We start from the raw sequence: 144,179 nt of genomic DNA on the forward strand, positions 1-144,179 counted from the left end.
AGAAAGGCATATAAGGCATGAGGAAGCAGGAACTCACTCTCCTTAGGCCGAGGATTTTGTAGAGGTAAGAACTAGTGACTGGCTGCTCTGCTTCTCTTATCTTTCAGCTTTCACCCTGATATCTGGCTCTGGGTTTTTTATTAAAAGACCATGTAAGATTCGAACAAAAGATGTGTGTTAGTCTATTTTTGCAGCTGAATCAAAATTCTTGAGGCTGAGTATTGTTAATCTCACCAAGCAAGAATAAGACCACTACCACAATTTTGAGCCAAATTTAAAGCAAGCTTTATTAAATACTGGCCAGGATGATGGACACTAGCCAGGTCTATACCCAGGATTCCCAAAGAATGGCACTGAATTAGGTTAGTCAGGTGCTTATAAAGGCAAAACCACCAAGGCTATGTACTTCCTGCCTTTGTCTAAAGAGGGTAAGCATACATTGACATACTTTCTGCCTACTTACCTCCTGCCTAGGTGTGATCAAGCACATCCTATGTAGTTGGGGCAACCAGCCTTGTTTATAGAAGTGAAAGCATGGGTTTGTTTTCTTCTATGAACAGTCCCCAGCATTCCCGGAAGTTATTTGTCCTTGGGCAACTGGGGCTTAAAGGTTAGAGATGTTTTTGTTTTGTAGATCTCTTAAACACTGTAATCAAAACATAACTTTAGCCCTCACAGTACTTTATAAAGAAAAGAGGGTCATTGTTAGTGGACAGTTCTGGATGCTGAAAGTCTAAGATTGGGTAGCCTGAGAGATTTGGGTGCTAGGCCTTCTCTCTCTCTCTCTCTCTCTCTCTCTCTCTCTCTCTCTCTCTCTCTCTCTCTCTCTCTCTCTCAGCATGACAAAAAATAATGCCCTCTCAAGAATCAAATGATAACTACATGAATCTGATTATCTTCTAGTGGGCTGTACCTGTTAGTGATTCTGCCACTTAAACACTGTCCCACTGGACGCCACGCTTTCAGCACTTTAGGTGACACTAAAACAACATTCAAACCATAGCTTGAAACAATAAAGTTGATATAAAGGATTTACTAATAAACTTGCTTAGGATATACTAAGTTACACATGGTAGAATCTAGCTGAAGGAGCATGGCCTCCAATATGCCTGGAAGATAAGTAGTGGACTAACCTCCCTTGTCAGAAACTGCGGGAAAGAAAAGTTTGCAGCAAATTGAAGTTTAGGCTGCTGAGAAAGTTTCTGCTAATGTTCACTCACCAAGACTGACCTCCAGTTAGACTCCATTCTCATAACAAAAGGAGACAACCCTGACTCAAGTGCCATTTGGTCATCTCCATATCAAAGAACAGGTCTCTAAAGAGCATCTCAAGGGGTTCAACTCTGAGATACCATCTTACATCTGTCAGAATGGCTAAGATTAAAAACATTGATGATAGCTGATGTTGGAGAGGATGTGGTGTAAGGGGAGAATTCTCCCACTGCTGGTGGGAGTGCAAACTCGTACAGCTACTTTGGAAATCAGTATGGTGACTTCTCAGAAAATTGGGAATCAATCTACCTCAAGACCCAACTATACCACTCCTGGGCATATACCCAAAGGATGCTTAATCATACCGCAAAGATGCTTGCTCAACTATGTTCATAGCAGCATTATTTATAATAGCCAGAACCTTCAAACAACCTAGATGTTCCTCAACTGAAGACTGGATAAAGAAAATGTGGTACATATATACAATGGTGTACTGCTCAGCAGTAAAAAACAATGACATCATTAAATTTTCAGGCAAATGGACGGAACTAGAAAAAAATCATCCTGAGTGAGGTAACCCAGACTCAGAAAGACAAATATGGTATGTACTCACTCATAAGTGGATAGTAGATGTAAAGCAAAGAATAACCAGGCTATAATCCGCAACCCCAGAGAAACTAGGTAACAAGGAGGACCCTAAGAGGGACATGCATGAAACATCCTGGGAGGGGGGAAATAGATGAGATCCCCTAGGTAAATTGGGAGGGGGCAGGGGAGAGGGGAGGAGATGGGGGGTGAGAACATGAGAGAATGGGATGGTTGAGTGGGGAGAGGGATGGAGAATGAGAGCAATGAAAGAGATCTCCTGATAGAAAGAGCCCTTATGCAGTTAGGGAGAAACCAGTGCTAGGGAAATTCCCAGGGATCTACAAGGATGACCCCAGCTAAGACTCCTAGGCATAGCGGAGAGGGTGCCTGAATGGGCCTTCCCCTGTATTCAGATTGGTGACTCCCCCAATTGTCATCATAGAGCCTCCATCCAGTGACTGGTGGAAGCAGAGGCAGAGATCCACACGGGGCCGAGCACCTGGAGTCCAGAGAGAGGGAGGGGAGTCAAGATAATGATGGGGAAATGCACAACAGACAGCTGACCTCATCTAGTGGGAGCTCATGGACCCTGGGTGGTCAGCTGGGGAGCCTGCAGGGGACCGAATGAAGCCCTCTGAATGTGGGTGACAGTGGCGTGGCTTGGTCTGCTTGTGGGGCTCCTGGCAGTGGGGCTTGGATTTATCCCTGGTGCATAAACTGGCTTTTTGGAGCCCACTGCCTATGGTGGGATACCCTGCTCAGCCTTGATGCAGCCGGTAAGGGACTTGGGCCTGCCTTGACTTGATGTACCAGACCTTATTGACTCCCCTTGGGAGACCTTGCCCTCTCTGAGGAGTGGATGTAGGGTAGAGGGTAGGTGGGAGGAGAGCGGGAGGAGGGGAGAGAAGGAGAACTGTGTTTGGTATGTAAAAATGAAAAAAATTAAAATAAAATTATATATATAAATATACTAACAATCCCTAGTGAGTACTGGCCTGCCATTAACTGTCAGGAAAAGCATACTTCTGTCGGGTAGGGAAAATGGACAACCGGGTAACTGCTAGTGGAAAAGAACAACACTGATGTATGTAAGGAATAGTTCTGGCAATGTCTCCACTGTGTAAATCTCCCATCTGCCCAAGTGGTTGGACTTGAAGGAGATTTAAGGATGGCAGTGTATATGATGTTGTGAGATATTTGTACACTGCGTGAAGATGTGTCATTGTGATTGGTTTAATAAAAAGCTGAATGGCCAATAGCTAGGTGGGAGAGGTTAGGCGGGACTTCCCAGCAGAAAAAGGAACTCAGCAGGATGAATCTAGCTAGGCACAGGGGAAATGTCAGTGAGACACGGAGGAAGTCAGACATACAGAATGGAGGATAGGTAACAAGACATGTGGCAGAACAGAGATTAATACAAACAGGTTAATTTAAGTTATGAGGGCTAGTGGGACAAGCCTAAGCTAAAGGCCAAGCTTTCACAATTAATAATAAGTCTCTATGTCATTCTTTAGGGGCTGGTGGTCCCAAAAGGAAGTCAGACAAGAAAGTCTGATTACAATGTGAAATGCCTGAGGTGTGTCTAAGTTAATAAATCCTTCTATTTGTGACTGGCTTTTCTTTGGGCATTAGCCAGAGATGGACATGTGCTACATTAAAGGGATATTTACTTTATTAATCTCTAAGTGTGTGGAATGATTTCTTACTGAGAAGGCATATTACTTCCAGAAAAACTGTTTAATTTTGATGAGGTTCTGTTTATCTGCTGTCTGTCTTCTGTTGCTTGTGTTTTGGACATTGTATCTTAGAAATCATTTCTTAATCATAGTCACAAATGTCTATGTCTATATTTTCTTTCCAGAGTTTTATAACTTCAGTTTCTAGGTTCTGGACAATGAACTCCTTTGAGTTAATTTTGAGTACTGAGTGAGGTAACGAGCCACACTCATTCTTCTGCACAGGGGTGTCGGAGTTTGAACACTGCTGGAAAGGTGTATCATCACTGAATCATCTTTGCAATTATCTTGTGGAAGATCAACGGACCACAAAAAGTATGGATTTATTTTTAGGCTTTCCATCATTTCACATTACTCTGTATACCTATCCTTGAGCACAGCTTTTATAGAGTGATTCACCGAGGCTCTAATTTGTGTTTTCCTGGTGAGTAATGGCTTATTTAGAAGCTTTCTTCCTGCTATTCCAGCCGCCCCTCACCCCACCCCCAGGCATATTTTGATGAATTTTCCCTGTAGGTTAGCCTTAATTCTTCTAGAACTCTATGTAAAAGCAATGACACAGCATTCATTCACTTGGTCTTTCATGCAACATATTTTGACAACCATCCATGCGTTTTGCATACTATTTCTTCAGAATTATTATTACCAAAAAACTATTCTTACATTTCAATTTCCGTTTTCATGTGGAAAATTCTAACCTGTTGTTTATGTTTCTTATCTAGTTGATTAACCGTGTGGTTTTGGGTATCAGATTTTTTTTTCTGTCTACTTCTGGTTTTTGTCATTTCTATATAATTATCTTTTTATTATTCCTTGATGGCTATACCAGAGTCAAGGGTCATTTTCTTCTGTCTTTCTTTACTTAAAAAAATAACTTTATTTTAAAGAACTTAAAATAAAAAAACCATGCAGCTGGATTAAGGTGACCATTCACACACTTGTCCTGTCCCAAACATTTCCATCTTCCTTTTTCTAAAATATTTTAATCCCTATTTTGTGTGTATGGGTGTTTTGTCTGCACGTATGTAAGTGTACCCCGAGGTCAGAAGAGGGTGTCAGATCCTCTAGAACTGGAAGTACAGACAGTTGTAAGCCACCATGGAGGTGCTGGGAATCGAACCTGGATCCTCTGCAAGATCAGCAGATGCTCCTTAGCCACAGAGCCATCTCTCTAACTTCTTTTTTCTCCTTTCTATGCTCATAAACACTATAGTCATTTTACATCTGAATGGTGTATATTCATGCAAAATAAGTCCTACTTATTCCATCTCTAAATTTTATTTTTGCTTTGAGTAATTAAAATATATAGAATACTTGTGAGTTTCTGGAAAACTTGCCAAAATTATTCATATTAGGGAAACATTCCTGACAGAAAAGGAAGTTTGTTCCTTTTCTGCACTGCTATTTATTTGTTGTGTTTGACTTTGCAGATGAATCTGGAAACACTGGTTGTGAAGACACACATTTACTTCTCTGGTTATACGAAAGAACAGAAATACAGAAAGAAACCAAAATACAATTGGGCTTTCTGAAGAATAACTTCCTTTGATGCACTCTGCAGATGCTGAAGTCGGCTGCCTCTTCCTTATCCCACCCCACCCCACCCCTGCCAATACCTGCAGTTGTCAAAAGAAGGACAGAAGGACAGTTGAGTTTGTGGTACAACCAGTTTCCCCACCTTTACACTGAACTCTCTTTGTCTTTCCCCCCTCCAGATAATGCTTGCCATGGGCAACTGTCGAATTAACCAGAAGTTCTAGACTCCCTTTGTGGCCCCAGGCTCTTCACGGCTCTGTGCAGACCTCACAAAGCCCAATCTCAATCCTGCTAGAGTTCAGTCAGGGAATCAGAAACAAAAGCAAGAGTCTGCTGGGAGACACACTGCATGGAAATGGCTCTTTTGCTAGAATTCCTCCGCAGAGGGAGAAGCATGTCTGCTCCCTCTTCCCATGGTGGGAAACCAATGAGTTTGCTAGGCTGAGGGAGCATTGGGAGCCTTAGAGCATCCACTCTGGAAGGTCTGTTCTCAACATGGGTGATGATACCCCATGACTGTGGGTTGTGGAGCTCCACCGGGGTCCCCCCTTGAGACTTCCCACCTGTATACTCGACCCCAACCCCACAGAATCATGTGTGTGAACACAAGTTTGAACCCCGGCTGTTGGCATTGTGTTGGGAAGTTATGTAACTGGTGGGGAAGTGAGGCGTGGCTGGGAGGGATGGATTTTTAGGGGTGAGTCTTTGAGGAGTAGGATCTGGCTCTACTTCCCGTTCTGTTTTCTGCTTCCTTCTACTTCAGCACACACTTCCAATGCTTCAGAGCCGTTCTACCTTGTCTGCCCCACAGCGATGGACTAACATTTCTGAAACCATGAGCCAAACAAGCCTGTTGACTCTGCTGTTGGGCATTTTGTTACAGCGATGAGAAAAGCTGACTGATATGATGAAAAAATTAAGACTGAAACAATAACAAACTGAGAACATGTAAAGGATGTGAGAGCTGGGGGAGGGGAGGGTAGAACTGAAACTTACCACTATTCAAAAGTTCAAGACTGTGTGGTCATACCTGTCAGTGTCTCCTTAGTCTCCTGGGATATCAACCATTCTTATTCTTTTATCTCTACAATCTAGAACTAACGTGTGTTCTACTGGCGCCTCCCAGTTTCTCTTCACGGACATACCTGGGCAGCTGCACCTAACAAGCCTTCTTTGGTCTTTCTCCACCCCCTACAGCCCTGTGCACAGACTCACTGAAGGGATAAACTTTTCTCCAAGGTTTATTCTGTCTTCTACAAAGGTTCTTCTGAAGATCAAGTTATTCCTCCATCAAATGTTTATGTAGAGGATTGGCAGGTAGTGCTTGCAGATAAACAGATTAAATTCTTTATCTGAAGACTTTGACTTCTAGATCAGGGGACAGAATGTAACAAGGGGGGTGGAACAAAATACAGACATGAACGGTGTGTACAGATTGGCAGAGTTGAGAAAGCTGTCCTGAGCTCTTCTGCTGGAAGCTGAAGGTTCAGAAGAATCCTAGTGGATGGAAGAACGTTTCAGGTTAAATCAACTAGGTAAAAAAATGCAAGCATTCTTGAAGACGGGGAAATAATTCAGAGATGGCATGTAGCTAGAGTTTTCCTGCCTTGCCCACAGTCAGGACAAATCTTTGTCACCCGCCAGTTCCACAGCTGCTCAGACCCAACCAAGTAAACACAGAGACTTATATTGCTTATAAACTGTATGGCTGTGACAGGCTTCTTGCTAACTGTTCTTATAGCTTAAATTAATCCATTTCCATAAATCTATACCTTGCCACGTGGCTGGTGGCTTACCGGCATCTTCTCATGCTGCTGGTCATGGCTGCGGCTGGCAGTGTCTCTCCGCCTCAGCCTTCTGCTTCCCAGAATTCTCCTCTCTCCTTGTCCCACCTACTTCCTGCCTGGCCACTGGCCAATCAGTGTTTTATTTATTGACCAATCAGAGCAATTTGACATATAGACCATCCCACAGCACTTCCCTTTTTCTTTTTTTTAAAAAGGAAGGTTTTAACTTTTACACATCTCCAAAGCCAGCTTGGTATATTTGGGAATTGGGCGTAGCTTCTCTTACTACTTCCTGCTGGAGGGGGGCGCTGTATCTTATGGGGACACAAAGAAAATTTTAGGATCATGGAGTAGTCCATGAGGCTGTATCGTCTGAGCCAGTTGCCTTGAAACAATTCTGGATGTTGGATCATCTGGGCCATGGTGTCATCAGTAGACCTTTCAGGTGGTCTTGGCTGGTTAAACCTGATGTATCTTAATCTGGAACAAATCCATAGCCTCTGGCTTTCTGTAGAAACAAAAACAGAGCCTCCTTTCCAAAGCAACATATCCTTACATCCAAATTTTGAAGTCAAGGTACCTTTAAAATATACATTTTTGCATAACTCAACAGTTTTTGCAATCAAATGTTTTTCTTCAGTTACAAATATCAAAGAGAACATAATCCAGATTCTCTGTGTGGTAGCCATCTTTATGTGGCTTATTACCTTTACTGTTTTTTTAAACACTTTATTTTTAGATACTATTGTTTATATAACGGTATATTTTTTTTTCTTTTAAGCCTACGTACATTTTTACATGCATTATAAACTATTTCATCTGAATCAGTCTTATTGCGAACTTATTGCTTTAAACTGTAGCCTTCTAAGCCTGAAACAGCTCTGTGGCTGCTGGCTCCGCCCCCTTCAGCTTCCCAACATGGCGGTGGTACGTTTTCCGCCAGCTCTGGAAGCCATCGTGGGTTTATGCTTTTATCCAAGCAGCGTGTAGCCCAGAAACCTCTTTTTTGTTTTGTGCTAGCAAAGGCTAAATCCACCACGCAGCTTAATGTGCCACTTGCAGAGGCCTCATTCCTGCCATACTGCAGACCGAGCTCGCATGCTAGGAACCCGCCAGTAGCTCAAACCGGCAGGCTGCCGCTCATTTGAGAGAGACAATTAGGAAGCTGTTTTAGCTCCATTTTAGAATCTTTTCTCAGGTTTTAGGTAGAAACTCTTGCCAACATGTTGGGCGCCATGAGAAAAAGGGGAAATGTGGTGGTATTCTAATTGTACTGAAATGTGATTTTGATTGTATGTTAATACATAAAGTTGCCTGGGGGTCAGAGCTATTAGAGCCATAGACAGAGTGTGGCGGTGGTGGCACACGCCTTTAATCCCATAGATCTCTGTGTGTTCAGGGATACAGCCAGCATTGGAGACATATGCCTTTAAGACCTAGGGGGCTGTACATTCAGACAGTGACGAGGCAGTCACGTGTTTGGATTTACAACCAATGAGAAGGCAGAATGACTAGAAAAAAAATGACTTACACACAGGAAATAGCTCCTTTCGAGAAGCTGGGACACAGCAGGAGGAAGGGTGAGATTTTAGCTCTGAGCTCTGACCTCTTGGCTTTCTCTTTTACATTGTTTCTGTGTTTCTTATTTAATAAGACAGTTGGTTACATCTACAATAGCGTGTGGAATGGATGTAGGATATAAATGGTAAAAGATTAGATAGATAAAAAGCAGGTCAGTGCCTTGCCTGGACCAAATGGTTACACTTAAAAATGGCTAACATGGTAAATTTTATGTGTATTTCAGCACAATAAAAACATATAACTAAAATGTTTCCATGTGCCTTGGATAGGTCAGTCTACTTCCTCTCTAGCCCAGGCAAGAACTGACCTACTTTCTATTGCTATAGATGGGTCTTGCCAGGTCCAGACCACCTTGTAAATGGAGGCATAACAAAACAAACAATCATGAATTTGAAAATGGTCCGTGTTCTGTGTGTCAGCAATTGACCCTCTCAATACTGTAGTCCATTGCACGGTGTGAACAGACTCCGTTTGTCTTTTTGTTGTCTTCTCGGTCACTAATTCAGTTGTTTTGAAGTGTGTCTGTTTATGAAATATATTTAACTTTTATAACAGTTAAGCTGCCAACTTATTTACCCCAAAGCTGAAGTGAAGAGAGAGATACACAGGGAATAAATCGTGGGAAGTGATATCCCCTAGTCCCACGAAAGAAGTCTAACCTCAAAATTTAGTCAGTGCCAAAAATACAGTCTGAGCAGGGAAGACTACTGACTTTCCTAAGTTCTTCCTTTTCTCCCCCCTCCCAGACTGCTAACTGCTTCCCCCTTCCCAGTGCTTGGCCTGTGCACATGGCCATCTTTGAAAGGCTGCATTTCCTGGCTTCTCCTGCAGTCGTGGGCGACATGGGACTAAGTTCTGGGAAGTAGGATTTGAGTCGTGGTGCTTATGCACCCCCAGGCCACCGCATGGACGGTTGTCCCCTCCTCCATCCCTTCTCTTCTATCATGGTGGGTATATGGACACGCTGGGTCCCTCTCAGATCCAAACACCCAAGTCCAACACCCGAGGGATGACGGAGGTACAAGTCACCAGGAGCCCATGTCTCTGTGTAGAGGCCAAGATTTCTAGTTTGTTTGAGCTGCTATTAACTTGGTCTTTGCTCAGATCACCACCACCACCACCACCACCATCACCAATATCATAATAATAACAAATATGGTGATGGTGGTAGTGGTGATAGGTGAAACAGCTTAGTTAAAGTCTTGAGGGAGTTCACAATGTACTAGGAGAGACTGATACACACTCAGTAATTACGGTTCAGAGTGGATCTGGGTAGTGGTTTTATTTCAGATAAAACAAAGCCTGGAGAAAGAGATTTGAGGAGGAAGCAATTCATTTTGATTGAATTAGAAAGAATGTCTTAATAAGGTGGTAAGGGATTCAGACAATGAGTTGATTCTGATAATCAGAAGAGAATAAATAAATGCATTCCAGACAGAACAGACTATGTGAAGACACAAAGCCATAGAAGGACATGGTACAGCCAGAGAACAACCAGTACAAAGGGCAGAATGTAAGTGAATGCAGAGAAAGACAAGTCATGTCAAGTCGGGGTAAGAGTCTGACGGCCCTTCAATCTGGCCCAAGGAACCTGGCTTTGGGTAAGTTGAATTTGGGGTGTTTATGGGAGAGATTGTCAGGAGATGGCAGGAAGTGATTCTGAGTCGGGAAGGAGGTGAGAGCTGAAGATGTAGGTCTGTGCATCATGCAGATCCAAAGTGCAGTAAGTAAGGGAGGACGTGCAGCACGAACAGAGGGCCAAGGAGGAGATGTTGCTGACCTCTTCAGGGGTGTGAGGAGGTGGCACCCACAGGAAAGGGGTTGACGGATCCCTGGACTTGGTGACACAGGTGGGGAGACCAAGGGGAGCCAGGGAGGTCATCAATGACCTCAGCTTACTTCCAGCCAACGCCAAGAGTATTCTTTCAGGCCCCGCTGGCCCTTTTCCTAGGGTTTGTTTTAGAAGCAAATCCTCCAAGCATCTATGATCTTTGGCACTTTTTGGATAGTTTCCGTGTGTTTTCCTCTCTCTTTCAGCTTGAGACTCCATTTACTGATGGAGCTAGAATCTCAGGGTGAGTGGCAACCATCCACAGTGTGATGAGGTGTGCCGCTAGGAGCTATCCATTGGCACAGAGGTACTAGCTTCTGTAGCTGCCCCACCTGGCTGCTGCTGACTCAAATTCTAAGATCCTTTCTGGATGGGTGCAGGCGTACACAGGCTGGATACTTGCATTTATTTGAGACCATGTGAAGAGTATTTATAGCTCTAGAACTTTCCTCCAGACCAGCCAATGTCTCTTACACAACTCCTAACCAACTCAACTCTATGACCAAGCCCTACTCCTTCACTTCCTTACAGGTATTTTCCTGAAAACATGTCAATAAACTGCTTGAAATCCTGGCCTCAGAATCTCTTTCCAAGGGAATTCTATCTAGGACAGTTGGTCTTACTTACGCTATATTAGCAGCTCTTGGGCAAACTAGCAATAAGGATCTCATTGGTAGCAGGCAGCCTTCTACCAGTGCAATTGTTTAAAATATCTGCATGCTAAACCTTGTCAGCAGAGGGCGCTGGAGAAACACTGCAGGAGGAAGAGTTTTAGTTTTTTTTTTTTTTTTTTTCCTGTTTTTTGTTATTGTTGTTTGTTTTTGTTTTTCTCCTCTGGCTCCCCGATTTGCTTGGGAAGATCTGTGATGCTTGACTCCGTCACTCGCCAGGCTTCTGCAGCATTCAGCTCCTGAATGCACACAGCAATATTCCCTAGGCTGTAGGACATGCTACCGCCTCGCGGGCAGTTTCTCAATGCCTTCCTTAGCGAAGCTTTTCAATGAGTCACTACGAGGTGTGGCACTTCCTTGTAGGTGACTTTCCTCGGGATCCTAGAAGCTCTTCTGTCATAGCACCTCAGAAAACTTTTGTTCAGCGAGCCATTGTTATTTAATTTCCAACAAGACCTCCTTCTTAGCTTTGGTGGGGTGGCGCAGGATCTTGTTGGAGGTCGCATCTCAGCCAGTGGTCTTGAGGCCGTTTCTTATATCCGCAGTACTTGTAGTGAGAGGTCTCTTTACTCCTAACTGGATAATCCTGTGTTACCTCCTTGTCTGGTATAGTAAATAATTCTTCATATTATACTTTCCACTTTCAAATAACTGTAGGTGTTTTCTCTCCTGACTGAGACCTGGCTGATGCACTTGTAGCCGGAATCATGATTGGACTCTCCATGGGGGCCTGAGGCAGGATGCAAATCTACTCACTACTCTAGCTACCTCATGAGGCAAACGGAAGAGATGTCCTGGTTTCTCATTTATGCCTTCATTCCAATCTCCCATCCTTCTGTCTCCACCAGTCCTTCCCTTGACGAAATCCCTCTGGAAATCAGTTAACACTGGGAATGTAGAACATTCTTGCTCCCAGAGATAGCAGGTCCCCTGTTCTCAGGGATAGCAGCAGGTCCTCTGCTCTTGGAGATAGCAGATCCTCTGCTCTCAGAGATAGCAGGTCCCCTGTTCTCAGGGATAGCAGAGCAGGGGGAGGTGAAGACGACACAGAGGGCAGCCAGGACTGACAGTACCCTTCAGTAGTTGTTGATTCTACCAAGTTCCTCACGAGATAGGACAGACTGTGCTCAGCACTGTAGTGAATCAATACAGCTCACCCCCCCCCCCCCATCCCTGGCACATGTAAGCGACTTTTCTGAAACCTTACAAGGAAATATGACATTCCGAGATCTTTAGCTGTCAATGAAGCTAATGCCTGTGACCATGCCCTTTCATTCAGTAAATTTAATAAGTGGTCTAGAAAAAGCACTCTAAGATGAAGGGAAGTGGATAGCTCATTTTAAAGACAGCACTTTCATAAAATAGAGGGAGAGATGCTGACAAGAAACTCAGAGGAAGGCCGAGGACTAGGGCAACGATTTCGAAGTTATTTGATCCACTGACATTCTTTTAAACAAAAAAGGAACTGGAGACCCTGGACTCTCAGGATTGCTGATCTCATCATGTTAGAAAGAACTCGAGGGGCTGGAGAGGTGGCTCAGTGGTTATGAGCACTGGCTGCTCTTACAGCCACGTAAGGTGGCTCGTCACCACCTGTAACTCTAGTTCCAGTGGATCTGATGTGTTCTCTGGCCTCTGTGGGCATCTGCACATATGTGGTGGACACACACAGGTACACACACTTACATGTAAAATAAAATGTAGATAAATTTCTAAAAAAGACATTGAGTTTTTTAAGACCGTGAATAAGTTCATCTTGTTCCCAGCACTAGCAAGTTTGAGTTTCCTTTTGTTTTGCCTCATTCTCTAAATAATTAACCAATACAGTCAGTCTTTCCCCGAAAGGGAGTATGAGAAAACACCAAAGAACAAATCTCAGAATGCCACCCACGGGGCCTCCCAATCAGTGTTCTTTCTTTTAGATCAGAAAGGTCTGGAACTTAGTGACCTGAAGATACTGAAACACGGCAAGAGAATTATTACTAGACTTAATGACCTTTGCCACACCCACGTGGCTATTGCTACAATTAGACTCCCCTGGGTACCAGGCTTTTGCCCCATAGATCACTGGCAAGATGGGGTTGGGGTGCAGATCTTTTTTTTTCTCCTTCTTTCTTTCTTTTATTTTATTTTACAATACAATTCAGTTCTACATATCAGCCACGGAATCCCTTGTTCTCCCCCCTCCCGCCCCCTCCCCTTCCCCCAGCCTATCCCCCATTCCCACCTCCTCCAGGGCAAAGCCTCCCCCGAGGACTGTGATCAACCTGGTAGACTCAGTCCAGGCAGGTCCAGTCCCCTCCTCCCAGGCCGAGCCAAGCGACCCTGCATAAGCCCCAGGTTTCAAACAGCCAACTCATGCAATGAGCACAGGACCCGGTCCCACTGCCTGGATGCCTCCCAAACAGATCAAGCCAATCAACTGTCTCACCCATTCAGAGGGCCTGATCCAGTTGGGGGCCCCTCAGCCATTGGTTCATAGTACATGTGTTTCCATTCATTTGGCTATTTGTCCCTGTGCTTTATCCAACCTTGGTCTCAACAATTCTCGCTCACTGGACTCCCTCCTCTTTCTCAATAATTGGACTCCCAGAGCTCCACCCGGGGCCTAGGGGTGCAGATCTTCTACTTGGTACCTACTTGCTTGTTGCCAACAAAACTGGTTCTTCTCCAGTCACCTTGTCTCTTGAGTTGTCACTGGTTGGCAAAAGAGTGGACTTCTCATGATTACAAATTTGTCTGGCCAGCCTTAGACTGGGGAATATGTCCATTAGTTCCCGCGGCTGTTGGGTTTCCTTAGTCTTACCCTCCATTCCTTGAAGTTGGATGCCTTTCACACTGCGATGGAGTGAAGCAATGGCCCAGGAAAACCAACTGGTTGTCTCTGGAGTTGGGTTAGTCACCTGGATGTGCCTACTCAAAGACTCCCTTCACCTCCTTCTGGGCTCTCCTTCTCTATTCCTCATGGGAAAGGAACAAGAGCGAGGGCTTGGCCTGTTCCAGTTTCTGTTTGTTGCTGGTCTCTGCTCTGTCATTGTTTCTGTTGTTGCATGATGGGAAACATGTCCTCAGGTTCCAGCAAGAGCCCTCCGGTATAATTTTGAACAAGTGGGCTGAAAATAGCTACAGTTCTGTGACGAAAATGGTGTTTTTAAGTGGCAACACTGTCTCAGCATAAGGTTGAAGAGGAATGGTCAGTAAAGGCCTCCAATCACTGCAGCATTTTTCACTTAGACTTATTCTGCCAAAAGAAGAGGAGGAGGAGGAGGAGGAGGAGGAGGAGGAGGAGAAGAAGAAGAAGAAAAGAGTTCTCTCATGTGAAAGGGTTGATGCTACTCTACATAGTGTATTTGCTCTGCCCATGACCTTGGGCTATATGGCCTGAAGTAGATGCTGTTGTACATGACCTCTTAAAAGGAAAGGGAGAAGGGTCATAAGCCCCTTCTCCCTGCTGCCTAGTTCCTGGTGTGATCAAATTGCCAGGTTAGATTGGCTCCTGGTCAGATCAGAGGACAACTTCAGCTGTCTACTCCGTTCTGTATTCACGAGTGTATTTCCTCAATTCACCCTAATAAATTCTCTAATACTCCTCAAGCAGACTCTCATGAATGTATCACTTTAGATGGTGCCCAACCACGCGGATCTGAGCCCCACAAGCCCCTACTGGGGCTGCTCATGTGACCAAACCCTAACGCCCGTGGGTGGCTGCTGGTGAATTTCTCTGCTCTGTGGAGCCCATGCGCAGCCCAAACCCCCAAGGACCTGCCCGACCCCTGCTCAAGTGATGCCTGCATACAGTGGCTGTGTGTGGAGCCTGTAGGCCAGGTGGCTCACACAGTATCGGTTCGTGTAACCACTGCCAGAAGCCGGCACATTCTGTGAGAGAAAGGTGCCAGGCTGAATCAGGTCACAGCGGCCCCCCCCCCCCCCCCGCCGGGTGGTTAGAGACTCCAGCAGACTTTAAAAACTGTTACTTTTAAAACTGTTCGGTGTAGCTGCTGCCAATTCCCGGACACCCCGGGCTGCCGACCTGGAGAGCATGCCCGCCCAGCAGCCCGGCTCCCTGCCGCCACCACCGCTGCTGCCATCACCATTCCATGCACAGCCACCATCATTGCTCGGTGTGTGTATTCCATCATTTGTTGTGATCCGGGCGGCTCTGCCCAGGGCTCACCGGTAGGAGTTGCCTGGGTTAGTGTTTGATTTACAGAGCTCATTCAGGGAGCTGAGTCCGCTCACACCAGACCTGACTTGTACGCTACACCTGCGACACCTGCTGGTCAAACATCGCTACTACACGCCCCCAGCCCATCGGGAGACCTGGAACATCTGGAAAACCGAGGACTGTTAGGGCCAGCTCCCAAGGATTTCTTCTGAGGTAAAATTACTCAATCATTTTACACCCTAAACTGATTAATAAATAAACAAATGAATAAAAGTTTTCTTTACAAATTTTGAATATTTCTCAAGATGGCAGACAATATCACCACTCAGGAATTTAAAAACTTTTGTTTGTACTATGAATGAAATTTTACAGGACATAGACAACCTTCCCGGGACGTATACAATGTTTGTCGTAATAGCAATTAGCATAGTGATTCATCTCATATCATTGAAAAATAGGCTTAATAATAACAGCAAAAATGAGACATTAATGGGACGGATACGGGCTTTACAAAGTGGTAATGAGGACTTAAATGGAAGGATTCTTTCTATGGAATCTGCTAATTTACCTCAAGAACTTCAGGCTTTGAAGATGGCAATGAGGACTTAAAAAGATGGATGCTTTCTTTGGAATATGTTAATTTACCACAAGAACTTCAGTCTGCTAATAATAACTGGACAACCAAATTTAATTCTATGAAAACAAATATGAATACTTAATAGACAAAACAATAAATCTTCAGAGCAATCTTAATGCTATTCAGATAATTTCTAAGGAGGAATGATCATTGTTAATTGATAGAATAAAATCTTTGGAATCATCTGTTTCTAATGAAGATAAAAATTGTCTGATTCCATGAAATCTCTAGAATCCTTTACAACAGAGGAGGTTCAAACCCTGCAGCAGGTGGTAGTTAATTGATTTCAAGCTCTGGAGGATTCCCTCAGAATGGACAATAAAGAAAATAATAAGCAGAGGGGAAAATTCATACAAGTCATAACATCGCCGGGTGGCTGTAGATGTAATCAACCGTCGTATTAAATAAGAAACACAGAACCAATGTAAAAGAGAAAGCCGAGAGGTCAGAGCTCAGAGCTAAAATCTCACTCTTCCTCCTGCGGTGCTTAGCTTTCCGAAAGAGAGCTATTTCCTGTGTGTAAGTCGTTTCATAGTCATTCTGCCTTCTCATTGGTTGTAAACCCAAACATGTGACTGCCTCGTCGCTGTCTGTATGTACAGCCCCCCAGGTCTTAAAGGCATATGTCTCCAATGCTGGCTGTATCCCTGAACACACAGAGATCTATGGGATTAAAGGCGTGCACCACCACCGCTACACTCTGTCTATGGCTCTAATAGCTCTGACCCCAGGGCAACTTTATTTATTAACATACAATCAAAATCACATTTCAGTACAATTAGAATACCACCACAGGTGGCTCTTATAAAATGGCTGATCCTGTCTCCATCTGTGAGAAGCCAACAGATGATATACAACCCAAAGAATATGTAGAATATATCTGGCAACCTATTCATATGAAAGATTTAAAAAAGGAAGTGGCAGTCACCTATGGAATATATTCAACATATGTAAAACAGATGTTAAATACATGGTCTTCTAGAAATAGAATTATACCAGGTGACTGGAATCAGTTAATCTCAGCTGTATTAGGATACAGCCAGCAGTTACAATGGAAAATCTGATTGAGAGAAGAGGTTAAAGTCCTTGAACAGCGAAGTAGAATCAGAAGTTTTGAGATCTCCCAAGATCAAATTCTTAGTGAGGGACATTTTGCTGATATAAATGTACACACTACCTTCCATGAGCATACATTATCCCTATGCTGTACAGCAGTTTTAAATGCTTGGGGAAAAATTCCAGAACCAGGGAAACCAACTGAGCTATATAAGAAGGTTTTTCAAGGGTCAAAAAAACTGTTTACTGTTTTTTTTTGTTAACAAAGACTGACTAAGGCTATAAACAAGACAATGTCAGACCAAGAATTAAGACAAGTATTAACTCAATCTTTGGCTATTAATAATGCTAATACAGAATGCAAAATAATACTTATACCTTTAAAAGTCAAGTCAGCCCCTTTGGAGGAATGGGTTCAATATATAAATGGTGTTGAGTCTCCTAGCCATGGTAATGGGGCTTGGATAGGAGAGGCGACCTCCAAAGGTAGAAGGAGGCATCAAGGTAACAACAAATGTTTTAACTGTGGTAAGCAGGTCACATAAGAAGAAACTGTACACAGGTGCTCCTAGAAGCAATTCTTCTTCTAGAAATAACCCAAACAGGAGACCCCAACCTTCTGGATTATGCAGAATATGTAACAAAGGTCAACATTGGACCAATGAATGTAGATCAACAATAGATATACAAAGCAACCCTTCACTGGTGGGAAACACCTCAGGGGCCTTTTGTAGGCCCCCAAATTGAACATGGTCCAAATGTTTCCAGTCACTGTAGAGGAAATTTCTCCCCAGCACAATTAAATAACCCAGTGCCTAATGTAAAGAATGATACTGTCCTGGATGACAGAACAACTTTGATAGATGGATCAAAAATTCCAAAAAACATAAAATGAATATTTTGGCAGACTTCCATAAATGAACAAAAATCAAAGCTTAGAGTGTGAATTAACAATATTATCCTGGACTGGTGGACACAGGTGTGGATGTTACTATAATTACACCAAAACCATGGCATCCAAATTGGCCTCTTCAAGAGGTAAATGTCCGATTTCTAGGGATTGGAATCCCATCTCAGGTAAAACAAAGTTTGAGATGAGTTGAATGCATGGGGCCAGAAGGACAAAGAGGAAGGCTGAAGCCATATGTGGCAATTGTAGCAGTAAATCTTTGGGGCTGAGATCTGTTAGAGCAATGGAATACCCAGATTAACACTCCAATCTCAAAAGTAGAATATAGACCAATTTATGTTTCTGGGAATAATATTATAAGATACTATAAAAAACAGCCACCTACTGTGGATATCACTCTGTATAAATAAAATGCTGATTGGCCAGTGGCCAGGCAGGAAGTATAGGTGGGACAAGCAGAGAAGAGAATTCTGGGAAGTGGAAGGCTGAGGCAGAGAGACTGAAAAATGTAAGGTACCAGTAAGCCATGAGCCATGTGGCAAAGTATAGATTAATAGAAATGGGCTAAATATAAGAGTAAGAGCTAGACAATGATAGGCCTGAGCTAATGGCCAAGCAGTTTAAATAATATAAGAGTCTGTGTGTTTACTTTGTAAGTGGGCTCCGGGACTGACGTGACTTGGAAGGAGCTGGAGAGAAATTCTCCAGCTACAGCCACCAACCATTCAGGCTATACATAAACAGAGCACAACTGCTGTTGAACTCTCAGAAGTACCAATGGCCCTACCTTTAAAATGGCTAACTGATAAACCTGTCTGGGTTGGACAATGGTCTATGACACAAGAGAAACTACAAGCTTTTGAACAGCCGGTTCAGGAGCAGTTAAATGCTCAACACATTGAAGAATCTACCAGCTCTTGGAATTCTCCTGTATTTGTTATTAAAAAGAAATCTGGTAAATGGAGAATGCTGACAGATATGAGAGCCATAAATAAAGTAATTCAGCCTATGGGCTCCCTACAGAATGGGATGCTCTTGCCCTCTTTGTTACCTAAAGAATGATCTATTATAGTTATTGACTTAAAAGACTGTTTCTTTACTATACCTTTACAGGAAAAGGATAGAGAAAAATTTGCCTTCACAGTACCTAATTATAATAATTCCCAGCTAGTCAAAGAGATATCAATGAAAGGTCCGACCATAGGGAATATTAAATAGCCCTACCCTGTGCCAATATTTTGTGCAAAAACCATTGGAAATAATTCATGCAAAATTTCCACAATCTGTAATCTACCATTATATGGACGATATCTTATTAGTTCATCCAAAGTTAGGTACCTTAGAAAACTTGTTTGAAGAAGTAAAGAAAGTTTTGCCTCATTGGGGATTACAAATTGCTTGTGAAAAATACAAAGAGGAAATTCTATTAATTACTTAGTATATAAGACCTACAAAAAATTAGACGCCAAAAGATACAACTTGGGAGAGATCAATTGCAGACTCTCAATGATTTTTAAAAATGGTTAGGAAGCATTTCCAACTTACAGACTATCATTGGAATACCTAAAGATGGACTAGTAAATTTGGCCAATACTCTAAAAGGGGAAAAAGACTTACACAGTACAAGAGAATTATCAGCTGAAGCTGAGAAGGAATTGACTCTAGTAGAAAAGAAAATACAAGAGGCACACGTGGATCATGTGAATCTAGAACTTAACTGCATTCTGATCATACTCCCCTCCAGACACCCCCCCACAGGGATTTTGATGCATAAGAAAAATATTATATTGGAATGGATATTTCTACCATGTAAACCAAGTAAGAAGCTAAAGACTTATGTAGAAAAGATCCCTGATTTGATTCTAAAAGGAAATTTAAGTCTTTGTCAGTTGACAGGAATGGACCCAGCAGAAATTATAGTACCTTTAACTAATTAGGAAATCTCCTCTTTATGGAAAGACAATGAATACTGGTGAAGAGCCGGCAGTAACTTTTTGGGAGAGATTAACAATTGTTATCCCAAAAGCAAGAGAATAGAATTCATAAAAACAATTGAATGGATCCCTCCTCACATTGTATGGCAAAAAACAATCTCTGGAGTCCCCATATTCTATACTCATGCAAATAAATCATGAAAGGCAGGATATAAATCAGAAGACTTGTAAAGTGGTTCAAAGCCCCTACAGTTCTGTACAAAAGGCAGAACTGCATTCCATTTTTATGATACTAATGGACTTCACAGAAACTCTCAATATAGTCACTGACTCTCAATATGCAGAGAGAGAGAGAGTTGTTTTACATATTGAAACTGCTGAATTTACTCCTGATAACACAGAATTAACTTCACTATTTATACAATTACAGGAAATCATCAGAAATAGGGAACATCCTATATAACACATATCAGATCCCATATAGGTCTGCCAGGTCCTCTAGCACAAGGTAATGATGAGACTGGTCAGTTATTGATAGGTAATGTGCTAGAAGCCTCAGAATTTCATAAGAAACTTCATGTAAACAGCAAAGGTTTGAAAAAGGACTTTTCCATCACTTGGCAACAAACCAAGGAAACTGTAATAAAAATATCCTACTTGTGTCTTCTATAACCAAACTCCATTACCTGCAGTCCAAAAGGTATATAAAGGAATTTGGCAGATGGATGTGTTTCATTTCACAGAATTTGGAAGAATAAAATATGTGCACCATACCATTGACACCTATTCAGGATTTCAATGGGCAACTTCTATGAGTTCTGAAAAGTTTAATTCTGCAATTACACACCTATTAGAAGTTATGGCCATCATGGAAATACCTGTACAAATTAAGACTGACAATGCTCCAGCATATGTCTCAAATAAAATGAGACAGTTTTTTTGCTTATTACAATATAAAGCATGTTACAAGTATACCACAAAATCCCACAGGCCAAGCAACCATAGAATGATCCAATTGATCTTTAAAGGATATGCTAAATAAGCAGAAAGAGGTAACAATGACCCCTAGCAATAGATTACATAGTGCTTTATTAATCTTGAATTTTCCCAATGCTGATGAGAAAGGGACAACAGACTCAGAGAGACATTGGACAACAGGAAAAACTCCTGAGCTAAACCAGCCAGTTTACTTCAAAGATGTGTTGACCTCAGAATGGAAACCAGGATACATCCTACTTTGGGGAAAGGGTTATGCTTTTGTTTCTGCAGGAGAAGAAATGCTATGGATACCAACAAAATTAATAAAAATTTGCTGCAAACAGGAGAAACTCCTTGATGAGGAGAAGTTATAGCTCATCCACCAATGTGACAACTCTACAAGTTGTAAGAAAAACTCAACAAACAAGGGTCGGGGAAAGGTTCTCTTTTTTGTCTTTATAGGATAATAGAAATATCCATCTTTAAGAAATCATAAGTCCTTGGTCCTCTAGATGTCTACTGCATAAAGGAAGGACACATTGGTACCAATATACTTTACAGGGTAATATCTCACTACCTAACATCAATATCTCTTTAACTCTAGAATAGTTGTGTTCCTGATTCAATTATAAATCAAGCTAGCTTTGGAGTTGGAATGTGGCTCTCTCCCTCTCTAAACCCAGGCATATTGATAAAAGAAAGATTAAGAGATTCTGTCTCATGTTCAAAGAGCTGACTGGTTTGAGACAGAAGAAAACCAATAATCTAGGAACCATTGTTGTCAAGATTCTATTTCTTTCCATGCTTATCCTTGATTTCTGGAAATATTTCCTTAAATCATCCTAAATCCAAACTTTCCATTTTGATATTAATAATGTTCAATTTTTCCACAGTGAAAAACAAGTCTTTCCAACAGTTTATATATTTTCTTGAATACTTGAGGCAGGACCAAGACCCTCTCCCCTGTGTCAAGTCTGAGCAAGGTATCCCACCCTAGGGAATATGTTCCAAAAAGCCTTTTAATGTACCTGGGATAAGTCCTGGTCCCACTGCCAGGGCCTCCCCAAACAGATCTAGCCACATAGCTGTCACCCATATTCAGAGGGTCTTGTTCAATCCCATGTAAGTTCCCCAGCTGACAGGCCAGAGTCCATGAGCTCCAACCAGCTTGGGTCAGCTGTCTCTGTGGTTTTCTCCATCATGATCTTGACCTCACTTGCTCTCATGATCCCTCCTCCCTCTCTTCAACTGAAGTCTAGGAGTTCAGCCAAGTGCTTGGTTGTGGATCACTGCATCTGCTTTCATCACTTACTGGATGTAGGTTCTATGATGACAATTAAGGTAGTTACTAATATGATTATAAGGGGAGATAAGTTCAGGCATCCTCTTCATTATTGCTAGGAGTATTCCTGGAGATTTCCCTAGTACCAGGTTTCCCTAGCACCATGGTTCCCTCTACCAAGATAACTCTTTCATTGCTTTCCCTCTCTGTCCCTCTCTCCACTCAGCAATCTCAGTTCCTCCTGCTCCCATCCTCCATCCCTTCCCTTCTACCTGCCCTCTGTCTTTCTGATTTTAATTCTGTCATGGATTTTTTTATTTTGATGGTAGATGACTGCATAAAATACATCCAATGCTGAAAATGTAAAATTCAGTTTTTATAAGTTTGGTTAAGAGTATCAGTATCCAAGGGATTTTTAACTATTTTCCCTTTCTGGGACCCTCCATGTATGTTCCTCTTAGGGTCCTCCTTTTTACCTAGCTTCTCTGGGGTTGTGGATTGTAGCCTGGTTATCTTTTGCTTTGTGTCTAATATCCATTTAAGAGTGAGTACATACCATGTTTGTCTTTCTGGGTCTGGGTTACCTCACTCAGGATGATTCTTTCTAGTTCCATTCATTTTCCTAAAAATTTCATGACGTCATTTTTTTTTTTTTTTACCACTGAGTAATACTCCATTGTGTAAATAAATGTACCACATTTTCCTTATCCATTCTTCGGTTGAGCAGCAGCTAGTTTGTTTCCAGGTTCTAGCTATTATGAGTAATAATGCTATGAACATAGTTGAGCAAATGACCTTTTGGTATAATTAAGCATCTTTTGGGTATATGTCCAGTAGTGATATTGCTGGGTCTTGAGGTAGGTTTATTACCAATTTTCTGATAAATCACCATGCTGATTTCCAAAGTTTGTGCTCACACCAGCAGTGGAGGAGTGTTCTCCTTACTCCATATCCTCTTCAACATAAGCTGTCATCAGTGTTTTTGATCTTAGTCATTCTGACAGGTATAAGATAATATCTCAGAGTCATTTTGATTTGCATTTCCCCGATGGCTAAGGATGTGGAACAATTCCTTAAATGTCTTTTGGCCATCTGAGATTCTTCTGTTTATCTCTGTACCCCATTTTTAATTGGATTATTTGAGTTTCTTGAGTTCTTTATATATTTTGGAGATCAGCCCTCTTTCAGATGTGGGGTTAGTTAATTTGGATAGAGGTTTGTCTGTTTTGTTGATTTTCTCAAAGAACTAACTCTGTTTCATTGATTCTTTGTATTGTTCTCTGTATCTATTTTTTTTTATTTCAGCCCTCAGTTTGATTATTTCCTGCCTTCTACTCCTCTTGGGTACGTTTGCTTCTTTTTGTTGTAGGGCTTTCAGGTGTGCTGTTAAGTTGCTAGTATGAGATCTCTCTAATTTCTTTACAAAGGCACCTAGTGCTATGAACTTTCCTTTTAGCATCACTTTCACTGTGTCCTATAAGTTTAGATATGCTGTGCATTCATTTTCATTGAATCCTAGGAAGTCTTTAATTTCTTTATTTCTTCTTTGACCCAGTGGCAATTCAGTAGAGAGTTGTTCAATTTTCATTAGTTTGTAGGCTTTGTGTTGTTTCCATTGTTGAAGTCTAACTTTAATCCATGATGGTCTGATAAGGTACAGGGGGTTATTTCAGTTTTCTTGTACCTATTGAGACTTGCTTTGGAACAGAGTATATGGTCAATTTTGGAGGATGTTCTGCGAGGTACTGAGAACTAGGTATATTCTTTTGTATTTGGGTGAAACGTTCCGTAGATAACTGTTAGGTCCATTTGAGTCATACTGTCTGTTAGCTCCATTATTTCTCTGTTTAGTTTTTGTCTGGAGGACTGTCCATTGGTGAGAGTTGGGTATTGAACATATCTAAAGTCTTCCACAACTAATGTGTGAAGTTTGATGTCTGATTTAAATTTTAGTAAGGTTTATTTTACAAATATGGGTCCCCTTGCATTTGGAGCATAGATGTTAAGAATTTCAGTGTCCTTTTGGTGGATTTTTCCTTTGATGAGTATGAAATTTCCTTCTCCATCTTTTTTGATTAATCTTGGTTGGATGTCTATTTTGTTTGATATCAGAATAGCTACATGAGCTTGTTTCTTAGGTCCATTTGCTTGGAAAATCTTTTTCCAACCTTTTACTCTGAGTTAATGTCTATCCTGGCATTGAGGTGTATTTCCTGTATGTAGCAAAAGGATGGATCCTGTTTTCATATCCATTTTTTAGCCTGTGTTTTTTATTGCGGAATTGGGTCTATTGATATTGAGAGATATTAATAACTGATGATTATTAATTCCTGTTATTTTGTTGTTGTTCTGTGAAATGTTTGGTTCTGGGGGAGCATTTTGGGGTCAGATAGAAACCTGGTGCAAGGGAAATTCCCAGAAATCTCCAAGAATGACCCCAGGTAAGACTCCTAGCAACAGTGGATACATAGCCTGAACTGGCCATGTACTGCAACCAGGCAAGACTTCCAATATAGAGGTTGGGACCTCAACCAGTCACATGACTTTGACCTACAGCCTGTCCTGTCTATGGGAGGTGCTGGGGTAAGGGTAGCACAGAGATTGTGGGAGTGGCCAACCAATGACTAGTCCAGCCTGAGACCCATGCCAGGAGAGTGAGCCCACTCCTGATACTGGAGTGCTTAGGACCAAGAGGCTGCATGGCCCAGAGACCTAAGATATTCCCATTATTCTTAGGTTTGTTCTTTTCATAGTGTTCCAGATTTTCTGGATGTTTTGTGTTAGGAATTTTTTAGATTTAACATTTTCTTTGACCAATGAATCTATTTCTCTGTTGTATATTCAATGCCTAAGATTCTCTCTTTCATCTTTTGTATTCTGTTGATGATGCTTACATCTGTAATTCTTGTTTTCTTACCCAGATTTTTCACTTCCAGAATTCCCTTCATTTGTGTTTTTTTTATTGCTTTTCTATTTTCTAGTCTTGAATAGTTTCCTTCACTTGTTTGTTTTTTTCTTGGATTTCTTAGCTTTCTTTAAGTATTTATCTATTTTCTCTAATATTTTGTTTGTCTTTCCCTCAATTTCTTTAAGGGATTTTTCATTGCCTTTTTAAGAACCTTTATCGCCGGGCGTTGGTGGCGCACGCCTTTAATCCCAGCACTCGGGAGGCAGAGGCAGGCGGATCTCTGTGAGTTCGAGGCCAGCCTGGGCTACCAAGTGAGCTCCAGGAAAGGCACAAAGCTACACAGAGAAACCCTGTCTCGAAAAACCAAAAAAAAAAAAAAAAAAAAAAAAAAAAAAGAACCTTTATCATCTTCAAAAATTGGTTTTAAGGTTGTTTTCTTGTGCTTCAGCTGCATTGGAATATTCAGATCTCGCTGTCATAGGAGAGCTGGACACTAGTGGTGCCGTATTGCCCTGTCTATTATTGATTGTGTTCTTACATCAAGGTTTAGGCATCTGAATTTGGGATGATTGTAGGTCTAGGTGTTGATTCCTGTGTTTGTCTTTGTTAGATTGGTGTTTTATTCCTTAGTTTCCGTTTCCTCTCTGGTCTTCTGGCCTAAGGGGTCTTCAGGTTCTGCAAGATGTTTCTACTGGGATTTTTGTGGCCTGCAAGACCTCTGGAGTTTTGGATGCCAACTTTGTCTCTGCAGTTCCAAGTACCTGTATGGCCTCTGGGGTTCTGAGTACCTGCTTTGTCTCTAAGATTTCCAGAATGGGGTGGTTTCCAGTAAAGCAGAAGTTTTCTGCCATAGTTGTGGGCTGGGATATGGGGCTCGGGATCGAATGCAGTTGGGGGCTGTTGGGCCAGCTTTAGGGAGTGTTAGCTGGCAGTGTCCGTAGGGCCAGCCTGACCTCTGGTAAAGCAGCCAGGGTTTTGGGCCAGAATATGAAGCCCAGGAGAGGGGGTTATTTACTGATCATTAAAATGGTGCTGGGGCTTGGAGATTTTGAATTTGGCTCTGTGTTTAAGAGTGCTTCTTTCCAGAGGATTTGATTTCAGTTCCCAGCATTCACATCCAGGCTCACAACTGCCTGGAACTCCAGCTCCAGGGGAGTTTAACACCTTGGCCTCCTGAGTGCCAGTACTCATGTACACATGCTCCCTTATAATTAAACATTAAATAAAATCTTTAAAAATGGGGGAGGAGCCCAGAGAGAATAAGTGACCCGATTAAGATCTCACAACTGATAAAATGGAAACCTATTGTTTTGTTTAAAGCAATTCCTCCCTTTGATATTAGGATTCTGACATTCCTCTAAGGAACAAATAACAATGAAACCCCTCCACAGTGCAGCTTCTTTCATAAACTCCTGGAAGAAATGTCAATGAAAGATTTCAACCTTTCCCTGTTACATGGCTCCACATTGGCCTCTTAGGGTCTTGTATATATATAATCTTCCTTGTTGGTATAGAGATAAGCATCAGATTGGTATAGGGATAAGTATTGGATCTAATCTGAGTAACATTTTAAATGTAGTTGGCCATTAAGAATGAGTTGGTTTTTCTTGGAAGCTGCAAGGGCATGAAAATGTGGGGAAATGCTGTGGGATGGTCTGTATGTCAAATCTGTTGCTCTGATTGGTCAGTAAATAAAACACTGATTGGCCAGTGGCTAGGCAGGGGGAAGTATAGGCAGGACAAGGAAGAAAAGAATTCTGGGAATTGGAAGGCTGAGTGAGAGAAACTGCCAGCCGTCACCATGACAAGCCACATGTGAAGACACTGGTAAGCCACAAGCCACGTGGCAAGGTATAGATTTATGGAAATGGATTAATTTAAGCTATAAGAACAGTTAACAAGAAGCCTGCCACAGCCATACAGTTTGTAAGCAATATAAGTCTCTGTGTTTACTTAGTTGGGTTTGAGCGGCTGTGGGACTGGCGGTTGACAAAGATTTGTCCTGACTGTGGGCAAGGCAGGAAAACTCTAGCTACAGGGAAAATTTTCTTTTTTACTGTGAGAGCCGCTTCAGTGAAGCCCGCAGAATGGAGGGCAGACTAGAGAACTGCAAAGACAGATGGGAAGGGATTCTTGATTTTATGTAAGAGAAGGCATAGACTCGAATCCTTGAAGCCACATCAAGTACAGTGTATCAACAAATTCCTAGTTTTGTGCAGGTGAGTTTGGACTGCTCTGTTTTCAACCCCTGCTCCAATTTTGATGTAACCAAGATTATTTAAACCAGGCTTGAAGTAGGTCTTTGACATTAAGTCCCTTGTTGTTTCTACTGCTGCATACTTCAAAATATTTCCCCTAAATATGATGCCCAAACTTTTGTGGCAGTTTTGAGAATCTTCCCTGTTTTCAGGAAGGTATAATCATAGGCTCCCTTGAAACCTTCCCTTAAAGATTACATAAATGGGATGGGAAGGGGATCAGTGAAAAGTGTTTGAAGACACATTTCAGATAAAGGACTATTGTGAAAAATATAGAAAACACTTTAAAAACCATCAAAACAAGAACACAACCTGGACAGACAGTGTTGGAGCACGCCTTTAATCCCAGTACTTAGAAGGTGGGCACAGGTGGATCTCTAAGTTTGAGGCCAGCATGGTTTACAGAATGATTCCTAGGACAGGCTACACAGAGAAACCCCTTTTCAACAAATAAACAAACAAACAAACAAAATACAACAACAACAACAAAAAAGGACACAACCTGATTAAAAATGGGAAAACTTTCTAAACTGACAGGTTGGTAGTAAATGATGCCCATGAAGATGTTCTGATTGGAGGGCTGCAAATTAAAACAATGCACCATACTTGCACATCCATTGCAATGGACACAGTTCAGGGATCTTGGGGCTGGAGAGATAGCTCAGTGGTTACCAGCACTGGCTGTTCTTCCAGAGGACCCAGGTTTGATTCTCAGTACCTGTGTGGCAGCTCACAACTGTCTGTAACTCCAGTTCTAGGGGATCTGATGCCCTCTTCTTGCCTCTGTGGCCACTGCATGCGCATGGTGCTCAGGCACAAATGCAAGCAGAATACCCATATACATACAAAAAAAATCTTAAAAAACAACAATGAGATCCGTATTCACTGCTGCTTTGGATGCAAAATGCAGCATCATTTTAGAAGAGAGTTTGTCATTTTTTATGAAATTGTACATATTATTTTAAGATCCAGAAATCCCACTCCTTTATATTTATGCACTGGATTTGAAAATATATCCACACAAAAACCTGTACATGGACATTAATAGCATATTCTTTCATCATTGCAGAACTTGAAAGCAACAAAATCTTTGCTCTTCAGTGGACATATATATATATATATATATATATATATAATGTATGTATTTATATATGCACATTCATTAGTTAAATTATTATTAATTAAATCAGCACTAAAATGTGAGTTACCAAGTTGTAAAAAAAAGACTTGACGGAAACCTAAATACATATGCTATGTGGAACCAGACTAATGAGTCTGAAAAGACTATATACTATATCATTCCAACTATATGGCATTCTGAAAAGGCAAGACTATGGAGACTAAATAAAGAGACCAGTGGTTGCCAGATGTGTTCATTAGCTCTTTATTGCTGTGGCAAAATAACTGAGAAAAGCCATGTAAAGAAAGTAGGAAGGGTTTACTTTGGCTCACGTTTTCAGAGGCTTTGGTCTACCATGGTCAATCATGGGTTCAGGAGTTTCAGTCCACCACAGCAGGGAGTGTGTGGTGAGCAGAGCAGCTCACACTGAGAGGGCCAGGCAAATATCATGACAGCCTGCCCTAATAACTCAGTTAAGAACTAGACCTTGGTCCCTGCTTTTTTGAACTGAGCAAGCAGTTTCTGAGGAAGAGCCATGAAGAAAGGAGAAGCAATCTCCAACACCCCATAACAGTAAGGACAAGAAGGCCTGTTGACCTGTTGTATGATGTTTTGTTTGTGTTCTGGCAAAAGAAGCTTGCCTAGAGATCAGAGGGCAGAGCTAGCTACTAGTTAACCATAGAGGCTAGGCAGTGGTGTCACACACCTTTAATCCTAGCACTTGAGAGGACCATGCCTTTGATCCCAGCACATAGGAGGCTCATGCCTTTAATCCCAGCACTAGGGAGGTGAAGATAGGAATGTAAGGCAAGTGGAGACAGGATCTTGGCACTTCATTCAGTCAGAGGATTCGTAGAGGTTAAGTAGTCTTTCTAGTGGCTGCTACTCTGCTTCTCTGATCTTCCAGCTTTCACCCTCAATATCTGACTCTTGGTTTTGTTAAGACTAATTAAATCTGAGTTTCATTGGCATAAGCCATAAAGAGCTCAAGATGATAACTAAATAGGGACAAAACCTGGGATTTGTCTAGGCCTGCCCCAAAATGGAAAACTGTAGCCCTGACCAACCCCTGACTAGCCCTGGCTAATTAGAACACACTAGTATGATTGACACTTGCTTGAGCCAATCATATCTAAAGTGACCTAACTATTCTAGTACCTCCCCTTGATTGTGCTCACGACTTTCTTGGGGTCTTCACCATCTCGCCTTTATGTGGGATGGCAGGCCCTTGCATGCTAGAATAAAAATGCTCTTGCTGATCGCATACATGGGTGATGGTCTTTTGTGGAAACTTTCCAGGACCCTAGCAACATCTTGCAGTGATAGCCAGAAAACAGACACAGAAAACCTTGCTGCCAGGCCTTTTCCTGTGCTCCTAGTAGTCAATCTTGGCTCGTGGCTGTAGCTGGAAGTTTTCCTGTGTTCTACCCAGTCTGCAGCCGCTCAGACCCAAGTAAACACACACAGGCTTATATTAATTATATAATTAATTACTGACTAGCTCTTATACTTAAACTAACTACTGACTAGCTCTTACACTTAAACTCAGCCCATTTCTGTTAACTTATATGTCACCATGTGTTCCGTGGCTTTACCTGTGTGCCATTACATGCTGCTCCCTGGACAGTGTCTTGGCATCTCCTGACTCAGCCTTCCTCTTCCCAGAATTCTCCTTGTCTGCTTATCCCACCTATAATTCCTGCCTGGCTACTGGCCAATCAGTGTTTTATTAAACCAGTGTACAAAAGCATTATCCCAAAGCACCTGGTCCATGTGGGGATACTGCCTGCATTGAGAGAAGGTCTACTCTCACTCTTTTAGTGAAGATGGTCTGGAAACATTCTCAAAGGCACACCCAGAGGTGCATTTGAGTAACCTAGGTGCTTCTGAATCTGACCAGATTGACATCTCAAATTCATTCTTGATGAGCATCAGGTACATGGGGCAGGTGTGTGTGTGTGTGTGTGTGTGTGTGTGTGTGTGTGTGTGTGTGTGTGTGTGTAGTCCTGAGACTATCCAAGGCAGGGGAATTATTATGATAATATGATGGTGCCATGCGCATTATATTGATAAACTTCCATGTGCTCACTGAGAAACTGTCTCTAGAAGTGAAGATTATGTTTGTATGACCTTCCCCTCATTTCAGAACCAAGCACATATTTTCCAAGGCCCCTTGTCTGGATTTAGGCTGGCCTGCCTAACTCTGTGACAAGGATGTCAACACAGAGTAAAAACACCATGTCCTTGAGAACAGCAGGAAGGTAAGCCATTTCTAACAGAGGTTACCATTGTATATCCCATGATATAAAAGTGCCTGCAGTGGGAAAGAGAAGTCAGAAACTCAGCCATGGGAAGCTCATCAGTAGAGAAAAAGTGCATCAGTATCCTCAGCTGACTACCTCAACTTCTCCAGCTGGTTTCTGATGGTTGTTGTGAGCTCCCAATTTGATGATGTTACTCCTATCTGTGGCTATTTATTCCTTCACTTGGAGGTTTTACTTAAGGGGACACTCTGCCTCGCCTGAAATCAATGGGGAACTTTAGCTGGCTGCCCTAATGGGGCTTCCACAGTGAATTTCTGCTGGATATTTTGAGCTACTGATTTGATTATGTTTTGCTATTTATCCATCCATCATTCTATCTGTCCACCCATCCACTTGCTATTTATTCTTTTACTTTGGCTTCATATATAATTAATAAACATTCTCTCAAAACCCAAAGTTTGGTTATTGTAGATCATTGTCTGGACAAATACAGAACACTGTTACACATTTTCAAAACACAGAATATGTAACATCAAGACAAACTCTAATGTAACCTATGGAATATGGTACATAACAATGTTTCTGGTGGACAGAATCTATTTTTGGTTTACCCTCTAAGGCACCTAGTTTAATTCTAAGAAATATTACATTAAGGTATTTGGAGTGTATACCTTTGGTCTGTAAAAGGAGATGAGAAAACTAAAGACACTTCAAAAGACATAATGCAACTCAATAAACTGTGTTGTGTTCTTTGCAATCAAATTCCAGCATTTTGCTTTTGAGCTCTGTGTCACACGTAGAGGGTCCTTAACAAAGAAGTGGCACATTGAACTGCCATCTGTAAGAAAAAAAAGAAGGAAAAGTTTAGCACAAGAGCAAGATGAGTCAGTACAAATTCCTTGTTTATTTAGTTGATTTTTGTTACAATGTTAAAATGTTGAAAAATAGTATTAAAATTTTTTTAACAAGAATTCTCCTTAGAGCAAAACAAATCATAAAGACAGGCAGGATGTAATAATGGTTTATTTCACCCATTAAATTTAAATGACCAATATTTAAAAATTCATGAAATATACCCAATACTACACCAAGAGATGAAGCAGCTAATGACAACTCACAGGATATGGCTCTGTCCTAAGGGTCCCACCACACTGTTGGTACATAAAACTCACAACCAAGGATGCCAGGTATTTTATCAGGGGCAATGCCACATGATTCGGATCTTAGAATTAGGGGCTAGGGCATCAGTAGTTCACTAATTAGCCAATTTACTTAGGGTTATTTTGGTTCTCTGTGAATAAGGGCTTTTATTTGGCATTCATGAAATGGCTAATGCAAGGAGGAGCCAAGTGCTATATAGCAGGAGGATGCTTGTAGTTGTGAAATGTTATTACTGTAACTTCTGAATCAAAGGGGGAAGTGAGATCATGAATAGCTTCCAAAGTAAAAGCATGCCTGAGTGTGGCGGCTCAAGTTAGTAATCAGAACATTTTCCTGGAGGTCAGAGGCAGAGGATCAGGAGTTCAAGGCCAGCTTTAATTACATAGTGAGTCTGAGGCCAGCCCAGGCTGCATGACACATTACCTTACAAAACAAAACAATAAAAAAATAAAGCTATTATTCCAGAACACCTTGAAAGATGAATAGGCTTTTGAAAACAATATTCTAGTTTGGAGCAGGAGCAAGCACACTGCACAGATGAAGGACTGTTTTAGAATACCCAGAGTGCATAAGCTGTTTGAAGGGTGGCACATTGCTTTCCTATTGGTATAACAACACTAATCATCACTGTGTTACAGCTCTGAGGGGACATGTTTCCCCAATGGGAATGTTATAGCTCTAAGAGGAAACACATCCTGGCAGTTGGGAGCCTGGGAATACCACAGAGTCACACTGCACAACAAACCTCACACGGAGATTTATTGAGAGACACAAGAGGGTGGCTGCCTTTGCTCGAGTGAGAAGCAGCAAAAACAGGAGGCGAGGTTCATATAGGATTTCTTGGGGCTTGTGGTGGAGGTTTCCAGGAACTGGCTTAGGAATGGAGGAATTTTGTGGCCTGATCTTGGGCTTTTTTTTTTTTTTTCTTTCTAAAGGGTAGGCCCTGAAAGGGCTAGAAACAGACAAGTCTTGGGGGCTTACAATTACTTTATAAATTCTCTAGTTCAGCAACCTCACGGGGAATAAAAATCCAGGTAGTTCACATGGCTGAGTTTCATTGCTTTAGGGAGGAATCGATTTACCTCTTTCAAGAGGTCACCCACCATTCAGACTGAAGACTCCCTTTCTCTGTCTTCAAACTCACCAGTGTTACATCTGTTTACTCATCCTTTATAGTCAAATCCCTTTTTTGATGCCCTCCCTTTCGGTTTTAAAGACTGTTACCTTGGGCTCATGGAGTAATCTTCCTATTTTTTTTGAAAAATTATTTATTTTCATTTTATGTGCCTAAGTGTTTTGCCTGCATGTGTATCTGAGTGAAGGCGTATCCAAGTAAAGGTGTCAGAACTCTGGAGCTTGAGTTACAATTATGAGCGGCCATGTAGGCGCTAGGAATTGTACCCAGGTCCTCTAGGAAGAGCGGCCAGTGCTCTTAACCGCGGAGCCATCTTTCTAGCCCCATAGCCTTCCTATTTTACGGTGGAGTTAACTAGTAATCTTTATTCGTTGCCATGCACCCCAATGTGTTTAGAGGTCTGTGGGATTAGGTTGTGGACATCCTACCTTAGAGGGTAAAGAGGTGCTACTCTTGAATTGAAAAGTGGCTAAAAAGAAACAGTGTGAACATACTGATGAGGGCAATCGGGAGTCAGTGCATTCCTGAGGCGTGACACAATAAATTATTGTTGTTTTTAAAGATGGCTTTGGTTACAGCATGGAAAATTGAGCAGGTAAATTGCGGAGCAACATTAGAGGCCACTAGAGGTGGGAGCCTACAAAACGGCGGAGGATCGTTGCATTTGCTGTGGGGCTGAGTCAGCCGGCATCTGCGTGCGCTCGGTCAGAACTCACGATGCCATCCCACAGGATCTCAGCCGGGGCTTTTGGTAGTTTGGCTGAATTTGTTCAAATGCTGCTCCAACAAAGACAACGTCAGCTGAGAGCAACTGGAAGAGATTCTAAGCAACGCTCGAGCTCACAGGACCGAATAATTTTGTGGTTCACGTTCTTCAGCGTAAACCGAACACCACACTGGAAAGGCTCACCGGGTTACGGCTACGTCTGGTCCTGGGACCGTTCTTCCGGTTCCCACCGCCCACCCTCCGCGAATCTCAACCCGCATGCGCACGTCCGTGTCCGCGGCGCTGACGCGGGGGCGGGCTTTCCTGACTGGCTGGGTAACGAGCGACGCCTTCCGCTTTCGTCACTTCCGTGTGCGCCCGCAGCTTTTGGCCGGCTGGGCGCTGGAACCGGTTAGGTTCCTACCTCTGGCACCTGACTTCTTAACCCACGCTCAACTCGCCTTACGCGGCGCTCAGAGCGGGGACATGAGTGTACCTGTGCCACCGCCTCCGGACGGGGTCCTGAGCGGGACCTCCGACAGCATGGAGGCCGGAGAGCCCACGCTGGGTACGGCTGTTTTGGGGGGCGACTGCCCACCTGGGCCGGGACCGAGTGGGTGGGACTCCAGCACAGGCTGCCCTCTTGCTTTGGGCCCCCACGCTCGGCAACCTTGGTCGCGCGGGAAAACGCACGGTTGGGTGCGGTCGGTATTGAGAATTTGAGTTTGTGTTGTATTTTGACTATGTGTCATAGGGTCAGTGGTTGGGGATGAGTTTGTCTGAAAGACGGTCGATTTTCAGAGAACTGTCCAGTCCTAGCTGCTCATGAAATAGTCAGACTTACTCGGTGGCATTACTTCACCCGTTCCCCGTCCCCATAGTTCCAGGAGAGATTTAAGCATTAATGCTCGAAGACATTCACTGAACGAAAGGGTTGATTTGCTATACAGCCGGATGGACACTGTTCATGTACACCATCGTCTTTGTGAGATTGAGAACATCACCACTCAAAGCATTTTCTGTTGCAGAAATAGGAAACTGCAAATCACTCTCAGCATTTCCAGGCCATGCTTTTCTTTAATAACGTGCCCTCTTCATGGCTTGTTCAGTTGTGTCTTGGGCCACTCTTAGGTTTTTTTGCACAGAACTCCAAAGAGTAGCATGCATATGAATAAAAGCAGATGTCAGAGAGCGGGTGAGAGATGGAGATAGGTGCTGCAGATTGATCTCGGGGCTTCGTGCTAAGCAAGTACTCTGCTGCAGAGCTAGATCTCTGGCCTCAGATGTCTGATCTTCTGTCAGTGGTGTGAGGTTACTCTCCCACGAAACTTTGAAATTGTGTTCAACTCATCTATTGACTCTCCTTTGTTTACTGCAGAGGATTCTACAGTACTACTCTGTCTTTTTTGTGTTTGCGCCTTAGAGTCAACAGTTCTAAAGCTAGTCCACCTCTAGTCTCTTATTCTTCCAACGTTGTCTGTTCTGTTGTTACAGTGCTGCTACACAAAAGCTCCAGCCATGTCATTCGCTTGCTTAGAATCCTTAAATGGCTTCTTACCACTTACTAAGTTTAGACCCATAAAATTGGCACTCAGGGGTCCTTACAGGCTGACTGCATGGTATATATTAATAGTTTACCGTTGCACTTCTGTGTATGCCCATGTTCCAGACACATTTTATTCCCACCGTTCCTCCTTTTGTTTCCCTAACAATGTTACATCCTTTACACTCATATCATAGATTTGTATCCACTTGGAAGTGTGGTAACAGTGCAAGTTGGTGCCATCTTTTAGGAGGGTTTTCTCAATGTCAAAGATTGCACAGATGTTTGGCCCCCAACTGTTTTCTAAGAATTTATTTCATAGAAATGTGCATAGATTAGCTAGGAATATCACTGCAGCTTCCTAGCAGCTAGAAGATCACAAGCATTTTCACTGTTTGAAATAGCAAGAGGTGAAAATAATGTAATTTATCCACAGGGGACTGGGTCAGTTACTACAGAATTTTGTTCTGCTGAGAAGAACTGAGTAGATCCAGTACATTGCTGTAGAAATATCTCTTAAGAGGTATTTAGGAAGCTGGGTAGAGGTGGTACACACCTTTAATCCCAGTACTCGGGAGGCAAAGGCAGGAGTTCGAGGCCAGCCTGGGCTACAGAGTGAGTTCCAGGAAAGGTACAAAGCTATACAGAGAAACCCTGTCTCGAAAAACAAAAACAAAAACAAAACAAAACAACAACAACAACAACAAAGAGGTATTTAAGAGAAAAGTTACCATATGTGGTGGCACATGCCAACACTTGGGAAGCTGAAGCAGGAGGATCAAGGCCAGCCTGGGCTGTGTGGCAAGACGTTGTCTTAAAACAAAGCAAACAAGTAGACCTTGAGCACAGTATGTTTTGTTTATGATAATCACACTGTGTGCATGGCTGGCTCAAGACAGTTTTTGGATGTCTCTTTGAGAAAACTGCAGAGTGACTTCGTTGGAGTTATGCCACAAGAAGGACTGTTTTCACTTTTGAAGTTGTGCCCTTCCCTGAAAGTTTTCACAATGATTAACACAGAGAACAAATGGAACAGTAAAGAAATGAAGGCATTCAATGTCCTCAACACCAGACTTCTTTAGAATCATCTCAGATTCCTTAACAGCTTTGGTAATGGCTTTGCATACTCCCCTGTATTGAGCACTACCAGGGAGGAGGATTTACCTATTTATTGTTATGACTAAAATTAATACTCCTCACTATTTCATTTTTGTTTTGGAGTATTTCAGTTTCCACTTAGCTCTTTCCCATTTGAATTCTGCCTTGCAACTTGAAGAATTCCAGTTGTTTGTGTTTTCAGGGTTAAAGTTAAAACTGTACAATTTTATCTTGATTTTCTTAAAGATTGAGCATGACAGCTTGTTTTCATCAGCCTTTTCTAAATTTAAATCTGTGGTAAAAAGCATGCTGAGAACTGTGCAATAAATGTGTTGTAAAACATACTCTAGAAAGTGATCTAATTTGATTTTTAAAAGAGATTTATTTTCATTTTATGTATGTGTTTTGCCTACATGTGTGTATATGCACTGTGAGCTAGCCTGGTGACCTTGGAAGCCAGAAGAGGACATTAGATCCTTTGAAACTGGAATTGATAGCTGGTTGTGACCTGCCATGTGGTTGTTGGGAACAAAATCTGGATTCTTTTAAGAGTATCCAGTGCTCCTAACCACTGAGCCATCTCTCCAATCCCATCTTAATTTGATGTTATTGGTTATTACTAGACTGTAGGTGATGACAGATATTTTGGCGCTTAATGCTAATTATGGAATGCTTTTGGGATACAATTTTAGTGAAGTGAACATTTTACCTTTTTCTCATTCAAAATCAGTGATTGTAAAAACCTTATAAACATTCATTGACCCCACTTTGAAACATTTCTGTACTTTATTCCTGGGAATAGTAATTGATTATCTTAGACATTTGAATGCCTAGAAAAGGATGAGACATCATTCCTGTGTCTAGATTAGCCCATGACACAATTAGAATACACTATTTCCTGTAGCAAATTAAGGCACTGAATTTTTTTTTTCCTCCTTGAATTGAGTGATGACACATCACTGAACTTGTGTCAATAGGCCCAGGTCCTGGGTCCCCATTTCCCAGCTGACTTTCCTACCTTTGGCCCCAGTTCAAAGAAAGTGCTGAGTCTTAATTAATAAATGACAAAACAACCCCTTTTACATGTAAATATATTATGCAAAAAATGGCCTGCATTTTTTCTTTTGTGTTCAAAACTGATTTTTGGATATAGCATTTTTGTTTATATAATATAGTTGGAAATTTCTCCAGTCCTGCCTGGGCCCTGCGGTCAGGACGAATCTCTCCCGCCCGGCCCTGCAGCCGCTCACACTGAGCATTGATGCATTGAAACTGAAGTCCTCCTTCCAAATTGGCAGGTTTCAAAATCTCTGTAAGAACCAGTCTCTCCAATTTCACATTCATGACTTATTATCTTAAAAGGTTTCCCAGTTCATCCATGGGTAGTGTGCCATACAGGCATGGTAGATCCTGTGGTTGAGGAAGGTGCCCTCAAGTTTTCCTGATCTTTATTTTCCAATCGGTGAGATTTTTCCACACAAAAGCACTTAGAAACCAGTCTTATATTTAGTGTTTTTGATGCAGAAATGTTTTGCTCAATTTTCATGTGAAGTTCTGTATGAGACTCTTCTTGACTGTCATTAGTCCTGTTTAGCTCATATAATAGGAAGTTTTTATTTCTTACTCCGTCCAGATAGTATCGCTTGTACTTTTCCAGTTCTCTCTTGCTTGACTCGTTGGACATTTTAACACTGGAGACTTCTGACCACAGCCTCTTAATTGTGTTTTCCATCTCAGTTATTACTGCAGTGTGCTTCTTACAGAGGTTCTTATTTCCCTGAACAGCTGTCTGGGCCAAGCTGGAAGTCTGGGCCAGGTCTCTGTGTGTCCTGCAGATGTTCTATTTCCTCCTTCTGTTTGTTCACTGTAGCTAGTAAAGAGGTATTTTCTAGTTCTAACATTTGTAGGTGATCTTCCATCTTCTGTGCATGTTCTTTTTCTTTATGTAACTGCTTCAACTCGACATCTCTTGTTTTCAGACATATTTTAAGTTCCTGTGTCTCTGTAACTTGTCTGATGTATTGTTCCTCTCATCTCTTTTTTTACTCTCAGTTCCTCCACAATAAATAAAATGCTGATTGGCCAGTACCCAGGCAAGAAGTATAGGTGGCATAAACAGACAAGGAGAACTCTGGGAAGAGGCAGGCTGAGTCAGGAGTCACTGGCCAGACACAGAGAAGGCAAGATGACAAGGCAGAACTGAGAAAAGGTATCAAGCCACGTGGCTAAACATAAATAAGAATTATGGGTTAATTTAAGTGTAAGAAGTAGTCAGTAATAAGCCTGATCTAATGGCCATACAGTTCATAATAATATAAACCACTGAGTTTATTGGGGTCTGAGTAGCTGCTGACTGGGTGGGACACAGAAAAACTTCCAGCTACAATATAATTTCTTTAATTATTTTTATTCTGTTTGATTGTGAGCCTAGCCTTTAATGGCTGAGCCATCTTTCCAGTCCTCCCTGTAAATTTTGATTTTCTTCATTATTATTTCTCTCTCTCTCTCTCTCTCTCTCTCTCTCTCTCTCTCTCTCTTTCTCTCTGTGTGTGTGTGTGTGTGTGAGAGAGAGAGGGAGAGGGAGAGAGTCCATTGTGTCCCTGTGAAAGTCGGAGAACAGTTGTCAGGAGGCTTCTCTCCTGCTGTGGGATTCAGGGATGGACGTCAGGTGGTTGGACTTGCGTAGCATGCACTTTGACCCACTGAGCTGCCTCGCCAATGTCTGTTTAGTTAATTTCTGCATGCTTTTCAAAGCGTTGATCTATTCAAGAATTCATTAATTTAGTAATTGTTAATTCATCCTTCAGTTTGAATCCTTGGGAAACATAACATAAATTTTACATAAACCTGTAAAATTTGAAATTTAAGTATGCTAATGTCTGTTTACTCTAGACTTTGTTCTATACTTAAATCTGAAAATTATTTTTTTTTCCAGTTTTGGTGATACACCGCTTAGGAGAAAGTTCTAGGCCAGCATGGACTACACAGGGAAATCTTGTTTCAAAATAAGAAAAACTCAAAACAACACAAAAACCTTTTTTGCCATGTTTTTAGTGAAAGCTCAGAAGGGTACACATTTAGAAGAAACGACTGCCGTAGTTAGGAGAGGGTGTGCTTAGAGTGCAAACTCTCTCTCTTCGTTCCTTGTGGGCTCTTTCCCTCCTCCTTGGCTGTGCTCCCCCAGCCTCCTTACAGCGCAGAGCATCAGAGCTTCCTAAATTTGGTTTTCTCTTGAGCACAGGTTTAAGTGACGCTTCTCCAGATGAGGGACTGATAGAGGACTTCGCTGTAGAGGACAAGGCTGTGGAGCAGCTGGTGGGAGGCCTGCTGTCCCACTACTTACCAGATCTGCAGAGGTCGAAGCAAGCCCTCCAGGAACTCACGTAAGCCGATAGGAAGCCAGCTGTGCCTGGGTGCCCTCTGTGCAGTCAGAGGTCACTTGGTAGTAGCATATAGTATGACAGTGTTGTCTTTTAACATTGAATCGTTGAGCATTTCTGTGTTTTGTAAATGGGACCCATGGAGTAACTCATAATCTAAATGTCAAAAGTGAAATGAATACTCCTAGAGAGTCTAGTTTCTTTATAGGAAAATTTGAGAATGAATGGTCCTTGTGTGAGTTTGAATAATTTGTGTCTTTGAATGAATTGATCTGCTCCATCTAAAGTGATCTGATGTGTGTTCAGACTTGTTGGAGTTTATTGTCCTTTTAATGCCATAACAGCAGCGATGATCATCTCTGTCATGAATGATATTTGTAATTTACGTCCTTTTTGTCTTCTTTGATCTGGCCGATGGCTTTTGTTGATGCTGAAACTTTGGTTTTCATTGCTTATTCCGCCTCACTCCGTGGTTTTCCAGTGGTGACCTCCTGCCTTTTGCTGTCCTGTATTTGGCAAGTTGTTGGGTATTTTGTTCTCCACTCTGTATTTCCTCTGCTGTGATCCCAAGTCTGACATGAAAGGACAGATTAGTGACCTATTGGGACCCAGACCCAGGCCTGATGGTGAACGTATGATTGCCTTTCAGTCTCATTGCTGATTCACCTTCACTGCTCTTCATTTTGCAACAGATTACATTATATTTTCGTTTAAAATGTTCATTTAGGTGGCCCTTCTCTGGCACTGAAACCTGTGATCATATTTGGTCAGGAGAGGAGTAGGAAGGAGGTTAGCTTCCCTCCCTATAGGATTGGAATCCAAATGTTAACGAACCCTTAAGGTTGTCTGGTCCGACCTTCTCCTTGTGTAGTGAGAGTTAGGGCAAGAGCAGTAACAGGACCTTCCAAGGCCACACAGCTGTGAGGGGAAGGCCACGGATGCTTCCTAGTCCCGTGCTGACTCCAACGAGCTGATCATTTACCCCTGAGGAAGTTCTATCCTTTAGCCCTGCATCTTTGCCAAATCAAGAAACTCTTCGTTTCTAATTTACTTTTTGAGAATGCTCCAATTTTTAGGATGCAGAGAGAATTGAGTTTCATGAGTAAAATGCTATAAAAGAGAACTTTTGTGGGGAGAATGCAGAATGTTGTTAAAACAGTAAAATACTTTTCAATAACCCGGTTATTTTTGTTATTAAAGTCTGAAATTGTGGCAAAAGTAAAGCATACACTTAGTTGTCAGAATATGCCTTTGCAATATGATATTGGGAAAGACTATTCTAAGGCAAGAATGTCTTAGAGAGGCTCTGTATTGCTAGCTGGGTTTCCAGCTTTGCTTATTAGCTAGAATGAATGTGATTCCTTGTAATGAACCAATACTTAGAAAATGTAAAGTTTGCTTTGGCCGTGTGCTTTTGTTTCAGACAGAACCAAGTTGTGTTACTAGATACACTGGAACAAGAGATTTCAAAATTCAAAGAATGCCACTCCATGTTGGACATCAATGCTTTGGTAAGTACAGTTTTGCTTATGCAACTTAACAAGATCTTATTTTAGAAAAGCTTTGTACCTCTGCATTTTGACAATCTTATCCTCTAACTTTTATGTGTAGAACTTGTCATTTTTCACAGAGACTCTTGGTTGCTTTATTAGAATTCCCATGTTTGCTGTCTTTCACATGCTGAACATGTGTTAGGAAATTCAGCTTACTTGTATTGTGGAGAAGAGTTCATGAAATGATGACATAAAAGGAAAACAGAAAGTAAGGGACATTTGAGGCACTGTGTTTACCATTAAGGAAAGGGTAGTTCTTTTTGAAGGGTCAGTTATATGGTTTCTTAATTAATATTTAATTGTTAGTATTTCTAATGCCATGGCAAGATGGACACATTGAAGATGAGTAGTTGGATAGTTGAATTTCACAAGAAGCTCTTAGGGGAACATACCCTCGTTAAGAAAAGAGACTTAAGCCAGGCGGTGGTGGCGCACGCCTTTAATCCCAGCACTCGGGAGGCAGAGGCAGGCGGATCTTTGTGAGTTCGAGGCCAGCCTAGTCTAAAGAGCAAGATCCAGGAAAGGCGCAAAGCTACACAGAGAAACCCTGTCTCAAAAAAACCAAAAAAAAAAAAAAAAAGAAAGAAAAAAAGAAAAGAGACTTAGCATAGGCAAGGTTCTGTTGCTTAGCATAGGCAAGGTCCTGTTGCTTAGCATAGGCAAGGTTGTGTTGCTCCTTTTCCTTCCTGGACATTAGGAACCGCTTGCTGGCATGACTTTGCAAGGGGTCCTACACACTCAGAAGTGGATTTTATATGACAAATGTGGGTCAGACTATTTCCCTTACATAGCAACCAGTGTTCTCCAGCATTGGTTGACAGGCTTGGTGCAGAGGGTGCAGTCTTCTCAGAAGCTGACTGACTGCTTCTGGAGGAAGTGAGCATGGCCACACTCACTCATTTTTTTTTTCCTAGGCATTGATGTTTCGATTGGATGGGTATTTTTTGAATGAGTGAAAGTTGAATAAATGAACAAAATTCTGATTCTGTTGCATCAACCTGGAAGGACAGAACTGAGGTTTTTGTTTTTTTTTTTTTTTTTTTTACTTATTTCTTCCCTTTGCCCAAGAGTGGTTTTAATTCTCATGTAGGAATTGGAAACAGGAATGCCTTAAAAGCTCACAGACATAAACGGTCTCTGGGCTGACTTTACCAGCGGCTGTGTGAGAGGTAGCTCCTTCCTCCCTCTCTACAGGCCTGTTTCTCATTCCTCTCTCTGTTTCTGAGAATAAGGTTCCCTTTCCATTCTTTCCCACCTGTCTGGGCCTCCATCACCTTCAGCTCCTCCCAACAGGACCGTTTTGACGGCAGGCTGTGGTGCAGAGTCTGCACTTTAACGCTGGGAGAGCAGTGGTGTCCGTTAGTGGCTGTGTGGTCATTCTGACTTCAAAAACCCAAGAAACAGGACTGTGTTTGTTGCCCACGCTTTCAGAATCTGTGCCCTGGCTGATATTTTCCTGACAGGAAGACACATCACTAACTGCCTGTGTGCTGGCTTGTGGCATTTTCCTGACAGGAAGACACATCACTAACTGTCTTGTGTTCTGCCTTGTTCTCTCAAAAAGGCAGTAGTGACTGTCTTAATTTTTTGGGTTATGTGGGTTGTTTTTGAAGGAAAATGTTGTTTATACTCTACTTAATGTCAGTGTCTGTTTTATGTTTAGCAACCTTTGTGAGAGAGAGAGAGAATGTGTGTGTGTGTGAGTGTGTGTGTGTGTGTGTGTGTGTGTGTGTGTGTGTGTGTGTGTCACTCTGGCTGTGTGTGTGTGTGTGTGTGTCACCCTGGCTGGCCTGAAACTTACTATACAGACCAATGTGGCTTCAGAATAAAGTGTTTTCAAAATCCTGCTAATGGTCAAATGAAATCTGCATCATAGAACTTAAAACCTGGACAAGACTGAGATTCTAAAATTGACTAGTTCAGGAAGGATGAACTATAGTTTAGGTGTTGACGTTCTATTTTGTCTGACTGTTGAGTTCACGGAAGCGAAGCACTATCACGCCAAGCTGGTGAACATCAGGAAGGAGATGCTGATGCTCCATGAGAAGACATCAAAGTTAAAAGTGAGTGGAAAACCCATGTGCTCTTTGAAAGTGGAGTTCTGTTTTCTTCGGTAGTCATCTTGTGACTTTATCCTTCGTGCGCAGTGAGGTACTAACTCATGCTGCATTGTTTCCCTTTAAAAATGAAGTCTCTTGACTCCTTCACAAGTGCATGTGAAGTTGCAGTTCACATTTAAGTGAGCTTGGAGTCAGGTTTTTGTTGTTGTTGTTTGAAATTAAGAGGACCTTATATTACTCCAGATAAATTTAAAAGTTAAGCATGGAATTTACTAATGTGTGTTGATTAACTCGAGTCAAACATTGTTATTTTTAAGTTCTGCCATGACTAACCCTTGATCCACCCTCCCCTATCTCTACAGAAGAGAGCACTTAAGCTGCAGCAGAAGAGGCAGAAAGAAGAGCTGGAAAGGGAGCAGCAGAGGGAAAAGGAATTTGAAAGGGAAAAGCAGCTGACAGCCAAGCCAGCCAAGAGGACATGAGAAGCCGAGTGCGGTGTCTGCTGCCTGTCCTACCCCTGGCTCTCCAGTGCTGGGCACAGAGAGGACGCGGATGGAACCTTCTGCCAGGGCATGTTTGAAATCCTTGCCAGGGTTGCTGTGTCTCTGTGACTTCATTTCTCTTCACTCAAGAAGCCTTTTTTTTTATATTTACCTTTTCAACTTTTGCTTAATTTTAACATTATTTTGATCTTAAATCATTTGCAAACTGAAAAACACTTTGGTTATTACAAGAGTCTGGATACTAGTTCAAAATGAGTACAAGTGTTTGAGCTTCTTGAGAATCGATTTTAAAGTTTCAGTTTCTCTTCTTATGATGACAGGCTGTTCCTGCGCTGTGACATTGATTTTAGGCAATTGCTTTTCATTGCTTAAAGAGAAAGTCCAGTTGTCTAATCACAAGTCTCCCAGGAAGAAAACCACCAAGCCTTTGTGAAGAACACAGGAAGTGTGTGTACACTGGAAATACCAGCACCTTAGATATGGGATAGGGGAGGGGATGCCAGACAGATTCTTCCAGCCATTCTCTGTTTTTCAGTGTTGGTGCTTATGTAGATACTGGGTTCTAAGCAGAATTCCGTCCATTCCTAAAGCTGTGCAGTGGTGGTGGACCTGCCAGATGCTCTGATGCGCATGTCTGTGCTTTTTGTTTTTTTCTCAGATGGGGTCTCTACAAAAGCCCTGGCTGTCCTGGACTCACTCTGTAGACCAGGCTGGCATCAGACTCACAGACATCCACTTGCCTTTTATTCCCAAGTGCTGGGATTAAAGGCGTGCGCTACCATGTCTGGCTCAGCGCTTTTTAAAGTAGATCAAAATCTGCTGTTACTCACGTCATGTGTAATTACAGGGTGGGTGGAATGTTGGTAAGTAGTATACAGGAGAGGTAGCAGAGTACCTTTAGTTATAGTCTCGATGTTATATGTGGGAATGTACTCTGTAGGACAAATGAAATTTCATTGTTAGAGATCAATAGTGTGCTTTCCCATTTCAGTGTTTCATACACAGCTGGGTTCTAACCCTACTGTGTGTGAGCTGGGCTCTACCCCTACTGTGTGTGAGCTGAGCTCTAACCCTACTGTGTGTGAGCTGGGCTCTATCCCCACTGTATGTGAGCTGAGCTCTAACCCTACTGTGTGTGAGCAGTGCAGAACTACAAAGGTATCTGAGTAGAATGTGCGTCTTTATTCTCCATGTTACACCTTTAGTAAGCTGGAATCACTACCTCTGATCACATACTGGGCAAACGATAAGGAGATCATTAAAGATGAATGATGCTAAAAACAGTTTAAAGGCTCTCGACCTTCTGTTTAAGAATACAAAGTGTCTGTTTGAAAGGCTGTTACCTTCAGTCACTTGCTGTCACTCCCAGAGCAGAGGTCACTGGGACTTGCAGGGCAATTACAGAATATACTGTTGTAATAAGATACCTGACATCTGACAAAGTCTGTAGGTTGTTTTTCATGGTGATTTTAGACTGATGGTGCTGGTTGTTTAAAATGCTGTCCCTGGGCACTTCCCTCAGTCTGTTGAAGTGAATCTGTTCTTTATTTGATTTGCTTAAAGTTTCCCCCAGTGATTCTGGTGTACCTTAAAGGATGAGATGATCCCAGGTCTAGTCGCTACCGGCAAGGTTTCCCACACTAAGGCACGTGTCCTTTTCACCTGGGAGCTTGAGAAAATACCGACATCCTCAGTTCTTACTAGTTCTGACATGGAGCCCATAGAAGTTTCAGAGTGCTAAAGACAATTCTGATGCAAGGAAATGGTGGTGTAGGTGGTTCAGTGACTTACATGAATAAGCAGTGGAATAGTTTCAAAGCTACCCAGTAATCTGTGGAATTAATCTTAAGGAATAAGTTATTCACTATTGCTTTTGATATAGAATCAGATTTAAAACTGAACCTTAGCTGGTGGGAAATTGAAAGAGTCCTGGTTAATTAATTGAACTTTTTGACCTGTATTAAAATAAATCGTGTTTGAGTGAATGGCAAGGCACTCGTGTTTTCAGAATTATATTAAGTTTTAAAGACTTTTTAAAATACCAAAAAGATGGGCTGGAGAGATGGCTCAGCAGTGAAGAGCACTGACTGCTGTTACAAAGGACCCAAGTTCTCTTTGCAGCACCTACATGGCAATCCACAACCATCTGTAACTCTAGTTCCAGGGGATCCAGTGCCCTCATCTAGGTGCTGCCAGCACCAGACACACATGTGGCACACTTACTCACATGTAGGCAAAACACTCATCTGCATTATATAGAAACAGATAAATCTACAAAAAGAAATACATTATTATCCACTATTTTAAGGTCAGTGGTTAATGAGAAATATGATAGGTGATCAAACTCTAGAACTTCAGTTATATTTCAGTAACATGGAAATATAATAATCAAACATGTAACCTTTTTATTATAGTCTTGCTGTGTTTTTCAACAAATAGAAATTGACTGGAAAAGCATTGCCCTTGTTTTGAAACAAGATCAGATATGCACAGAGCTGAAACGTTGGGTGTTCTTTTCATGCTGACTTTGCCATGAGTGTTGTGTAAATATGCAGACATTGAATGTGATGTAGATGTGTCCACGGTGAGTTTTGTTGTGGATTCAGTTTATCAGTACCAACAGTTTATCAGTACCAACTTATAAATGAAGACTACTTTTTATGCACCTAATAAAAACATCAGAATCATGCGGTAATATTTATCAAGCACTATTCTGTACATAGCAGTATATATTTCTCTTTATGTACATTTGTAGGCGGTCTTCTCTTTCCCGCCTGCCAGTTCCCATGATAGCTCAGGCTTGTTACCTCATTTTCTACAGCAGATGCTATTTCCTCTGCATCTGCTGGCATCTCCTTTACTCTGCCCTTCTTCATCCCAGCATCTTTAGTTTGGTTGTCCCACCTGTACTTCCTGCCTGGCTACTGACCAGTCGGCGTTTTATTAAACCAATTTGAGTAACAAATCTTTATAGTGTACAAAAGGGTTATTCCACAGCATTTCCCCCTTTTTGTCTAAATAAAAAAGGTAGACTTGTGAAAATGTGTTGCTCTCATGGTTAAAAAAATCAGATTGGTTGATAGCTAGGCAGGGTTTTGGGTGCAGAGAGAATGCTGGAAAGAAGAAGGGCAGAGAAGACTCAAGAGAGAAGCAATGTAGACATGCTGTTCTGAGAAAAGGTACCAGGGCATGTGGCAAAACAGATAACAAATATGGACTGATTTAAATGAAAGCTAGTAACAAGCTTGAGCTATTGGCTGAACATTTATAATTAATATTAAGTCTCTGTGTGGTTGCTTGTGTGACAAAAACTTCCACCCATAAATGGCACCCAAATGTTTGGCAACTACATCCACATAAAACCTGAGAGAGCTTCAGAAAGGGTTCTAGACACCTAGAAATGGAGCTAAGAGCAGCTTCCTAGCCTCATGTCTCATGCCAACCACGATACAGGGATGTCTCCTGTGGGCTTGAGTCACCAGTGCACCATGAGATAAGCCATGTAGTGGGTTCCCACAGTCTCTCACAAGCTGCCTGTGGGAGGGAGTCAAATGCTAAAACAGAGGCAGAGGTGTTAGCCATGCCGCTTAGCAGTTTAAAGGCTCATGTCAGAAAAAGATTACAGATACACAGTAGAGACAGATTCAGATGAAAAAAGCCTCTAAATGAGTTATAGTGTGTTTAAAAATACACATAGGCTTAGGAAAGAGAAGATGAAGAGTATATACAGTCATAGATTTAAAAAATAGTTTTAAAATTGATAAAGTCCTTAAAAAGGGAGTAAAGTGATATAAAAAAAGCCACATAAAGATGGAAAATACACAGAGTCTGGATACTTGAGGTTATTGTATTGTTTGAATTATTGTGTTGACTGCTGAGGAAGGAGCAATATCTACTAAGAGACATTGGATTATAAAAGCTGCTGGATTAAACTAACATATTTTAATGTGTTGACTTAAAAATGTAAGTCAAAAGATATGTATTGGTGAAATTATTAAGGCCACTCCACGTAGTTAAAAGGGAGGTTTATTTTGTGGGGTAACTTAAAAGTGAAGGGATAGATAACAGGGTCTGGGAAAGGTGTAGCGCAGTCCGGCAGTGTTCTCTGGAGAACTCTGCTCGATCTACATCCAGTGTCCAGGGTCCAGGAACCAAGAGAGCCAGCACATCCGGATCTTGGGTCTTCAGGGTCCTCTCTCAGCCCTGCCTTACAGGCGTGACAGTTACCGAAGCCTCAATGGGGGTTGGAACTTCTAGATCAAAGCTGGAATGGCTACTCACTACAGATATGTTACTTTAGGGCAGAGGTTATGCTTTTATTTCCACAGGAGATGAAAGGCTGTGGACTCGTTCAAAGTTAAAGATCAGGTCTGATCAAGGAAGACCCCCTGAAAGTCCTGACTACAAACATAAAGAAATAAACCTAAAAAAAACCCTACAAAATACATAATGTATATTTTACCTGCTCAAACATTAAAAAAAATCTTTAACTGACTTGTACACACCACATACTCCATACTTGTAGTTTATGTTACCTTTAAAAGTTTATGTATTTTTAGAACAAGGGGACCAGACACCAATAAAAACAGATGGCCCAGGTGATCCAGCATCCAGAACAGCTTTGAGGAGGCTGGCTGAGATGATCCAGCCCCACAGAATACTCTAGCAAGACTTAACAATAATCCTGATTTTCTCAAGGTTCTCCCAAAGATGCCAGTGCCCCCAGACAACAGGAAGCAGCCTAGAAAAAAAAAAAGGCCCATGTTCCCAAAAGATGGGTTATGGGTGTTTGTTATCATTGAAGGGGGGTTGGTTATAAGTTATTACTGGTCACAGTCAGAAAAAAAGCTAAATGAAATAGTTAAATTTATACATCTCTTTCTAAAGGAGTAAAGGGGGATATGATATAGAAATGAGATAAAAGGGTAGATTATTTAATCTACTTCAATCCAAAAAACAACTATTAATCTCAGAATATTTCATATTGGTATACTGTGTGTATGTTTCTACTCGTTTGGGGTATTGTGCTTATGCAACTCATTTAAAAATGCAATGTATAATTAAATACAGATTAGTCATCTATAATAATCAAAAGTGTAGTCATATTAGGTATGTTTTCAAGGTTAAACAGATACATTTATATAGATTAGATCGTCTTCAAACACTTCAAAGAGTTACAGAATATAGTGTTTAATATGTTTAATAACAAGACTTCTTGACAGTGAGACATGTCTGTTCCTGGCAGTACCAATTTACTTCAGTGAAGATAACGGGCATTGAAGAAACTCTGTATGGAGTTTTTTGTTTTTTTAATGGCAAAAGCTAGCCATTTGGGCAAAGAAATGGCACTTGCCTTAATTGCTGACAGTATACTGTCCAAACTGGACCAGCAGGATGCAAAGAAGGTGAATGCAATACTTTGCCAAGACAAGGTGGGACAGTCCTTCTAAATTCCCTGCTTCTCAGTGTGTTGCTATATTATGTACCCTAATAAACTAGCCTGAGGATCAGAGGACAGAGCCAGCCACTAAATTAGACATAGAGGTCAGGTAGTGGTGGCACACACCTTTAATCCTATCACTCGGGAGGCAGAGATCCTTCTGGATCTCTGTGAGTTTAAGGTCTTACTGGGCTATATGAGATTGATTCCGTATAGGAGAGAAACAGAGCCAAGCAGTGGTAGCACACACTTTTAATCCCAGAACTTGAGATCTCCTGCCTTTTCTTGGGAAGCAACATGCCTTTAATCACAGGAAGTAATATGGCAGGGCAGAGAAAGGTATATAAGGCATGAAGAAACAGGAACTCTTTTTTTTTTTCCCCGAGACAGGGTTTCTCTGTGTAGTTTTGGTGCCTGTCCTGGATCTCACTGTAGACTAGGCTGGCCTCGAACTCACAGAGATCTGTTTGGCTCTGCCTTCAAGCGCTGGAATTAAAAGCATGTACCACCACTGCCCGGATGGAACTCACTCTCTTTAGGCTGAGGATTTTGTAGAGGTAAGAACTAGTGGCTGGCTGTTCTGCCTCTCTGATCTTTCAGCTTTTACCCTGCTATCTGTCAGATATACTAGGCCTGTAGGCCAATGTTGGATGCCCCAGTGTTACAGAAGAAGCTAGGGTGACTGTCCAGGCAGCCAGATGTCTCTGTCATTAGGTAGCATTTCACCCTTCTGGGGTCTTTGACAGAGTTGAATAGTCATAGTTCAAATTTTCTTTAGTTACAATAAAAGATAAATTAGATGTAAAACTTTAGACTCCCAAAGATAAGATAAATAATAGAGTATTTTCTCTATATTTGCCAAATACAAATGGACTGGATATATATTGCAACTATAATTCTTAGTTAATAACTGTTTTGTTGCATATAATTTTACTATGTTAAAGTTAAAAACTTCCTTTTAAATTAGACAAAAAGGGGGAAATGTGGAATATTCCTTTACACTGTGTGAATATATGTCATTGTGATTGGTTAATAAAGAAGCTGACTGGCCAATAGATGAACAGAATAGAGTTAGGTGGGAGAGCCAGACTGAGAACAATGAGAAGAGAAAGGGCAGAGTTTGGAATTGCAAGCAGACTCAGAGAGAAGCAGGATGGGCATGCCATACTGAGAAAAGGTACCAAGCCACGTGGCAAAGCATAGACAAGAAATAAGGGTTAATTTAAATGTAAGAGCTAGCTAGTAACAAGCCTGAGCTATTGGCTGAGCATTTATAATTTATATTAAGCCTCTGTGTGGTTATTGCGAGTGGCTTGCAGGACAAAAACTCCTGCCTACATACATTACTTCAGACATCTGACCATTTTGCTACCTCTCCTATTTATTTTTCCTCTTCATGTTCTCTTTGTACTGAATGATCTTTATATCTCGTTTCAAAAAAAATTATCAGTCCAGGGGCTGGAGAGTTCTTTTAACTTTTCTTGCAAAGGACCCAGGTTTGATTTCTAGTACCCACATAAGGGAGCTCACAATAATCAGTTCCAGGGGATCTGACATCTCTTCTGAGCTCTATGGGCTCCTGCTTGCCCATGGTACACATACATGCATTCAAGGGTGCAGACATACATATAAAAATAAATAACTGTTAGAAAAGAAAATAATTACCAGTCTACTCATGAAATCCCAACCAGACACATGAGAAGACTGGTTGAAGTGATCCAACTCCATAAAGTCAGTTATTTGGGAGTACTATAAGCAGGGTGTGATAGCAGCCATGGGTAGTCTGTAGGCAGATTGAAAGTTTGACGCCAGCCTGGCTACCATGTGACGGTCAAAACTTACAAAGCCATCACTTTAAGTGATTTGGTAGCGAGTACTTTAAAACCATTGCTACCAGGGCAAACGCCTTTAGGTGGTAGAGATTTCCAGCTAGTAGAGTATTTTAGGTTGGGTTTAAGGTTGATGGATGGCCTCTGGAGAGGGCAAAAACTTAGCACTTTCTCTGAGAACTGTGTGTATGTGTATCTCTCAGGGTTGGCTCTATACATTCCATCAAATTCATTATATACTTAACACATATCATATATTTCATCAGAATATATATACATTCTCCAAAGCTGTCATTCTTAAAATTGAGCTCCAAATATAACTGTGCTCATACTTTAAAAGTCGCTCGCGTTCTGGATTTTTCTTTTGGATGGAGACAACTCCTGTGTCTTCTGTTTATTCAGATCCAGCAGACAGCTTGCATTTCCGTTAGTTTACTCTTGCTCTGCCTGCGTGTGTGCGGCCAGATTCCATCTGGCAGGCAAAGCAGGAACTCTGTGGAAGCAATGCAATGGAATGGCAGTCCCAGGGAAGACGGGTGAGCTTTGGGGAGTGCTGGGGGCATAAACGGGGAGGTAGACTGAGGGGAGGTCCAGGCATCTTCTCTGAATAAGGTCAGCTGATACATATGTAAAGAAATGAAAATTTACCTGTCTGGAAGTGGTAAAAGGTTGCTCAACTGTCCACTGTAAACTGGAGAAGAGGTGGCTGATGATTGTGGCTCAGAACCAGGCACTCTTGGGCTTTTCCTTCTTAAAACCTTTCACTGAGAAATTCCTATGCAGCCCCAAACCAAGTATTTACTGACAATATGCCATAAAGAGCTTTATAACACAATTCATATGTTTATGTGTGTGTATATATATGTATGTGTCTACATGCATATGGAATATATATATATGTATATATATTTCTATTTGTCTTAGTTTTCTATTTCTGTGATAAATTGGGGTGGAAGGGTTTCTTTTGGCTCACAGTTCCAGGGATGCAGTCCTCTTAGCACGGAAACCATGGCAGCAGGAGCCCTGGGTGGCAGAGCACAAATAGGAATTGGGACCAGGCTGTAAACGGCCCCTCACAGTGGCACACTTCCTCCAGCAATGCTCCACCTCCTGAAGGTTCTACAACCTCCCCAAACAGCACCACCAGCTGGGGATCAGGTGTTCGGCTACACGAGCCCATAGGGGACATTTCATAGCCAAATCACACGACTGTATTAAAGAGAAAAGCAAGTTTGTGTAGGAACGAGATGGCTGTGCTTGTTTTCTATGTAGACTCAAATCTCCAATGTACAGTGAGCACAGCAGGGTGAAGTACCCAAACACCATCAGTGCTTTTCAGAGTTGATGGTTGTGATTATATAATTGTCAGTTCTGAGAACACCATTCATAAATTCATAGCGCAAAGTAGTAGGAGTGTGTCTATGGTTATTATAGAACTGTTGGTAGGAGGTCATTTGTAATCCCAAGCCAAAATTCACTCAGCTCTTTCTTTAGAAACTCATGTCAGCAATTCAAAATGAAACATTTTAATACAATACAACTCAAGGATACACTGATTTGGTGGGTGCTAAGAAAAGATGGTAGGGAAATACAAGTTGTCATTTTCTGTAACTTGAGCTATTATGTTTCTGTAGGAAGGAAAAACTCTTGGCATAAAATACTCTGCAACATACAATAGTCTTGAATCTGAGCCAAAGTATTGCAGGCAGCATTAGTTCTGAGATGTGCCAGCTTGTGCAGTACAAAGTACATGTTGAGTGTTCAGAACCAAGGTTGTTATGAAGTATCATAGTGCTGGTGAACTCTTCCAGAAACACCTCGATTCATCACCTGCTCAATTTTGAATTAATCTTTGTTTATTGCACATTCAGAAATGTTTAACTGTTGCTAACATTTTCATGGTCCCTGCATTTAGCTATGTGACTTCATACAGAGTCAGAGTTTAAGATGATAGGGTTTCTACCAAGAACTGGTTACTGCTTTTTGAGTCATTGGCCAATGGGGTCACATAGACCCCTCATCCCCAAGCATTACAGGTTAATGCCAATACTCTTGACTACCCTTCTGAACTTCATGGTAAGACCTTGGTGAAGACATCACTCACTTGAGTCACAGAACCAGGGGAAATCAAGCTGGTACTCATCAGGAAGTTTAATCCCTACTGGCTATCATCCATGGTTCTGAATGGTGCTATTCATGATGCTGGAGGAGAAAATTAAAACTCAGTCTCATCCTGCTGTGAAACCTGCAAGCTACAATGGTGACTGACCTGACAAGATCTTCCCACTGGTGCAATAGTGGCATTAATGTTATGGGAATAACCAACCACTTTCCACTTGGATCTAAGGCCTACTTCATGCAATGTAACCCATACACAGCACTGTTAAAGAGGGTAAAGGCTAGATAGGTCACAGGTCCTATAGTACTGGAGAACCCAATACTATTATTAACACGACTCCCAATGGTTTACATAGATCAGAGCATCACTTAACTTCCATCAGAGAAGCTTCTCTCGGGGAGATGGAAATTAACACATGACCCCCTCCCTGAACCAATCCATGTACAGAGAATAAGAGATTGGGCCATGCTTTAACTATGAATGGGGGAACATATATCACATCCTTGCCCACCAGTGCTCTGGGATCTTCACAGAAGAGAGGGCAGAAAGGTTGTAAGAGCTGGAGGTGGTCTATAACAGCAAAGAAACTGTTTTCCAGTTACAACAGGGCAGTAGCTCCCACAGCCACCACGACAGCACATACAACACTTGCACATGCTCCAGAAAGAAAAAAGAGCCCAGCACAGAGGGCAGAAGGTAGGCATGCCAATCCCATCACTGGCTGAAGAGCCATTGGCATCTGGTAGCTCCTGAGAGAGACTGAGTCCAAAGGCAGGCGGAAGTCCCTCTTCTTGAGGACCCCTCTCGAGAAAAAGACCCCCGTTGGAGAAGCCCTTCATTTCGGCCCTGCATTCTGGAGGGTGAGCTGCTTCCTGCAGATGGTGTGCTCTGCTGTTGGAAATCCCAACATCTGAACAGGGCTGGGAAGTTTCCTGTGATTGCTGAGAAGCTGTGGCACATTTTGTGTATACTCAGTACCAACACTGAAGTGGGCAGCAGGAAATAGCTATGCTGGTCCTGCTACGCTCTACATGTTCATGCGTGCGTGCTAGCGTGCGTGCTAGCGTGCGTGCGTGCGTGCGTGCGTGCATGCGTGTGTGTGTGTGTGTGTGTGTGTGTGTATGTGCATGCGTACATGCATGTGTGTGTGTGTGTGTGTGTCAAAATGAGCTCCTATGCAGAGGGAAGCAAACAGTGACCTCACCATAAGGGCAGGAGAGCTCACTGAGTGATTTCAGAAGCCATCCCAGCAGATCATTTGAGTTGTTGTTTTCTCTGACGATTGACCTGAGGGCATCATACGTGCTAGTCAAACTTACCACTAAACTACACCTCTGGTCCCTTAGACTCTTCTCCAGTAAACAGAAGGAAATAAAGACCGGAAAGGACAGCTAGGTTCTGGCCAGTGTTATGGACAAACAGTTCTAAGAAGACCTGGAGCTCAGGAAAGAGGTGAGGACCCAGGGAGGGTGACACTGGGGCTTTAGCATTCCAGACCAGTGAGCCTGGATCACAATTGATGAGTCTCTACCATGATGCATTCCCAAAGAAATGTCTACCGGACTGTTCTGTTAATAGTTAATATATCTTCATTAAAAAACATCTTCATAGCACCGTCTAGACTAGAATTTGACCACATATCTGGGTACCATGGCCTAACTAGGCTGACATATAGAACTCAGAATTACAGTTGGCTTTTGGTGCATATTTGAGTATTATTATTGATTCTAACCTTTGTCTGTCTGTGTATTTCTCTACTCTCCATCTCTATAATAAAAATTAGATTACGCAAATACATAACAAAGATTTTCACAATATAATTCTTGAAACCAGGGGATGACTAGGGGGCTTATAATTCTTGGATAACTTAAGCTACTGTTTTCATGCCTAATTAATATAAAATTAGACTAACTACCAGGACCTGAGATCTTGGGAGCTGAATAAACCCAAAGACAGCAGATGGATTGGAAAGTAGAAGAATAGATGTTAAATACGCAGTTTAAATTTGTATCTTTTTAATCAACTAGAGGCTTCTCAGATCTCTCAAGAATGAGCTTCAGGACAAAGTAAGTAATTGGTTATTAGGCACAAGAGAAACACTTTTTTTTTTTTTTTTTTTTAAAGCAACCTGATAGACCATGCATGGGACAATGCTGCCATCTTGTGGTACTGTGCAGTATTTTTCTCCCCTAGAACAGATTCTCACTGTATTACTTCGCTTGCTTTGATGATGTTTAAATCCTTCTAAAAAGTTAATTCTTCTTTGTTTGTTTTTGAGACAGAGCCTTATGTACTTTATGTTTGCTTCAAACGATGCCGCCGGTGATGTGTGTGTGTCATGGAGCACACGTGGAGGTTAGAGGAAAACATGGAGCACACGTGGAGGTTAGAGGAAAACAGTGGACACCCCCCCCCCCCCCCCTTATGTGGGCTCCGGGTATTGAACTCAGGTCACTAAGCTTGCACGGCAAACTCCATTACACAGGGAGCCACCTTGTTATTCCTCAACTGTTCTTTCTTTCTTTCTTTCTTTCTTTCTTTCTTTCTTTCTTTCTTTCTTTCTTTCTTTCTTCCTCCCTTCCTTCCTTCCTCCCTCCCTCCCTCCCTCCCTCCCTCCCTCCCTCCGTCTCTCTCTCTCTCTCTCTGTCTCTCTCTCTCTCTCTCTCTCTCTCTCTCTCTCTCTCTCTCTCTCTCTCTCTCTTTCTTTTTCTTCGAGACAGGGTTTCTCTGTAGCTTTGGAGCCTGTCCTGGACTAGCTCTGTAGACCAGGCTAGCCTCGAACTCACAGAGATCCACCTGGCTCTGCCTCTCGAGTGCTGGGATTAAAGGCATGTGCCACCACCTCCTGGCCTGTAGTTTCTTAATATGAGTTTTTGTTTAAACAGTGAGATATTCTAAAGGTACCTGTGTCAGGATTTAAAGCTGCATTTTTCTAATGTTTTGAGTCTTCTAGTTTGATGTTGGACTTAATGGCTTGAAACTTTTCTTCTCTTAAAAGTCGTGACCAATTAACTTATCTATTTATCCATCCATCTCTCAGTCATCTATTCAATTATCTACACCTATCTATCCCATCACAATTTATCACCAATTATGCTTAGATTTTCCTAAGGAAAGCACTAAATGACTGCTATGGGCAAAGATCCTGAAAGTCCACCTCTTTCCACCTGCCTTGTTGATTGGGTCAGGGCTGGGCACCCAGGCCAGGGGCAAACAACCATGGGCTAGTCAGTGCAGCCCTGGCTTGGAAGAAGTTCTGCCTACATGGGGCACAGAGTGACTCTCATCATCCTAGTCAGTTACTGTCTTGGGAATGTGTTCTAGGATACATAGAGAATCCCCTTTAGTAGTCAGAGGAGTAAAGTGTGGGGATGCAGAACCAGAGAGCAGCTGGGGGTTAAGTGGGGACCAGTCTGTGATCTGTGAAATTGTACTTCTTTTGAAGGGAACAGAGTAACACCAGGTCTCAAGATGCTTCGGATTCTGCTTGGATTCTGTGAAACCTGGTAATAGACTTCTTTTAGGATTTGTTCACTGGGCTGTTTCCTGTTTTCTACATTTCCACAAACTTTTTTATAATATATAATATCCTACCCCTATTCCATTTATAAGATAACATTATCAATTATCTATTCGTTGCTACCACAGCCATCAAATATTTTTCATTGTCTTTTGGTAGTTCTAGCATGTTACAGTTTTCAAAGAATTTTACATGTGTTCTTTAATAATAGAGGAGCTACTTAGGGACCTAGGTGTCTCCACACTCACTAATTCAGGCATTTGCAGAAAAAGACATCAATGACCAGAATCTAGATTCAGGCCTGCTGTTAGCCACAGAGCTGTCTTTATGATTTGCAGGGCATTTCTCTGCCTTTATCTAATTTATTATTTCCATGTCTGGCCAGATCTAGATTCCTAGATCTACTCCCAGCCGTTCTGAGGATCTGCTTCCTGCCGGGTGCTTAGCACATGTTACCTACTACAGCAACATGAGGAAGTAGAAAGGGAAGCAGGATGAGACAGTTGAAGCACACATGTGAAGGAAGTGATGGGACTGGGACCTGATTCTGCAAAAACCCCCAAACTACCACACCGCAGCAGAATTTTCTTAAGTTGGATGACTTGGGAGCAGGGACAAAAATCAACTTTAAATTTCTTGAAATAAGTACAAGGTGAGCAATTATAGAAGATGTGACAACCAGACCAGCACTGGATGAGACTGGCTAAGGAGCCTTCCTTTGAGATCATAATGTGACTTGGCCTGGCCCGTTTTGCCCACTGTGTGGTATGCATGCCATCTGAAACAACTAGTTCTGCAAAGAGAAATAATAGTAGATGGCCACATGTGGAGCTGGGAGAGCAAGTCTTAAATCCACCCTCATCCCCCCATCCCCCACCAAGGGAGGCTTTGGAGTATTTATCTCCCTATCCCAAGGAGCAGGGAAGGTGACAGGAGGTTAATTAAGAGGAGGTTAAATCTAGATGCTTCCCCCACCACCACCCTGGTGCTTTATCTTCTGTGGCCAAAAGACTGGACAAAAGGTACATCCTTGCACATAGGCTACCACTCACCATGCCACTGAAATGAACTGATAAGAAGCATCCTCACAGCTCCAAGGAAATCTGTAGACCATGGTTGATTGTAGAGCCAGAGTTTGTGAGCATCCAGAGGCATGATGGAGGCTAGGAGAAGGGCAGCCAGTGGGATTCATTTGCTGAGGGCTGGGAACATGGTCACTGAACTATGGTGTCTACTTTGAACCTAGGGCAAAAGAGACAGTCATCAAGGGTTATCAACAATGGGAGTTATCACATGGCTAGGTAAAGTATTGGACAGTAAATACTTCAGGCTTTGGGGGCCACAGGCCCTCAGTACAGCTGCTAAAATCAGCTGTTGTAGAATAAAAATAGACACAGATAATATTAAAATAAAGGGGTGTGGCTGTGTTTTAATAAGAATTTGCTTACAAAGATAGGTGGCTGACTGGCTTTGGCTCATGGGACATTAGATGATGGTCCTTGACCTATCTGTGTATTGATGTCTGGGAGACAGACACATGGCAGTCAAGGACAAGGTGAGAAAAGTCATATCAGTTACAAGTCATGATCCTTTGCTCAATTCTCAAATGACTCAGTTTTCAGGTCTGGAGCCCACAGACTGACAGGTGGCTGGAGGAAGTGCATTGCTACATGACAGGTAGACACCATGATGACTTCTCAGGCCTTCAAAGGGACCTGGGCCACTCGCTTTGATAATAGTGGGAAAGGGGACAATCAGGCATTTTCAGGACTACTAGACAGAGTCTGAGCTGGCATTGATACTGAGAGCTCTAAAGATGTCTTTGACCCTCTATTTAAGTGGGGCACATGGAAACCAAGCAAAAAAGGGAGTCCTGGATAGAGCCCAGCTTACAATTGGCCCACGCGGCCTACTGATCTGTCCAATGGTCATATTGTATCTTTGGCTATTCTTGGTCCCCTTCATCACAATGGGTGTCTGCTGGCAAGGCTGGCTGTGCTGTGACTCATACCTTCCGTAACACTCTGTCCCGTTCCAATCCCACCCAAAGCTGGCACCTTTCTGCTATACTCAGAATCGGGGCAGAAAAACATCCCAGAGGTGGAAAGTATGGCCTCCAGAATACAAGGCAGTCTACAGGAACAGACTTCCTTCTTTGTGATAAGATTAGATGATTTGGGGTAAGGGAGGAGATCTCAGAATACCACCACCCACCCTTGTAATTGTAACATCCCATAAATGACACTGAGGCACCCTCGTTTAGATACTTCATAGGATTTATCTCCCACCTTCTGAAGGGCATATACCTTTTCAAAGCCTCCAGGATACAAGCCTCCTCTGGCCCATCCAGTTCAGTCAGCTTTGTGTTGTCTTGATGGGAAGGACTGCTGTCTTTCAGATTTCTAAGAGGTTCTGCTTTCTCTAATATGATAGAAGGTGAAAGGATTAGCATTAGTAAGGTAAATGGCAAATAAATATTGTCTCTTTTTTCCTGACCTGAAAACCTCATGTGGCACCTTTATCCAGGAACTTAGGCAATGGTGCAGAAACTCCACGTAGTAGAGCAGCCAATGGGTGTCAACTTCAAGTGAAGGAGGTGTGGGTCATGATCACGGGAACTCCTGGTTGTCATAAATTGCACTGTTTCCAGAGGGAATCGGAAATAGAGGTTGTTGGAGCCAATGTGCACAGTCCCAGTTGAAGCACCAGCCCTGAGAAGACCTGAAAGGACAGTGCCATTTTTCAGGACATGCTGCACTTGTTACATTGGTGATGGGTCTCCAGAGGAAGATACAAGGGTCTGGAAAGCAGGTGTGATGTGGAGTGGCCTTACCCCTCACCACCATTCCAATGGCCCTCTTACTACCATCCCAAAGGACCCATGGCAGGTGATAGTGACCTACCCAGAATGAAGGTTTGGGTTATAACATTGGCTACGTCACCAGCACCTGCCAATAATGTCATGTTCTGAGGACAAAGCAGATAGGGGAGAAGGTGAGTGTTGACTGTGGCCCTGGGATCAAATGTGATCATAAGGAAGTGTACAGGTAACCTTTTCTTTGAGAGGCACCTCAGGAAGGAGAGGCTCCAAGGACTATGGAGGTACTATTCCCTGGGACTGTGTGAAGAAGATTTTTTGTGGCTCAAAAGGTGTAATATGGTAGTCATGAGAATATACCTTATAGACCTCTAACAACAGGAGGCCTAACTGACCTCTGGCCCAGTGTCTTTGCTCTGAGACACTTCACCACATTTGTGTTGAGGTGTGGTTACTCACACCTGAGCTCAGTAGGGACAACGGAGCAGGTTCAGTCCTGAGAGCAGTGCTAGCTGTAATACTGGTAGAAGATGAGGTAGAACCAGAGGCAAGACCTCTAGTTCAAATATTAAGAATTTCAAGATGGCAGCCCCAATGCATTAGTCAAGTGGAGGTCCCATGTGACTTGACAGGTTGTGCATATATATATCTAATATATAATATACATATATATATAAAATTTTATTTTTAAAAATTTTATGTGCATTGGTGTTTTGCCTACATGTATGTCTGTGTGAGGGTGTCAAAGCCCCTAGAACTGGAGTTGCAGATATGTGCAAGCTATCATGTGGGTGCTGGGAATTGAAACTGGGTCCTCTGGAAGAGCAGCCAGTGCTCTTAACGGCTGAGTCAACTCTCCAGTCCTGACAAGTTGCATTACTATTAATCTGGTTTTACTTGGAATATATGGATCTGACTTCAGCTTTGCTCCTTTAGCTGAGATGATATGTATTTTCTCCTTCATTTTGTTAATATTGTATATTACATTGATCAGTTTTGTATGTAAACATCCTTGAATTCCAAGAATAAAGCTTACTTAATAGTCATGGTGTATAATTCTATTAATATGCTGCCTAGCTCATTTCATTAATATGCTAGTATTTTATTGAGAACTTTTGTGTCAATTATCATAAACAACATAATTTTTTTCTAGGGTCTTTAGAATGAGTTAAGAAATAGTTCTTCCTACTTAGTTTTTTGGGGGAAGTTTGAGAAAACTTGGAGTTAGTTCTTTAAATGTTTGGTAGAATTCATCTGGGAAGCCATCAAGTCCAGGGCCTTTCTTTGCTGAGAGATTTTTTTTTAATCACTGGTTCAATCTGCTTACTTGTTATTAAGCTATTTGGAAGATCCATGTCCTCATGATTTAGTCTTGGTAAGTTCTGTGATTTTTGGAATTTGCCCATTTCACACAGGTTATCAAATTTACGAGTTTATAATTGTTCATTCTTACAATCCTTTGCATTTCTGTAGAGTTGGTAGTTACATCTCTCTGTATTAGTTTTCCTATTACTGTCACAAAATGCCTGACAAGAAGCAACTTAAGGCAGGGCTTACTCTGGCTTACGGTTCTAGGAGACACAGTCCACACAACAGGGGAAGCATGGCAGCTGGCACGTGGGGAGGCCGCTGGTCACGTTGCATCTGCAATCAAGAAGGCAGGAGTGAACAGAAGGTTCCAGAACCTTCTGAGGCAGTGCCACCATCTGGGGACCAAGTGTTAATCTATCCACCTATGGGAAACATTTCACATTCAAACTACAATAATCCAAATTTAAATTTTTTATTGTAGTAATTTGAATGTTCTTTCTATATATATCCCCTTATGGGGGAGGCCACTATGTTGCTCAGGCTAACCTCAAAATTTCCATTTTGCTTCAGTTTCCCAAGTAACTTGGATCACAGGTGTACGCCATTGTGCTGTGCTCTCTTTACACCCAGCTAAGGATCTGTCAGTTTCAGATCTTTTCAATTTTTTTTAAGTTTTATCATTTTTCTATGTTCCTTTTATTTACCTCAATTTTAATTTTTTTTTTTTTTCGAGACAGGGTTTCTCTGTGTAGCTTTGCGCCTTTCCTGGGACTCACTTGGTAGTCCAGGCTGGCCTCGAACTCACAGAGATCCGCCTGGCTCTGCCTCCCAAGTGCTGGGATTAAAGGCGTGCGCCACCACCGCCCGGCAATTTTGTTATTTTTTCAACTGCTAATTTAGGGTTTAGCTTGTTATTCTTTTTCTGATTACTTGAGTTATGAAGGCAAGTTGTTGATTTTAGTATTTGGGACTGAAATGAAGAAATCATTCAGGGAAGAGCCATACTAACAAACCAGTATTGCAGGGTTCTTCAGATATCTAGATATTGGATCAGGCACTGAAGGCTAGGTAGGCCAGTGACAACCGTATCTCTCCATCATCTTTGAATGACAGTTTTGATTCTTGGTGGAGACTTGGGATAGATTGGCTAACTGCCTTTTGGGCCCTAATTTCTGATAAGGAACCCAATAACCTTATTGTGGATCCCTTGCATGTGGCGAATCATTTCAGTCTTGCTGATGAACTCAGGTGGCTAGGCTTGTGCATGCAACGTGTACTTTTACCCATTATGCTTAGAACTTAGTCTTATATAATGCCATCAGCTACACCTATGATTGTGTAGCCCTCATAACACAATCACCTCAAAGGTCCCACCTCTTAATATTGCTATAATGGCCATAAAATTCCAACATGAGCTTTGGAGGGGACAGACATTCAAATCACAGTAATAACATAACGACACAGTAACAATAAAAACCATGCAAACAGCAGCCATCAACTGAATACTTTTTCTATGCCAGGTACAGTGCCAGTCAGTTTTAAATATTAACTAGTTTCATTTTACAAGGATCATATGAGGCAGGAACTTAAAAAATGATCTATCTGCTAATGCAGCTAACTGAGGCCAGTCAGTATGTTCTCCTTGAGAAAGGTGATGTGCCTGAGCCCCACCCTGCTCTCAATACTCTCCTATGTGGGTCCTTAGCAGAACCCTTTCTGGCTGGAGGGCTGAGAATTTTACTATATTACTTTGCTTAGATAGATGGTAAATAATGTATGTGAATAAAGACCTTGTATTTATAAAGCCCATAGCAGACATTGTGCTCTATCCCCCACTGTCCAGTACTCAGCCCCTTCCCCATTTGGGACAGAACACCCACCATGGTAGTCCCAGTGCAAGCAACAAGACCAAGCATGTGCAAGCTACCTGTCCTGGCAGCTATGATGTTAATTGTTTATGTACAGTCAGCCAAGTGGACACTTTCCTTGAAGACTTGGATTCTTGGCTTCTTTTATATTTGTGGCACTCACTTTGTAGTCATTTGTGGTGCTGTTGGGAGTATCCTAGGAGGGGCCAGCCTGCTTCTGACAATGATCAATATGGCAAGATATACCCAAGGATGCAATAGCGGCACTTATATCTTGGGGATAACCAATAGCTTTCTAATCAGACTTAATGATCTCTCAATTGGAAGGAATTTGTGATTGGTGCTATAAACCTAGCCAACTAACCAATGGCTGGTGAGGTCATGAACCACAGAAGAAGACCCGTTACTGACGCTTTCCTAAACAGTAAAATTCCCAACTCAGTTATAAATATTTATCCTTATATTCACAGACAAATGTAGCTCTTACCTCTCACCAAAGGAGCTTCTTTTTTTGCAGTACATGGAGAGCATCACAGAAAGCCACAACTGATTAAAATGACAAAAAAAAAAACTGTTTGGGGTCTGCATTCCTAATTGATACAAATGCAACATAACCCCTACATCTAAGGCTCAGGGTACATTGTGGAAGAGGAACGAAAAAATTGTGAGCCAGAGGACCAGGATATTTGCTGTGAGATAGTGTTTTCTATATATGAAAGGGAGCTGTAGTCATGAAATTTCAACAATATGGTCACCTAAACAAGTGGACACCCAGTGTGGAAGAAAGAAATCTCACAGGCCTTACCCTAGATGAAGAACTACAGGCAATTAATGGATGCTAAGAAAGGGGGAAATTAGTCTTCTTTTCAGTGAGTCCCTTGATATTTCATAGGTCAGCCCAAAACATATATACATATGAGCAACACCAAATGGACTCAGTGTGTGTGTGTGTGTGTGTGTGTGTGTGTGTGTGTGTGTGTGTGTGTGTGTGTAGTGTGTATCAATAATAGTTAAGAAGAGAGACCATGAATTTGAGGGAGACATTCAAGGGATTGGAGAGGGGAGAAGGTAAAGGGGAAATGGTGTAAATATGATACTAATGTATGAAAATATCAAAAAAATAATTTTTTAAAGGAGAAAAAATAACAACACTAACAAAAAGATGTTCAGGCTCTTTGATTCTTTAGAAATACCCAAGTCAGGTTCACTTCCCTGGCCACCATCACTCAAGCATTTGGTGAGAGCTTTCTAACAACCTCTCCTCAACCTAACTGATTTCTTACTTGCAACCAAGAATGCTAATTGGGCTGGGGCACTTGGTATTTGTGAAGTTCACTCGTGTTTTCTGCCTGGAAAACAATTTGATCCGTGACGCAGATGAAGAAGCTCTGACCGCCTTGTAGCTTGATAGCAGTTTGGTTATTTTACAAGCAGCTTGGCTGTGAGGAAAGCAGCAGTCTAAGAGGGATTGTAACTACCTTTTAAAGGTCCCATGTGAAAAAGTAATCATATTCTCTGTATTTCTGCTCACTTCCTTTCCGGTTAGGGGACTTCCTGGTGGTCTGGCAGAACAGTGTGTGCCGCTCAGTCCGGAATTCCCCGCCCCCAGCTCTCAATAAGTCTCATTGCAGCTGGTGATGATTAGCGTCTCTTTGGATGGGTGACTATCACAGCTAGGAGGGTTTACTGGGGCAGAAGAAGCCACTTCTCTAGCTACACATTCACCCAGGGAAGCATTTGCTTCGGGGGATGAGGGCGGGGCTTGCTTAATGGGCGGCAAGCAGGTGCGTTTAAAGCTGCATACCCACAGAATCGCGCTGCCTTACCCTTATTCCAGGGTCTTCACTCCTGACAGTCTTCCTTTCTCCCTTCCATTCTTTATGGCTGCTCATTCCTGCTGCCTGCCCTCCCTTCCTAGCACATGCTAGGCTCCCCAGAACCCATGTATTTCCTTTTCCCTGCATCTTCTTGAATAGGGATTTGTTCTTCTGAGCCCCAGCACCTCCCCTTGTAGTCTTAGCCCTCCCTCCCCCCATGTAGTCCCGGCCCTGCCCCCACATGCCCTCTTGTCATCCTTTAATAGTTCTCTTAGTTTCCCAGCTCCCTAACTGCACACTCTTCACTCTGGAAACTTCATATGGGTAGGAATCAAGTGCAGGTCCAGACAGCAGCCATGGGGCTTACTTGGCACTCAGCAGGCAAGGACTGGGAGAATTACCATCCCCATCCGATGAGGAAAGGCTGGTGAGGTGGCTCAGCAGGTAAAGGCGCCTGGTTCTAAGTCTGATGACCTGGGATCCACCACCTGGTGGAAAGGACAGATGACTGCAGGAAGTTCTTCTCTAACCTCCACCTGTACACCAAGGGCACACACGTATACACCCCCCCCCAAAAAAAAGTAAATAAAATGTAAGAAAAATTAAAGCAGAATGGCAATGGAGTAAATTCTCAGCGCTCACCCTTAATGTCTGGTAGGCAAGTCCCAACCCCTGCTCTCTGATGGAAAGAAGGGTCTTGAGATAATAGAATGATACACAGACACCCCAGTGCGTGGGAACTGTTTAGCTCATACCCTGTTAAGCAGATAGCCCCTTGATTCCTTTTCACAGGAACCAGGAAAGCTTTCTTCATGGGGACGGAGAAGGAAGGAGAAATGGAGAGTAAGGTGAATCAATTTGGAAATAGTTGTGTGTAGAGTTTTATTTTTGTCAAAAATTTTGGCTACAATTGCTGGCATTTAGGAGGCAGGAAGCAGAGATGCCAGCCTCTCGTGCTGGGTGCAGTACCATACCACAGTGAACGGTCTGTGCCCAGGCCTGAACAATTTTTTCTGATGCCTTTTGTTCCTTACCTAAACTTTCAAGTATGTGAAACATTTTATTGGCAAACTAAGTTCAGTTTTAGATAAGATTATGGCAAGCATTAAGGAATTTTACGTAGTCTTAATACACTGTTACCAGCAATAGATCTGTCATTAAAAGACAGATTACATTTTGTTTTGTTTCCAGGTTCTTTACCTGGAAACGGTTACGGCAGAAAGTCACGGAGGAGGCAGACTGCAGGTGAGAGCAAGTGTCATGGTGTTACCATTAAATCCACAGTCTGCATTTGTAGTCATGTGACCAGATGATCTTACCATAGAGCTTTCAGGATGAAGACAGAAAGTTTGAAACAAGGGATTCAAAAACTATTAAAACCTACAAAACCAAACAAGTGCAAAAGAAACATAGTTACGTTTTATTTATTTTATTTTTTAAGCTAGTGGCATTTGCATATTCTCTGAAGTTTTTAAAGCTGAGACAGTGGCAACGTTAGGGACGGTATTTGCTTTAATAAATACAGAAGGCCACGGGCTCTAGCTTGCAAACCTTAGAACAGTCCTCCCTAGAAGGGGCGGAACCGTGACCCGTTGGACAACAAAAGTACAATTCCCCATGATCAGCAGGTTCCCGAGGAAGGTCACCGCGCGGCTCTGAGTGGCAGTGGCCTTGTCTGCACCACCGGCGTGGGAAAAGCGTCTGGGCTGCGTGGGAACAGTTGCGCGGCGCGGGGCACGGTTGTGGCCAGGGAACAAGGGCCACCCAGGTCTCCCGGTGACCGTGCCTGCTCCAGGGTGCTTGCTCCTTAAGCGGTTCAGTACTGGGCAACGCCCGGGGCGGCCTTTCCTGGGCGTGAGTGTGTGTGTGTGTGTGTGTGTGTGTGTGTGTGTGTGTGTGTGTGGTGGCTGTCCCCGCTCCCGTCCTCCGTCCCCGCCCCGCCCCCGCCCCCCCTCCACCCCCCCCCCCCCGCAGCCGGGCGGGGCCCCAGGGAAGCCAGAGCTCCAGCGCCACTGAAGTTTCTGCTGTGCCAGCGCTGGGGCCCACGGTGTCGCTCAGCCCGGTAAGACGCATCCCACAGAGCTCTGGCCCTTGGCCCTGGGACGCTGTCACCCCTTACAGCCCACTCGCTGTCTCTGCTCAGTCCCTGCGCTCCCGGGCCGCCCCTCTTCCTTCCCAACCCCTGACACCCACCGCTTCCAGCACACGGATCTGGGACTCTAGAGCTTTCTCGGGAGTGGCCGAGCCTCAGCAAGGAAGGAGAGGGTGGCCATGGCACCCTCCCCACCCACACCGCCAGGACCTGTGGTCTTAGTGCGTGGGAATTTCAGGAGCGTTAGTTCCACTTGTTGGTTGTCACTCAGCACCGCGCGTTGCCTGCAGAGGTTGAGATTGAGCCCGGTGCAGTCAGAGAGTCGCGGGGGATGGGGGGTGGCGGGGAGGGTGCCCTGGAAGCTGGGAGTCAGCGGAGGAGCACAGGCTGGCCTGATTGGCAACCGGTGTAAAGTGGGGAAAGGCTCTTCGGTGGGACCTTTTCTATCTTTCTTTTACTTACCCGAGGAGTTCCACCCCAGCTTCTAGGGCTCACGGACTCAAGCGAGTTTGTGCAGGGTTCTGTAGACGCAGGATTCTGACCCATTATTGTGTCAGGTTTGGGCAGTTTTGAGTTTGGGGGAAAACGAAGGACTCTTAGAAGAGTTTTCCTTTCTTCTTTAAACTTTATTATTTTATGTCGTGTATGTGGCTGTTTCGCGTGCATGTATGTCTGTGCAACAGGTGTGTGCCTAATACCCATCAGACCCCTGGAACCGGAGTTATAGATGGCTGCGAGCTGTCATCTGGGTGCTAGGAATAGAACCCCAGTCATCTAGAAGGAAGTTCTCTGTAAGAGCTCCTAACCACTGAGCCACCTCGCCAGCCCCTCTCAAAAAGCACACAATTAAAGGAAGACTATGATGAAAGAAAACAGCTGCTAAAATATTAGAAGAATATCATGTAATGTATGTTTTTAAAAGCAAAGAACTGTTACAATTTTGAAATACTAGGGAACATAGAATTCAAGACATAGGCACACCCTGTAGTGTAAGAAAATACTTTTTAAAAGGTCATAATGCTGCTGGTATTGCTGTGGCTGACTGCCTACCCAAAACTCGAAGAAAATGTTAAATTTCAAGCAGACGGCAGTGAAGGTAAAGATTTTTCCTTCATTCAGATGAATGGGACCCAATCTATCTAGATACCCTGTTAGTAGAAAGGGTTTTGCCTTACTAGTTAGGCAACTTGGTTTCTGGGGCTTAACATTTCTTTTAACTACCATTGTGTCCTCTATTCCGGGCTTCTTTGGACATCTGCTTCACCTAAGGAGGAGAAAAAAAAAGCCACCCTACCTCCCTCAACAAAGCAAGCCTAACACCTCCCCACACTTGAAAAGCACCCAAACTGAACTTGATGTAGAGGGATGCACTACTGACCATTTTTAGATCTCATCTGTTTCTCTTCCCAGTATTGGCCATCGCCCTGTGTCCCCTGACCTGGTACATCAAAGGTTTGCTGGATGACTTGGACGGGGTGGCTTGTTATGCCATCATGGAGACAGCTGGAGGCTAGGGAAATGACTGTTTAAGATGAACTGCTGCTTCTTTTGAACTTGGCAGGGCAACTCCATACACACACGGGGACTTGGGAGTACAAAATGCCAGTAAGGGCTCTTGGGTCTGTTGTGGGTCTGGCCCACCAGGAAAAAGATACCATCTTGATAGGAAAGTAGGGTTCCAGAAGTTTCTTTTGCCCATTTGTAGATGTGTTGTAATACAGGAAATGTCTTGTAAATAATGGAGACAGAACCCATGACAAAGCATTTCTAGATGAACATTTCTCTTCCCTCTTTTTATTTTCACCCTGCCTCTCACCCATCACAAAACTCTTTGACTCTGGAGATGTGGTAAATAGGAGAATGGTGGGCAATTTACCAAAAGCTACCCAGACTAGGCCTAAAGCCAACTAAACCTCCAGTATAGACGGTGAGAACTTTCTGTGGGAATGTTGGTCCTGTAATCTGTCTGTGCTTCTGTGCGCATGTGAGCATGTGAATGACACTTGAGATGGATGAAGCCTACCCCATTCTTCAGCTGTCTAAGTTTGGATTATCATGAGATTTTCCCAGTCCCTCAAATCTACGCTTATTTTAAATAATATAGAGAGAAAATCCTTTAAGTTCAAGAGAATTCACCTTAAAGGCCTTTCTGAGCTCAAAGTGACATATCCCTGGTCCTATAGCCTCCATTTTCTTGCTTATAAAATGGGGTCTACAATCTTCTCTTCAGTGATTGCTATGAGAAATCGCATAAAGTATATGTTACAATATCTTCCACACAGCAAACTTTCCACAAATGATGCCCTCCCCCATGCATTTCTTATGCCTTGGATCATGCACTTAACCATAGCTGCTTCCCAGAGAATAATGGTACATAAATGGGACATTGGCTTTTCATTCTGATTATGTTGCAGGCCTAAGTATTTGACCTTGCCATTCTTTGCCCCAGATATTTAATCTGAGGAATCAATAGACAAATAGCCCCAATGGATATCTGCTGTGAACTCTCACCTCTTCTTCCTCCTTGATGAGAAGGTAATGCAGTTTTAGGAAGTAAGAGGCCTTTAATCCATATAGCCCAGTCCTTTGTCCTGGTGTGAAGAAAGCATGTCCCACAATGGTTAAAGATGGGCCCTATCTGGTACAATCTGAAATGTTGACCTGGGTGTCCTGACTCATGGCATGCCCTCAGATAAAGCTTCCTAGTGAATGGGTAACTGTGCCATCAGGTCAGACATAGGAGAGATGTGAGCTGTTAGGGAACCTGACACACCTGTGCCTGTGTGTATCTCATTGTGTCCTGACTATTAAAGGATCGAATTCAGTGTCTAGGTTCAAACAACAGATATGTAACTCGTAATTAAAGAGTCTTTTCTCACTGAGACCCCACACACTGGATTCCGGATAATGGCAAGCCAAAGTAATTGACCAGTCTGTTTACAGCGACACTCCACCCTTCATAACTTTCTTTCATGTACCTTTGAATCCCAGTGTACTTTGGCCTGATGAGTAATTTTATTGTGATCATTTTAATGATTGAGGAAGCCAGGTGTGGTGGCTTAAATACCTATAAATCCCAACATTTGGGAGATGGAGGCCAAAGGATTAGGAGTTCAAAGTTATCTGCACTTTTGTATGTTCAAGGTTATCCTTCTCTTGGAGTCTTTCCTGGGCTACATGGTGGCAACCTGCATCTCAACCATCCATCCATCCATCCATCCATCCATCCATCCATCCATCCATCCATCCATCCATCCATCCACCCACCCAAAGAAACAAATACCAGATTCAGGAAGTCTGGGCCTAAGCTGACCCTCGCTGTGTGACCCGGTTAATTCACTGGAGACCTCCCTTTCCAGAGGGTCTGTGGCTAGGCCCACACGGATTTGTGCAGACCTTAACACAAAACCTGCCTAGAGGCCTGCCATGCACAATGTAGCAGAGAATAGGGAGTCATAGGGAGTCATTTGTTTTTATCTATAGTGCATTAGACCCTGAGGAATCAAGTTCCCCTGGCAATGAAAAAATGGAAGCAAACAGAAAACAAGGCTTGTTTACATTTTGTGTGCTCCAGTCAAAATCCTTAACTTTCAGTTCATTGATGTGCAGTTTCCTTTTTTGAAGGCAAAATATTTCCTTTATGTAAATATAAATTTTGTTTTTTGCTTGGTGAAATAATCAGCTTTATCATTATATATATTACAAAGCACTTAAGCTTGGAGGGAATTTCTCAGTAGCAAAGGGAATCGCGTCTTCATTATGAAATCTTCATTGGTAATTTTTTTCGTTACTCTTTTTATTTTAGAGATTATAATTACATCATTTGCCTCTTCCCTTTCCTCCCCCAAGCCCTTCTGTATACCCCCCAGGGAGTATATTACTCTTTTTTTTATTAATTGTTGTTATATACATATATTCCTAAATATAACCTGCTCAGCCAGTATAGTGTTACTTGTCTGTATGTGTCCAAGGCTGACCATTTGGTGTTGGATAAACAACGTGCATGCTTTTCCCTGGGAAACAATGTTTCTTCCACTCTCAGCATTCCTTAGTTGCCTAAGGTTCTTCGTGCAGGGTTGAGGCCCTGCGGGCTTTTCCCCATCCACTTTGGCATGTCTGCTGGTGTCGTCTTGTTCAGCTCATGTTTAGGCAGTCAGGTTGGTGAGACTTCATGTGTGTAGCTTCTGATTCGACTAGGAGACACAATCTCACTGCAGACTCCCCGATCCTCTGGCTCTTACAATCTTTCTGCCCCCTTCTGAAATGTTCTCCCAGCCTTCGGTGCAGGCATGTTTTGTAGATGTATTCATTGGGACTGGGCTCCATAGCTCGGCATTTTGATTGGTTGTGATTTTCTTTAGGGGTCTCCATCTGTTGCAAAGAAAAGGTTCTTTGGTGAGGGCGGCAGACTACACCTATCTGTGGGTATTTGGACACATATTCAGATTATTAGGTATTATGTTGGTTTAGTAAAGAAGTGGTTGTAGGTTCTCCTTGAAGATCCATGACTTCACCACCCCAGAGTAGTTGACTAAGTTTACAGTACCAGGCATAGTTTCCCTCCTCTTGAGTGGGTTTTAAATCCAATTAGAGAGCTGATGTGTGTGTGTGCCACTACTCTATCCTTATTGGGGCTATTCTGCCTGGCTGCTGGTTGTTGTTCTGGTTCATAACTGGGTAGGACTGTTGTTACCTTTTCAAAGACAATTCTTACAGTGCTCCCTGGAGAGTTAAGGAACCATTGTGGCTGCAAAGCTTACGAAGAGCCGTGCACAATTGTTCCTGTTTCTTGGACAGCTTAGTCCTGGTCCACAACTGCAGCTCTTGCTTCACAGCTTAATATTTAAGCAATGCTTGGATTGGCTGGACCCCACATAGAGTCCTCTCACGCAGGGCTGAGTGAAGATTGCTTCATTTCCTTTATTTGTTAACAATATAGTAATCCAATTCCTGAATGTACAGGCAGGCAGGGCCAGCCCCGCATTACTCAAGAGGAGGCGAGCCAAAAGCAGGGGCGAGGCCTGTGTGATCCCTTCTGTTTTCAAGGGGCATAGTTTTCATCTCACATCATGCTTCGGACCTTTGCTTCTCTCTGAGTAATCTCATAGGGTTGCTTTTGTCTTCTTCATTACATCCAACCAAACAAGTAGGTATAATGTCATGGTTGAGATTTTTCCATCTTTATCACCCATAACTAGTTGTTTTCCTCCCAAATGTCTCACTTGCACTTTAATTCTTTCCTGTGCCTGAGACCCAGCCTTTGCTGGTGCCAGAAACAGCCACCCAGTGGATTATCATATTCCTGGGCTTTGCTCTGGAAGCAAAACAGGTTCTCATCGATTCTTCTCTGTGCCTAGCACAATGCCTGGCATGGAGCGAACACTTGAAAATGCTGAAGTTACCTAAAGTACTCCAATTCATTCTCCCAGCTTCTCTGTCTAAATTTCATTCCATTAAGAACTTCCAAGGCTCTCACTGCCATTAGCAGGGCACAGAAGCTGAAATCCAAGCTAGGGCAGAGCAGGTATCTTACATGACTCACTCAGGCTGGGTGGGGCAGTGAACTGGAACCTTTTGTAGGGTGGAGATGGCCCCACTGACTATATAGTTCTAACCAGGTGTTTCCATGTGTGAATGTTGAATGTGGGCTTCCTGTTGTAAGTAAGACCATAGGATCATTTTTAGGTGATATTTCTAAAATTTTCTACATTGGGAAGTAATTGAGAATTTAGGAAAACATAAGCTGAACAAAACAAGTTCAACTACAGGCCTGGGATTTGGTTGCTGCTTTATGAATGCTGGATTGTTGACAGTGGTTCTGGGTTAAGCTTTTGTATTAGTCAGGGTTCTCTGTAGTAGCAGAGCTTCTAGAATGAATCTCTCTTTCAATATATTTAGAAAGGAGATTTATTAGAAGCATTTCCAGGCTGTGGTCCAACTAATTCAACAATGATTGGCTGTGAATGGAAAGTCCAAGAATTCAGAAGTTGTTCAGTCCACGAGGCTGGATGTCTCAGCTGGTCTTCAGTAGATGATGGAATCCCAAAGAAGTAGTCTCTAATGTCAGTGAAGGAATGGACTTGCCAGCAAGGCAAGAGCAAGCAGGCAAAGAGCAAAACTTCCTTCTTCCATGTCCTTATATAGGCCTCCAGCAGAAGGTGTGTCTTCTTGCCCCAAGATCAGGATCAAAGGTGTGAGTCTTCCTACCTCAAAGGTCCAGACTGGAAGTGGATTCACCCACTTCAAACCAAGCAAAAATAATCTCTCACAGGTGTGCCCTCCACTTCTAGATTGTAGTTCATTCCAGATGTTGACAACCAAGAATAGCTGTCACAGTTTTCAATCCTAAATGTCAGAAACATAGGCTTGTCCAGTTTCTCTTCTCAATGCACATCTCCCCAGTGCTTCCCTCTTTTTCATCTACAGCTAGGTGATCCCCATTCCAACCTCAACTGTGCAAAACTAGCTCCAGCAGGCCCTTGACATAGCCTCCCCGTTCTGCGTATATAGTTCTTTTCTCCTGTGCTTCCTTATTTACTCTCAGAGGACCTTTTCACTTCTCACCTACCTACACATTCTGTTTTAACTGATTATTTATTTGAATTTCAGGCCCTTATCACGCACACTCATCAAATGCAGTAGACTCGTAATAGACTTACAGGACTGTAGCTGGGTTTATTGTTCCCTCTGATTAATTTACGCCCTGTCTGATATGGAAATATACTTAGTAAAAGTACTCACCCATGATCTCATTTCTTGTAGCAAATATTTCTGAGATCCTTCATTGTAACAAGTGTGTTATTTCCTGGGACTAAAACCATCAGTATACCACATCAGGCTAGCGGAGCTTATGTGAAGTGGAAGATAGTATGTATCAGCTCCCCTCTTCCTCCCCCAGGACTGTGTCCTCCTGAAAAATGCTTGCCCTGTTTCACCTTCCTTGTACTGGAGTCTTATTACCTATGCCATCCTTCTTGGGACTCGCTTGTGGGCACTTCATTTTTTGTTGACATTTTGATGCATCTCTTCTCTCCAGAGACAGACAACCTTCTTTGCGATTTCCAATTCCAGCTTTATGTTCCTGTCTGTCACTACTGACATTATGGAGTATCTGGGCTCTTCTTGCCATTCCCTGGGGTGCTATGGATGGTTAGGTAGACAGTCAGAAAATCTGTGCCTTCTACCAAGAGAGTAACATCAAGCTTTCCAGCTGTGTCCTTAGGAATAGTTGTCAGGAAATGCTGTATCTTTACTTTTGAGCACATCTCCTCTATACTAGTAGAAAAAGTAATGAGATTAGCTTCCAAAAAATCTAGGATTGTATTCTATCTTAGACTTAACTGGGGTATCATTTAACTTCCTTTGAAGCATAGCATCAATGTATGTAAATAGGAATAACATTACCCACCTCTTTTGATTTGTTGTGGAGATGATATGATATATGTATTAGTTTCCTGAAGCTGCTATAACCAGCTACAGCCTTTTTAGGGATACACATACCCCTGTCCCCTCATCCCCACCCCCCATTTTGTGGTCCTGGCAGTTGAATTCCAGGTCTGTGCATGCTAGGCCATTGCTGTACCAATCAGCTATGGTCCCCACTCCAACAACAGAATTTATTATCTTACAACAGTCTACTCCGAAGTTCCAGTATCGACCTCACTAGGCTAAAATCAAGGTTCTAGTAGGGCCTTGTACTTTCTGGAAATTCTACAGGAGATTCTGTTTTCTTGTCTTTTCTGGTTTAAGTTGTCAGCATCCTTGGTTAATTATCCTCACTCTCCATCTTCAAAGCCAGTTACTTTTCATCTTTATGACTAGTCTTCCATGATCATAGCTCCCTTTCTGCTGGGAAAGTCTCTCCATTTTTAAAGGATTTAGAGAGTTAGGATATGCTCACCTGGCTAAATCAGAGTTTCTCTTGGTGGTGATTTAGATGTTTTCCAAGATGAACTATGCTTTCCTCTGCCATCATTATGCCTGCATCATGAGCCCCCCAGAGACCACCAGGGGTCTGAGTTCATATGCAAAAAAGCAAAGAGCCTTTATTGCACTCGAGCTTGGGCTCTCAGTCCATTCCAACACAACAGCTGGATCAGGGAGAGCCTCGGGCTCAGTTGAGGCAGGATTTTTAAGGAGTAAAGGATGGGGGAGGTAGGGGAATTCCGGATTTAGATGGGGGTTGAACTCTTGATTGGACAGGAGTGAGGCAACAGAAGTCTTATCAAACAGTGATTGGTACTGGCATTGCTGCAAGGAAATTGGCAATCTATATACAGATTATGTAAGCTATCCTTAATGCTCTAGAGCATTTAGTACTTGTTTGTCTCAATTCTGATTAGCCCCCTGCAGGGTACAGTTTGTGGCTTTTCCTGGTTATTGTAATGATGAGGCCTAGTCCCAATATTATTAATCTGCAGCCTGTTGTGGCTGCACTAATATTAAATTAGGCCTCTTCACCATTTTCTGAGTCTTCACTAAATAGATTTTCAAGACAATGTATGGCATTTCTATCATGCTTTGAACAGTGTGATGGCTATTCTTGGTTGCCAATTTGACTATATCTGGAATAAACTATAATCCAGAAATGGAGGGCACACTTGTGATCTGAATCTTGAGGGAAGAAGACAATGTGCCTTTTTGATCCAGAACTTGAGGCTAGAAGACACACCTTTAATCTGGGTCACATATTCGCCTGGAAGCCTATGTAAGGACAATGGAAGAAGGAAGGGTTCGTTCTCTGCCTGCTTTCCCTCTCTCTGTCAGCACATCCATCCCTTCTTCGGGATCCTAGCATATGCAGAGGACCAGCTGAGACACCCAGCTTCATGGGACTGAGCAACTACTAGATGCTTGGACTTCCCAATCACAACTAGCCATTGTTGGATTGCATCCTGTAAGTCATTTCAATAAATTCCCACTTATTTTCTTTAAGATCCTGTTAGCACCTCCCTTTAGCTGGACCCAACCAGAAGCCAGGGAACAAGAAAGACTGAAGGATGGGGCTTGGGATGGAGGGTGAGAGGTGAATGTTGGGGAGGTGGTGTGGTTATAGATACTTAAAGGATAAGTAGCAAAAAGGTCTAAAATCATTGATATTTGTTTTGAGTCATGTCTTTTGTTAAGAAAGTTTCTATCTTGCTAAGAATGACATAAATTCTTACTTAAATGTTCTTCCAGGATGATTATGGCTTACTTTCAATACTTAGAAATTAAATCAAACTGTCTAACATTAACAAAAGAAAGCCTTTCCCCAAAGTTGGGTCCACCTTCTTCCTGGCCTGTATTACCAGCAGCTGCTGAGCTCTCCTGTTCCCTCAGCATCTGAAGTTGATAAATTGGGAGTGGGGCCAGGACTAGAATGAGGAAAACATTTTTCCGTCAGCCCAGATCCTTCCTAGCTGCTCAATGGGAACATTCTTGACTTGCAGAGCAAGCATGACTACGCATATTTCATGTAATTCTATTTTTCATCAAGATAATCTTAGACATTTAGCCAAGCAAAATGTGACTTGACATGTCTACTTTTATGCAGGGAATGGATCCTGTAAGTTAAAATATTGATTATATTTCCTGTTTTCCACTTTTGAAAATTCAGCTGTTGCCTGATTAAGATGAGCTGAGGATGGGTAAGAAGCTGAATTTGCCCATAATCTTACACCATGCAGAGAACTCAGTCCTTAAACACCTTCAAAGAACACACCTGGCTGGTGTGTCAAGGTTAAATGGATCAAAGAGACGTGAAGATTTTCCTTGGTGGAGAAGACACTGCCTAGTTAAGTTCGATAGTGTGGATGGTAGAGGGTGACAAGGGAAAGCAAAACCAGGTGGCATATTCTTCCAGATTAATTATTGCATTAAAAAGTCAAACTGTAGCTATGTTATGGAGCCGCAAAAATTTGGCCCAATCACCCATGTAATTACAACATTTTTCAGCAGTACATAATTAAATTGCTTTTTAAATGCCACCTGACAGTTCCACACATCTGTAAGGAGAAGAAGCCTAACAAAATTTTGTTCAACATGTAAAATCTTCCATCTGACCGAGCAGTTGGCACACGCATTTTAATGTAGGTATATTAAAATGCACCCAGAATTTGTTTTTTATCAAGTATGGCAAGCACCGTAGATCATGAGGTGACTGCCGTGAAGGAAGACATTTTTACTCACAGTTCTCGAGAGGCCAGAGGCACGGCATGCCATTTAGGGCCCTGTGGGGAAGCACCTGGGCTTTGCCAGAGGGCAGAACTGGGTGAGGAAAAGCATGAGCTAAAGTCAAAAGCCTATGTTATGAGGCAGGCAGAAAGGCTAAAGAGGGCAGGACTGGCCGTTGTGATTATGTCCATGCACCTGGGTGCAAAGGCTGCTTCTGGTGCCCTGGTTTCTGGTGCCAATGTGCTTATATGAATATTGTTGCCCCATGGAATGTAAAAGCCAGGCGGACAAGGTGGCATCGACTCCATGTTCTGAATTAATGTCTTACAAGTTATGCTGGCAGGCCAGACCTTCACCGTCTCCAGAAGTTAGCTGGGCCTAGAAGAGGAACTAGTAGGTCTCAAAATGTCAATTTATCATAACCACAGAAAAAATACTGTAGCTAATGCTATAGGACTCAGAATATCTTCAGGAAGGGGAAGCAGCCAGCTGTCCTATTTGTATCGTGTCTGTTGCCATGAATGTCCTCTCCTGTGTTCCCTGCAGTACTTCAGGGTCAGGTGGGGTTGTATGAGGGAGCCACAACGTTTGTGAGGCAGTTCTGGGCATTTCCTTAGAACTCCTGTAGTGCTAACCCAGGGTCAGCAGCAATCCTTCTTGAGATTTTCCCCGGATTATGTCGTCTTCTTTTCCTTCAGATGTGGTGGCCGTCAGTTTTATTTGTTGACTTTACTGGGCCATGTCAACTTTACATGAGGTGTCTCGACATTTGGTCAAACTGAATTCTGAGTGTGACTGTGGAGGAGGTATTTATGGATGAAATGTACAGTTGACTTGGTAACTGGATAAGGCAGATTGCCCTTGCCTGTGCGAGAGGCGCTCATTCCACACGAAAGGCTGACCCTCCTTCGGACAGGACGGGATCCTTGCTGCCTGAGTGTTCCTCGCAGGAACATTGTTCTGCCTGTTCTGCCTGTTCTGGCTTTCCCTGCTTTCTGGATGAGCCTTTGGGTCAGAACGTCATCATAGGCCGGAGGTTGACTAGGTCTCCGGCTGGCTGGTTGAAGATTGTGGGTTTTGTCAGGCTCCGTGTGGTGGTTTGAATGAAATTGTCCCTCATAGACTCGGGTATTTGAACCCTCAGTCCCCATGGGGTGGTGCCATTTGTGCTGTCTTGGAGGTGTGGCCTTGGTGGGGAAGTATATCATGGGGAGCTTTGAGAGCAGACAGCCCTCCCAACTCCCACTTTTCTCTCTCTGCTTCATGCTTGTGGTTGAAGACCTGAGCTCTCAGCTTCCTGCTTTGGCTACTATACCTGCCTGCCACCATGCCTCCTGTGATGATAGGCTCTTATCCCCCCCTGGAATCATACACCCAGATAATCTCCTTTCTCTAAACTTCCTTGGTCATGGTGTTTCATCATAGCAACAGAAAAGCAATCAACACACTGCCTCATCATAGGAGCTAATTCCCAGGAGAGCCTCCAGGCAGTGGGGAAACTGGTAATGTTTGTTTTGGTTTTCTCCCTCATTGTTTTAAATGTCCCCCCTATGAGTGTTGGTCTTGTCATGGATGGGCTATGTGACCTCGAGGATAGAACCCCAGCCTCAGTTTTCCCAGCTAGAAAATGGGCTATGCTCACTTGAGCACCCAGCTTTATACCCGGCACACAAGAGTCTTGTCTAGGGTAGTAACAAGCTGGTTTTATGTTAAGGATTGTGACTTAGTTTCAGATTGTTCAGAAAAACCATGCTATAGATCTGCATGCTCATAGAGGGAGGGGAGAGGCGTGGCAAAGCTCAAGGGTGCTATAAAGGTGTGGAGGGGGGAGGGAGGGCTTCTGGGGGCCTCTGAGCAGCAGTTAAGGAAGGTGTCCTAGAGGAGGCTGTGGTCCCTAGCCGCAGATTTGCTGAGAAGTTTCTGTTTCAGGGCCTCCATCTTACACAGGGCAAGCCAGGGTTCCAGAGAGCAGAAGATGGCTTCTAGTCAGGAAGATCTCTATGTATGTACCTCTGATAATTCACATAAAGGGGATCTCCAAAGAAAGAGTGCTGGATTTCCAAGGATCCATGCATTTGTTAGGATTTATTTTCTTATTCAGAGGGAATATTAAATGTCGAGTCTAAACATATTCTAAGTTATAGATTCCTAAATTACTTCAGTTTCAATGCTCATAAATGCATAGATCTGCCCCTGTCTAAGTTTGCCTCATGCCAGGTGTGGTGGTGCATTGTGGTGGTCCAGTGCTTTGGGGGCAAAAGCAGGTGGATTTCTATGAGTTCAAGATCAGCCTGAGTTCTAGGCCAGCTAGGGTTACGCGCGCGTGCGTGTGTGAATTTGGAGTTGCAGTACTCTTCTGACTATTCTGGGTCCTGGATCTGTGGAAAGCTCCAGTCTGGGACATTTCTTCTCTCTCTGGATTGGACTGCTGGCTGCTGGGAATGCCTGCGTTGCTGCTGCTGAGGATATTCAGAAAGGGTTGCCTTTCATGCAAGGAATTCATTCCACATCTTGCCCTACTGCTTACACTGCGTGACTTTTGAAAGATTACTGCCCTCTCTGAGCCTCCATTTCTCCATTAGGTCAATGTTTTCAAAACTTTCAGTGCTGACTCAGCTGTGGATCCTGTGACGAACGATTCTAAGTTGTGTTGCTAATCCTGGCATTACTATTCTCTTGAAATGACTTGAAATATGCCCAGAACTGCCATGTCCTTGCATGGTTTTGGACTTGACCTGACTAGATGCCGTGAGGAAATGAAGAAACCACGGGCATACTGACAGAGAAAACTGGGATTTGGTGGGCTATGCTTATTCTGTAGGAGGAGTCGTAACCCTCTGGAAGCTTAGTGTGCTTATCACAGTTGAACATGAAGGTGGGGTTATTACACACAGATAAACAGGGAGGCAGGGTTATTGTGGACAGTGGAACTAGGGGCATTTTCTGCACACAGTATCAACATTCACACTCAGATCCGAAGAAGGCTTTGCCATCACGCTGAGCCTCACCCAGGGAAAGCCTGGCCATTTTTATGGGGCTGAAGCATTGGTCTTTGGCACAACCATGCCCATGTCAAACAGTGCACATTTGCTCAGGACTTTACTTGATCCCTACAAAAAGTCAATGTATGCTCTAGCACCACCCAATTGACTTTAATTCTTAACTCATGGGCCTTCTTGTTTTGTCCTCACTCCCATCAGTTCCTGTCTACTGTAGTATTTCCAAGGGAAATCCAGGCCACTTCACCTGTAATAACTTCAGTACTATTTCTAAGAGACAGGGATGCTTAGAAATTATATCAGTATTGTTATTGCACATTGGCTCAACATCTAAAGCTTAAATTTTCTTCTTTTCAATGTACTTAGTAAGTTAAACTTCCATATCACATCAGTATTTGGAATACAATCCAGCTACTTTCTATGAAAATGAAATTCTGCCAGTGGGCACTTTTCCCCTGAATGATTGAAGAGTCAGTTTGAATGAAATCTTGTCGACTAATGAGTGATATGACTACCTTTGTTTTGTGTTTCTGTAATAGGATACATGAGGTGAGGTAGTCTATAAAGAACAGCTTCATTTCTTAAAGTTCTGGAATCTGGAAGTACAAGGTCTGGAGCGCTAAATATGAAGAGGGGCTTCTTGCTGTACAGTGCAGAAGGCATTGTGTGGGATGAGAGACCCAGAGAAGGCACACCCGATTCTATAACAGCCTCACCTCCCATGTGATGGACCTTTCATCATCTAAGCACCTATTGGAGGTCTTGCCTCTCAGCTCTGTTGGACTGGATATTAAGTTTTTAACACTTGAATTTGGGGGGCCATATTTCTATAATCACACAGAAGTGACTTTTGGCAAATTCTCTTATTGATCTCCAATCCTCAATTTTCTCATTAGCAAACTGTTTATAGTGCTGTGAAGCAGCGTAAGATCAGCCAGTATATACAAATACCACTACTCAATGAACAGTTACTATTTTCATAAGCATTTCTCCATGGTTTCCTATTTAATTCTGTCTTGAGGAAATAATTTAGTTGAGAGATGTCAATAGTTAGTGAGAGCTTTAGGACTGATGCAATTATGTTCTAAATCCTCCACATCTGGATACTACATCAAGCCTAGTTGTTTTGTGCAGTTGAGGATCTTGTGCCTCAGAATCTGGAACTCAAGTGTTGTAGAACCTGAACTCACAGGGATCCCAGCCACACAGCAGTTCAGAGTAGGTTTAGTGCAGGTCTTTGTGGGTAGCAAGAGCTGCTTGCTCTTATTTTCATGTTCCATTTGGAAGTGTTCAGCAAGGGTGAACAGCTAAGGTTGTTCAGCTAAGGTTGTGCTTTATTGAAGCTCAAGACAACATGGATCAGCCCAGAAGGCTTGAGAAGTTACTCTGAGCCACACAATAAACCATATATATATATATATATATATATATATATATATATATATATATATTTTTTTTTTTTTTTTTTCTCAACAGCTGAAAGAGCCAAGGGTTGACTCCAAGCTTGAAGAGTTGGTGGATCTTACATCAAGAATCCTGTAGATAATACTTGTTGAGATGCTAGCTCTGTTTAACTCGGCTAGGCATCCTGGCTGCTCACAGCCAAGTGGGAGGTGTGTCCAATGACGTAAGACTAAGGACCTTTGGACACAGGCAGTCTAATGCTTATTTAGGAAGGGCCAACTGTGAAAAGGTTGCCAGAAAGTGATGTAAGTAGAGATGTCCAGGAAGCTGTTGACCCCTCAGCCAGCAGGGGGTTTACTGTGTCCATGTGTCTATTTCCACCTTTTGAAGGAGGCACTCAATTGATTTAGGACCAACCTGGGGAATTTTTATCTAGCTTAAAAGCATGGTATCATTTAATTGTAAACTATATTGAATGTGCCACTTGCAAATGAAAGTGAAGTTAGTCTTATTTATTGATTTGTTAAAGTGTGTGTTTCACTGTGTAAGGATGCAGAGGTGAAGTGGCTGCTTCGTTCTGTAACAACGATGGTTGAAACACTTCTTAGACTGCTGAGCACACAGGCCTCGGCTGTTTTCTGGGGAGACGGAGAAGTTGTGTTAGATTTATGCTCGGTTCTTACTTTGTTATCAAGGGCTTTCCATTTCCCCTCTGCTGACCTCAGGGTCAGGTCTGGCCTGCCTTTCTTCCTCTTTCCTGCCTTCTCGTTGAGCCTGTGTGGCTGTCACTTCCGCGACTTGTCTGACGTTCTGGTTGTTGCTTTAGATCTGGTTTAGGTCAATGTCAGACATGCCTGTTGGCTCCTTGGTGTTTCCTGACCCGGCTTGTGACACCAAATATCTCTTTTTGCTCACCAACACCATTCCATTCTTTGATAACAATAGAGTATTTTAAAAATTCAACTAAATATTTATATTAACACTAAGAGTTCCGGGCTCAGCCTTACAGACCATCTTCACTTTGGATTCCCCCGACAAATGATGGCCCAGTTGATACAAGTTCAGAACTTCCTGTGATCACCCTGCAGGTTTGATAATTATCTAGAACATCTCAAGGAACCCAGGAAACCACTTCCCTGGCATCTACTGGTTTATTACAAGGATGCCTGAATGGCAGGTAGTGGCAACACAGCACTTTCGTACTTTCCCTGCATGTGCCACTGTCCCAGGTCCTCTGTGTTTGTGACCCCGGGGAAGTTCTTAGAAGCTTATTCAGGATTTCTACTAGAACCCACTCTCCAGCCCCACTGCTCTTCCTTCTTTCTTGTGGGTCAGAGGTGGGGCTCAAAGTCTGAACCCTATAATTGTAATAATGTTTGCCATTTCTGGTAACCAGTCCCACATTGAGTCTAGGGGTCCTACCCTGAATCACCCCAATCACACAAAATCATAAAATATTAAGGTTGCAGAAGCTTTGAGCTAAAAGTCACACATGTATGCATGCACACACACACACACACATGCATGCACACATGTTTATACACACTAGTATACTATAGTTCTAAAATGAGATCTTAAATATCATGCTTATGAATATTTCTACTGGCTTCTTCCTGGTCTTTGACATTGTTCCAGGCCTTATCTTCTTCGTTCACAATGCTGGGTTCTCCGATCTGATGTTACATGGCTAGAATAAAAAGGATGTGGAGGTTTCAAGTGATTTAGGGCATGAGACATTTCTGTAATACATTTGTGGTTTTGGAACTGTGTATTCTAAAGTAGAATATGGCTTTTACAGCTGGGTCACTCTGCTGTTCATTAATGAAGTCGAAAAAAAAACCAGCTTGGAAGGCATTTCACTTAGCTGTGCTGAGCCCAGAAATGGACTCTTGGTAAACACTGAAATTAAAATGGAAAAAAGCTTTCTTGGCTGAGTGAGGGAAACATTTGTGCAAGTTTCAAAAGAATTGAGGTCAAATAACTCAAACCAGAGTGGCTGCAAACCAGAAACTTAGCTCTGCCTTCTTTTGTGTTGCCTTAAAATAATAGGAGCAAACGAAATGAAACAAAACTCTTCCCATGGACCTAAGCTGTAGTGTGAGAACAATGGAAAACTGTTTTCTCCTTTCTGAGAATTTATGAAAAATAATCTTTTTTCCCCCATTTAACATTATCATGCAGACATTGTTTTGTTGTTTCTGTTTGTCAGTTTTCCATCCCTGTGACAAAAAATCTGAGCTAATGTGATTGAGGACCGGTTCCCTTTGGCTCATGCTCTAGGGGGTCTCTGTCCATTGTCAATTGGCCTCACTGCATTAGGCCTGTGCTGAGGCAGAGCATCCTGTGTGGTGGAGGACTGTTCACCTCATGGTGGCTAGGAAGCAGAGAGACAGGGGTCTGTGTGGAGGACATAGAGATCAGGGTCCCAAGGTCCTCTTCACAGCCGTGCCTTCTGTTAGCTAATTTCCTCCAACTAGGTCTCACCTCCTGAGCTACCACCACTTGCCAACAGTGCCAATAGGTTGAAGACCAAGCTTTAATACCTGGGGCACTAGGGACATTAAAGATCTAACAGGTATATGCAACATGCATCCCAGGGGCCACATGCGTCTCAGGATAGCTGTGAATGTGGCCCAACCTATTCACAGATGACAACCACATATCACAATGTCAAAAGTTGAATATTTCTGGCAAACCATGGCAGTGCCAATATATACTTGTCCTGAAGACCATAGATATAGGATAATATAGTGATTTGAGGTAGAAGTCCTTATGCTAGATCAGCCTGCCACCCTTGGGCTGGACAACTTGGAGAGAGTCACAGAAATGCTATCTGCCTCACTTTGGTCACCTATAATTAGGGCGATAATGGTGGTCCACTAGCAAGTTCAGTGATGATGAAAAAGATGTCACCAATGTCATGCATTATCGTTGAAATGGATATTTTATTGTCAAATATGTGTTTAGTAGAATATTTATAAAATACTGAAAACCAGAAAAAAAATCATAATCATCCATTATTTTAAAACCCAGAGAAAGTACTTATTCAATGTAACATTTTGACTATTTTTTCTTTTTAAAATATTTTCCTCTTACTTGGTTGGAATAGCAAACACATTACATCATAGCTTATTAAATATGAATATTTTCCCCCAATCGAGCATTTGATACATATTCTTTGTACACATTAAGATTGTAAAAGATCTCATGAGTCATTGTTGTAATCATATTTTACCTAACATTTCCTCAATATTTGATATTCAGAACACTCTCTGTCTCCAAATAAAACTGAAGTGATCAGAGATTAACATCCACGGCAACAGTCAAGGGCCAGACCTGCCCCTGGCCTGAGTGGAGTCTGCCGCTGTTTGTCCAAGGGTGTTATCAGTATTGGTCCATAAACTGTGACCAGACGGCTGGCCGTGTTGTGAAAAGTGTGCTAGTGACATCTTTGTAGTGCTTTTTTCTTCTCCCGTATTAGCAGATACCTCCTTATGTTCGATCCCAAGAAACAGAAGGCAGGGTGGAGGGGCCACAGGGGTTATTCTCTAGAGCAGGTGTATTGCTTTTAGACTGGAGGCAATAATGTATGGGCCCGCCCCACTTTCTGTGGGCCTTTGATTTGGAAGTTTGAGGGATATTGGCTTTACCAAAGCTCTGCAACTGAGTTAATACTGATTAAAACTGACATCGGCTTCCACCCCATCCTTCCCTCCTCCAGGGTTTTCCTTTTTTCCCACCTCTTGGCTCAGGGTTTTCTACACTCCCATCTCCCGTCACCCTGCCCCACGTAACCTTCCCCTTTTCAGTCTGTGGATGTGGTATAATGACGTCACTTCCATTCAGAAGTTAGTGATGTTAGCGGCTGGGAATCTTACTCCTCATGGAGTGTTTATATCTCAATAAAGGCTTCCTGGGACCTGGCTGAACCCACAAGGCTGAAACTGATATGGTACTCAAAAGTATGGACCCTTAAGTCACACGAGTCAGTGGTGTCCTCCATGCAAGGCCAGGGCTATGTATGGAGAGCATAAGGCCAGCTCTTGAAAAGCCTCACTGTTCTCTCTTTTGAGGAACTGACTGTCCAGAGTGGATGCTCACCCTCTTAAGGGGAAGAGCTTCTCTGAGAGAATCTTCAGGAGGAATTGTTTGTGAAGTTGATACAATAAAAGACCATTTGCAGTAGGGTCAGAATCTTTACGTAAACTACAACTTTATGATGCCAGGCAGGGCTCCTTTTATGGCTTGTATTAATCATCTGCTTGAAATTGCTCAAAGTACTGAAGGACTTTGCTTGCACAGCTTATGAGTTTGATTTAACTGTGTTTCCCTGGGGAAGCAGAGCCAGGGACCTCTTGCCTGAAGTCCTGACAGTCATGATCAGAAGGAACTCTGAGTGGCAGAAAGTCAGACTCTTGCTCTTCTGCAAGGTCACAGGTGATCCTTGTGGCAAGGACCATTACATGTCACTAGTCGGAGACCTGCATGTCCACTTTACTGGGCTTAAAAGCCAAAGAAACATTTAGATGTGCCTGAGAGAATGGAAGACAGCTGGAGAGAAGCAGATGGTACCTAGATGGACAAGGATGGATAGAGACAAATGATTAGTGAGATTCTAAAAGGGGAGCGGGGCTGGAGAGGTGGCTCAGCGCTTTAAGTGCACCTCCTGCCTTTGTAGAGGACAGAGTTCAGTTCCCATTGCCCATATAACAGCTCATATCCACCCATAAAAAAACTGTCGAGATGACTCAACAGCTAAAGGTGCTTGCTACTCAGACTGATGACCCAAGTTGATCTCCAGGACCCACATGGTGGAAGGAGAGAACCCACATGGGCATGCATATGTGCACAAATAAAACATAAAAGGGCAGGAATACGTCCTTCAAACAGTCCTAGATGGCCTGATAGGCAGGAAGGAAAGGGAATACTTAGCTCAACCCATAGTTCTCAGGATGCTGGCTTCCCGGAAGGAAGATAGACTTCAGCAAAGGCAGTAGATACCGAATAGAGCTGATCTGACACCAGCCTCCCCTTCCTCAGGTCATAGAGTGATCTTTCCTTGGTGCTCACAGTCTCCTCTGCTTCCTTTTAGCTTGGTCTAGCCTGGTGATGGCCCCACTGGTTGCTGCTGTTTCCAGTCCACGTGCCCGGCTCTTTGCCTATTTCCTTAGGCTGGGCACTCAGCAGGCTGTACCCCTCCAGCTGCACACAGGCGCCTGCTGCACAGCCAAGAACCACTATGAGGTGCTGGTGCTGGGTGGGGGCAGTGGGGGAATCACCATGGCCACTCGTATGAAGAGGAAAGTGGGAGCAGAGAATGTGGCCATTGTTGAACCCAGCGAGGTAAGTGTCCCTTGGCATGTGTGAGAGCAGGCATGTGTATGTGTTAGGCTGTGTGGGTGCATGGTTTTTATGTTTTGTGGTTAATGCTTTTCCTGGGCATAAAAAAGGAGGTGGTGAGGGTCTGGGAGGAGTTTGGGGAGGGGAAAGAATATGATCAGAATATGTTGTATGAAAACAATTCTTTTAAAATAATAATAAAAATGCATTGGGAGAAAGTGGAGGGTGCTTGAGCATGAGGCAAAACCTCGAAGCCTTTTGTGCCTCTTCAGTTCTGGCTCATTAGGGCTGCCACAGCAAATTACTGCAACGTGCATGGTTAAAATAGCAAAGACATGTTCTCTCACATTTTTTGAGGCTACTAGTCCCAAACTATTGACCGGGTCATACTCCCTCTGAAGGTTGGATGTTGGGCAGCAAAGGACTTGCTCTGCTTCCCCTGCCAGGTTCTGGAAGTTAGGGGCAATCCTTGTCAAGCCAGGTTTGCAATGGCATCTGCCTTCTTGGTCCTTGTCTTTACATGATATCCTCTGGGTGCCTCTGTGTTGTGCAAATTTTAACCTTGGGGTAGGCCAGGGTTAGGAAAAGTGTACCCCATTCCCATAAAGTCCCAGCAATAAACCAAATTTGACTGCAGAAACCAATGGGTTTCCTAGGGTTACTTACAGAGCATGGGGAAGGGTTTTGGGCAGTAGAATAGGTGATCCTGAAGCAGTCTCCCTGGAAGGTCTGCAATCATCATGGATGACGACTGACACATGGCTGTGTATTATTGAGCCCTTCCCTAGTCCTTACATACCTGTATACTCTAACCTCTTCCTGGAATCCCCAAGGACACATGCAATTAGGGCAGAGTTGTATACACTGGTTGTGTAGGGTGGCAGGATACTCAGTTGAGAGTTCCACGACATGCCCCCTCCATCCCTTTATTCTATGAAGGACTGTCAACAATCAACAAACCCAGCTGTGATGGTCTTGCTGACATCCTGAAGATGGTGGCAGTATGGCTCCGAGGATTATCCTGTACAACATTGTCACTAGGTGTCCATAAAACCTTCTTACAAGGACACAATTTAAAGGATCTATGGTGCCCCTTATTCAAGTATGACCTCATCTTAACATGGCCAAATCTGCTTTCAAATTTAGTCTCCGTCAGCTGAACTGGGCTTTGAATATCAACATACATCTTTTAGGAGACTTTAGATTCAACTCATGATAGCCTCCCACTGCAACCTTTTGTCCAGAGGAAAATCAGCAGGCAGCACCCTTTCCCATGTCTGTGCTTTCCCGGAGAAGGGGAGATGAGACGTGGGCAAGAACACCCCAGGTGTCCAGGGGCTTAAGAAAGTTGGGTTGAAGGGGCCTATCAGCGTCATGGGGAGAGCAGATGCTTGGTCTGAGGTGGGAGACCAAGTGAAACACTGCTCCCTGGAAACAGTTTAAGATTACAGAAGCTTCAGAGAAACAGTCAAGACTTTTGGTGGTCTGCCTAATGTTTCCCCAAGGAGGAGCTAAGTATGGGCCAGCTGGGATATGTACCCATGGCAGAAGAAAGCCAAGTGGGCCCAGTGCCTGTTCTGAGGCAGGTGGGTAGGACAAGAAAGACATGTTCCTGTTTTGTCAGTGAATGAGACTTCCCTAGGACACAATACAGCCATTTTAACCCAGGAAGACCACCTCAGATGACAGTGGTCTGAGAGCTGTATCAGGTGGCATCTTCTCTGGTGCATACTGTATTGTGGCTGACCTACAGTGCGTCTCCCACTGGTACTTTTTGTTTTCTAATGTGTATAGCTTTTATGGGAACTGAGCAGTCATTTCTCCCACTAAAATTCTCACCAGGTCTGACCCTGCTTAGCTTTGACGATCAGACAGGATCAGGCATCTTTTTTGATGGATTGGCTGTAGCCTGGACAGTCATCTCTGTCCTGTCCTATGAGAAAGCACTCATGAGAACTTTCTTGAACGAGTTGGTCATGCTCAGGTTTTGGATGCCTGCTGTGCCTGATTGCTGGAGCTGATGTTTGTAGACTGAAGAAACCCTTGAGCTGGTGTTTTTGTTCCACTTTCTGCTCAAGATGGACTCAAAATTGATGAGCCCTCACAGCCGGAGGTCTCTGTCCTCCTCTGTTAGGATCACAACCATTATGAGCTTAGGGAGATGACAAACTATTCTTCTATCCCCTTTACCACCCTCTGAATACTAGACTGCTCTGGCCAGCCAAACTGGCCAAAAAGGCATTTGGCAATATGGAGAGATTTTGGTTTCTTGATCTACCCAAATGAGTGAACTCTTGCAGCCTATTAAATTAACCTGCCCTTTGCCCCACGCCCAGAATTCTCACAATTAATGTAGATTAAGAATAGGCTGTCTGAAGCAAGAGTGCTGTAGAAGACTCTGAAAATTTATTTGTGTTTTGCTTTGTGAAGAAGAGTATGGCACCTATTGGATTTGGGTGTAGAACCCCAGAGAAAGGAAAAGACAGATGAACTAGAAGCACCCACAGTCTTTTGTGGAAAAATAGTTTGAAGTTAGTGAGGTTTTGATGACCCCCAGAAATGCCAGTGAGCTTTCTAGACTTGCCATAATTTTCACATTCTTTGAAGGAACCATGTATTGCTTCTGGACTTAATTTTTCTTACTATCTATACATGTAAGTTATGCACATAAATAGATATATATGGCCTGTCTGTATTTCATATATGTAATACATACATAATAAACCAAGTCAATGTTTAGCAATAAGAAATTATGGTTAACCCAGTAGTCATTAATGAAAACTTACCATTTTTTTTGTTGGTCTTGGAAGTACTCTTGGTTGGTGATATTTCAGAGTTAATGTACTAGAAGATGCAACAGTGGGGAATTAACCCTCCACGGGCTTCTCTGTGCAATGCTCTAAGGGCCAGGAAAGGCTAATTGAGAGTCTAAGTTGAAATAACGTCAGCTAAGCCTCTTTAGATAAGGCTCCAATGGAAACAAACCTCCTTAACACTTTGTTTCTCAGAGACACTTCTACCAGCCAATATGGACATTAGTGGGTGCTGGTGCCAAGCAGTTGTCCTTGTCCGGCCGTCCCACAGTGAGTGTGATTCCATCTGGTGTGGAGTGGATTCAAGACAGAGTGGCAGAGCTGAACCCAGACAAGAACTGTATCCGCACAGACAACGGCAAGGAGGTAACCATCACGGCTGTTGGGTTTTCTTGTCTGAGGGTGGCGTACCCATTCTCAAGCTGCACACTCTCACGGTAGAAGATGGCATAGATGCCCATGTTTGTATTTACATCTCTGTGTTAAAGCTGCACAAGATGGCGGTGTCTAGTAAATGGAAGACAGGTGGAAGGCTTGAGTAGTTTTGAATTAATTAATGAAAACACGTATTTGTTGAACACCCACTGTGTGATACAGTGGCCCTCGTTGAGTATAGAGTTGTGTGACCGAATTTTTGTTGAACAAATGCTATTTCTACATGTTAAAATTGCAGGTACATTTCCCCCTTTCCTTTGAAGTAAGCTAGTATTTCTAACTGACACCTGGTTTTCCATTAAGAGGTGAGTATTGGGAAATATCCACACCAGTCTTGGTAGGGGCACAGTTAGGGGGAGTCCTGTGACTAAGGTTTGTCCCAGCACTGTGGGGCAAGTAATGTCCCAGAGATGAGGTTCAGAAGTGCTTAGCGCTGTTAAGATGTTACTTCCTACACTAGACCCACAGGGTTTTCCACAACTCTTCTCCACATTCGATGGAGCAGCTGAGAGGACAGTGATGAGATCACAGGTCCAGTATCCAGTTGCAGTTTCCTGTTCCTATCTGCCTCTGAGCCCCGAACAGCAGCGGCCAGTCAGTTCTCCAGGGAACTCACCCTCGCCACAGGCCCCTCCCAGAGTTCCCTTAGCACAGGGCCCATCATGCTTTATGGTATGTTATACAGAAGCCATGCCCTCCCTCACTTCACAAAACACCCCTGGAGGATAAAGGTTGCATCTTCTCCTTGTAGTCCTAAGGAACTCAACAGTGCTTGCCGGGTGAGTGGATATACAGGCAAACACTTTCGGTTGCTTGTGAAAAATAGAGTTTCATCAAAGTAGACGGATAATAACATCCATCCTGATCTCTAGTCTGTGCCATTAAGAGAGTCAACACCTTGACATTCTTGGTTCTGTAGGAAATTTAGCCATTGAAGGACATGGGAAGCAGCAGGGGCCCTTGGGTCTGGGATGATGCCCTAAAGGGAAAACACAGGAACACTGCAACAGAACGCTATTTTGCTCTACACATACCTTGGTGGTTTTATCAGAGTATAAAATCGGTTATTTGTAAGGACTGGGCACAGGCAAACTTGTGAGAGGGAGGTCGTTAGGAAAGAAAAAGCCTAGCTAGAAAGAAAACAAAAAGCAAGCCTCGAGCGTTTAGAACAAGTTTCCAAGCCAAGGAGGCTGCACAGCTTGTAGACACAGCTTTTGAGCAATTGCAGAGACCAGCATAGACCTTGCCAGAAGGCCAAATACGGACAAGTCTCCTCATTTCGTACAAGGGTGGGGGCGTGGACAGGGTGAGGAATCCTGACACTAAGAACCTAGTAAATCAGAAGCTAAACCCTTGCAAAACTCCAGGCTCGCCTACTAAACAAATGTCACATAGTAATTTAGAGACAGAAGTGTGCCAACAAAGGTTCAAAGATGACAAACCCTCCTTCAGCCAATGACTAAGCTGTACTGGCTCACAGTGAACGCGCAGTCCATATTTCCTTTCTCTTTTTAACGTTCTTTATAAAACAGTAACAACACTTCTTGAGCACACACCTGCGCAAAGCACTAATCTAAGTGCTTACAGGTTCCCCCTCATTGAGTGCTCAGAGCAGCTCAGCAAGGTAGGCACTGTTCTCATTTCACAAATGAAGAAACCGAGACATGGCTTCCTTATAAGTATTGACTGCACACTTTCTAGGTCCTAGATGTCATTCTGGAGACTGAACATGCAATGATGAGCAAGACAGAGAGTTTATCTCCTTCAGGAACTCAGTCTGATGGGAAAGATAAGGGCTTCAGATAATCACACAAGAATTTACTAAGCTGCAGCATGGCAAGAGGGAACCAACCAGGTTTGTCAGGTCAAGGGAGGCTTGCCTAAAGCGATCCTTTCTAAGTTAAAGGGTGAGTAGGCATTAGTTAGGGTTAGAGGTGGGAGCTACATGCAAATGCTTTGGGGGCAAAAGGAAGCAGAGGAGGAAACAGACACCAGTGTGGCTGGAGTAGGAGGGGGAAGAAGGAAGACAAGTTTAGAGAAGAATTAAGGGGTGTGGTCTAGAAAACAGACGCCCGATGCAGAAGTGTCAGAGACACAGTCTAGGTTGTAGCAGTGACGACAAGTCCAGTTTCTGTCTAGTGTCTGTGGCAGGAGAAGGTAAACTAAGAATAGAATGATTTGGTAAATTGAATCGTGTTTGCTAAAGAACACTGATTAACTTATGCAATCGGAAGAAAGCTCTCTAGGGACATGTCACAGAATTAAAACGAACTTAAATGAGCCCATCTGTGCTGAAAATTGCTAACTGGGTGACAAGAATCATAAATCCAAGACTCAGACACAGTGGGAGTATAAATTGAAGCCAACAGGATATTTCCCACGAGATGTTATGTGCCGAGTTCTGATACTATCAGCTTATGCTGTACTCTGCTCAATAAAGTCCTGGAATAACACCCTACCAGATTCACTAACTTTTTCCCTAATCTCAAAAATAAGACCCTACAATTTCCCCAAGTTTCTGAGCCTTAGAAGACACAAATGGTACATGGTTAGAACATCTACTAGAGTACTTATTCTCAAGAGATGTAAAAACTTGCCGGACGGTGGTGGCACATGCCTTTAATCCCAGCACTCGGGAGGCAGAGCCAGGCAGATCTCTGTGAGTTCGAGGCCAGCCTGGGCTATCAAGTGAGTTCCAGGAAAGGCACAAAGCTACACAAGAGAAACCCTGTCTCGGAAAAAAAAAAAAAAAACAAAAAAAAAGAGATGTAAAAACTTGATAATCCTCAAGATAATGAACCTAATACAGAGACACTGAGGAATCCTCAGATCTCCAAGGGGTCTGTCTACTCAATGAGGCAGGCTTGGTTGTACCAAGGAGCCATGTGTGGTATCAGGGAGAAGCCTCTTGACCTATGAGCAAAAGACTGCTAGGTAAAAAAAGCCACGTACACATGTGCACATATATTTACTTGTATGTGCTTGTATATGTGTATTTCTGCCAGGTAAAATGAAGAACAGCTGTTCTGTCTTCCAGGGCGGGGCAGACGGACTCAGCAGTGGGTCGTGTAGGAAGGAAGGAATGGAGAGTTGTGAACTGACCTTGAGCTCAACATGATTGAGCACTGCACACTGTCACTGAAAAAGGCAAACACAGCACCTAACTGTGAGAGAGAAAAGTCCTGCTGGTTCTAGGCCATTCTGTAGTGCTCCTATCCCTCCTCCTGGGCATGTTGTTCATGATAACATTAATAACTCAAATGATATTCCAAGCAGGAATAATAATTAATAATAATAATAATTAATAACAATAATAATTAATAACAATAATAATGATATTCCAAGCAGGGCATCATCCCATACCCCAGACCTCTTGTCATTTCCATAGCTGGCTTCCCTATGGAACCAAGAATGTCAAGGTGTTGACTCTCTGTGGGCAGAGCACACAGACCTGGATTTGTTTTTTTCTGTTAACCTTGATAAACTTTGTTTTTTTAAAAATGAAACTAAAACTGTTCCTCCATATATTTATTCATCCAACAAGCATGGCTGGTTCCTCAACAGGTTCTAGGACTACAAGGAGAAGTTGCAAACTTTATCCTCTAGGAGTGATCTGTGATGTGGGGGAGGGCATGGCTTCTGTATGACATGTCCACTGCCATAAGGCATCACGGGCTCTGTGCTGAGGAAGCCCTGGGAGGGGCCTGTGGCAAGGGTGAGAGGCACAGGGAAGCCTGGGCATCTTGGAGCCAAGCCTCCTTTTGGGCAAGATGGGTCCTCTTCAACAACTGCTGTATGCCCCAGACAGAGTGGGACACTCTCAAGTCTTGGAGTCCACTCTCTAACTGGGGTTTGCTCAGCTTGCTGCCTGTCCTTCTTAATTTGAGATCATGGAGATTCCCACCCATGTCTCCTTGCTGGGCTCCTGGTTCTTATCCATGTGTTTTCTGGTTTAGCTATTTTTAAGGAATGTTCTTATACTTTGCATCCCTCTTACAGTTTCTTGTCCCAATGTGTCTGCCCTCTTGATCCTAAACATATATATCCATTACCATATTTATGGATATCATTGTCTTCAGCATGAACAGTCACAATACCCATTTAAATCATTAAACATAAATATTGCATCCTTTTCAGTGACCTTTGAAGACGTTTCTCAATTATGATATTGGTTCATATTATAGTTCAGATTCATATATTGCCCATAGATCTAACAAGAACTATCTTTTGAGATTAGAAAGTTGTTCTTACCCACTACAGTTTGAAAAAAGCACAAACTTTGCACAAAGGATTGTCTTTTTGTATTCTCTAGTATGTAAAATTATAGGCATCCCAAGCTTTCAGAGGCCAGGCAGAGGATTTTTGAGCCATGAGATCTGAGGCTACAGAAAAGGAAGAATTATGATCAACTGTAGTGTGTATCCAACTCTTCCCAAACTGCCCACCACCATCCACCTGGAGGCACTCACATCGGTAAATGGAGGCACGGTGCTGATTTTTGAGCATTGGTCTAAACTATATGTCTTCTGATGTGTGTTGTAGATCTCCTACAGATACCTTATCATCGCTCTTGGAATCCAGCTGGACTACGAGAAGGTACAATCTTCAGTTCTTGATGTGTTGCACCCTCTAGTTTATGCTAAGACAAAACTAAAACTCTGTATTCTTTCTTTCCATTCATTGGTAATAGGGAAATGGTTCGAAGATACTGTGCCCCACCGAGCTGTAGTTATTTCCCAGAGACCTTTCACTGATGCCAAAAAATCTTCTCTAAGATCCTGTCAATGACAACAATGTGTTGTAGCTTTAAGCACAGCTCAATATGCTTGTGCCCTAACTGTGTTTCTTGCAGAAACCTCCTCTTTCTGCACTCCCAGGAAGTTGGCCTTGTTATGAAGGGCTGGGCTGGCCCCATAAAGAACTGGATTTCCTTTGCAAAGCAGATCTAGTTTGAGTTCTGAAGCCGACTGTAACACCAGAACACAGCAGTTAGTTTATCAGACTCTGGAAGCGTATTTAGGGGTTATTGTATAGAGACTTGAGTGTTTGGGGTATGAAGCGACCCACACGATATAAATGCGACCTAGAAGCTTTTTAAGTGTGTTTTCAGCAAGCAAGGGAGCCACATGTTCCCTGAGAATTGTGAGATTCAAGTTGGGTGTCCTAACACACCAGACTGATCCCTTTGTTGTGATGATCCCCAGAAAGGTGGCGGAGAGTTTTGATGCAATAGGACAAATACAGAAAGCCTGGTGGGGACCCAGGCTGCAGATGTGGGATCCCACTTCAGGAGAGGTGGCCCAGCAAGGGTCTTTGGGTGTGTTTAGATGTGAAGAATCACGACATGCCTGGGGAAGGGTAGTGAAATGTGTCGAGATATGTTATATGAAAGTTCTCTAGTGACCTCCTTGCCTTGTGAAGAGGATGGAAGAGGGCAGGATTGAGAATTTGTAGTGCTCTCTTGTAGCAAGCTAAGAAACAACAGTTTTTAAAGGCAGCCATTACAATGGAAATCCTACTACTCATCAAGAGAGATGCTGGGGAGTGATAGTGATCCTTTACAGCTTCTGATGAGGAAGGTATTTTTCCTCCTTTTCATAAATGGGGAAACTGAGGCTAAGGGAATGTAACTTAAGTGTGTCTAGCATGCTCCCAGGTATTCTTTGGCTGAAAATTCCAGAAAACTTCTCAAGTGAATGTAAAGCACAAAAGAAGGCAACCATTTGCAGATATGAGATCCCCGTGGAGCACTAGGCAGGCATGAGATGGTCTCTGGCAGGCTGGATCTTCACTCCGTCTGTTGGATGTACGGGGCTCTCATGCTTGACATGGACCATCTGTCTGTGCTCTTTCTCACGCCAGCTCCGTTGAGTATCTTCAGCGTGGTGTCCTACTAGTTCATTGGTCTGTCATGTGACAGGCAGGCTAGTCCTCAGCTCCCCAGCACACAGCCTACCCTTCTTTGTACTACCAAAGGGCAATTTCATTTCTCCTCTTCCCTGATCCTCATGTGTTCCCCTCTTGGCTCCCATCTCTCTGCCTCAGAATTTCCTGAAAGCAACTCTGATTGATGAGGAAGCATAAAACACACCTCATCACACAGAACTTCCTGGAAGGAATTTAGTTACCAGGTTGTGGCACCCTTTCCCTTAACAGTGGCTTTTAAGTGCAAGGTAACTTACTCAGAGTTACAGTACTGCTTAGTAGGAAGGTGGGACAGAACCTGGATCTTCAGCATTCCAAAGGCCGTGTGTTTAATGCTTCGCTTTACTGCTTCACCAAGGGTTTGATCTGCACAACCCGAGAGGCAATTTCAGCCTTATTGACATCATGGATGAATGGCTCTTGGTCCTGCCTAACTCCTCAGGAAGGCAAATGGTTCTCCTGAAGGCAGTTGTGACTGGCATCCTGTCCTCACTCGGAAGGTGTGAAGAGCTGTATTTCAATGGCAGCCTCACTTCCAGGGAGGTGGGGTTGGGTGCTAGGCGGCTGAGCCTGACAGGTGACTTGAGGGGCCATGGCTGTGGTCTGGGCCTCTCATTTACCTGTCTGTCCCTGTGTGAGTACAGGGGCTGATGCCGCTGTACTTTCTGAAGGGTTGGAGGCAAAGAACAAGGACTCTAAAGCATCATGACAAATTTTTGTTTTTTTAAATATTTGCTTTCATCTCCAATAAATGGCAAATTTATATGTATACCAAAAAGTGCTTTAAAGTAAGATTCTTTATTTTTTGCTGATGTACTTATTTCTTTTTTAATTTTGTTAATTAGCATGCATAATAATGGGTTTCATTAAGACATCATGTGTCTTTTCACATCCTGCCCCACATTAGTTAGCAGGCCCCTTCCTCCCCTTCAGTACTCCTTCCTTAGGCTTTGGTGTCCCAGGTAGCCATTACTTCTCTCCCTTCTCTCGTGGCCTCTTCCTTTCCTCAATGGTTCCTTTTCCAATTCCTTCATGTACACACCACATGCGTGTGCACACACACATCACATATATGCACATACACCACACCCCTCACACCACACATACACACATACCTCACATACACCTCACACACACATATCACACACAACACACAACACACACACATACACAACACACCCCTCACATCATACATACACACACATACACACCACATACAAATATAACACACACACACTGTACACACACACACACCACACACATACACACATACACCACATCCCTCACACCATACATACACACACACAGCACACACACACATACCAGAGACACAGGTGTAAATGTAAGTCTAGAATATGTGTATTAGAAAAATATGGTATTTGCTTTTCTGAATTTGTTGTATTTTGCTCAATATAATGATCTACAGTTATATTAATTTTTCTACAAATGATTGAGTTTTTCTTCATGGCTGAGTAAAATTTCATTATCTATTTATCTATCTCTCACTTTTTAATATATCTTTTTTTTTTTTTAAAGCAGACTGGATGTGAGATTTATTACTGAACATGATTTGGTAGGGTACAGGAGAACACTGTGGAACCCCTCAGGAGTGCAGGGCTCGCCATTTGTCCAAAGGACCACGATTGGGGATATACTTGACCCCACAGCCATCAGGAATAAGGCGCTTCTCAGCAACCATGTCTTCAAATTCATCCGCATTAAACTTGGTGAAGCCCCATTTCTTTGAGATGTGGATCTTCTGGCGGCCAGGGAACTTGAACTTGGCTCTACGAAGAGCCTCAATCACATGTTCCTTATTCTGCAGCTTGGTGCGGATGGACATGATGACCTGGCCAATGTGAACCCTGGCCACTGTGCCCTGGGGCTTCCCAAAGGCACCACGCATACCTGTTTGGAGCCTAGATTGGGAACAATATTGAAATCAGAGGCTTGAATAACTGCCAGAAAACTGTCTCCAAGGTCCCTTAGAGTAACCTATATAGGCAACAGGCTGCATACACTACCAAGGAAGCTGCTGTTTGCAACCATTGCACACCAGGCCCCCATGGGGAAAGGGACCTGGTCGGCTTAATTAGCTGCAAATTAATATATCTTTTAAAAGGCAAATTTCTGTGTGTTTGGTTGCAGATTAAAGGACTACCTGAAGGTTTTGCTTATCCCAAAATAGGGTCCAATTATTCTGTCAAGACAGTAGAGAAGACGTGGAAGGCCCTGCAGGACTTCAAGGAGGGCAATGCGATTTTCACCTTCCCAAACACTCCAGTGAAGTGTGCTGGCGCCCCCCAGAAGATCATGTACCTATCAGAAGCCTACTTCAGGAAGGTGTGTCTTCTCTTCAGGACAGAGATGGCAAGGGCAGGCGCCACCAACTGAGTACCTGCCACAAGTCCACTTTCCTCCCTGTCCTCTGACCTCTGTATTCCTGAAAGTTTTGTTCCATGTGTACATAGTGACATAGCTGGGCACGGAAGAGACCACCCATCATGCACATTCTCTTATAAAGCTGTTCTCATAAGTTAGAAGAGGTTTTTCTACAGACTTAAAAAGTGTGGAGACAGTCCATCCTGCACTTACAAAGTAGTCCATGTTAATAGTCCTTGGGACATACTTTAAAACTGAGTATAAAAGTCTACGGGCAAACTGCGTTAGAGATTGTATAAATACTTTAATATCTGTTGTTAGGCAATCAATTATAAATCACAAACACACAGACTCGCAATTGCTTTTATTCAGTCTCAAGGTTACGAGCATTTTCTGGCTTTTGATACATGCATTTGCAAATAGGCTAAATGCCAATTTTAAAGCTAAAAAATGTTCTCATGGAATTTCAGAGCTTTTGGAAAGAGTTTTTTTTTTTTTTTTTTTTTTTTTGGTTGTTTTTTGTTTTTGAAATGAGGGTCAAGGAGGTTTTCCCAAATACCTTCTGTGTGATAGCAGATGGCTAGTGGAGTATACCCGGCATCAGGTAGTGTGTGTGTGTGTGTGTGTGTGTGTGTGTGTGTGTGTGTGTGTGTATGTGTGTGTGTGTGTGTGTGTGTGTATGTGTGTGTGTGTGTGTGTGTGTCGCTCTTTCTGGCCTTTACTGAGACATGACTTTTGGCTCACTGAGGCCTGGCTTGGGTCCAGCCATGGCAGGACCCAAAGCAACTTGTGCTTCTGTAAAAGGACGGAAAGGGAGGACGGGAGGGGGATGACTTGAGATTTCTGGTCTTTGTTCTTGGAATCTGGCCATGGGCACTGTGCTCCTCTGAGCTCTGTCAACTGTGGTGACCCTGTAGGTGGGGAGCAAAGAGCCAGCTTCCGTGGTCGCTCCCGATGCTGAGGAAGTTCATTCAGGATTATAGGGTTGGTACAAGCCTTTGAAGTTCTACCATCTTAACTTCTGATAAAAAGCTGACCCGATCTCTCCTGAGGGTTTTAATTCTGGTCTGGATGAAAAAAAAAAAAAAAAAAAAAAAAAAAAGAAAAAGAAAAAAAAAAAAGAAATGAAAAACAAAATGGCGGCTGCAGTAACCACCAGGCTTTCTTCCCCTTTCCCTTTTCTTAGACTGGAAAGAGACCCAAGGCTAATGTCATCTTCAACACCGCTCTTGGAGCAATTTTTGGGGTTAAGAAGTATGCAGCTGCCTTGCAGGAGATCATCCAGGAGAGGAACCTCACTGTCAACTACAGGCACAACCTTATCGAAGTCCGCGCTGACAAACAGGAGGCAGTGTTTGAGAACCTGGACAAGCCCGGGGAGACGCAAGTGATTCCGGTGAGGGCAGGCAGGTTAAGCGGGCTGCCTGGGGCACAAGAGACACAGTGGCCTTCACCACTTGCTGGGGAAGGCTGATGAGGAGAGAGAGAAGGGGAACTGGAGGAGGCGGGAGGAGAGGGAGTGGGGGGTGGGGCTTGTCTGCGGGGTTAGGTGATTTTTTTCCCTTCCTTCCTTCCTTCCTTCCTTCCTTCCTTCCTTCCTTCCTTCCTTCCTTCCTTCCTTCCTTCCTTCCTTCCTTCCTTCCTTCCTTCCTTCCTTCCTTCCTTCCTTCCTTCCTTCCTTCCTTCCTTCCTTCCTCCCTTCCTCCCTTCCTCCCTTCCTCCCTTCCTCCCTTCCTCCCTTCCTCCCTCCCTCCCTCCCTCCCTTCCTTCCCTCCCTCCCTCCCCCCCGCCCTCTCTCTCTGGTTTTTCAAGACAGGGTTTCTCTGTGTAGCTTTGCGCCTTTCCTGGAACTCTCTCTGTAGCCCAGGCTGGCCTCGAACTCACAGAGATCCCTCAAACTATTTCACTTGACTTTTTATTGCCTGGAGAGTTTAGGAAGGGCTTCCTCAACTGCAAGGCTCTGTGATGGTCTCAATCTTTGATGTGTGAGAAACAGCCCTGCTTGTGAATGGGAAGGAAGCTGTGGGTCTCTCAAGCAAGACAGGGGTGTTTTTCACCTGTGGAAGAAGGTGTCTTTATACATCTTTCTTCCCCTGCAAACATTCGGCCCTTAAATTCTTTCTCAAGGGACATGGCAGAGCCACCACCTTCCTTGGAAAGATTCTGGCTGTGTTGTGTGCTCTGGGTCTTGGGCACCTGTTTCCTTTCCCACAAAGTGGGAATACTACTTTTGTAGAGGAATTATGAAGTTGAGCACAAGGTGCAATGGTGTTGGAGAATATTTGTTCACGGCATTCTGGCAGTGAGAAAGTGCGCTCACATTGTGCTCTGTATTTAATGACGAAGGGTTCCATAAAAAGGAATTTTGAATGAACCAGAGATTAGTCTTCTAAACATCAAAAATTTAAATTTGAGTCTTTTTAGCTTAAGCTCTTTTAAAAATCTACTGCACCCATTTTTCTTTCTTAAACAGAATACATTAAATATCATTAAAAATGTTACTGATGGCTCAGGGGCATACTTTAAAAATCCTTTATTTGGAAATATCCTCAAACTTGGAGGAGTTATAAAAACAAAAATGACAGAAATAAAATTGTGTTTGCCTTTAGCTAGATTCACATAAAGAATCTTATAGCAGTTGCTTTAGCTCTATTATTTTATTTCCCCTCAATCTCTGTTTCTGTTAATTTTCCTAAATATAAGTTACATTCAAGCATTCTTCTCCTTATCTCCAGATAATTTTTCTGATAAACTTCCTAAGATAAGGGTAATTTTTTAAAAATGAAACTATAGTAGTTAATCAGCTTAGTAAATTTGGCACATATATGATGTTTTTATCTACTACCTGTATCCAATTTTGTTAATTGGCTCTGGCATTGTGGGACAAAATAACCTTCTAAACTTTCTCAGAAGCCTTCCTCATGTCTAGTGATGAGTTTTGCTTTGTGAGCATGGCACAGGTAACAGGGTGGTCTAGCGAATTGCATTTGCAAGCATACAGGCTCCTCACTGGAGGTTTGCTCTGGTCTCCAGTCTAGATACAGTCTGGTTTCTCCACGGTATTACTATTCTCTTTCTTCTTTGCTAATAAGAAAGTCTTTAGAGAGACATTTTCAGGTCATGCATACACTCCATTCTTTAAAGTTTCACCCGACTTAGTCCCTGGTGATAGTACTCATCTGTCTCACTTCCAGTGTGATGACCGCAGAATTTCATCCACACTTACTAGTAAGGCATTTTGTCAGCAAGTGCCTTTCCTTTTATTTTTTGGTTGTGAGCCTAGCCTTTAATGGCTGAGCTATCCCTCCAGCCAGCCTTTCCTTTTATATTTATCGATTAATGACTGGCATGAACTCACAGATGCTCATTTTCTCCAATGTTTTAGTATTCATTAAATGCTTTTATAATTATTTTTGTAGTCAAATTGTCCCAGATTTGGTCAGAAGCCTCTTCAGACTGGCTTCTGTGTCCTCGCAACACACTTCTTTCTTTTTCCTAGCACTTGCACGCTGTCTGCTGTTACACTTGGTCTCTGCTAGTCTGGTTCTGTCTCCTCCAGTCCAGGGTCCTCACTGGGAACAGCTCTCATGCAGCTGTGTGCAAAGGGCCCACTGGAGTGTGTATGGCTACTGGTTATCATTTCACACAAGGCCCTCTGCTCTTTTCTATGGCTGTTGTTGATAGTGGCTTTTGTGTTTCAGTTTTCTAGGCTGTCAGGAAGTTGTGAGTTTTGGAAGGGCCTCCCACCTTCAGATTTTAAAACTTGCTGCTCTCAATTCTTTTTTTTTTTCTTTTTTTGGAAAACAAGTGAGCCAAAATTGCGAATTTTATGCAAGTGGAAGTGAACGGGCTGTGAGTGACTTGACTGTCTAAAGCAAACCTCTGTGAGAAAAGTGTGACCTTGAGCAAAGGAACTTAATTTTGTGATTTTTTTTTTAAAACTGTGGTTTTCAGCTGTGGTCTGGGGAGTTGAGGCTGTGGATAGAGGCCTGGATGAATGAGTGGATGTTTTCTTTTTACCAAGTTTGTAAAGTAGGAAGATATTTATGTCACCTTTGAGTGATAAGATTTCAGCTCAAATATTTCAGTTATGCTTTTAGCCTATGAATATCAAAAAGCTTACTGAAGGCTTTCAAGTATCTGCTCCCAGTGTTGGAATTACCCAGGGAGCTTTTAAAATGTGCTGATTCCTGGGTCTCTATAACACAGATTTTGATTAATTGGCCTGAAGTGTGGACTGAGGATGGCTGAAGACTGAGTTTCAAAAATTGCCCTAAGACTCTCATGTTCAACAAAGGCTGAGAATGGCCGTGTAAGAATGAATGTTCCCTAAAGCTGAGTAGCCTGGGATACTTTATAAACAGCGTGCTAAGTGGTCCAGATTTCTCCATGATCACTGACTGACAAACAGACCTGATGTCAGAGACTCATGTCCTCAAAAGGCCCCTCAAGTGAATAATGTGCAACACTTTCCTGAGCTGAAATAATCCTGTAACTGACAGACAGTTTGAATAAATACAACTCAGCTTTTTGATTTCTGGCCCCTCAGTGATTGTTCAGTCCAGATGAGGGCACTGGACACTAGGGGCTGTTGACTATCACAAGGTTGAGATGGCCTTAACATGTTAACATTTTTACCCTGATGAAATATGAATATTCAAGTGTATCCAGATGTAGACCTGTGTGGTGATATTTTATTTGTTCTGAAATGTGGTGATATTTTATTTTTATTTTATTTTATTTGTGCTTTAATGAATGAATGAATGAATGAATAAATAAATAAATAAATAAATAAATAAATAAATAAATAAATAAGGCTTGCCTGGAGATCAGAGGACAGAGCAAGCCATTTTAAGTGAACAAAAAAGTCAGGCCCTTAATCCTATCACTTAGCAGGCAGGATCTCTGTGTGTTCAAGGCCACACTGGAAACAGAGCCAAGTGTGGTGGCACATGGCTTAATTCCAACACTAGTTAAACTGTAGAGGTCTGGAGGTCTATACAGACAGACAGAAAGTGACAGAGCTATGTAGGAAGAGGAACTGATATAGCTGGGCTAAGAAAGCCAATGAGAGAACAGAATAGAAAGGGCATATAAACATGAGTATACAGGAAGAAGGTCTCTTTTGGAAGCTGTGAAGTTGGTGAGGTGAGATTAGCTAGTGGTTTGTCCTATTACTCTGATCTTTCTCTAAGGCTTTCACCCCTATATTTGGCTCTGTGTTTTTTATATATTAAGACCATTTAGAAATTTGTCTACAATTGGCACCCAACATGGGGCACCATTTGTAGCTGAAAGTTTACTTAGATCTGAACGGCTGTGGGACTGTGGGGCTGTGGGTCCACAGGAGCTGGGCAGGACCAGAGAAAACTTTCAACTACAGACCCGATGATACATTGAAGTTGTGACATGGAATTGTAAAATAAAATGAATAAAAGATATGTCCTACAGAAAGTAGAAGAATATTAGGTAAATAAAAAATTTAATGAATGAGTGAAAGCCTCAGCACAGGATCATCAAGGACAGCCTTAATTGATGTTTGGGAAAAGAAAACCCACCCCTATATTCAACACTACTTAATAAACCTAAAGTTAGACAAGATCCCTTTTTACTTCTTCAAGGTGTCAGAGAATTTTATCATTCAGTTTCCCATTTCATGCTGGTGACTGGTACTTTTCTTTATGTGTTTTGAGAGCTGAGTCCTATTTGGGAGTAATGCTCACACCAGTTCTTAACATAATTTTTACAAGTTTCAGAGACTAAACATCTCCTTTCAGAATACAACAAAAGAACCAAACCAAGACAGTACTGAGTTGACAGCTGAGGGCCAGAGAAAGAGAAAGATAGGCAATATATGCTACTGCTCAGTTTTTAGCAAAAAATGAGAGTACCAATGGATTATTTCAGAATATTAGTGAATTCTATTTCAAAATATTGGGTTCCCCATCTCTTCTGTTGAAGGGTCATGGGCTCAGTATAGGCAGACGGTATCAACCTGAGAGGACAGTTGTTTAGTTTCTCATCATCCTCCACAGTAGCACATAAGGTCTTGGGGAGTATATGGATTGGTATAAACACTAATGCATAATGCTCTCTGCAGCCATTTTGATGTACAAAACGTGGGAGATAGAGAAAAGCTTGTAGGCTGTAGAGACATTGAAGAGATGAAAATTTGGATGTTCTTGTTTTGTATAGTATGAAATGCTTCATGTCACACCACCTATGAGCTCACCAGATGTCCTCAAGACAAGTCCTGTGGCGGATTCTGCTGGCTGGGTGGACGTGGATAAAGAGACTCTGCAGCATAAGAAATACCCCAATGTGTTTGGCATTGGGGACTGCACCAACCTTCCGACTTCAAAGACTGCTGCTGCAGTAGGTAGGGTAACCAGCTCCAAGTCTCCTCTCAAACTGACATCTCCTCAAGGTTCCATCAAAACAAGAACTGAAGTCTATCAGCAGCTTTCATAACTTAATAATTTTAATAGTATTATATTCAATAATAGAAAGCTTTTGTGGTTTAAAATGACTTTGGCTTCCTCAAGGGATGATCATATGATCAATGAACCTGATGTTGTATGGAGAAGGAAGTAGCTTTTAAAGGCTTTGCCAAAATACCAAAACTCTGTCCTCACTGCTCACAGAGACTGCTGTCAGGGCAAGAATGACCTGAAAGAGGGTGACACTTACCCAGTTCTCTAGGTTCTACTCCTTTTCTGATTGCCATGCTTACATCTCTGGTACTCTTGGCCCTTGGTACCAGGCAGGTTGGCTACTTTTCTTCTACCTAAACCACTGTAAAGCAAGGAGGCATTTGTTTCCCTAGGAAACACATGCAAGTCAATGAAAGCTCGCAGACCAGAAAATTGTTCTGTATAGACAAGCACAGTGGAGCATGCCCTGATTGGTACACGATTAAGGCCTCAGCCTGGAAAACTAAATTTCTTTACCTAGGTGTTCTGCACTAGCAGTGATGGGAAGAATTGCCTTTTAGATTCTGTCTTCTACAGAGAGAAGCTGTCCTCTGTGGATGCCATAAAACATGGACCTCCCAGCTAAGGGGGCGGTAGAGTTCTGTGTGAATTAGACACCTGTGGAGCATGCTGTGTTACTTTCATTTTCTAAATATTAAGAAAGACTTTCTTTGAGATCTACTGAATGTCTTTTTCATTATCCATGATATTATCTCCCATTTCTTTAATTCCAAAAATCTCAACTAATGAAAAAAATTGAAAAAAATACATATTTGATTTACTACTCTTTATATTTTCATATGTTTTTTATGAGTCATTTGAAGGATAGATCTATCTAGCTAGTTTGGCTTCAGCCAGGCAATACTTAGAGAGAAAAACCCAGTATTTGCCTTAGTGGGTATGCCTGAGGCTACCAATCTAGGCTGTCTGTGAACAGGGACATGCAGTGCTATAGAATATGGCATCCAGACCAAATTGATAGCCACCAACCCCCGGGAGTAGGGGGGGATAGGATTTGGGTAGAGCTACGCTTATCATCCTATTAGAGAGGATGGGTCCTTAATTTCAAGCTGATAGTGATAGTTGTGTGGCGTTTGATGAACTGAGAGCCTCCTTCTGATGGTCAGAACTTCAAGTAAAAGAAGAATCATACTCTGCTCACAATCTAGAGGAGTGGGGTTGCGATCTTCTTGGGGGGAGCCAAATGACTCTTTTACAGGGGTCACCTGAGACCATAGGAAAACACAGACATTTACACTATGATTCAAAACAGTAACAAAATTACAGTTATGAAGTAACAACAAAAATAATTTCGTGGTTGGGAGTCACAACATGAGGAACTGTATTAAAAGGTCAAACCATTAGAAAGGTTAAGAATCACTGCTCTAGAAGGATGGGGATAGAATCACTACTATTCATTTGTTCACATTAATGTTATATGCAAATGAGTTTTCATGGAAAACCTGAGGCTCTTGCTTTCCATTCTTTTATAGCTGCCCAGTCAGGAATCCTTGATAGAACAATTTCTCTGATTATGAAGAATCAAAAACCCACAAAAAAGGTTTGTATGCCTATAGGATTTACTGCTTCATTTATCCTTTCTGTATGAAGGTAGTGTCCTTCCACAATTCTGGTACTTTCTTATTAGTTTATTCCATATGGGGACTTTATTTTTTGTCTTTAGTATTATATTTCATTGGATAATTTGCATTTTTCATGGTCCAAAAAACTGGAACATACACACAAAAGAAAACAATTATAGTCAGTCAGCAAATAAATTATGAAGTCTCCATATATTACCATGACAGAAAGTAATTCTTACTCATTCTCACAATTTCAGTATGATGGCTACACCTCATGTCCCCTGGTGACTGGCTACAACAGTGTGATTCTTGCCGAGTTTGACTACAGAGCCGAGCCTCTGGAAACCTTCCCCTTCGATCAGAGTAAAGAGAGACTTTCTATGTACCTCATGAAAGCTGACATGATGCCTTTCTTGTATTGGAATATAATGCTAAGGTGGGTGCCTCATCTGGTGCCTGTACAGAGGGTACCAACTTTTGCATGGGGCTGGGGACAGTTTCTGGGATCCTTCCAGCTTCTACTCAAATCAGAACTTGCTAATGGGACCTACTCTGCTGTGCCATTTCTCAAGAATTGTTGGTGGCCCTTAAAGGCCTCCCAAGCCTCAGCCACACTTGGGGAAGAGGTTAGGGGAAAGTTTGCAGTATCTCCCACTTGTGGTGGGGTGCCACTCTCTTCATTCATTGGAGGAACCAAATCTTCTGTCTTCCACTCTCCATTCCCTTTTTATTCCTAGCTAAATTAGACAAATAATAATGCTAGTGATAATACTATAATAAAAACTGTTTTCACATGTCAAATACTTTCTAATCTGCTACCTTTCTTTGGTTTTTATTATGTTTGAGAAAAATTAAAAGTAATTAAGAGAGCTGAGATAGACTCCAGTTCTGACTTACTTTTGAATGTTTCTACCACTTACTAGCTGAGCAAGTTGATTAGACGATATTTAGTTTCTTATCTGAGAAATGAACATAACATTAAGGAGATATTACATGCAGAGGCAGACACTGGTAGGCATTCAATAAGTAGACTACTGCAAATGAATAACTCTTCCTCTTTGCTATAAATTTTTTTTTTTGCCTTTTCCAGACACCTATGAGATTGGTAATGTCAGGGTATCTACACCAGTGATCCTCAATCCCGGATTATTCTGGGGACATTTTGCAGTATTTAGAGGCATTTGGTTGTCATAACTGGAAGGATGCTGTTGACAGCTAGTGAGCAAGGGTGTGGGATACTGCAGTGCACAGGGCAGCCCCCATGATAAGGAACCACTGGGTCCTAAGTGTCAGTGTGGTTGAGAGACTCTGCCCCCTTTGAAGTCATGAGGCAAAGCAAAGTAGACAGCAGTGTTCATGTAGCAGCTGCTTCACAGGGGTCTTCTGAGTTGAGTCAGCATGCTGGGCTCACACAGCAAGTTCAGTGTCAAAGCTAGGCCTCAAGGCGGTTGTCCCAGTCATGAGATTTTTCCACCTCAGTAGACACGTCTTGCTTTATGTGCTGATAGGCATCCCTTGTGACTTCTCATAGCATGGTGTTGGCTGATGTCACTCTACCCATTTTGTCTTCATAGTCTCTCTCTGTTGCTTCTTACAGAGGCTACTGGGGAGGTCCAGCCTTTTTTCGAAAGCTGTTTCATCTGGGCATGAGTTAAGGATGGCTCAGAGCTTGCTCTCCTTGGATGGCTTCTGGACCAAAATCGCAGTTACTGATTGACTATGATGGACATGGAGGGCTCAGAACCTCGCCCTGTAAGGAATTTCTTAATGGAAATGATGACCTTTCTAGACCTCTGAGTGGCTATCATGTGGACAGCCCAGAATGGGCTTGATTCTTTGGAAATGTTAAAATGAAATAATAGACTTCTATTTTCCAAATAAAACTTTGTCAAAAAAACCCAACTTTGTCATTGATTGACTTGTATGAGAAAATATCTTGCCTAGTAGAAATGGGGAGCTGCAGTACTTGGGAGAAGAGGCTGGTGCTGGTGGGATAGCTTCCTTGTTGTCTACCTCGTACAGCTGGCATCAGTTTACAGAGACTGAGTCACTGAACAGAATGATCCCATGACATTATTGAAAGACTGTCACAGGCTTACACACTGCTGCTTAGAACTCCTGCTGCAGGAGCCAGCATGGAGATCTGAGAGTCCAGATGCCTCCCCTTGGGTGCCTCAACTCTTTGAGCTGAGTCTGTGCTTTTCCAGCCAGAGACAGGCACTCTGGTTCCTAATCTCTGCCAATTCCTTGATATAGGATCCTCTACTGCGCAGTTTTGGCTCTGGGAGCCCTATCACCTTGGCTGAACCTAAGGTATTCTTTCCCTCTCTCTTTTATCAGGGGTATTCCCCAAATCACAGTCTAAAGACCAGCCTCACCCCCTTCACCTTCCTTCTCCTCTGTTCTGCAGGCCATTTCCCCTACTAAATTTCTTGTTAACTTAATTCTCTTATGGCCCCCAAGGTTCCCAGAGAACTTACACATACATAGAGATGCTGGATTTGCCCAATAAAGTGTGAGTGAGTTTGCACTGGAAACAGTTTCATTTTGTTTGGAACTCAATAGTAGCTCCAAAATGATTTTCTCCCAATCAGTTGATTGTGGAAGTTTAGTTTCAGTCAGTCTAGGATTTTAAAGGAATGTATATTTCATATTCATAAATATGTTAGATTTTTATAACACTTTAGAATTGAAACCATTTTTATTACTAAGTTACCAAGTCTCTCTGGGTACTTGGAGTTCTCTTTATGACTCTAGAAACCTCATTCAGACATTTATTCATTCAACAAATATTTACTGAACACCTACTAGTTGCTAAGTACTATTTCAGTTCAGGGGACGCAGTGAGGAACCAGAGGGGTAAGGACTCTGCTCTTATTTTTGTGGCCTTTGTGACAGTGTCTTCCCTGGGATACCAGGGAGCTTGCTGAATTAGACAAGACTTGATTTGGGAGGACACTTTCCTTTTGACTCTGGGGGAGAGTCGAACACCAACCTAGCAGGAGGCCCTAAGCTGATGGAAGCGGAAGACTTTCCCAGGAGTTGACCATGCATCGGTCACTTTCCTGCTTAACATTTGTCCTGGCCCAGACATCCATGGCAGTCCTTTCACTCTCCAGGATGTCTCTGTTTGGACAATAGTCTGGACTACTCCCTTCTGCTTCCAGGATGGCCAAGTCATGCTGCCCATGGTGCTCAGACCAGGCTGGCCACTTGCCTTCATGTGGTGCACACAAAACAATCAGAGCAGGCATTGTCCTGTTAAGGTCTCCAGCTGAAGTCAGAGAAAGCCCTGTGCTCTCCTGAAATCCCTGCAGCCTGCCTGTGCACTCTTGCATAGGGTATGGGTTGTGAGTTCACGCCATAACATTCTTCACTACAGACTCCAAGAAGACCTGGGAATAATTCGGAAGGGATTCGGAAGAAATGCTAGTAAAGATGGGGCGTGATTCCTGGTAATAGCTGAGCCTCTTGGTGGAGGAAATTTGAAATCCTTTGCAGACTTAACACAACCTCCTGGGTCTGCTTATGCTAATGCATTCTGAGCAAATCCCCCAAACAGGGAACTACTTCAGAGATCATGTATACCAGAGTAACATTGCTGCTGCTGCAGGAACTGTGACCCTACTGGTCCATACATCGGTCTTCAGCTTTCATCTTCCCAAGCTGGAGAAAATAACAACTGTGCTCAATTCTAGAAAAGCTTAGCCTTTGAAACCTTCTCACTTTATTTACGAGTATGGGGCTGGTCAGAGGAGAGGGTGTTTTTGGAATTGTCTTTAAATTAGGAGCAGGGGTTAGGAAAAGGAGAATGAGGCTTGGCGTGGGGGTAGGGGCACAGGTTTCTTGCCGGGCATTTGTGTATTTGGGTGGGACTGGGTCACAGGTTCTCCTGGTAGACATATGCCTCAGACATATTCCCGCAGAATCCAGAAGTGACAGAGCTGGGCCTGCTGAATTGAGACTCCTTTTTACCTCTTGTTACCTTTGCCTTCAGAGAGTCTTCTTTCTGATGCCTAGATCTGGAGTTACAGATGGCTATGCGCCATGGCGCGGGTGCTGGGAATAGAATCTGGCTCCCATCAGCCCTGGGTAGGTGGTGTGTGAAGTGATGGAACTAGGTCATCATTTAGAGATACAGGGAGAAGGCTGGATTCAAGTCAGCTAGGGAAGGCCAAGGTTTGAGGTTTAGACTTCTTTCTTTTGTATAATGCCATGTGAAAGTGTTCCTCATTTAAATTTTGTAGAAAATGTAAAGAATAGAGACAAAAGGAATAAAAGTAATCACTCTATCCAATAGCAAGTAATGACAGCAGACAGTAGGTAGGTGTCTCTCTTTTGGCTTAATATTACAAATAAGGTTCAGACTGAACAGGTTATATTTAGGAGTATATACGTGTAAACATGTGCATCTGTGCACGCACTAACAATTAGTGAAAGAAGAGGCTGTGGATTTGAAGGAGGGTGGGGAGTAGTATATAAGAGGCTTGGAGGGAGCAAAGGGAAGGGAAAAATGGTGTAATTAAATTATAATCTCAAAATAAATTTCAAAACAAATTATTGTTCTTTTTGAGGAAGGTGGCTTTTGTAATTCAATATGTAAAAGCAGCCCATGTTATGAAAAATGTACTGGAGCCTTCTGAACTGATTTAATTAATTTTTCCCCCCTGTAGTTCTGGGAATTGAATCCATGGCCTTGTGTATGTCAAGTAAACACTCTACTACTCTCAGCTACATCCCCAGCTCTCTGATCTGATTTTCTTCTTCATACCCAGAGACCATAGGGCTTTAACTCAAGGTAGACTTATTTTGATCATCTCAGCCAGGAAGATACAAGAAAAATTGTTTGGGTAAGATGAGGCTTTCTGATTAGGTTAATAAAATTAGATCTGTCTGTTTGCTTAACTGCCAGGAAGCTAAGGGAAGTGCTTCTCCATGCGATGGAAAAATTTAAGGCCAGTACTATGCAGTAGATGGAAAGATCCCATGAGGCTGAGAAAAGAGGAGATGGAGTCCAATTTTCTATTTCAGTATTGATCAATCTTTTGCATTTATTAACATGTTCCTGTGCCTGTGGGTGCGAGTGCCACAGCACACATATGGAGGTCAGAGGTCAGTATATAGGCACTGGTTTTCTCTTTCTGTCCTGGAGATCAAACTCAGTTGGGCAAGCTTGGCAGCAAGCACCTTTACCCACTGAGCCATCTTGGTGTATTTCCTAAACTTCTCTTCTGACCTGTACCTGCATGCCGCGTGCATGCATGCACACGTGCACACTTACTGGCTCCCATGTGAGCCCTCACTCATGCATGCTGTGGTACACATGCACACATGCTTGCTCCCATGTGAGCTCTCACTCATGCATGCTGTGGCACACATGCACACATGCTTGCTCCCATGTGAGCTCTCACTCATGCATGCTGTGGCACACATGCACACATGCTGGCTCCCGTGTGTGCTCTCACTCATACATGCTGTGGCACACATGCACACATGCTTGCTCCTGTGTGAGCTCTCACTCATGCATGTTGTGGCATACGTGCACACATGCTGGCTCCTATGTGAGCTCTCACTCATGCATGCTGTGGCACACATGCACACATGCTGGCTCCCGTGTGAGCTCTCACTCATGCATGCCGTGGCACACATGCACACATGCTGGCTCCTATGTGAACTCCCACTCTCTCTCCACCCTCTGCCCCAGGAGCCCATGAAATGTGGTCTCTTCTGGTCCCTGTTTTTGGTTGAGTTTGACCAGATGATGAGAGGAGATGGTGGGATGGGGGAAGAGGGAGAGTAAGCTGGCCCCTTATGTCTCTGATTCCACCCTTGCAGGCTGTCTTGACCCCACAATGAGGTAAAAAATAAAAATTAAGGCTATAAATTTATGAAGTTTTATAGCAATTTTATAAAGCCTTTCACCTGTTGAATCTAATGATTTCAGGAAATTGAGCTTTATTTAGTGTATTTTCCAATCTCATTTTTCTAGTCATTTTTATTGTATTTTTTGAGAAGTCCTGGCCTAAGAACAAAATGAACAGAAAATTTACAAACTACGTCCTTCGGATTGTTGGCAAAACCTTGCTGTGGGTCCTGGTACCTGCTCTCTGTGGCTTCTGATGGGCTGGGTGCCAGCAACAGCACATAACTGCAAGCCCTGAGTGACAGCACTGTGCCCTTGCCTCCCTTCCATCTGGCTTCTGCCATGGTGCATTGGCCCATCTTGAACTGATCCAGTGAGACTCCTCATCTGCTCCTTATTGGTTCTTAACTGACACTAGGAAAACATAAAGCAGTGATGCTGGGAGAAGGTATGGAGGGATCACAAGAGAGTGTGAAACCACCAGCGAGTGTGGACTAGAGGAAGTTGAGAGCATACACATGCATGTGTGCGTGCGTGCGTGTGTGTGTGTGTGTGTGTGTGTGTGTGTGTGTGTGTGTGAGAGAGAGAGAGAGAGAGAGAGAGAGACAGAGAGACAGAGAGACAGAGAGAGACAGACAGAGAGACAGAGACAGACAGACAGAGAGACAGAGAGAGACAGACAGAGAGACAGAGAGAGACAGACAGAGACAGAGAGACAGAGAGAGAGACAGACAGACAGAGAGACAGAGAGAGACAGACAGAGAGAGACAGAGAGACAGAGAGAGAGACAGACAGACAGAGAGACAGAGAGAGAGACAGAGAGACAGAGAGTATCATCATAGCAAGGGCCAACTAAATTCAAGATAGTGTCTGTACTAAGGTCATGGCAACAGGGTTGGGTGTCATATCACCAGGACTGCAGAAACCACTGTATGGAGAGCTTCAGCAGAAAAGTTAAATACTGTGGCAGTTGTGAAATTATGACCTATGAGACAAACACAGCCTACTATCTATTTTTTAACTAAATGAAAGCATCTTAGAACATGGTCTTGCTTACGTGATGATTAAGGTGTTCTTATGAGGGTATAGCTGGGGAGTGACGAGAGAGCCCATGCGTGGTCTGCAAAGCCTGAGATGTGTACAGTTCAGCTCTGGAGAAAAGGTTTGAGGACTCCGGCATGAGGAGAGCAAGTGGTTACTCTGGAAACAAGAACCTGGGAAGCTCTTGTTTCTCAGAAGGTTGTGGAGCTGCAGAAACTCTGGCCCCAGTGCTCCTAACCGTTGACCACATTGAAGTAGGCAATTGCAAGGGAGATGGCCTAAACCTTTTAGTGTCTAGGCTGTGTGGACACCCTCGCTACCATTCTAAATGAAACTGGATGTATTTACATAGCATTCCAGGTGATGAAGAGAGGACTGTGGAGTGGGTGGGGAATCCATTTTCCTCTTGGCTTCTCTCTCCTGTATGTCCCCTTAATATGCCAATCAGAATGGGCTGTAGCTTAGATGATCTGCACCATTTGTCACTTTCCTTAAGCAATCATGGATCTGTTCCTAGGAGAAGGTTCTGAGTTGGCTTTGAATGAGGTTGCAAGACTTGAGGATGGGACTCGTCTCCAGTGAGAGGCTGGTGTTACAAGGATAGGAAGCTGTGGTGGCCTGCCTGCTCAGTGATTGCTCCTGCATGCCTTCTGCAGTTATGGGCTGTATAGGTTCTGGCTGGCTGCTGGAGGTTCTCAGTTAACTAAGATGGGAACCAGCCTTGGAGGAAGTGGAAGGAGCTTGTGGTCTAAGAGGAATCTGACTTCTCAGGGAAGAACCCTGTGGACTTTACAAGGTGTCCTCCTGGTAGGCAGGGGAAATGGGGCTTCTCTAGGGAGGATGGGTTTCTGCCTGCTGGCAGGTTGCTTCCAGGCAGCACCTGTTTACATGGTCACAGGGATTCTTGGTGGGTTTTCTGCCCAACCCAGTCAAATAATGGTATACAGAGGAGGAGGAAAGGCTAGCACCCCCTTGACTTATTCTTGTTGCCTAGCAGTGAGTGTTCCCTGCCAGAAACTGGGAGGCCTTCCTCAGATACCTGCTTGGTCATTGTTCTTCCTGATCTGCCTTCATGAACTCTGCCTAGAAATGCTTGTCTGGCTAGATACAAGTTGCGTCAGGCAGTGCATCTTACCTGTTTTTCTTGGTTGACTGGCAGTACTGTGAGTCCTGCACAAAGGAGCCCACCCCCCAGTTACTGTGGACTCCAGCCCACCTCCCCAGCCCTCCCTCCCTATAACTCACGAGGACCCATTTCTCCAGATGTGCAGAATGCTCTTATTTCTTTACCTTTCCGCTGTCAGAAGACTCCATCCCTTCCATGCAGCAAGCTCCCACTTATTGATTAAGACTCCTTCCAAGAGCTAATCACAGGCAAGAAAGATGTCCTTGTCTACATCCTCGGGGCATCATCCTCGAAGTGCTACTCACCTTGATTCTAGTTCAGAGAACACAGGCTACTCTATAAATATCCCTTACACAAAGGAGTGTGTAAGTGAGGTGATGCAAAGGGTAGTGATTACCACCATACAGAAGTGCATTGCCGTCTCCCTTCACTGCAGCCTCATACTTATGTATAAGGCATTTATGGCAACCTGACTGACACCAGGGTCTAATTTTCTTCTACTGTGAGTGATGATGTTTGGGAGACAAGGTGCTAAATCTGCAGGCTCAAGGTCCACATAGGATAGTAGAGGGAACAAAACTAGTTTGTTAAGTCCTGCTAGTGCTGGAAGGAGGGCAGTGCCATTTCTTGTGAAGCAGAGCTTGCTCAGTCTTTATCCCATGCTCGATGGTCAAGCACATTGAAGAACACGGCTGGCCTGGAGTTTTGCATTCAATTTCTTATCTCATCCTCAGGACCTCAGTAAGGGAGAGCCTGAATTTTAGGAAGGATCCCGGGCTGAAAGAAAATAACTTGCCCAGGTCCTGTGACTAGGAAGTGGCAAGGGCAGGTCAGAGCCAAGTAAGCATTCTCCACTCTTTTCTCTGTGAGCTGAAGGCTCTGTCTTTCCACTGGGTTTCCTCTGACAGGCTTAAACCACACATAAACACCTTCCTTGTTAGTTCCTTTATTTCAGAGGAAGGGCAGCACTGAGGGTGTGAGGCTGGAGGGGGACATTTCTAGAACTGGAAATTACGCCACTTCCGGTCTAACAGAGAACAAAACTTCAATTTAATTCAATGTAAGAATCTCGTAGAAATCTGTACTGTTTGCTATCATACCAAACAGAAGGAAGCCAAAGCTGAGGGGCCTTTGTAAGTTGTGGTTGGCAGTTTGTGTGTGTGTGTGTGTGTGTGTGTGTGTGTGTGTGTGTGTGTGTGTGTATGTGTGTGTATGTGTGTGTGTGTGCATGTGTGTCTATGTGTGTATAAGCTCACATGGTTAACTAGAGCATCCTCCAGGCCTATTCTTGGTTCTCCCTGGGATGGATAACATTTAGTCCTGAAGCCTTGTTCATCTCCACATGTTTGCTCCCTGTGTGAGTGTCCCCAGCAACGTCTGTCCAAATTTATTCACTTACCACAGAGTATCAGCTTTGGTCTCTTCTCATGATTCTATCTGTGAGTAACCACTCTCCACTCTGATGAGCAATTCATTAAAAGTGATGGCTTTCAAGCTTTCTTTCTTTTTTAAAAATTTATTAATTTTTTCATATAATGTATTTTGATCATATTCTTTCCCTTCCCCCAACTCTTTCCAGGTTCATCCTACTCACCCAACTTTATTCTCTCTCTTCAAACCAAAACGAAAAGCAAAAATAAAAATGAAAACCAAACAAAAAACCAGTTAAGACAAGAAAACACCAAACCTAAGTAAAATGAAACAAAAAGCTCACCAAACAAACTATGGGATCTATTTTGTGTTTTCTTAAGCCACATTGATTTCCCCACCATATCTTAGGCATTTGGAGGACAAAACCCTAGTCCCCTAGTGGTAAAGCCTTCTTTTCCCATGTTGGGTGATAAACCTGGGTGACTCCACACCCACAGTTCTAAACTTGGTAGCACACCCAACAAGCTTTTCCAAACACAGCTTCCCAGACCTTCACCAGGAGGTTCTGTCTAGCTTGATTTGATTAAACCTGTGCGATGTGAGAGGTGGCTGCCATCCACATGGCATCTCTCTCTGCACTGATGCCTCCCTCTGTTTATAGTATGTCTTCCAGGGACAGGGGAGGGGCGCCTTTGATACTTGGAGAAAAGCTTGGGTCTGCTGGTAGGGCCAGCACCTCCTTGCTCTTGAGTGTTTTGGAAAGATGTTGATGAGGAAATCCATCCACTGTGAGGAGAGCTGTGAAGGAAGCTGTGAACCCTATCTTTCCATGTCAGTACTGTATGCAGGAGCTGGTGCTTGGGGACCTGTGACTTTAAAAGCTCTTAAGGTAAGTTGGTGCTCTCCCAGGCTTGGAAGACACCTGGGGTGGAAGGAGGATGCAACCCAAAGCAGAAGGAGCCAGGAGTGAGTCCTAGAGCCCTAAGCTCCCATCACAGTCAGGGGTGAGGCTCTTTGCTACTGACTTACTCATTTATATTATTTTCTCATTCATAGACTTGAGGTCAAGATATCCAATGGGATAAGTGTGTGAACCATTACTGAATGTGTTAATATATGTAAGGCATATAAAAAAGTGTCCGAATTTTATGAGAGCATTGTAAAACATTAGCCACATTTGTGCAAATGATATTGTCATTGTTAACAGCATTGCAAAGCAGTGCCAGGAGTGATGTGAGATCCAAGGACGTAGCTGATGCTTTTGATTCCATTGGCTCTACTACACCCCTGGTAGAAACACAACTCCCTTCCCCTTCCTCCTCTTCTGGCATCTGAAAGTTACAAAAAACTGTAAACATAAAATAGCACTGTCTTAGTTAGGGTTTCTATTGCTGTGGTGAAACAACATGGCCAAAATGTAAGTTGGGGAGGAAAGGGTTTATTTGACTTACACTTCTGCATTGCTGTTCATCACTGAAGGAAGTCAGGACAGGAACTCAAACAGGACAGGATGCTGGAAGGCAGGAGCTGATGCAGAAGCCATTGAGGGGTGCTGCTTACTGGCTTGCTTACCCTGGCTAGCTCAGCCTGCTTTCTTACAGAACCCGGGACCACCGGTCCAGGGATGGCACCATCTACCATGGGCTGGACCCTCCCCCATTGATCACTAAATGAGAAAATGCCTTACAGCTGGATCTCAAGGAGGCATTTCCTCAGCTGAGGCTCCTTCCTCTGATGACCCTAGCTTGTATCAAGTTGACACGCAAAACCACGCAGTACAAACGCAAAGAGCAATTAGACAGACTTTACTTAGATTCACCAATTGGAACATTTCATTTAATGCTGTGTCCAATATGGCTCCAGGGACTTGGACCAGCCTGGGACGATGAGGGAATGAAGAAAAGACAAACACGCACAGAGACAGAGACAGAAAGCTTGGATTGAGTGGTGTAGACTCTCTACTGGAGAAACCTAAGCACCACAGAAGCTCAGAGTGTTCATTTTATAGAGTTGAGCAGGAGAGGCGGGGTCACTGAACACAGCTGAACAAGGAGGCATGGCTTATGCTATACAGCTGTGTCAAGGAGGCTGGTTTAGCTAATCTCAGTCTTCAGGCTGTAAACATCCAGGAGGGAGAAGGCTATGGTGGGTGTTTTCTGTGCACACTGTCAGCATCCACACACTGAACAGAGGGTCAGGCTACATATCCAGCGGGGAGAATGATATGGTGGACAGTGTCTGTGCGCACCGTCAACAACCACACATGAAGCAGAAGGGACAGACTTGCCATTTCCCTCTGAGGTCTTGACATGGCTGGGCCTATGTCAACAACACACATTCTTAGGATTTAACTCGCTTAGCGGTTCCTCCACTCCCTGTAAGTTATCTTTCTTCCTACTTCTCTATACATTTAGAGTTGTTTTCAATAATTAAACGTTGATGCTAAATACTAATCACCAATTAGGGATGTTCTTTTGTATAAACACAATGTGGCTGTCAACCTCACAAATTTACCAACATATTTTATCTGATCTATTGTTCATATTATGACTTATAAGTTCATTAAGGATGTCCTTCATAGCACTACTCCAGTACAAAATCCAGTCTGTGGTTTGGTTGCACTTATATGTCCGGGGTCTATAGCTTCACCATTTCATCTGGAACATTTCCATAGCCGTTCTTTGTCTTTTATTGACTCCTTGGTTTTTGCACTGATTGGTTGATTGATTGTGCATGCGTCTGTGTGTGTATGGACACAAGTGGAGATGAGAAGACAACCTTTCAGAGTTGATTCTTTCCTACCACCATGCGGGTCTCAGCGAACAGACTCAGGCCATCAAACTTGGTAGTAAGTTCTTTTTTTTTTTTTTTTGTTTTTTTTGTTTTTCGAGACAGGGTTTCTCTGTGTAGCTTTGCGCCTTTCCTGGAACTCACTTGGTAGCCCAGGCTGGCCTCGAACTCACAAAGATCCGCCTGACTCTGCCTCCCGAGTGCTGGGATTAAAGGCGTGCGCCACCACCGCCCGGCCAAGGTAGTAAGTTCTTTTACCTGCTGAGCCATCTGACTGGCCTAACAGTGACTTCTTTGAAGGATAAATGATACCCCCTCTCTTTAATTTGTTATTAAAGCATCCATTTTTTTTTTAAAGACAGGGTGTCTCTACTTATCCTAATCTGGCTTCAGACTTGCAGACCTCATGCCTCAGAATCTGGAGTGGTGTAATTACAGGCATATGTGACCATGCCCACTGCATATGCCACCAGGTCTGGCTGTCCTCCTGATTTTTAAATAGGTGTTTGGTGTTTATGATAGGTTGTTACTGTGCCCTTGGCCACTACACACTGTAGCCTGAGGTGCCATTGGACAGGGGTGTCACTTCTGATTAGACATCATGAATCTGTAGCTGCTTTTGCTCACTCGCTGGCCTAGCACCAGAGAGGAACTCAGGGAAGCTCCAGGGGGACCAAAGCTACAATCATCAGGAAATCTTGAGTACTGTTCTGTGCAAACCATATAATAGCACAAGCAGAAGCACAATGAGAAATCAGGTCACTAAAACCAATCTGATCGATGCCATCCCAGGGTTAAAAACAGCTGTGCATTTCTGATTTGTGAGCGATGACTTTCGCTGGCCATAAAATGGATGGGGTTGGCTTCTGCACATTTCAGCCCAGAGTTGCTATCATTATATGCATTTTTTAAATGAGAGAGTAAGGTTGGAGGGGCAGTGAATTGTGAGTAAGGCCCCATAGTAATCATCAGAGCAGGAGTTAAGAGTCCAAGGCTGTCTGAATGCCTGTGGTGCTCCACAGGGGAGCAATTCTTTACCTAGAAAATTCAACTGTTAGTCTGAGGCCTGTAACTAGATCAGTGAAGCCCTGGATAGGATAAATACCAAGTTCCAGAGTTGCTAAATCTTTTGTCTCTTTTTAATGCTCACTCTTGATAAACCACTGTGGAATGTCTTGGGTTCAGAGACTCGTTTCTTCTAGCAGAACTGCTTAAACCAATTTAATGGTCTGCATTCCTCTATTTGTGACCTTTCTGGTTGCTGTAACTATATTTGCTGATGTCAGCTCAAGAAGTTGTCCTGGGACAACTGGACTATGTTGAAAAAGAGTTCCAGAGAAGAGACGGCATGGGTGAAAATGCAGAGGTGGAAACTAGAAAGATGACCTCTGTCTGGAAGGTCACATAGCCTACTTCTTAGAATAAAGGTCAGGATGGGTTTGTTCCAAACTGTGTATGTGTACAAAGTCCTGGGGGTTTCCTTTGGGTGTGAGAGAGGCTTCTGTGGTCCAGAGAATATCAGGGTGTGTGGTTTGTGTGTGTGAGTAAATATAATTTTGCTTCTCTGCCTGCAAAGATAAACCATCATTTTAATTATTATTTATTTAGTGCTACTCTGAGGTCTCAGGACTGCCATTTCATCATGATAACAACCATAACAATAATATACAAATACTAGCAATAATAATGATAATTGTTTGTTTCGTTGGAGTGCTATGGGGGTAAACGAGATAGATTATGGTTCCCAAAGTGCTTTGGAATTCAGAAAGAGCTATCATTATACTGTCATGTTGCCAAGTATGTGCTGTAATCACTGCTAACCAGACACTGGGACTTGGTCATCACGTAGCCTTCACCCTCTTATGGTGGAAAGAAGAGCAGACTCAGCTTCATCATTTTCTTCTTTCCTTTGGAAGAGACAACTAACTGGTAAGCAGATTGGCCATGTGCGAGGTGATTTTAAACACCATTTTATGTAATTAAAATAAAACCTTGTTATTATATATAGTCATTGTTATTATTACTCCTTTTAGATGAGATATTTTAGGGCAAACTGCAGACATGATGCTGCAGTCCTTTTAAATAGACCAGTTAGGCATTCCTGAGAAGGGCAATTGTCTAAATAATTACCACACTGTCTTCCAAATAAAACAATAAACAATGTTGCTGTGCTTCCACCTGTTTTGTGACACTATTCCTGGGGAGACATGAACAAAGGTCTCCTTACTCCAGATAGGACTTAAAGACAGGCCAAAATAAGGTTACCACCGAGGTCTAACCAGCGAATTTTATTCGGGTTACTTACAGGAGCAGAAAGAACTCAGGTAGCCGTATCACCAAAAGCCCACCCCAGGATGGATGACAGACAGCTCATGGCTCACTGCATGACCTTCAGGCAGCTCAGCAGCTTGGAGAGTGTCCTGGCAGCTCCACTGCTCTCTGCTTCTCCCAGGCAGCCCAGCTGGTCTGAGAGTCTCTCCCATCAGCACTTAGTGCTTATATAATCTTGGTGAGGGAGTGTACCAGCGAGTCTGGTTGGTACCAGGGACTTCCTGAATTGTTTGTGTGGCTTACTTCCTTTAACAAGCAGGATAAAGTGTTTTAGAACACTCCCCTTCTTAATGATCTCTGCTCCAAGACTACACACAACCATCTGGTCTCTAGATCCACAGACCCAACTGTCCCAACCACGTCACATTTGCCACCCCGGTATAAGATCTAGCCTAGCACCACACTCCCTCGCTCAGTGTTGTGCCTCCTTAGTTTCCTGCCACCTGGAGTGTCTCCCCAGCATTTCCCTGTCTTGCACGCTTGGAAAAGCTTAGAGCACTGGCCTTTCATTCTCCAGGCCAACCTGGCTGGATGCTGGCTGCGTATCCTCAGAATTCACAGAAATGACACTGTGCTCACCCTGGGAGGCAGGTGATGCCAACTCCTCCCTTGATTTTCTCCCTGACATTTAGTCCAATTGGTTTCTGCCACATTTCTTCACTGTAGTCAATAGTTTTTCACCGTGATTAATATTGTGTTGGGAGCTATTCACCAGCCTTTTCAATCATTGGTGACTTCCTTTTTGATGGTGCCTTCCTTCCAGATGGTGGTTTCCCGTTCCCGTCATTCCACCTGCGTTTGTTTGTTTGCACTCACTGGGAGGAAGAGTTTCCCCTCTCATCTGTGGATTGACCTGTTTCTTCAATGCCTCATGGATTTTCACTCTATCCAATGGCTTGTAAACCATTACTATCATTGTTTTGTTTAAAGTTTAACATTTCAAAGTTTAGCTAGTGGTACCCCCTTTCAAGCTGGCTTTTGGGTCCTTTTGGTAGCTCTCTTTTAATTTGTGGGCACTTTCATACTTCCACACACAGGATATTCTAGACTTATGGTCATTAATTTGTTCATTTCTTTAAGACCTCAGTTTTATATTTTACACAGCAGTGCAACTCATCACTATCAGCACGTGACATAGAGTAATTGATTCTTTCACATCCAGTTATCTTTTCCCTCGAAATCCATCCCATTCAGTTAAGTTTAGAAGACCTTGGCACAACCACTACCATTATCTTTCCAACAGCTTGGAGGACACAGGAATTATCCCAGTCTTCTGGTCCAGCATCAGGGACCTCTCCATCCTTTTAGGCCATCTACTTGCATGACTCTCGATTTCCTGGAGGATGTTCTGAGCACTTTGCTTCCTCCCACTCCCCTTCCTTCCATGCTCCTTTCCTTCTGTATTTATCTAGAAACTAGTGTACCAGCCTGTGAACCCGGCATTGAGAAGAGCTGGGGGCATAATGTAGATCCTGCTACGTTATGTGAACACACAGATACATGTAAATCAGGTGATGATAAAGTGCTGTGAGAAAGACCCAGAACAGCGTGTGACTCTGACTGGGTCTCTGGTGTATGTGTGGGTCTGTGGGTGCTGTTTTACATAATACACAGCTAGTCATCCCCTTCTGTTAGCTGTGTGATTATTTTCCATTGACATTTGGGCTTGAACTTGAAGTCAGATTTCCCCATCATCATGAAGTCTTCTTTGGCTGAGTCAGACTTAGTGATCTTTGCCTTCTCTGAGCAAATGAAGGTTGGTAGAAAACACGGGTCTGGGTGTGAGTTTGGTTTCAGAGAAGTGACAGGATAAAGCTTGGCCGTGCGTGTTCTGGAAGGCAGGACTTCCCTCTTTGTGTCCCTTTCTTTCTTTTGCTCTTCCCTTTGTACCTAGTCGTAGATGCCTGATCAGTCTGACAAAAGACAGAGGGAGAGGATGCCTTCGAGGGCCTGGCGAGAAGGGAACTGTGAGTTCTTTTGCGATCCCTCAACTGCGACCACGCCCACCTCTACCTTCTGGAAGGTCGAGAATTCTATGCCCTAGGGCTTCTTTGGTAACTTCAGCGAGGGCAGATGAACGACTGCTCGTTACAGATCATATTTCAATATCAAATGCTCTTGACGATTATGTCTGATTGATTGTACACGCTGGTGACTTCCTCAAACAGGTCTTGGAGGAAAAATAACCAGGTTTTTAGGAGTTGTTAACTGAAAACAAACACCCCAAACTATATAATTAATCAGGCATATAACCAATCAGCGGCGAAGCCTCTTTCTTGCTGTGTTCTCCACCCCCCCCACCCCCCAAAAAAACCCCATAATAACCTCTAACTTTACATAGGCTAGATGCTCTCTGCTCTCAGGGTCGGCTTTTGAACAGGGCGGTGATGAGTTACGCCTAGAGAGCTGTAGGTGGCGCTGTGGACTCGGTGTACCGTGTTCTGCGCATCTTTTAAGATTTCCATTGCAGGACATGGCGTCTGGCATCTTTTCAGTTAAATTTCATCCTATCTGCTCAGCTTCTGCGGAGCAAGTCTGAGAAACAGATTAGCCGATTTCTGACCCTAAACGGAAGGTCAGCCGTTCTGTGCTCAAATATAGCATTTCACCGCAGCCTGGATCATGTCCTGGGCTGGGCTTTGGAATTCTGCTCATAGGCTGTGAAAATGACCCCAAGGTGGTTCTTAGCTCCTTTTCTTGCCTGGGAGTCCCTTCTGAGGTTTTATACATCAAAGCAGAAACCACATTAGTGTCGTGTTCTTGGCCTCTGTATGTGTGCATGTGCGTGTGCGTGTGCGTGTGCGTGTGCGTGTGCGTGTGTGTGTGTGTGTGTGATTATTTCATCAGCTGCAAGGCTGCTTGATGTTTTATATCACTTTCTGAATCCAGTATTAGTGTTATAGTGGGCACCTGCTTGAATGAGGCCTTTATTACCCCCACCTGGTCCCCAAGTCTCTGGGAATTGTTCTTTGTTAAGAATCATTACGACCGTTTGGGAAAATGGGACTCACCACGTTGCCAAGGCTCTGTGGCTGTAGTGCAGATCCACTTAATAGCAGAAAATTGGGCGCTGACTGTATCATTTGTCAGCCACGCTGTGGGATTTCAGATTCCTTAATTAAACTTGCGTGTTTCAGATTTCATAAAATGAATCTGTGTTTTATGTTCATAGAATGTGGGCATGTAGAATGGAGAGAATTGAACCTTGACGACTTCCTAGACTGATACAATCCAAATTCCCTAAACACATTTACTAAAGGCATGCCTGACTTTCAATGTCTCTTAAATTTCCTTGTATTGAAGAGAATGAGATGACACTTCCCATCACATTTCTATAGTGAAGTTATTAGGGTTGAATTTATATTTGTTTCCCCCCCACATTCACCGTTTTCAGATGAGTGCTTTTGTTTATTTACTGATGACCAGTAGATGGCTCTGTGGCATTTCTTGAGTTGACACATGTTTGTTTGGTTGACCCTTAATATATGAGAGTAATTTACTTTCCCTGTGGCCTGTGGGGAAATCTTGAGCTGTTCCATTCAGCCACATGGATGAGGAGAAAGGCTGATGAAGGTTCTTTTTCTCCCTGAGTTGTTGGGAAAGTGTGTGTGTGTGTGTGTGTGTGTGTGTGTGTGTGTGTGTTTCCTACTGGAGTAGCCAGATAATGACCAGCTATGGACATAGGACCTTTGGGATGGCCAGTGTGTAGTGTAGTGGCTCCTGCTGGCCATAAATCCTACCCAGATGCCAAAAGGGAGCAGTGACTGAGTATGGCTCCTGAACACCAGGTGTTGGAGCTCCTACTCCGGTGGAAAGGGATGTGGACGTGCATGGCTGACTCAAATTCCACTTATCTCCCTGGGGCTGGGGACTGTTGCCCAAATGCAGGTAAAGCAGGTGGGTACACCTCTGGATGCTATCTTCTGTGCCCCTGTCTACATGGTGCCTCCGAATGAACGCCGTTATCACTTTCTTCCATTACTTTCCATGCTTCTGCCTTCCTGTCACGCACTGTAGGATGGGGTGGGGTGAAGGGATGATTGCGTGTGCTCAGTTACCCATTATTCCCAGTCTTCTTTTCTTACCTTTTGAGGCTGAGATGGCATGTGATTGCCCATGCCTGGTTCTTCTCTCCTTCCAGGTACACATGGAGATGAAGAGTTTTAGGCCCTCTTATAAATTAGGTGCCTTGTTGTAGTCAGTAAAATTTAAACAGGATCCCAGGATGTTATGGACTGAATTGCATCCTCTGAAGTTAAAGTCTTCGCTCCCAATGGGACTATATTTGGAGATAAGAGGAGATTACGGTTAAATGAGGTTGTAATGGTAGGATTCTAGTCCAATATGCCTGGTAACACTCTAAGAAAAGGGAGAAACAGTAGGGGTTTATACACATAGAGAAGGGACCAATGAGGAGAGGAGAAACGACGGCCATCTGCAAGCCAAAGAGAAAGGCCTTAGCAGGAACCGAATCTGCTAACACCTTGATCTCGAACTTCCAGTTTCTCGAACTGTGTGTGATAAATTTTTATTGTTTGAGTCAGCGAGCCTCCAGTACTTGTTATGGCAGCTCTAACAGATTGATACATAAGCTGAGAATTTAAAAGTGTAGGTTATCCATTCTTCTGCCTTCTTGGCCTTCAGTGGTATGTTCCTGATGATGTTGCTAAAAGATGGAGAGGCCAAGCAAATAATTTGTTTTACACCAAGCCACTGATATTTCTGATTGCACATTGCTGCAGTGTGGTCTGACACTAACCAGACAGACCAATCCAATCTGAACGGTGCCCTTTGAAGACAAACCAAGCGTCTGACCATTTGCTATGGGATGAATCTTTTTGTAGGCGATGCCTCATGCCCAGATAAAGGAATTGGGTTGGTTCGTAAGATAACTAGGATCATGGACATGAATAAAGTGGGTTAACTCATCACAATATTATGTTGCTGTAATTACATATGGTCCCAAGGGACAGTGGAGGTTTCTGTTTGGTTTCAGACTGAGTCCTCTCAATCTCAAAGAGCTGCTGAGATGGCTTAGGTGGAGGTGGGGAGGAAGGCAAACCTTTGGCTTTTCTTTCTTCAATGAGAGTAACTATATTTTTATATGTGTGAGGTTTTGTATGTAATTTAATTAGATGAATAGCTGTGTTGCTAAATTTTTTTTAAAACTCACACTTGTGATTTTACAGGTAAAGAAATGCAGATCTTAAAAATTTATTTATTTATTTATGTGTGTGTATGATTTTTATGAATGTATATATGAAACTCTTGGAGCTTGAAGTTTAGTCTGAATTAGCTAGATCTTCTTTATTGATATGTTTATGGTCATAAGTCTCACTTTAAATCAGTTTCTTCATTTCTAGCTGGTGTGTAAAATATCTGTGGGGGCTGTAGAGATAGATGGCTTAGTGATCAAAAAGAAAACAAGCAATTTGTTATTCTTGCTGAGGACCCAGGCTCGATTTTCAGCACATACATGGTGGTTCACAACCATCTGTAACTCCAGCTCCAACATCCCTTATGACCTCCATGGTCAGCAGACACACATGTGGTACACATACATACGTACATGCAGGCAAAATGCTCATACACTTAAACAAAAAATTTTAAAAAGAAACTAAAAATGTGGTTTATGGAAATAGAGTTGCACAAAAGTTCAAGAGTCATAGGTATTCAAGTGTTAATTTATATTTAAAGGAAATTATAGCAAATGTTGATGGCACACTCTTTTGTAGTGGTGAATCAGAAACCATGGTTTGAAGGAGCACATATGTATTTTTCTTTCTTTTTGAATTTATTTATTTATTTTTCATCCTGACTACATCCTCTCCTCATTCCTCTACTCCCACTCTCTCCCCTCTGTCCTCTCCTCCATCCCCTCCCCAAACCCACCCCTCCTCTGCATTCACTCAGAAAGGGGCAAGCCTCCTCTGGGCATCAGCAGAGCAACACATAGGTATTTTCAATGCCTATCAGGAGGGTTTCAACTCCTGTCCTGTGCAGACATTGTTGATAAATTACAAACTCATTTCCACAGAGAATAGATATCTTCATTTAATTCTTAGAAAGAGAACACTTTTATCATCTTTATGCACAATCAGTAGCCATTGGGATTCACTTATCTATAATTCAGAGCATCATTTAGAGTTATGGCAAATTTGGCAAACAAATTGCTGGGTGCCAGCCAGCCAAGTAGCAGAGGTGCTGAACGGGTCCTTTTTCAAGATGACTTCTTTGTGCACATCTACCTTGAGGGCATTTTGTTTTTCCTTCTGTAAATGGCTTCTTATTCTCCAGGCCTTCTTCACATGCCTTGAGATCACCTAGTGAGTTGATCCCACGGTAGCAGCATGTTTAAAATGATGACTGGCGCCTTACAGACAAGGAATGGAAGTCCCCAGGGAACTTAAGGGCCGTGTCTAGAATGTGCACAATCATTTTTGCTATATATTATTGATTAAGAAATCACAGGGCTGGCCTAGATTCCCTAGGTTCATCAAGGTGGGAGCACAGACTCTGTCTCTTGGTGGTACCTAGCAGCTCACTTTGCAGAAGAGCAGGTGGGATGGAAGATATCATTGCCCCTAACTCTGGAAATGTTCTCCATGCATTCTGTCATCCTTTGCTTCACTTATTAGATGGTTTTAGTTCTTTCACGGAGTTCTTGATTTTGACTTCAGTTATTATGCTTGTCTTGTATGCTCCACATGGTGCTGAGTGGTGGGCCAGCAGGCTGTCACTGACTCCTTGAGTCATCCACTAGATAGATACTATCATCTCCATTCCAAAGATGAGGAAGATGAGGTAGCAAGAGAACACTTATCTTGCCTAAGGTCAGCAATAGCCACACAACGCAGTGTTTCAGTGGGATTTATGATAACTAAGAACATACAAAATGCCACAAAGTAGTATAAAATTATCAGGTAAGAAGACTGCTGTTGTGGGAAATACAGGATGCAGAGAGGTGAGAGGGTAGTGTGAGTGATGCCTGCTGTCAGGTCTGCCTGGGGAACTTGCTTGCAATTGGGCCACCTGTTTGGCTTTGAGATCTCTTGTAGCCGGTGCATGTTGGGGTACGAGCAGTGTGTGCAAGAAGTGGAACCAGGATCAGTACTTTTTCCTGTTCCTGATGTCCAACTCAGAAAAGTGTTCCTCTCTCGGGTCCTGAAAGAATTTAACATCCTCACCCTTAAACTACTTGCTGTTTCATTTCACTGGGATTTTAAAAAAACTACACTTTAATGTTGACTGAAGCTTGGGGGGCATCTCCAAAACTAAAACAGGTCCCCAAAGGTGAATTTAAAACATATCCATGGGATAACTTGAAATGTCTGGAAGCTATGTCCTTTATAAAGGATCATCCCCTTCAGCACCACTTGGAAGATGCCAGTCTGGAGGTAGAGACCTTGCAAGTCTCCTTGGAAGGAGTGAGGACTGCTGTGGGATGTTCTGTATGTCCTGTGGGAGCCCATTCTCAGGTTCTTTGTGGCGTTACCCAGCAGGTCCGTATAGAGGATGATTAGGACCATGGGCCTGAGTGCAGGTGTTTGAGATGGTCTGCACTTGGCTGTGCTGGGGGATGGTCTGTATGTCAAGTTGCTCTGATTGGTTAATAAATAAAACCTGATCGGCCGTGGCTAGGCAGGATAAAAGGACAGAAAGGCAGAAGGAGACGCTGCAGCCGCCGCCATGACCAGAGAGGCTGCAGCTGCCGCCATGACCAGAGACACTGCAGCCGCTGCCATGACCAGCAGCATGTGAAGACGCCAGTAAGCCACCAGCCACATGGCAAGGTATAGATGTATGGAAATGGATCAATTTAAGATAAAAGCACAGTTAGCAAGATAAGGACAGTTGGCAAGAGGCCTGCCACGGCCATACAGTTTGCAAGCAATATAAGTGTCTGTGTTTATTTGGTTGGGTCTGAGCGGCTGTGGGACTGGCGGGTGACAGAGGTTTGTCCTGACTGTGGGCGAGGCGGAAAAATCAAGCTACAGAGGACACCAGCCCATGAGGTATAGGGGTTGGGGGCTATCATAGGGATTGTACCTTGGTCTGTCTGGGGGGAAACGGGAGTTTTGCTGTCTTTTCTAGCCCTGCTAGCATTTTCTAAAGCAAATCATAAAAAATAAAGATGTAGGCGAGGAAAGGAAAGAAATAAAACTTAAGTAAAACAAGAAAGTCAATGAAGGTTAAGGTAATATTAAAGGTGAAGCATCGAGGTATGATTAAAGGGCAAAGGACAGGCTAAGAAAGAGAGTCCAGTCAGAAAAATGTAAAAGGATAGTGACAGATAAACATAAACGTAGGATGAAGGGGTTAGAAAAAGATTGGGGTTCCTAAAGGAAAGTGGGAAGCAGGGAAAAGCTGAAACTAAAATCAGTTAAAAAGGAGGTCAGGAAGCTGTCAATAAAATTTAAGATAAAAATAAAAACCAAGAATTACAAGCCATGATAATGTAGCAAACAAGACTTAATTAAGATCAAGGATAAAAACATGTAAACTAATGATGTAAAAGGTTAACTACATCAAAGTGAACAGAGCACAGAGGAAGAGGCTCCGGACTGAAGCCCACAGGGAAAAATTCTAAAAAACTCAGAAGGTGGTTTGAAGTTGAAGTGCAAGATTAAGGCATTAAGAATGTTCTTTTGAGTGTTAATACTTTGAAAAAGAGGATTACAAAAATACTTTAAAAGGAAAATAAAAGAAGTTTGAATTCATAGGAATAGATAATAAAAAAGAATTAAAGAAAGGGAAGTTTAGAGCACAAAGCAAGGCAATAAAATTCTCAGTAACAACAGAAACGAAAATTAAAAATTCTATGTAGAAATCCCTGAATGTTTCCCTGTCAACAAATACTCAATAAAAACTATCTCTCTGATACAAACTCAAGTGTCTCCTGGGTTCCTCCCTGAGAATCCTGTTACAGCAGCATGGACAGCTACATCAGGATAGAGAAAAAAACAGGCTATGTTGTAAAACGCCCTTCAGTTTTGCCTCGAGGCTTGGATTCTTGGCTCCAGGCACTGCTTTCTCTGTAAGGAAATGGCAGTTACTGTGTAATCCAGGCAGTTTGGGTTGGAGTTGGGCATAAGCAGTGGCCAGTCCCTGCTATGAAAACACCTCAGGTGAAAACGCCATGGGAGAGTAATTTGTCACCCAGAGAAGGGGAACGAGGGTCGGGGAGAGAGACAGGTCAGGAGTAGCGGTTAGAGGAAGGTGAGCGTATTGGAGGGCAGGAATTAAGAGTAGCTCCTTTCAGTGATGCAAGGGATGGAGTCATCTTCTGAGAGCCAGAGGGCAGGACCCAGGATGGTCAACACAGTCTCCTGTAGCACAACCATGCAGAGAAGAACCCTGAGGCCAGCGCTGCATGATAGCTGGTCTGCCCTGTTTGTCTTTGCCTAAAGCTGCCAAACCATACCACACTTCAGTGCTGACTCTGTAAGTCGGATTTCAGTGGGTGCAAAGTCAAGGGTAGTCTCAGAATCCTGGGGCCTTAGTGGAGTAGAGTTAGATGGTGATGAATCTACGTGGTGTATCCAGGCACTCGGCCAGAGAACACTGGTGGGGTGGAGAAGAGAGTGGAAGGTTTGCATGAAGGCAAGATAAGGGCTGTTGCCCTGAAACTCCCACCTGCCAGTATTTTATTGTTTTCTTCCAGGACTTTATTGTTTTCTTCCAGGACTTTATTGTTTTCTTGCAGGACTTTATTGTTTTCTTCTAATTTGTTTGCCCTTTCCTCTAGTTGTTTACAGCATTCTTCCAATTTTTTTGTCTTTTCCTCTACACAAGCCTCTACCTTCTTCATGATGTTACTCATAAGGCTACTTTCTTCTGCTTCTTCCAATTTTTGATGTTCAGGTCTAGATGTTGGAGGCGGGCTAGCTTCTGGTGATGCTGTATTGCTCTTCATTTTGTTGTATGTACTTCTGCCTTGATGTCTGCCCATCTCCTTGTGGTTCCTTCTTGGTCTTATCAGTGTACTTGGTTCAGAAAGAGCTGACAGATTTAGGAAGTCTCTCTCTCTTGTCCAGATGGGAGTTCTCTTGTCCAAATGGGAACTCCGGGGCAGGATGGAAGCTCTTATCTGGACTGGAAGTCTCTGGTCCAGAAGGGAAGTCGGGGGCAGGATCGAAACTCCCACCTGATTCGTACCTCTTCCTTAGTCCTTATCTTTATGTTCTGGAGGTCAGACAAGCGAGCGCTCGCAGAATATGGCGCTGTTCAGACAAAGAGGATGTTGAAGAAGCATAGACGATTCACATCTCTCAGGATGTTGGGAGCAGATACTGAAGAAGTAGAAGGGAACAGGGTTGGAAAGCCCCCGAAGAAAACGGGGAGAGCTCTGAATGTCTGTCTATAACAGCAATAGGAAAGGGAAGGCAGAACATTCAATTCAGAGGTTACAAACAGAGGTGGTAGGAACACTTGTTCCGCCATGTTCATTGCTGCTCTAGTCACAATAGCCAGAAACTGGAAACGACCTAGATGTCTCTGAGCAGAAGAATGGGCAAAGAAAATGCGGTACATTTACACAATGGAGTATTACTCAAATCTTAAAAAAATGACATCATGGAATTTACAGGCAAATGGATGGAACTAGAAAAAAAATCTTCCTGAGTAAGATGACCAAGACTCAAAAAGATAAATATGACTGGTACTTTATTCAGCCAACATCAGAAATTCTTCCTCCACCAACAGACGGGAACAAATATAGAGACCTACAGCCAGAACAGACATTATGAAGAAAGAGAGAGACCTCGGAACATACAACTCGAAACAAGATTTCTCCATCAAATCTCTTCCCTCAGAGCTCAGGGAGGGAACCCTGTGGGAGATGGGGCAAATGGAACCAGGGAAACAGAGAGGGTGGAGGACACCAGGAGAACAAGGCCCTTTAAAACAACTGAGCAAAGCTCATATGAATTCACAGAAACTAAAGTAGCAGTCACAGGGCCTTCATGGGTCTGCACCAGGTCCTCTGTATGTGTACTATTACCTCTCAGTTTAGTACTTTATTGGGAATCCTGAGTGTGTGTGAACAAGTGGGTCTCTGATTCTTGTTCCTTTTCTTGGGGCTCTTTTATTTTTCTGCAGGCTTGTTTTGTTCAGCTTAGATATGATGGTTTTTGTTTTCATCTACTCTATTTGTATTTTGTTATGTTTTGTTTTTATCTCCTAGAATCCCGTTCTTTTCTAACGAGAGACAGAAAGGGAGTGGAGCTGGGTGAGCGAGGAGGAGGGGAAGAACTAGGAGGAGTAGAGTGAGGGGAAACAGCATTCAGATTTTATTGTATGAGAAAAGAATTTATGTTCAATACAAGGGGAAATGAAGTGGGGGTGGTGAGCTTGATGGGGGAAGTTAGGGTGTCTGGTTCTTTGCACTTGGGTCCTAGAACTGCAGCGAGAGGCGTCAAGGTGAAGGGAAGTGGCTCGTGGTAAAGGAGCCAAAGTGGAAGAGCAGATGAGGTGGGCGGGGGAGGAGGCAGCAGGATGCAAGCTCCTTTTAAGACAAGCATAGTGGGGGCTGGAGAGATGGCTCAGCCGCTAAGAGCATTTCCAGAGGTCCTGAGTTCAATTCCCAGCAACCACATGGTGGCTCACAGGCATCTATAATGAGATCTGATGCCCTCTTCTGGCATGCAGGTGTACATGCATGTACACGCAGATAGAACACCACATACATAAAATAAATCTTAAAAAATTATTTTTGTTTGTTTTGCCCACATGCAGGCCAGATCTTATTATAGGTGGTTGTGAGCCACCATGTAGTTGCTGGGAATTGAACTCAGGACCTCTGGAAGAACAGATGGTGCTCTTACCTCTGAGCCATCTCTCACAACTCCAGAGAGGCTACCTAGTAAAGAGGACCCTAAGAAAGACACAGGGATTGCCCAGTGACAGAGAAGTGTATGAGAGCTACATGAGCAAACTGGGGGTGAGGGGGGTAATGGAGGGCAAGGGCCAGGGGAAAGAGAGCTTAGGGGAGCCAGAGGTCCCAGCTGGATCAGGAACAGAGTGGGAGAACAAGGAAAGAGATACCATGATAGATGAAGACCCCATGGGAATAGGAAGAAGCAGAGTGCTAGAGAGGTCCCCAGAAATCCACAAAGATACCTCCACTATAGACTACTGGCAATGGTCGAGAGAGTGCCTGAGCTGATCTATGCTGGTGATTGGATGGCCGAACACCCTAACTGTTATGATAGAACTTTCATCCAGTGACTGATGGAAGCGGATGCAGAGATCCATGGCCAGGCCCCAGGTGGAGCTCCAGGAGTCCAATTGGTGAGAGGGAGGAGGGATTATATGAGCAAGAGATATCGAGACCATGACTGGAAAAAGCACAGGGACAATGAGCCAAACTAGCGGAAACACATGAACTGTGGACCAATAGCTAAGGAGCCCCCATGGAACTGGCCCAGGCCCTCTGGATAAGTGAGACAGTTGATTATCTTGAACTGTTTAGGAGGCCCCCATGCAGTGGGACCAGGACCTGTCCTTGGTGCATGAGCTGGCTTTTTGAAACCTAGGGCCTATGCTGAGACACTTTGCTCAGCCTTGGTGCAGGGAGGAGGGGACGGGACCTGCCTCAACTGAATATACTAGGCTGGCCTGACTCCCCAGGGGAGATCTTGCCTTGTAGGAGGTGCGAATGGGGGGTGGGTTGGAGAGGAAGGCTGGGGAGTGGGAGGAGGGAGTACAGGGGAATCTGTGGCTGATATGTAAAATTAAATTAAGTATAAAATAAAAATATTTATAAAAATTATTTTTTAAAAAGATAAAAGTTAAGTATGGTGTCAGAGAAGAGAGGTCTTATTCACCCTGAGCAGTCCGGAGTGGAACAGGCTGAAGGAAGCCTGAGAAGAGAATGCCATTTTGTCTATATCTAGGACAATATGTCGGTCACAGAGATGGCCAGCCAGATTCTGAGGGTGTTGGGAGAGGGACAGATGTGTGGGCAGTATTGAGGGAATTTGTTAATTTTCAGTTTGTGGGGAAACATGACTACAGCCATCTTGTTGGTAACAAAGCCCATGAAGATAAAGCCACCAAAAGAGTCAGCTGAGCATTCTGTGCCAACCATTGATGTTGGGATTTAACTAATATCAGCATGCTGACATTAACAGTTCTTTTCTAATTAGAAACCCCAGGTTTCTAATTTGGGCCATTTGCCCAGCTTAGCCCTGTCCTGCTACCTCGAGATGCAGAGGACGTCCTGTTCTGCTGCCTCTGAGACACTTCTGTGGTTAAGCCTCTAATCATTCCTGATTTGTTCACCTTTTTCTTTGGCTTTGTGGCATCTTCTTCCTTTGGCAGTCAGATCTCCTGTACTAGATTTTCTGAAACATCATTGGACAATTTAATGCAGCTTACCTCATTCCAAGGTTTTGATGTAGATGTGAAGAATTCTACATATTTATTGGTAACCAAGGACAGGGCTTTATTGTTGTTGTTTAGGGATGCAGGTGTGCTATCAGTAGAGGCTGGGAGGAAGGCCATTCAATACTCACTCTCCAGTTTTGATGATTTACAGATACTGATGCAAACCAAAACTGAATGGTGAAAATTTAGGACGTAAGAGTAATTAGAAAAAGTACAGATTTGAGACTCAGAATACCTCATAGTATTAGAGACTTGAATTGCAAACACCACTGCCAAATGCACATTGCCCTGGCATATTAGACAATAGATATAAAATATTTCTGTGTGCCTGGAAAACCATTCTGAGGCAATAGCTGCTGGCAACTCATCTGCAGGTAATTACCACACCAGTCCTCACACATCTGCTTAGTGGATGGCCTATCAGTGATGCTTAACAACAATGATTTGTTTCTGGTTGGATGTGTTCGATAGTCAGCTACCACACATTTTCTGTGTGAGACTGCTGGGGGAAATGTGATTGCAAGGGCTTTCTCAGAGCGTGTCCTCCTCGGGAACAGCTCAACATCCTGTGCATGATCCAGCATCCATTTCTGTGAGGGAGAAAGAATCAGGACCACCACTTTGAATACCAATTAAATGGCTTAAAATGCCCTGGTAAACGCATTGATCTCAGACAATCTGTCTCCAGAAGGAAGAAAAAAAGCCTTTGATTACTATGGGATCTTAAATGTCATGATAGATGACTGGCTGGAGAGGGTGCCAGGGTTCTTTAGAGTTATTAAAAAAGGAGGGTAAATGACCTCTTTTGACTTTGGGCTCCTAAGGAGAAACTTTTCCTTAGGAAGGAGCTAGGGTGGGGCTTTCAGAGACAGGGAGGGGTGCCTGAGACCCCTGACACTTTATTAAGTAATAGAAAAGAGTCATATGAGTAGTCTTTGCTTTAGGCAGCAATTGACTGTCTTGAACTTATTTATCTTCCCCCTTTTCCTGTCCTTCCTTCCTTCCTTCCTTCCTTCCTTCCTTCCTTCCTTCCTTCCTTCCTTCCTTCCTTCCTTCCTTCCTCCCTCCCTCCCTCCCTCCCTCCCTCCCTCCCTCCCTCCCTCCCTCCCTCCCTCCCTTCCTTCCCTTTCCCTCCTTTCCTCCTTCCATTTTTTCTGCCTCCTTTGAGACCGGCTGGTCAAACTTACCCTGTATTCTCTAGGCTGGCATTAAACTTAGGATACTCCCATCTCTACCACCCAAGTGTCACAGTTATGTGCCCTCTGCAGGATTTTTGTCTGATTTTATTTTTCATTGCTGGGGACTGAACCCAGGGCTTTGCCTATATATGCCAGGCAAGTGTCCTGCCACAGAACTATATCCCCAGTCTATTGGTGAAATTATTAAGGCAATTCCATGTAGTTCAAAGGGAGGCTTATTTTGTGGGGTAACTCACAAGTGAAGGGATAGGTAACAGGGTCTGGGAAAGGTGTAGCACAGTCCTGCGGTGTTCTCTGGAGAGCTCTCTGCTTGGTCTACCTCCAGCGTCCAGGGTCCAGATCAAAGCTGGAATGGCTACCCACTACACCAGTCCCTTTTAATTTTTCTTTCAAAACAGGCTTTTGCTATGTTGCTCAGCTTGGCCTCAAACTTGTGATCCTCTTGCCTCATATGAGATTATAGGCATGTCTGTCTGTCTGTCTGTCTGTCTGTCTGTAGTGCACTACCAGGCCTGCTTTCTTGATGGTATTTAAATTGTTTCTCTTTTCTACATTCTTCCTCACCCCCACCCCCCACATCCCTTTTCTGTTTTGTGAGGTTAATTTTTCAGGGATATTATCTAGTAAGCATTTAAAAGACTGAAAAAAAAAACCCATACCATTTCTTTTTTGTTTCTGCTTTGCCCGTGTGTGTGTGTGTGTGTGTGTGTGTGTGTGTGTGTGTGTGTGTGTGTGTGTGTGTGTGTATCTGTAGTATAACTCTATTAGGATGAATCAGATATTATAAGGAACATTGGGAATTGGAATCAAGCCCACAGAAACAGAAGACTACCTCTTCTGGAATAGGCCTCCGAGTGCAGCATCACCTAAGAAGGTAGTGGAAAGCAACATTTAGGACCAGTGCTGACGGTGACATGCACTGTGGGTTTCCTCTGAAGTGACTCCAATCAGTCTCAACTCCTGGAATTTGCACACTGTGTAGCCCTTTCATTCAAATGTGGGCTGGACCTAACAGCTTCCTTCAGATTAATGGAATATGGAAGAATAATGAGGTTCCAGCGTTGAAACTGGTTGGCAGAATGATTTTCTTGTTTTCTTGCTCTTTTATTCCAAGAAAAACCAGTTGTTTTTATGAGAGGCCCACTTAGAAAATAGCTGAGGGAGTCTTTGGTCTGTAGTTGGTGACTGTGGTGGTTTGAATGAGAAATGTCCCCTAGAAGCTCATGCATCTAAACACTTGTTACTCAGCGGTGCTGTTTGGGCATGGTAGGAAGAAATAACACCCCCAAAAAGTATAGGGGAAGAAATAATCAAATAATCAAACTTGAAGCTCAAATCAGTGAAATAGAAACAAAAAACTGAGTAAAAACAATACAAAGAATCAATGAAATGAAGGTTGGTTCTTTGAAAAAAATCAACAAAATTGGCAAATATTTAACCAAATTAACTGAGAGAAACAAAAGATCCAAATTAATAATATTAGGGATGAAAAGGGAGATATTTCAATAGACAGCAGGGAAAGTCAGAGAATAAGAACATAATTTAAAAATCTGTATTCCATTAAACTGGAAAACCTATACGAAATGGATAAATTTCTTGATATATACAACCTACCAAAGTCAAACCAAGATGTAGTAAACAATACAAACAGACTCATAACAACTAGTGAAATAGAAGCAGTATTTAAAAATTGCCCAACTGAAAAAAGCCCAGGGCCAGATGGATTCAGCATAGAATTCTACCAGACCTTCAAAGAACTAATGACTCTTCAAGTTATTCCTCAAAATAGAAACTGATGGAACATTTCTAAATTCTTTTCATAAAGCCCCTATTACCCAGATACCAAAGCTTTACAAGACCCTCAAAAATTATAGATCAATATCGCTTATAGACATAGATGTAAAAGTTTTCAATAAAATATTTGAAAAGCAAATTCAAAAACACAGCAAAAAAACTTATCTACCTCAATAAAACTGGCTTCATACCTGAGATGCAGGGATGGTTCAACATACATAAATCAATAAATTAATCCCACCATAGGCATACTAAAAAATGAAAAATTTTCTCTAAGTTGCTTTTTGTCAAGGGTTTTATCATAGCAACAGGAAAGTAACAAACAAAGCGAGGAACTGAAGCCCTTTGTCCAGCAACCCTCAAGGGACCGGGTCCAACAGACATGGGTATGAGCTTGGGAGTGGATCCTCCTTCAGCCAAGATGATGGTAGCCCTGTAAGAAACCTTACACAAGAAGAGTCAGCTAGCCTACTCCTGGACTCTTGACTCACAGAAACTGTGAGGTAATAAATGTGCAAGGTTTTCAAATTGCTCAAGTTTGGATCAATTTGTCACACAGCAATAGGTAACTAATACAGAGACTTACTTGCTCATCTCCCTTGAAGAGTTATTGGAAAGCTTCAACAGAGTTGTGGGCCCTGGTCTTCCTCAAGCTATTGCCTAATGTAATTCTTCCCCATGGGTGTTAATTCATCTTTGGACAGTTTTACTGTTTAATATTTATCACTCATATGATTCTGATAGCCAATAACCTTCATTGCCTCTTTCATGGTCTTGTGTCCCTTGAGTTCTGAGGTGATAAAATGTTTACAGAGAAGCATATAAAGCACATTGGAGATAATGGATTTTTTTCAGAGCTACTGACATTATCACCTTTACTGTCAACATGACCTGCTTATTTTGCAACTAACAGGACTTTGAGTGCATGTAAGTTTGATGTGACATCTCATTAATTTGCACATGGTCCTGGAACATTAGGACACTCATAATCCCCTTTGATCTGACATATGTACACTTAAGATGTTCAGAAGCAAGCCATCCCAGATGCTCCTTTGCTCAGTCATGTGAAGAGCAGACTCAGACAGAAGGATGTACTGGGACATTCAGCCCTGGTTGAATTCAACATACATGTCAACATTATCATGGTATTCACATAGAAGAACTCTTTCTTATAAGCTGCAGCCAGAACTTGATAATCACCCACAAGAGTGAGATTGTGTGGAAAAGAGATGTCTATGATTTTGCCTTCTTTGAGTCAATGGGCTATGCAAAAATAAATAAATTGCAGAATGGGAAAAGAGAAAAGAGAAGTCTTGGTAAGTATATGGATCAGCACTCAAATTTTGTGTTGTCATTTGCTAGCATGGGATCTGTACACCTATCTGAATTTCTTGATCCTTCTTCTCATGTATACAATGGGGATAACAATATCTAACCCAAATCTAACAAATCTATCTTGATTTGTTTAAGTAAATAATCACATATAAAATGCCTGACCTATGTATGTTACTCAAGAATGAGTAGCACTTCCTGTGAATCCCTGTGATGGGTATCCTAAAGTCTAGCATAGTACCTGATGAAGACTGCCCTGGTTCTTGAGCCAGTAATAAGCCAAAAGGGGAATGGATGAAACAGTCATGGCCCTTCAGACCTCCCTTGGGAGGATGTGTTGCTTTTTTGGCTTAAGTGCCATGGTGGCTCCGAGATCTCCTATGGCACCATGTGGGTTGGGCTCAGTATACACCAGGATCGATATCAGCCTCAGCTCTGGGCATTCTGATGATGACTCTGGTTTGAGGTGTAGTTCTAGCTTCTCAGGTAGCTCAGATGGGAGGCTAGCATGACAAACATTGCCTGAAGGACAATGGCTGGCCTCTGGCTCTTCCCAGAAGCTCCAGATGAAGAAGGATTGAATTATTACGCTTCTAGAAGGAGAAATGATTATGTTTTTCTTTGATGATGTCACAGGTGGGTTTTGGGTAAAGCAAAGGCTAATGGTTACAGAAGAAAGGAGAAAGGACCAATGTAAACCATGACCCACAATGAGGAATTCTTGATGGCAAGAGAGATGGTACACAAAGAGCAACATCTGATTGTCAGCTTATAATCATGCGTACCACACAGTGCCCCTGTAGCTCTTTAGGAGAGACCTCCCACACAGCTCCTGTATGTTGGAGATGGGTTGAGGAAAGCAAGGAGAAGGGACCTGGGTTTGTGGGGGCGCATAGAAGGTTTTTGAAACAAGAGTGACCACATTGATATTTTACTGGTGATCTAGAAACAGCGTGAGGGAGACTCTGGAGGTGGAAAGGAGTGGGAAGGTGTTACAAAGCTCCAGGTTGGAAATACTACTGACAAATTAGAATTTAAGAGTAATAATGATAATGTAGGGATGGATGGATTGCTCAATGATTAAGAGCACTGGAGAGAACTGGATTTGATTCCTAGCACTCACACGGAGGCTCATAACTATTTTTAATTCCAGTTTCAGGGGATCTGATGTCCTCTTCTGACCTCTTCAGGCACCAGGAACATACATGATGCACATACACACATGCAAGAAAAACACTCTTTTTTTTTTTTGTTTTTTCAAGACAGGATTTCTCTGTGTAGTTTTGGTGTCTGTCCTGGATCTCGCTCTGTAAACCAGGCTGGCCTCAAACTCACAGAGATCCGCCTGGCTCTGCCTCTGGGATTAAGGGCGTGCATCACCGCTGCCCAGCTAGAAAAACATTCTTATACATTAAATAAATAATTAAATACTTTCAGATGTATAGAAAAGTTGCAACAATCATGTGAAGAACTATGTACATTTCATTCAGAATCACCAATTTGTATCTTGCCATCCTGGCTTCAGCACTCTTTCAATCTACCTTTTAAGCATCTTTGGTACAGGAAGGTACTCTGCACACTACCAAAGGAGAAATACAAACATCAACCCAACCAAAACCCCTTTGATCTTCAGTGGTGTCCTGTCTACAGGATGGATATGCTATGGCAATGGTGGCACAAAGCTTGTAGGAGTAACCAACCAATATCTGATTTGATTTACAGCCCACTCCACAAGATGGAACCCATACCTGACACTGTTTGGGTGACCAAGAACCTGAGACTAGACAGTCCAGGAACTAGGCTATCCAAATACTATTGTTCTAAAAAATGTAGCAATAAATTGACTCCTAATGATATTCTGCTACACCCATAAATCAGTGGTTTATTCAGCCATCATCAGAGAAGCTTTCTCCTGTAGCAGATGGGAACAAATACAGAGACCCACAGCCATACGAAATGCAGAGAGTGAGAGACCTCTAAAAACTCAGCCCTAAATGGAATGCCTCCATCAAGGCTCCCCCCCCTCCTCCCGCACCCGCGCCCTGCCTTGGGTTCAGGGAAGCCTGCAGAAAAGGAGGCAGAAAAAGTTCAAGAGCCAGAGGGGGTAGAGGACCCCAGGAAAACAAGGCCCTATAAATTATCTGATCACAGCTCATATGAACTCACAGAGACTGAGGCAGCATGCACAGGGCCTGAACAGGTCTGCGTCTGGTCCTTTGTGTATTATGTCTTCCAGTTTAGTGTTTTTATGGGATTCCTAAATGTACAAGAGAGTGGGTCTCTGTTTCTTGTTCCTTTTCTTGGACTCTTTTCCTACTGTTTGTTTGTTATGTCTAATTCCAATGTGTTAGTTTTTGTTTTGTATTATTTTATTTTTATAGTAAATGAAGAGACAGACAAATACAAGAATGGCTTTTCTGAGCTGCTTGGTAATAAGACATCAAGACATTCCCCTACTGAGAAATACTTGTATGCATTTCCTACTAACAAAAACTTCTTAAATTCTAGGACTGACACATGAGTCCTTGGTTTATCATAGCCAACTCTCCAAATAGTCACTTACAGTTTAATTAACATAAAACTGCATGTTTCATTTCTGTCTCTGGTCTTCTGTGCAATTGTCATTAATCTTTACTCTTATGTTTTAAGCACTACAAAGTGTTGTTAGAATCATTTGAATAACCAAAAGATGAAAGCTTCTGTATATCCACTTCTTTATGGGTTCTGTTATTTTGTGTAGATTTGGGTTTACATTTGACATCATGTAACATTTTCTGTAGTGCAGATGTGCTGGTGTGATGAATTCTCTCAGCTTTTGCTTGAAAACCTTATTTTCACCTTCATTTTTTTGTCTGAGTATAGAATTCTGGGTTGACAAGTTTTAGCACTTAAAAGGCATCATTCCATTTTCTCCTAGATTTTTATAGTTTCTGGCTAGAAGTTAATTTCTCCTTGTGTCTTTGTATCTGTTGTATTCTCCCTCTGAATATTATAAAAGGCTTAAAATGATTTCATTGCATATGTTTATCATGGTATTGTGTTATAGAAGGGCTTTTTCCATACAAGTATACATTCCATTGAGCACATTTTCCCCATATCCATAAACTTCCCCTTCCTACTTCCCCTTTCCCTTGTCCCCATTAGTCCTCCTAGACTTTTCTTATCTACTTTTGTATCATTTTGATTTTATGTATCTGTATAACCTTTATGACCCACCCATAAGAGAAAACATGATAACCATGTTTGAGCTATCTTATTCACTTAATATGATCACCTGCAATTGCATCTATTTCCCTGCGAATTACAATTGTTTTAATGGCTGAAATTTTTTTATTGTTGTGGATACATATTGAATTTTCTTTTTACATTTTTAAAGAAACCATTTAAATTACCATATTACTGCCTGTGTGCATGCCATGGTATGCATGTGGAGGCCGGACACAACCCTCTGGAGTTGTTTCTCTCTCTTTACCTCCACTTGAGCTCTGAGGACCGAACCCCAGTTGTCAGGCCTGTGTGGCAAGCTTCCCTACCTGTTGAGTCATCCCCATCAGCCCATAACTTATTTTCTTCATCAGTTTCTCGGATCCTGGCTCCTAGGCTGGTTCCACCACTTAGCTATTGTGAAGAGTGCTGTAATAAGCATCTCTGTGCAAGTGCCTCTGAGATGCGGTGATTTGGAGTCTTTTAAGATATATGCTTAAATATCTAGGGGGTGATGTTGCTGGGTCATATGGTAGATCTATTTATAGTTTAGTTTTTTTTGGGGGGGGGGGATAAGAGATTCTGTGTCCACCTCCTGTCTCACTATGAGAGTGCAAAGATTACAGAGGTACTCTCTTGCATTTGGTCTTATGTGAGTTCTGGGAATCCAAACTCAAGTTTCTCACACTTGGGTAAGTGTTGAACCACTGAGCTTCTCCACGGCCCAATTTTTAGGCTTTTGATGAACTGACTTATAGACTGGGCTAGTTCACAGTCTCACTAGTCACAACTTAACTAACATTTGTTATTTGTTTTCTGAATGACTGCCATTCTGACTGGGGAGAGATGGAATATCAATGTAGTTTGATTTTTCATTTCTCTTATGGCTTAAAGTTGAGCATTTTTTCAAAAGTTCATTGACTATTTGTAGTCTAGCTCTTGAAAATTCTGTTCATTTCATTAATCAATTTATTGGTTGTGTTGTTCGATTTCTTGTTTAATTTATTTGCATATTTTAAATATTAATCCTCTGTCAGCCATGTGGTTAGTAAAGATTTTTCTCCCATTCTGAAGGCTGCCTCTTCACTCAATTATTTCCTTTTTTTTTGTACAAAAGTTATTATTATTTTTTAATTCTCCAAGGTCCATTAGTCGGCAATTGGAATTAGTTACTGAGTGATGGAGTCCTTTTCAGAGGGTCCTTGCCTATGCCAATTTTGAAGTATTTTCCCTGCTCTTTTCTCCTACAATTTCAGAGTTTCAGATGTGACATTAAGGTCATTGATATACATTTGGAGTTGGTTTATGTGCAAGATGGTAGATAGAAATCTAATTTCAGACACCCAGTTTCTCCAGCACCATTCATTGAAGAACTTGTCTTTTCTTCAATGTATATTTTTGACACTTCTGTCAAAAAACCAAATAGCTTTAATTGTGTGGGTTTTTATCTAGGTAGTCCATTTTACTTCAGCGATCTATGCTGTTTTTGTATCATTACCATGCCATTTTTGCCATTATCACTCTATAGTGTAACTTGAAATCAGGTTTGATGACACTCACTTTCAGTATTAATTATTTTTGGAGCAGATTGTTCATTTCTTTGTGCTTTTGTATAGGCGAATTTATTTATTTTTGTTTCTGTAAAGAATAGATTGAAATTTCAATGAAGATTGGATTGAATCTGTAGATTGGTCTTGGCAGCACAGCTATTCACAATATTGATCCTTCAAATCCATTAGCATGGGAAGTCTTTTCACTTTGTCTTGTGTCTTATTCAATTTTGTTTTTTAGTGTTTCAGAGTTTTCATTGTAGATGTTTCACTTCCTTGGTTGAGTTTATTTGTTTGAGGCAACTGTGAATGAAATTGTTTCCACAATTTGATCCCAAGTATGTTTGTTGTTTTTATACAGGAGGGCTACTGATTTTTGTCTGTTAATTTTGTGTCCTGCTGTTTTGCTGAAAGTGTTTACCAACTCAGAGTTTTCTGGTGATGTCATTAGATAGATTTCTTATGTATAGAATCATGCCATCTATAAATAAGGGCATTTCAACTAATTGTTTACCTTTGTTTCCTTCTCTTTTCTTCTTGCTCTAGCTAGACTTCAGGCACTAGACTGAGCAAGAGTGGAAACAGTGACCACCACTTGTTCCTGATTTTAAAGGGAACACTGAGTTTTCTCCTATCTGTGATGCTGGCCATAGGACTCTCATATATAACCTTTATTATGTTGAGATATGACTTTTCTGTGTGTCATTTATTCAAGGCTTTTGATCATGAATGGTGTTGGAGTTCATCAGGACCCTTTTATGCACCTATTGAGATGATCATGTGTTTTCAGACCTTGAGTCCATTTACATAATGTATCATATTTCTTGATTTGCATATGTTGAACCATCACTAAATATTTGGGATGACGCCAGATTGATCATGGTGAATTATATTTTCTCTGTGTTATTGAATTTGGTTTGTCGACTTCATTTTAGTTTAATTTATTTAATTTTATTGCCATCACTTGCATCTAGGTTTATCAAGGAGATTGGTGTCTAATTTCATTTTTTGTTTTTGTTTTTGTATCTTTATCTGCTTTGGTATCAGGTTGATTCTAGATTCATAAAAAGATTCTGGTAGCACTCTGTCCTTTTCTAATTTATGAAATATTTATAGACCCATTAATGTTGATTCTTCTTTTAAGATCTGGCAGAATTAAGCAGGGTCTATACCTAGGCCTGGACTTTTTAAGTGGAATTAAAAATATTTTCACATTTATTTATTTGTGTGTGTGTGTGTAGAGGTCAGAGGCTAATTTGTGGTAGCCAGTTTT

General features: G+C 42.9%; 3 protein-coding genes, 1 long non-coding RNA gene and 1 other non-coding gene across 6 annotated transcripts; 2 read left to right on the forward strand and 3 right to left on the reverse strand.

The window, feature by feature from the left end:
* The first annotated feature begins 33,822 nt into the window (after positions 1 to 33,822).
* Bloc1s6 (biogenesis of lysosomal organelles complex 1 subunit 6) lies at positions 33,823 to 45,578 on the forward strand. Of its 2 annotated transcripts, XM_006981389.4 has the most exons (5): positions 33,828 to 34,024; positions 39,339 to 39,480; positions 40,901 to 40,988; positions 43,007 to 43,093; positions 43,453 to 45,578. In XM_006981389.4, the coding sequence occupies exons 1-5, from the start codon at positions 33,943 to 33,945 to the stop codon at positions 43,570 to 43,572; spliced, it is 519 nt and encodes a 172-aa protein (XP_006981451.1). In that variant the 5' UTR covers positions 33,828 to 33,942; the 3' UTR covers positions 43,573 to 45,578. The 2 variants fall into 2 exon arrangements, with proteins under 2 accessions (XP_076426626.1, XP_006981451.1); XM_076570511.1 differs by lacking the exon at positions 43,007 to 43,093 and having other exon boundaries at positions 33,823 to 34,024.
* An 11,217-nt stretch (positions 45,579 to 56,795) lies between these two features.
* Positions 56,796 to 64,804, reverse strand: LOC121828805 (uncharacterized). The gene is made up of 6 exons (XR_013050708.1): positions 64,683 to 64,804; positions 60,877 to 60,963; positions 59,018 to 59,222; positions 58,808 to 58,922; positions 57,554 to 57,743; positions 56,796 to 56,957 (listed from the first exon to the last, which is right to left on the reverse strand). It is a non-coding gene; the product is annotated as an uncharacterized LOC121828805 (long non-coding RNA).
* Positions 64,805 to 66,226: 1,422 nt separating this feature from the next.
* Sqor (sulfide quinone oxidoreductase) lies at positions 66,227 to 107,779 on the forward strand. The gene is made up of 10 exons (XM_076570513.1): positions 66,227 to 66,377; positions 86,058 to 86,308; positions 89,314 to 89,484; positions 94,096 to 94,149; positions 97,627 to 97,821; positions 99,047 to 99,256; positions 104,056 to 104,239; positions 105,827 to 105,894; positions 106,174 to 106,352; positions 107,514 to 107,779. Exons 2-10 carry the CDS (start codon positions 86,075 to 86,077, stop codon positions 107,569 to 107,571), a joined length of 1,353 nt encoding a protein of 450 aa, XP_076426628.1. The 5' UTR covers positions 66,227 to 66,377; positions 86,058 to 86,074; the 3' UTR covers positions 107,572 to 107,779.
* Positions 96,991 to 97,420, reverse strand: LOC143272979 (large ribosomal subunit protein uL16-like). The gene has a single exon (XM_076570514.1). It carries the CDS (start codon positions 97,382 to 97,384, stop codon positions 97,082 to 97,084), a length of 303 nt encoding a protein of 100 aa, XP_076426629.1. The 5' UTR covers positions 97,385 to 97,420; the 3' UTR covers positions 96,991 to 97,081.
* On the reverse strand, positions 97,446 to 97,580 carry LOC143273099 (small nucleolar RNA SNORA70). Its single transcript, XR_013051010.1, has one exon. It is a non-coding gene; the product is annotated as a small nucleolar RNA SNORA70 (small nucleolar RNA).
* Positions 107,780 to 144,179: the final 36,400 nt, after the last annotated feature.

The sequence above is a fragment of the Peromyscus maniculatus genome, chromosome 4 (assembly GCF_049852395.1).
Source record: "Peromyscus maniculatus bairdii isolate BWxNUB_F1_BW_parent chromosome 4, HU_Pman_BW_mat_3.1, whole genome shotgun sequence".
Lineage (NCBI taxonomy): Eukaryota > Metazoa > Chordata > Mammalia > Rodentia > Cricetidae > Peromyscus > Peromyscus maniculatus.

Excerpts from the sequence above, each read along its gene's own strand:
- LOC143272979 (XM_076570514.1), bottom strand. The coding sequence starts at position 97,384 with ATGCGTGGTGCCTTTGGGAAGCCCCAGGGCACAGTGGCCAGGGTTCAC.
- Bloc1s6 (XM_006981389.4), top strand. The coding sequence starts at position 33,943 with ATGAGTGTACCTGTGCCACCGCCTCCGGACGGGGTCCTGAGCGGGACC. Across the intron at positions 34,025-39,338 it reads GGCCGGAGAGCCCACGCTGG|GTTTAAGTGACGCTTCTCCA; the intron begins GTACGGCTGTTT and ends TCTTGAGCACAG. Across the intron at positions 43,094-43,452 it reads AGAAGACATCAAAGTTAAAA|AAGAGAGCACTTAAGCTGCA; the intron begins GTGAGTGGAAAA and ends CTATCTCTACAG.
- Sqor (XM_076570513.1), top strand. The coding sequence starts at position 86,075 with ATGGCCCCACTGGTTGCTGCTGTTTCCAGTCCACGTGCCCGGCTCTTT. Across the intron at positions 94,150-97,626 it reads TCCAGCTGGACTACGAGAAG|ATTAAAGGACTACCTGAAGG; the intron begins GTACAATCTTCA and ends GTTTGGTTGCAG. Across the intron at positions 97,822-99,046 it reads CAGAAGCCTACTTCAGGAAG|ACTGGAAAGAGACCCAAGGC; the intron begins GTGTGTCTTCTC and ends CCCTTTTCTTAG.